Consider the following 111,107-nt stretch of genomic DNA (forward strand, 5'->3'; position numbering starts at 1 on the left):
ATGAAAGTTTTAATAGAACATTTATATTGTGTGAGCACAAATGACACAACTAGTTTAATCTTTTTGTCTATAAGTGGCTCTGTAATCTGCTTCAACTCATCACCTCATGTGTGCGCCGCTACTTTCATGTCCCCAAAATGTTTGTGCAACGTGGTTCAGTTTGTGTACGGGTGTGCACATTCTCCCATCAAGGTTGTTTTATAGAGCCCAACTATTGAGGAATGATGTACACATCTTTCAGTCCCCATTATGTGCATATGCAACAGTTATGAGACCCCAGGACAGGCTGGAGCAAGAGGAGAGGATGATCATTTGTGCACATCAAAGTGGATGAAGCAAACACAAGGATAAAAAAACAACATGTACTGCTGGTGACTTTTTCATGATTTTAGTCAACGTTCACATTAAAAAATCATCTGTAACATGAAAAGTTAAGGTTTTATTCTGCTGCATTCATATATGTACAAACAAGTGAACATTTTAAAAACAAATGTAATAAAATTGGCATGCAACTGTTTGAGTTTCACTCATGCACTAATATCACATACTTTTGTTCAACCATTTGCCAGACATGCATTATAAAACAGATTTTAGCTTGAAGTTAAAACAAAGAACCTGAACAACATTGTTTGATACAACAAGATAAAAGATAACGTCTTAAACTATGCTCACAGAATAATCTTCAAATGTTGACAGAACAAAGATGAGGTGAGAAGACAATCTGAGCATTATCCCTGTGGAATCCTGTTCTGACAAAAGAGAGAGACTAAGAGGCTCTAAAACCTCACAGTACAATAACTCTACATGCACACCCAGTATCTCGTCACTGGGACACTGCACTAGTGATGAATGAGATACATGTCAGAGGTGATCCAAACACAGAGAAGTGGGGTTACAGCAGAAGACAATAATGGGTTGGCTGCAGTTTTACGAGTTAAAGGTGTATAGCACAAGGTCACTGGCCTGTGCCTCATGTGAAAAGTTGCTGTTAATGATCCACATTTGCGTCACAGTAAAATGGCAGCTCTGCTCACTGGCCACATTGTTACAACTACTTCCTGTTGACATCTTTCATACACAGCTCTCATGCAGTTCCTATAGAGTCAGTAAGAGTAGAACAGGAGGTAGAGCATTCAGCTACCAGGCTCCTCTCCTGTGGAACCAGCTCCCACTCTGGGTTCAGGAGGCAGACACCATCTCTGCATTTAAAGTTAAACTTAAAACGTTCCTTTGTGATAAAGCCTATAGTTAGTTCTGGATCAGGTGAGTCCTGAACCATCACTTAGTTATGCTGCTATAGGTCTAGACTGCTGGGGGAACTTTGATAGTGCACTTAAGTTAAAGTTAAATTTGAATTCAATTCAATTCAATTTGTATAGCGCCAAATAATAACATACATTATCTCAAGACACATAAGAAGAAAGCAGTTTGTCTGAATTTAGAAATGAAAAGTTTCAAGTAATGCAGGCCTCACTGTGCTTAAAAGGTTCCAGCATTTTAGCGAAGTGATTCGATTCATCAGGCTTCATAGATGTGTACAGTTGGGTGTCATCAGTGTACAGAATGTGGTGCTTTCTGATGATGTTGCCCGATGGAAGCGTATAAAATAACACAAAAGACTTTGTAAACATTAACAAATTGGAATCTATCTGATAAGTCATTCGTAGCTTTCAAAGGGTTGTTTCTGTGCTGGGATAGATTCTTAATCCTGACTGAAAGTCTTCAAACAGACATTTCTTGTAAGTAATCTCATAACAGTTGGCAACAGCTTTTTCGAGGATGTTGAGGATCTATGATTAGCTAAAACATCGAGATCAAGACCACGCTTTTTAAGCAGAGGTTTAATAATTGCTACCTTAAAAGGCTGTGGTACATAGCCAGTTAATAGACATATTGATCTGATTTAATTTATGGAGCTGTTAATTAGAGGAAAAAAGTTGGGATAGGGTCTAGTAGACAAGTTGATGCTTTAGAGAAGGAGACTATTGAAGACAAGTTGTTAAAATATAAATAGGTTGGTATTAAGGCAACTGGACTAGACAGTGCATCTTTGTTATTTGTGGGGAGGAGATGATGATTTTTTCCCCTGATGGTTATAACTTTATTTGTGAAGATTGCTCATAAAATCATTACTGCTAAGATTTAAAGGAATAGATGGTTCAGTAGAGCTGTGACTCTTTGTCATCCTGGCCACAGTGCTTAAGAGGAACTTGTGGTTGTTTTTATTTTCATCTATTGAGGATGAATAATAGGAGCTTCTGGCATTTAGGATTGGTTTCTTGTACGTAACTGTACAGTAAAACGCCTCAACTGTACTGTGCTTTGAGTGTTCAACAAGACTAGAAAAGCTCTATGTAAATACAGAGCAATTACCGTTTAAGTATTATACTTTCTTTCTAGGCTAAATTTGTTTACAGTATAAACACTGACTATAATATAATTCTTTTCCAAAATCAGTGTAATTAATACGTGTAAATAATTGCAAATTCAAATATTTGGGTAAATACATTTTCTATTTCTATGCCATAGGTCAGAAGAACATCAAGAGTTTGATGAAAGCAGTGAGTGGGGTTATTTACATGTTGAATAAAAGCAATTCAATGTATTGGTGAATTAAAAGCAGAAACATCTGCAAGAATGTTCACTTCAACCGGTCGAGGCAGATGGCCGTCTACATTGAGTCTGGTTCTGCTGGAGGTTACTTCCAGTTAAACGGGAGTTTTTTCTCTCCTCAGTCGTCATGTGTTTGCTCATTGTGGGAACTGTTGGGTTGCTCTATAATTTTGTCAGGTCTCAATCTTACTATGTGCTTTGAGATAATGTATATCGTGGCTTGGCGTGATGCAAATAAAATCGAATTGAATTGAGTATCATAGTGGGAAAGCAGTTCAAACAAAAATGTGTTAAACCAACAAAAGGAAGATACCTTACTTTAACAGCCTTGGTCTTCAAACATGTGAGGGAAAAGTATGGCTTCTGCTTGTCATTAAGGGAAGACTGACATACTGTATATCCTCTTTCAGCTCTCTTAGAATCAAAATACTAAGAAGTTAAATCGTTTGTTTAACACATAGGTCAACAACCCTTACAGTGATAGACTGAACCACAGATGAAGGCAGCAGTCTTAAGAGATATGAGATGCAGGTGATGGTGGACCTGGAGGGAAGATCAGGGCTTCAACACAAACAGGACACCTCCTCTGATCTGCTTGATCTGTATTCTGCATAGACATGAAACCATAAATATTCAGTACACCAAGAGTGATGTATGAAATTTACTCCTATGACAAAGGTGAGTAATCACAAATATTCACCAAGACCTGATTATTTATTGATAGGTACGCACTCTTTTCTCTCTAAGGGCATCAATGTTCACATCCACTTAAGTGTGACTGGCTCCACTGCAGTATGATTGGCAGCACAAAAGTCTAACGTTAATGTCAGTTTTTAGACATGTATTAAAGGTGATTAGAGTAGAGTTAGGATGGTAAGAGTTGTGTTAACTGTCGAGCTCTAAAATGAAGCAGCAGTGAAGGACACAGGTCAAAAGTAAGAGGCAGAGTTTTAAATATCTGCACCGACCAAGAATCAGGACAATTTTAGGCCTTTTACATAATATCACTGACAGCTTGATATCATTGATATCCCATGTAAATATCGATGACCACCGAAAGTTAACCCTTTAGGTACAGAGTGATGCACGATGACCAAAGCAGTGCTGCCTCTAGATTTGTCTGTTGGTTCGGAAAATAATGTTGTCAGCACAAATTCTGGAGCTTATTGTGTGTAAAGAGCCTTAGGGGTCATGTGCACTCAAATATGGTTATTGAAATATGATAGCAATGTACTTCAATATTGTAGTTGTTTTCCATGTTTGAATTTTGTTCACACATGGAAGGCACCAAGAAAAAGAAGTGTGATTATTCATTAGTTAATCATGACATCGATGTGATCGATCATTCTGCTCTCATAAGTGAACTCTTTGATCTGACCTCGTGGTAACTCTTGAGTCACAAATCACAAGGCTTCACATCGAACTCTGTCACATTCATCACAACAGCAGCTGATATAGAGAAATAAATATATATGTATTCAATGATATACAATATGGATTAGGGAATCACACATGAAATCCTAAATATTAAAAAAGGCCGCGCACTTGCAAGGACAATATCCTTCACCTCCTCTGTAACCTGTCTCACAGCTTCATTGATGTTCTTGACCCTGAGAGAAATTCCAAACAAGCAGCCAATCACACAGCCTTCACATATTATAACATATCATAACATTATGCAGATCAGCTACACTTACAGACCCAATAGAGCAATATGATCATGAAAGATTTGGTAACAATACAGTTAAACAATACAAAAAACAGTTGAGTGAGTTTATCTTTTTTTTAAAAACAGCTGCCTTCTGCTGTGAGAATGGAAATGAGAATGAGAAATTGAGTATGAACTACACATCATTTTTAATACTGCATGTGCTGCTGCCTGATCAGCCACATCAGTACATGTAACTGTATACTGCCTAACTCCAGCCCATTAAACTTTGGGCCTGTTTATTTATGAAGTGAATGTATAGCTGCTTTTAGACACGCCCTCTGAATAATCTCCTGACATTCTCTGGAGAACACAAATGTCTGAGTGAGAGGCTCCAGATTTTCTCCGGTGTTTCTCCAGCAAGCCTTCTTGTAAAAATTGGAGGAGAATGTCCGAATGAGACCATGTGAGTAAATAGCAGGAGATTCTCCGCAGGAATCACCACAAGCACGTGGGCGTGTTGATGACACATGACGGACGCAAAAATAAAAATAATATAAATGTATTCAGCTCAGAAGTGGTGGTGTAATACACATGGAATATGTCAAGAGAGCTTTTGGTTATAGGGCTCGACGCAGCTGTGGATGACAGAATGAATGCGTTACGTCCTGCCTCTCCGTGCTGCGTCACCCCTCACCTGAACGCTCCAGAGATTTCTGTGTTGATGTGAACGTGTCTGAGCGGAGAATCTCCTGCTGCTTGCTCATGTGTGAAAGGCAAACTCTTGAGAAAGTCTTCTCCAGAGTTCATGTCTGAAAATGGCTTAAAGAGGAAGATAACAGACAAAACAATATGCTCATAAGTACAAAAGAGTTGATTAGGTATGCATTATACATTGTGTGAAGATGGACACAACTTGTACTACCTCATGTATAATGGGAAAAACTAAATCAGAACAAAACAGTTATCCAGTATGTGAAAGTATTACAGCTGCTAAGTTCTGTATTCCTTTAAAACTGATTTGATTTATTTTCTGTAAAATTTCGACTTGGATTCATGCTTCAGAGGGACTGAGAAGAGTGATATACAAATCAGTGATGGTGCTTTTTTTTAAATTACAACTTTAGGCTGTGGTAATTGTTCATTGTTTTGAAATAAGACTATAATAATAGAAGAAGAATCAAGTATAATAGTGATAATATACTCCCTTAGGTCGCAGTACAATCTAAACAGCAGTCAGGATCCTTTTTGAAGACCACTGTCACATTTCATACACCACTTGAGAAAAATAAAAAAGTGCTGATGAATGAAAAAGTCAGAGAGGGGCTTTGTGAAAGTCCCACAGTGCTGCTGAGAGAAGTGGGGCTAAAGATGCTATCGGTTTCGTTCCATGGCACCGGTAAGTTACAGATGTTTCCTTCACAGCAGGCTGTGCACACCTGGGCAGGAAGACACATCATTAGCAATGTTTGTTGTCACAACACAGTGCTAACATGCTAAAATAGCACATAAACTTTATCGAGGCAGTAATATTTCCTTTATAAACTAAAATCTAGCCCTCCAATTTCTGATATAACAAAACAGTTTTGGTACAAGTACTAGAAGGATAATTGACCAATCAGAAGGTTGGTATTAATTACTATTATTATTCAACAACTGAACATATTTTTTTAACTGTCTGCCAGAAGAATGGACATGCAATAGTCTGTCATGTCTTGATCATCACTTCTGTTTTTTTATAGCACGCCATATTAAGTTTCTTTTCTTGCTTTTCTTTGACTCACTCATCACTGTCTATTTGTGTCACAGCTCCCCCGAGCCCCCCAGTGTTTTTCCCCTCTTCTCTTGTCTCTCTCCCCTCCGCAGGTGTGTGCCATATTCCCCTGATGACTCTGCTGAGACACTGATCACCAGCAGGATATCTACCCTGGTCGTGCTCCCAGTAACTGGCAGTTTGTCCCTCAACACTGCAGTGGTAGTCACTCATCCTTGGCCGCTCTAGATTGTGTATTTAGAGTTTTATCCCTGTGTCTTAACTCGTGTTTGCCCACAGTGTTTCTCTTTGTGCCTCCAGGATCCAGGGTCTCCTGCCAATCATTTGCTCTCTACTCCCTTATCTCATCCTCGTGCCACCTTTGATTTGACTACATATACCCTTGAACTATTCGTACTGTGTGGAGCCTTGTGTTCTGTCTCTGTGCTGAGGTTTAATTATGTGAAAATATGGGATAATGTGAAAAATCTCAGTTTTGAGGGCAGTAAAGCCCTAACACTTGTCTTTACCCCTTCATTCCAACAAGTATCTGAAACATTACCCCTACACAGGATCGTGCAAAACAGAGGGAAAGGGCTAAGGGGTGAAAAGAGATTGGGCCTTACACTAACGTCAACCTAAACATTACCTTAACATAACATCAAAGCATACCTTACAGATGTATGTTATGGGGACTGGAGTAGTAGTAGTTTTTGAGTAACAATAGTATGAGTAATACCTGAGTAATAAGTAATACCCCACATGAGTAACACCTGGACCACACCCACACACAGATTGTCTACACTTCCCTACCTGTTTTCCTTCATGATCCATTTCAGTGCACCCTGTGGAAAGACAGTCCTCCAGAACCACACAGCGTTTGGTCACTGACACACTGTTTCCTTCCCCATCTATTGTGTGACGGGTGTAGCAATATGTGGCTTCTGAAAGACATTAGAACCCAATTGCAGAACACCGACTAAAGCAAATCCTTGAGGACAGTTTTTTTTAAATCTCATGCTGGTGTCATTCACAGAGGGCCGGCTAGACTAAGAAAATGATGTTGTGCAAATGTGTGCAGCAGTTTTGTTTACTTTGTGGCCAAAATCTGTATTCACCATCTGAATTATTAAAACACCAAGGGCCTGTACTACAAACTATGTTTTTTGAATTTGGTTTAATTCTTAGTGGGGTAAATCACCATGGCATGGTTATGTTGTGCTGCTAACCTCATGCATGTTAAGTTTGAAACAATAGATTAATATCAATCAATGGCCACTCTTGACCAATCAGATCATCGGAAAACCATTCATCGATCTACAAGATCCCGGTAGGGACCAAAGAGCAGGGATAGGCAACAGCTAACGAGGCATTCCATAAATCTGACATAAAACCAGTCAACAGATAGTTCAAATAGTCTGAACTTCAGTAACGAAGAGCCTACCCTATATCAGCAACACTGACGACAAAGACAAACAAGTCATTCATAAGCAGACAACTGATAGCACCTTTATCCACAGCAACTAAGATGATGTCTAATAACCATCGTCAACTCTGGTAACAAATAAAATAATTATAATTAAGTTTAGTTGCACTTATATATTGCACTTAGGCAATTTATAGGCACAAAACAGTATCACATTCACAAAAACTCTAAAATACTGAATACATACATTGCATGGTAACAATCGCACAAGAATCTCACAAATGTTTAGACCTAAATGTTTGGATTCTCAGAAAGACTCCTTTAATGGGGTAACACTAATATATTAAAATAACTTTGCTGATGCCACATTATTTAAGTGGAAGGATAGTAGAATTTCTGAATGATACACTAATGATACAATTACCATTTTCCTTTCAAACTATCTATTTAACAGATCATGTACACAGCTAGAGGAATAACATATGTTGTATTTGGGGTCATTACTTGCAATTTACATGTCTATGATAAAACATCCAAAAAGGGAAAAAGGGAAACAGATCTAGGCTGTGCTTTTGAAGAGATGTATGGAAACAGGCGCAGACTGTATTCATTTCCTCAAAACATAGACGAATTCAATTCACAAAACTAATACACCCCAAACAGTTACACAAAATCAACAATAATATCCCTCTTATTTGTCAGAGATAAGAGGATGCTTTGGAAGAATTATGATGACATTGTATTATAATAACTTCAAAGATAATATGCTCTCTAATAGAGCTGGGTCCAAAATTGTGTAAAGTAGGGGACATAAGTGGTAATGTGAACAATAACAGGAAAAACATTATTTAGTGGCCAGTGCTGCAATGAAAAAATGAATCCTTACAAATTGGAAATCTGAAAATCCACCATCATTAAGGCATTGGCGTAATGAGCTTGTGTCCCTCTGTAAACCTGAAGATGAGGACCATTAAATAAATAAACAAAAAAAGCACATATATTGCATTGAACATGGGTGGTTTTATTCATGTACTTATTTTATTATATTCTGTTTTCTTTTCATTAGTTGACATTTGTATTTATAGTTAATGTTTTATTTATGTTTGTTTGAATGTAGGCTATAATGACTAGGTTTCAAATTATAGTCTTTATCATGAAAAGATCCAGCTGCTTTTCCTCTGAATACATTTTTGCACATGCATTTGGTGATAATGCTTTGCCAGGAGTCTTACCATGCGGGCAGTACATGTCTGGTGCCCAGCGATTGCACTCAAAGTTATCTTGTGCATCTTCACAGGTGAAGCACTTGTATCCACCAGGAAAAGGAGTACCTGTGAAAAGACAAAATCCATAAAATCAATTCCTTCCAAGGAACATCGCACTAAACATACTGTCTGTCTGGTCATTATCTTGAACGTGTGTCTGATGTTCCTCTGCCTCAGTCATTAAACAGTAATTGTCAGTAAAAACAGAGGCTTAGCTATTTGGAAAATCACCTCCAGACCTTGGAAGCTCCGTTAGCTGTAGTTTGTTTTTAGCCGAAAAGTCAGCTACCGAAAGTAGCGACGTGAACGAGGCTCCAAAGGAGGATATCAGAGGACATTTAGGCTAAAAACATGGTGTAAAGGATACTGTTTCGAGTTGAATTTGACACTTAGATATCACCACAGGAGCAGTATGGAGGACTCCATAAGTGTCTTGAGGACCAAAAGTGTTTTGAGGACTCAAACACTTCACCCACCCCTAACCTAGCAGTGAGTAGATAATGAGTGAATTAACGTTTTTCCGTAAACTATCCCTCGTCAAAACTATCACTTTACTTTCCTTTTTGATTCAGCACCTCTTGAACCAGCTCTTTGTTATGCTGCTATAGGATTAGATTGATGGGGGACACATGATGCATTGAACTTTGCTTTCCTCCTCTTCCTCTTCATCACTTTAATGTCTGATCAATTCATGGTGTTGGACTTGACTTCTTTACCAGAGTCCTTGTTTTTTTTTATCATTGCAGGATCGCAGATCATGGATGGTAGATTGTGATCATGATGGTGGATCATGAGCATGATGTTGACTGATTCAAATACTTGGTTATGTACTGCTTTATTAGGTAGTGGTCCATCCCTCCCACTCTCTTAATGTATTTCTGTTTTCCTCTTCCCTAATAGTCTGTGAGATTTTTTTTCATGTGACTGTAGTTTGTCCTGCTTGTCCTCAGGCACTAGAGAGATACAAAAAATGTACCTGTTTTCCTTTACGCTGTGAGTGTAACACTGCAATAACATGTTGTGTGGTGTTTGAAGGAGGACACTCACTCGCAGGGTGAAGAAATATGATATCTTGTTCAGTAAAGTCTCTGGTGTGGGAGCTTCTCAGAAGACCCATGATGATGGTCAGCATTAGGACCCAGGCCACTGCAGGCCAGGGCTCCATTGCTGGTTACTAAGGTTTCACACATGCAGCTCTCAGATTGGTAAATGCCAGCACCTGTGAAGTAAAAAAAACCCCCACATCTTTAGATCATGGCTCCAATGTGCTTGAATGGCTGAATGGTCTTTAAATAAAACATTAATTCACTGTTATTTTCCTAATTGACGGTCTGTTTACCTTTTTTACATTTTGGATGTTGATCTCCAGTGTATCTGGTCATTGCTGTGGTATTTTTGCTTTGCACATTGTTTTTATCAGACAGCATGGCTAGTGCTGTGACATTCCTGTGTCTGTTTAGTCATCATAGCTATTATTTCTCATGCTTTCAACTTATATCGAAATATTCCGAAAAAAGGAAACGTGGCCAAAGAAGCTTCAGATTAACCATTATTCATGAAAGGTGAGTGTAAAGAAGGAAGAAAGAGCATTTGATGCTCAAGCTTGGAGCTATCCTTCACTTTAATGAAGGGGCCTCATTGCCACATTGAGTGTGACGTCACACTCCCTCCGAGTGGGAGGGTGGAGGAGCCAGATTGAAACTGGGCCAGAAAGAGGTGGAGAGAGAGACAGTGGGGTAAGACCGGTCTGAGTATAACTTTACAATAAAATTATTTTACTCTTTTGACTTAGTTAAAAGGTATGGACTGGTGACCTGTCCAGAGACTCCACCTCTCGGCCAATGTCAGCCCTTGGCTCCAACAACGAAAAGGAAAAGCAGTATCAACATTAGCTGGATGTATCACCCACTGCTTTGTGCAGATGAACCCTGATTTACAGAATGCCATTGGTAACATGGTAACAAATGATTAACAATAAAACACATAAAAACAGACCATTTACATACAGAGTTCAGCACAGTACAGACTGTTGGCACTGCTCAGAGCTCGATACACAGTCATTGTAGTTGTACACGTAATACAAAAAATGTTGTGCGACATGTCCCTCACTTACAGATCAAGTACATTTGGTTGCATCCTCACATTTATAACTATAATCTATTTTATTAATTTGACAGGGTGACACAAAGTCTTCTTTGAATTAGGTTGTAGTTTGATACTGAGACATACCAAATGACACTCAGCACATAGTGGTGCTACTGCTCATTGTGTTACTTCAGTTCAAGCCTTTATCATCTGTTATAATGATCTAGCAATTAATGAGAGAATCGTTCCCAGGGTAGGAGATTTCTTCATCCTTGTTTACTCCAGAGCAAAGACGGATGGTCACCCCAGGTAAAGTCCAGAACAAGGAAAAGGAGCCAACGGAGCAGTGGCTGAGACCAGTGTCATCTATCACCCTGCAGGTAAAGTAAGGACAGAACAGACCCATGGTGAAAGTTGACTCATTCAACAGCTTGGATATACAGGAGACCTTGTCCCATAGACAACAAACTGCACTGACATGGAAGAAAAAAATGGAGCCATCTGAACATTTGTCACATCCACTTGACTTCAGTCCTTTGTGCACTTTCCGCCAGCACAGCCTGATGCATTGAAGGCCCGGCTGAAATCTGGATGAGCTCATTTTATTCAAGCGAACTCAAAGAGCAGCTTACAAAGAGCTATCTAAACATTCCAGACAGGTTCATACTGTGTGCACATAAACTTATTCCCACACACACAGTCACACATTTATCTCTGACATTCCCTGACAAATATTTGAATGAGAACAAGGTACAGGGACATGCTCACTATTGCAAGATATTTTCAAGACCACAGAAGTGACCCTAAGGAATTCAGAAAGCCTAGTAAGAAACAGGCACTCAAGTGAAACAATTCTAAAATGGACTCTTTACATGACTCCATGCTTATTTTCCTGTGTATCCCTGAAAATCAATGTACCCATGCACTGCATGTACCATTTAAATGGTACACTAGAGCTAAGCGTTTAAAGAAACATATGTTAATATCAGAACCAGCGAATGGAGGACCGAAAAATGCACGGCTCAAAAGGCAGAGTTCAGGCAGTTTAATCAATCCAGGTTGGTGCACAATCAAAAGGCACAAGGCAACGATATCAAAAGGGAGCAGGCAAAAAGGCATGGGCAGGTTAACAGGCAATGGTAATATACTGAGAAACTCACAAGAAAACTATGCTGGAACATCGACACTAGAACACAAGGAACTGGCAACATGACGGAAGACACACAGGGTTTAAGTACACAGACAATCAGGGGGTAGCAAGGCGCAGGGCAGGGAGCACAAGCCAGGATCTATCTGCCACAGCGAGTCATGACAGTCATTTGCAATTTGTGTAAATATGTGTTCCTGTTGTGCCAAAGATCTCAAACTCAACTAAACTAGCTCTCATTTACCTTTGCCTTAACATTTTGTTCATTTTCTCTCTTATGTTTAAACTATGATTGTCCTGGATTAGTTTTAGGTGCAGAGGCAATTTTTCCCATTAATCTTAATTCATCTATTTCATGAATTGAACTGCATAATTTGGTTATTGGACAGGCTAAAAAAATCATCACTTTCTGCTGCATATATATATACTGACATAAGTTTTTCTTGACTTTTAAAAATAATTCCTGACTAAAGTAGGCCTAGTGTGCAGTAATTCATCTAATTTGGGAAGTGAATGAATGAACATGCTACTTTGCTTTGTTAGTTGGCTGGTGCTGTGTAATTGTTGATCAGGTAGGTACCAGTCATCTCAGCATACACTTGAGGATAATTCAACTATACAGCAAAACTTGAAATAATGATTTAAGATAAGATAAGAGTGGTGGTACTGAACTGACAAAGAGTCATTTTCTACTCACAAATTCAACTTTTGATTTGAAAGTGTGAGAACGTATCTTTTCTCTTTCTATAGAGTTACACAGGCATTACAAAAGTCAATATGACATATTTTGAAGGGACCAATAAGCAAGAAGGTCTTACTGTGTCTGCAAGGGTTTTAAAATAATACATCTGGACGAAAGCATAATCTAAGACAGGTAAATGGACCCTATGCCCCTCTGACCTGTGCTTGACCAGCTTTTCTTTATCTTTTAGTCTCCTCAGGATTTCCTGCCCAATAGCCTGGCACAGGCAACACACTGTGGGTCAGAGCTAACGTATGTCATGAAAGGTGATGCCAAAATCCGGCTGTGGTGAAAGGGATTAGTCACAAAAACAGCAGCAAAGCCACATGCCTCAGAGTCACAGCCTCTTGTAATGCACTAGTTTTTGACCTCTGCACAAAGCAACTGGGTGATCTGCAGCCATGCTGGACTGCATCATGTTTCCTCCCGGAGATCTTTATCACAGCTGAGGTCTTCAATGTATTCACTCCAAGATGAGGAGAACAAGGATACATATCAAGTGCTGTGACAGACTCAAAGAGACTGTGTGTAAATTCCACTCATTAGAGAATATTTATTAGCTCACATAAATGTTGTTATTCCAAGAAATATTATAAATGAGACTATATTTTTACTGTATGGTATGTATAAGTCAGAAAGCTGCTTTCGGGCAGAGCTCATCAGAATTGAGGGATTAAAGTAATTAGAAGGTAAGAAATTGAAAAAAAACAATCAGCCCAAAAAGATTTGATGTCCTCTGATTTAAGTCACAACTTCATGCAACTTTTTACAGGAAAACAACTGTAACAAGACCCGATTTGTCCATAGGATAGTTGAGTATTAGATTCTGACTACCAAAAGGAAAAATGCAAGGATATCACTTGTTACATCACTGGTAAAAAAAAAATGTTATTCGATGGATCGAGTCCAGCATTCACAAGCTTCATAGGTAAGTGTTTACCAAGGTGACATTAAAGTCAATAACAGCAAAGGCATCACCCAGGAGCAAAATTGGGACTTTAATAACAAATGTCACTGCTGGGGGTCTACTCTCTCCATTCCGCTGTGAACCACACGCGGTACATCATGATGTCGGCTAAACATTGTGATGGCAGTCAGACATCGTCAACTGCATCTTCCATCAGTCAAACCTTGTCAGGGCAGGAAAATAGCTGAAAAGAAAAATAATAATTCAAATATCTCTAACTAAAAATAGGTGCCATACACATAGAGGACACCAAAGAAAATGTCAACTCGGAAAGACCATGTGATTCGAAAGGTTTTGAAGACAAGGGCCAACACTGGTGTCAATGTGCTCTGAATGATATTCCTAATACATAGGATTTTCATGTTGTGTCTAGGCATTTCCCGGAGCACTGCCAGTAACCCCTCCCCTGTTTTTTCCCCCACACAATGGTCTTAACACAGTGTTGCATCTTTCTATTTCATGACATCAGATTAGGTTAAATTGATGCCTCACCATCTTTGCAACTGATTCAACATCCTCAGCCTCGACCCTCAGTGACTGGTGCAGGTGAGAAAGTAGGCAGGGCCTGATCTTCTATACTTTTCATGTGAACAACTGAGGTCATCACTGTGAAGAGGCTTACCGTAATGCATTCTGTTGTCCCAATACTTAAAATGAAATGACCAGCAGCTCTTTACTCCAGCATCAAACATAGATTAGGTATAAAGACTTTTACCTTCTCATATTGTAGGACAGCATATTGCGTTAACCACGTCTTTTCTAGTATGGGTAAGAATGGCAGGGCCTGGAGAGGATCTATTAGCAGTTCGGTGGGTTAGGGGTTAAAATTACTATACATAATTACTGAAATAATGCACATCTGTCAATTATGGTACATCAAAACATTGTTATGACAATACTGGGTCTGCCTAATACATTCACGGTAAAAAATCAGGCACATTTAGAGAACTGAAATCTATGTGTGTGTGAAATTTGGTGCAGCTTGATGGCGAAGGTATTCACTCTACGGAGTGCCATTCTAGTTAGAAGCAGTACTCAGTTGTGTGTATATTACCTGTTAGTCTAGTATATAAGCCATTAAAATCTAGTTTAAACAGAGGTAACACCGCTGCCCCAGAGTGACAGTGTTTTGCAAACAAAGATGGCTATGTAAGTTTTACAGATGTTTATCATTTGAATTACTATTTCATCAGTATAAAACAGAAACACATGAGGTAACTAGTAGTTCAGCTGTGGAAAACTGCAACAAGATCAGACTTAGAATGGACTAAAAAAGCTGCTATAAGTTATCTAAGAACGAGAGGATAATCTCTTACAGCTATCTAACCTATGCCATGTGCCTTTCATCCCACCGACATTGATACAGAGGTCTGGTTTCAGTGGCACAGGTGTCCTAACACTGCACTATAGAAGCAGATGGATATGTTAAGAGATGTGCTAATACTGTGATGTGTAAAGCCTTGGCATTTCACCAGGGTTGGGCATCAGAGCATCTTTAATGAAAATGCATGGGAAAAAAAGTTAAAGAGTTCAAGTTAAAGTTAAAGAAATAGGCTCTACTTTCTCTCCAACTTGATTTATATATTAGGACCAGTACCACTAAGTTCTATTAAGTGCAGAAGTTTTAAGCCATCTACCAGCTAACTAATCTCCAAACAATGTTGTTGCATTTTTAAAATGTACTGGAATCTCTTCTCTCCTTTATTCTATTAATTGTAATAAACAAGTAGCTGACTCTTGTAACTTGGTTGATGTGTTCTAAAAAAAACAGCCATCTGTCTACAAAGAAGCACAATTCTTAAAGCAAGTCCCTGTCTCTTCAAAAAAGTCCTGTACAACGCTTATCACATTTCATAATTTGCATTCAGACTAAAAAGCAGTTGAACATAGTGGATCACACTTCACTGCACAGTTACCATCAGCAATTTCCCTGTTTTCTCTGTGTGGGGGAGGAAGGGGGCTTCATGCAGGTGAGAAAATGTGAGGTGGAATGGGTGAGAAGTTTGGGAAAAGGATTGTAAAGATCTGTGTAAAAAAACTGAAAGAAACATCTCATCACTCACTTTTCTATACACAGAAAAACTACTTCTGTCCCAACACATGTAGTATGATTGATGAATGGTAACTTATACAAATACAAAGATAAAATGATGGTAGGCATGTGTGTATACTTGCAGGGATCCCAGTCTGAATCGTTGACAGCGGGAGAATGTGATTTGCAGGCCTGGCTACTTGTTATGCTGAGCCAAGCAACAACCTGTGGATAGTGTTTCCTCTCAGATGAGGGAGGCGGGGAGGGGGTGCTAATGGATTGTCTGTGTGACTGGTCTGGTCTGCGCCCACACTAACAATAACAATCTCTTGAATGTGATACAAGAATTTTTCATTCTGTATCATATCTGTATCACCTGAAAATGCATATCACATGACCATTCATACAGTGATCTTGTGTGGCAGTGTTAGCAGAAAATGCTACGGAACAACAATTTTGAAAAGTAAAGAGCAGGGATTTCTTTTCTTGGGCTGATGATGAGGTGGAACTGTTATTGGAACTGTTTCCTTATCCGTTCATCAGTGGAAGTTGATTCGTGACTGATAAAACCCAGTCAGACAGTGAATGTGAGTGTCTTTGTCAATGCTTCTCCATCCAGACTTTTTATAGTCTATGGTCCAGACTCAGTGGCGGTTGGTCAATAGAGGGTGCCAGGGCTCCGCCCTCCCTTGTGGAGAGTGTTTTATTTATTTTTTTATAAATAAAATTTAACATTAGCTATGATAAATTATTTAAGTATTTATGTGTTTAAATTTCATAAGTAACGTTTGTTGTTTATCATATAAATAAATATGTTCAGTAAAAATGTGTGCAAAACAAGTGTTTACACACATAGTCAGTTCAAGGGCGCTGGAAAAGTCGCCCATAAAGCAGAGACAAGTAGCCAATAAGGGATTTTGCTGGGGAAGATACGCGTATGGCAAAGTAAATTTGGCCAATCAACATCGTCAAAAATAATGCCCGAAGGAAGGGTGATTCTGAAGGCGCCCCAAGCCCGGTCCCTCAGTGTCGGTGGTGGAGGAAATCAGACGGTATTAGCGAAAATGACGGCCACAGGTGCGCACGAAACAGCATCACAGCCACAAAATCTCTTCTCCAACCTCCATTCAAGAGGAGAACTTTGGCTGAAAAACTTGAAGTCGTCACTGGCACAGCAGAGTAGTGTGGATATAGTAGAATTGATGTTTTTTAAACCTGAAACTTTTTAGTGTGGACATTACTTCAGAGTAATGAAAAGGTTGTGCTTCTGCATGCAGTGGTTGGGAATGTAAACTATTCATCTTTCCTTCCTTCCCATAAAGACCTCCATTCATTATCCCCTCAAAGAAAAGAAGAAAAACTTTGAAAACAAGGACTGGACTTCAAAGTAATTTCACACTACCCCTGCTTATGGTAAGATTTTATTAAAATGAATATGCTTTGCATTTGAGCTGACTGAATTTAACTGATCTAATAGGACAGCAGGTGAAAGATGGCTGACTGTCTGTGTGTCTTTGCCTTTCGTCTCACTACATAGGTCAAACATAGAGAAGTTAACATCAACCAGATTTCATGAAGCCATTATCACTGCAGAAAAAAAAATATATACTTATCTTCATCTGACTGTTGTTTTAGTTCCTCTGAAACTACCACCACAAGTAAAGCATGGATTATTCATGTTGTAAAAGCCCAGGACTGCAAAGCAACAGATGGTTGACAGCCTGTTCCAAGCTGCATGACATGGAGAAGCATGTGTCCTGCAGTGTGAACACATACTGTGAATCTACTCATAGAATCATCAGCATCCACTAATCTGTGCTCCTGTCATACCCACATCCTGCAAATAAAACAGCTTCTGCTACTGTCTATCATTATATATGGACATGCCCAATACCCATTTAACATGATCAGAAGTAAGTGCTCTACATGGAAGGACACAGCTGTGGTTTAAAAGTTGACAGGGACGGCACAACCCTATGAAAATGACATTTAGTTTCACTGGTAGAGAGCTGATACTTTAAGATAAATAATGTGTAAATGGGTTAAAACAGCATGTTGCATATCATATCTATTTTCTCCATGGTGGAATATGTGATATTATGTGCAGAAGGACGTCTAACAATGAAATAAACTGAAATAATAAAAAATGATTAAAACACCAAGCTCTCCCATGATTTAACAGCTGGTTATGACACTTTTCATATGTTGCACATCAATAGGGTGAGCAACTTCATTTTGCTGTGAAGAAAAATCATACTTTTATGTTTTATCAACCTCCTTTAGAAGAATTTATGCCTTAATTGACTTATTTAAATGGATAGCACCACATTTTGCTGCTACAATATACAAGATATTAAAATTAACCAATTCAAAAAATTTCAAAATTTGATTCTAATCTTGTCAAAACTGACCACATCTGTGATACCTTACTGTATGGAGTTGATAGGGATAAATAAGACAATATACTGCTCCTGGATGCTGTGGGACTAACACTTTGAATTGCTTTCAAGAGAATTTTATCTGCAACCTGAACACAGTGTCAGTGATCAACTTGGGGTCATCATGTGATTGGGATCTTGACATCAGACGCCCTCACCCAGGAGACCAAGCTGGTGATGATCTGGCCCAGACTGCAGGGAGCGAACTACGCCACGGATCCCCCCTCTTCAACAGGAGCCACAAGACCTCTCTATGGCTTCAAAGATGTTGATGTAACCCCCTCTCGACCATGAAGTCCTTTGGAAATAATTATATACTTGATAACAACAAAAGTTCATATGCTGAAGAATATCCCAATCTGCCTCTATATACTTAGGAGTAAAAATGACCAATCTGACAAGTTATTCCATTCACAATTCTACTCCTCTTCTAAAACAGGGAAAATAAGTTAAGCGCTGGTCTATTTTACTGTTGTCTCTCATTGGGAGAACAAACTCCCTAAAGATGAATGTTGGGAATGTGTTCGTAAGAGGTCTGCTAAGAAGACTCAGTCAGATTCATGACACTTTCTTAAACTGCAGAATTGTTCACTTATTGATGAATACCATGTCTTCGTAATTGAAAGCAGATGTCAAATTTTTCTAATTACCATATGGCGCCCCGCCAATATCCATAAAAGGGCATGAGACTGGGGCGCAGTGTGCACACAGAGAAATCACTGAAAAAACCTTTCAAATAGCAGGAGTGACTGAAGAAAAATCTAAAGACGGCGCCGCACCAGACTCAAACCATGAAAACAGTTGTTATATTTTGTAGTGTCAGCAGTGAACATACTTCAAAAAATGATACGTGGAATGCAGTGATAAGTTCAGTAAAAGCTGTATCAGGAGAAAGTTGCATAATTGAAGTTAATTGAAGCAAAATAGTTTGATCTCAGATTTGAAGTCAAAATAAATATTGTTAAACACAGAAGAGAGAGGGGTAAGGGAAAAGAAGAGGAATATTCACAGTTATCAAGTTATCTGAGCTGGAGCGGCACATCATTGGAAACACAGCACTGTAACAGGCTACACTTGGACATAAGATTTTAACTAGCTGCATTAGTAAAACTATGGAACAAGTGACACATGTAAGATGTGAGCACCAGTTTGTAAAACCAAAAGATGGGTGACTATTTTTGTGTGTAAATAATCTCCTCCTCCTTCAACATGATCATGTGTTTAAATAGTGTGATCTATTGCTGTACAGACCAAATAGAGTGGGTGTGTTCTCCTCTTCAACATTTCCATGCATTTGAAACTATTATAACATCTACTGAAACTTTTTTTTAAATAAAAATATAAAATATTAGAGTGATTTAAATGTTATTATACAACTGTAGAATTATAAGTAAAAAACACAATGACTGATTATTTTACACAATAATTTCAGTTGTCAAGTGTGCATAAGAGTGCTCTTCAGTGTGCATAAGAACAAATCCCAGATAAGAAAACATTGGTGAATGTATGAATCTGAAAAAAAAACTGCGTGGGTTTTAAGAAGAAACTTCAACATAAAAGCGTGTATCCAAATTCGTGTTTGTTTCAAGCCATACCTATTTTTATACCCCAATCTTCTTTTAAGTTGCTAAACCAGATTATCTTTTCCTTTAAGTGGATCAATAAATCAGTCCAGTTTCTTTTTCCACTGTCACAATGTATTTGGGGACTGTTTGGTTTCTCTATAGTAACTATACTCCATAGTAAAAACTTACCCTTACCGTATAAAATGTCAAAAGTTATGATGTCAATATTGAGATAATGTTCATTTATTTATTATTTATAAATTTATTTTAACAACATCTGATACCTAATGTGTTCCTGGTCTCTCTCTCTCCTCTCTCTCCCCCTCCCCACTATCTCTTTCTCTTCTCCCCCCTTTTCCACCCATCTCTCCTCTCCTCCTCTTTTTTCTCTGCTCACCCCAACCGGTCAAGGCAGATGAACGCCCACATTGAGTCTGGTTCTTGAGGTTTCTCCCTGTTAATGAGGGAGTTTTTTCTCTCCACAGTCGACAAAGTGCTGCTCATTGTGAGAACGGTTGGGTTTCTCTATATTAATAATATAATAATAATAATTTTAAGTTCTTGACCTTCTATGTAAAGTGTCTTGAGATAATGTATATTATGCTGTGGCGCTATACAAATAATATTGAATTGAAATGTGTGTAATGATTTATTGCTATCAAATACAATGAAAATCAATTCAAATTCATTTTTGTTTAAACGCAACAGGACCCAAAGTCCTGGTTATTTTATTGGACAGTTATCTCAAAATTGTTTGGTTAATAATTATATAAAAGCAAAACATCCTCATGTTGACAGTAAATGTTTGATCATTTGGACAAATTAATTCAAAGATGAATTTACCATTGAAACTATCATTAATGAAATTTTCTACAATTTAAGACTTGGTTTGCCAATCATTGCAGTACCTGGGAGTTTCCACTATTACAGCATAATGGGGAAGGTGTCAAGCAGCTGTATGACGCCCTGCAGTCAGCGTGCACTGGACACAGACATCCAGCAGCAGTGCTGCCCACAGAGCCTGTGAAGCTTCCTGCAGAAACTCTTTCTTCTTCACAATGTGCATTTACTACATTTCTACAGCTTTTGTCATGCTGATTGAGCAGAAACACAAAGGCCAACACATCAGCAGCCATACTACACATGCACTCCGCAGCAAATTAAAGCTACTGGGATCCCCCTATTCAAACCAGGAGCAAGGTTCATAAGTGAGGTCTGCTACCGGCACAACACATTTGCAACACACACACACAGATCATGCTCAATTATTAACTTTGTTATAATGTACCATTCACCCTGAGTCTTGACTGGAACCTGAAGTAACAGATGCAAACAGAAAAAAAAAAAGATTAACTATAAATTAAAAAATTGGATGAAATTCCTCTTAGATTATTGTTCAATTTATGTAAATTTTTTCATGTTTGCTTGGATTTAATTGAAAATATATATCATCATATAAAATATTAAAGGGTAAATGATGATCTGCAAAATGGATGTATTGCATTTATATATTAAATAAAATCATACTTTTGCAATTTAAAAAAAAATGTTTTGGGCCTAATGTGTTTTAATTAGTGTGTTGATGTCTTTATAAAATTAATTAAATGTATAAGTTAAATTAATGACATGCCTACTTTAATGTCAGAAAATTATAACAAATGTCCTTTATTGGTTAATAGAAAGTAGAAGTACCAAACACTTTTTGGTACAGGCTGAAATGTGTCCTCACCACTAAACATTCTTTTTGTTCAGCAAAAAAAAAATTGATGTGCAAAAAAATAATCATGGTGCAATTGTTTTTGTTATATCTGCAATGAGGCACAATTTAAGTGTAAATGGTAATTGTTTCATTCCTTTTCACTGAACATTTTAAATAACAGTGAAATGTGTGTACTGTTTGGACCAGCCAACACTGTAAAAGCCATAGATTCTATTTACAGTGAACAAAGAAAACAAACAAATCAATGACTGGTTTCAGAATGTGCAGAGATATTTAATTTTTAGACTTACAGCTGCAGAGAGCCTGTGGTGACTGACAGGGTTCAGAGCATTAGACCCAGGTTGGGATTTATTTCAACAATTATTTATATTAACACCAATTATAAATGAGTCACAGTACCGATGCCAATTTTTAAAACGATTCCTTATTTTAATACATATGAAAGCATGTTTTGCAAAGGAAAAAAAACAAATTCATCCAAAAATAACCAGGTCAACAATGAAATAAAGATGACTACATTTTATTCGTATCAGGATCTCTCTGATCATAGAAAGGATAATAAATCTGACCGTGACATCTGAGCGCGAAGTTTGTGATCTCTGAGCTACAGATGACACTAACAGCAGCAAGGCTGGATAACCATACCGGCCCGTGATGTGAGCTGCAGTGACAGGGCCAGAGCAAATGGACAGCAGCTCCATGCAGGACAGCAGAACACCAGTGTCTGTTCTAATGCACACGCACGCATACACACACAAACACACGCATACACACCATGCACAAATACACAACCCCTGGTAGAAGGAGTGAACAAAGCCTCAACGGTGTGGGGGTGTTTCCATGTACCCAACCCCAAAAACACTGTCTACTGCATCACCCATTTCACACACTGTCAGTCACACACTGTGTTTGTGGAGATCAGAGCCTCAGGCCTGTCCAGACGAGTCAAAGTGAAGAGACATCTATGACATACTGAAACATGTAGACCAGCGCTGACACTGATCATCCTATTTCACTATTAATAATTACCTAAGCACAGACAAATTACAGCAGAATCCCTCTTTGTCTTTGAGGCCTTGTCAAAACCAAAATCAATTTCATTATCTGATGATGGAGTTTATTTGAAAGCAAATTTTAAATCATTGATTTTTTTTTTTAATAAGAAAGAAAGGGATACTGAACAAATGATTTCTTTACTGTTGTGAGCTCCATTTGGATTTTACGGAGCAGATGAGGGGGTCAAAGTGGGTCACAGCTTCCCAGCATGCTCTGGGTGTTTGAACCCAGATGGTTTGAAATCGGTTTCCATCTGACGATTGTCCACAGAGGGTCTCGATCAGGGGCCGTGTTGATCCCTGACCGTGTCGTTGCTGCAGCACTTACTTGAGCAGAGAGGTTCCAGCTGTCAGACTCGCTCAGGATCCCGAGGCGGAGCAGAAAAGTCTTCTCCGGCGTGGAAACACTCATCCGCTCCTCCTGTTTGATGCCTCTCAGGATGATTGTCCCATTGGCACATCGGATTGGTCACACTCTGGCCAACACGGACGGGGAGCTGTTTTCCATTGAGGTAGGAGACGGTGTTCAAGTGCGGCTCCGCGTCTGTCAGGGGTCGTGGCTGAGCCCGCTTCTCATTGGCAGGGAGGGTCTGGTGGGCGGTAGCTCCGGCGGCCATACCCCCGTTCCGATGAAGGAGGAAAACAACCAAGTGTCATCCTTCACCTCCCCATCACTTCTTCTCAGCTCGTTCATCACAACCAACACTGAAGGATTGGGATGAAGAGGACTTACATGATACCACAACCAGCACGTGCTACAAGCAGGGTCCTCTGTGGGGGTTGCCATGGGTGCGTATGCAAACAGCTTATTTGGGCTAAACTGAAATGAATCAAAGCATTGTTCATAGGAAAGACTAAAGGGCAATAAACTTGTTCCCTTGGATGGATTAATGACCTACCACCATCCACCCGCTCTCTGCCATCTTCCTGACTGACAGACAAGTTACTGCCCGAGGTTGGTTTATCTGCAGCTTTGCAGGAAACCCCTTGGTAAAAAAGAGAGAACCACAGTTCTGATGTTCGCAAGTTTTTATATCACCAGGGCTTTTCACAAGGACGCTGAGCAGCAAACGAGTGGGAGAAATGAACCATCTCCTAGAGATGTGATTGCAAAAGCCCCAACTTGGTGTGTGTTTTCATGCCATTATTCCTTCATACATATCTGAATAATTGCATACTGAGTGTGTCTACCTGATTGTGTACATGAAGTGAATTATTGTGAAGGAGAATTGGGAATTAAAAAATGAAGAAAGTACTTTGAATTTGTTTCACACACAGCAGGAGAAAATTACTGTCACAGGATAAACCAAAAATATTAACCTTGACTAAAATGTAGAGAAACAGTGATGATTTACATCACTGCATGAAGCTTCACTATATCTTTTTTTATTTTTAAAACGTGATTTGTAGCATCCGACATTACAACTAAATACTTTTTCTGGAGTTGTAACAATGAACTTCAATAATAGTAATAATTGTTATACCCTGAGGTTTACTAGCACTGGGCTAATTAAATGAGATGACATGTCAGCAAAATGTACGATGTGTAGCTACACTAAAATGATTGGTTTTGCAGGGTTATGGCACAATAATTATCTTGCACATCCCATGATGGAACTCTTCTTTTGTCTGGTAGTTCAAGCTCAGGGCGCAGTGTGATGACCTTCTCTGCAGACCTAGTTGTTGGTTACAGCCTGTTGTTGTCCTCCTTGCTGGACAAATAAGACCGCTGTGTAGAACTGGATGACCTGCTCCTGAGGCAGACTGATTTTCCCTTGGCACATAAATAAATCCTCTGATGGCAGAGCCTGAGAGGCTGGGTTTACATTTGTGTGATGGTTGGTGATAAATAGCACAGAGTTCTCTTTTCATTAAATCCTTGTGCAGATTTCAATTATGGGTGGATTCTAGATGAAGCTAAGACTCACTTCCAGCCATCTCCAATTATTACAAAATATATGCAGTTAGTTTTGACTTACTTATATTGTATTCAAATAACTGATTGTTAAATTACATTTCATTTCATTTAGCTGACACTTCTATCCAAAGCGACTTAAAATTAGTGCAATTATTGCATCAACCATGAGGGTGCAAACCTAGAAGAGCAATAATCAAAAAAGTACAATTAATCTTCCAAAAAGCCAAACTACAAGTGTTACATTTCAGTGCAATATATAAGTGCAACTAAACTTAGTTTTATTTTATTTTTTCTTAAATATAAACACCAGAGTTGATGATGGCTATTAGACATCATCTTCTTAACCAAGGTGTTGTTGCAGTAATGTTGGTGGTAAAGGAGGGTTGACTGTCGAGTTTCACACCCAGGTTACTTGCTGTCTGGGTGGGAGCGACATACGAGTTGTCGATGGTGATAATAAGGTCGTGGGTGGGACAGCCCTTCCCTGGAAGGAAAACGTGAATGCATTGTTGCAGCTTTTATTTACTTGTGACAGTGAGACATAACTTTGAGAAATATTCATTGCCAGTGCTATTAGAGTTGCAAATTCTTGTATTAGCTCAAGAGGCTGAGCAAACAAATGTTGTGCTGAATGTGATCACCAGGGGGAGACAGAAAGACATAATATATGTCAGCTAAAAAAGGCTGGTTTCACTACCTTCATTTACTTAGCTGCCAAATCACCAGCTAGCTTGCTCCTGTTTCATGCTGAGCTTGCAGCATCAACATTCCTGGCTTAAAGCAATGACTACATAACATGTATATAATCATTGTGGATAAAGGTTGCTTTTGAAAAACAGGGACATAGTGGATCATCCCTCAGTTAATACACACCTGATTACCTCTGCCATGGAGTTTATGCTTTCATTGCACTTTGTTTATTTGTTTGTCTGCCTGTTTGTAGGATTAAGTGAAAACTACCAAACCCATTTTATTTAACTTGTTGGAAGGGTGGGCCAATGAACTCTGATTTTACTGTGGAGGTTTAAAATCCGTAGCATGTAAAATGGTTGTATTTATATAGCGCTTTTCTAGTCTTGAAGACCACTCAAAGCGCTTTACACTACAGTTTTCCATTCACCCACACATTCATACAGTGCTTCTATAGCTAGCACTTTTTTTGATGTTCTATTGGGCAGTTTTGGGGTTCAGTATCTTGCCCAAGGACACTTTGGCATGCAGATGGGAAGACTGGGGATTGAGCTTCTGACCTTCTGGTTGGAGGATGACCACTCTACCCCCTCAGCCACAGCAGTCGTCATAAGGTGCACGATCAAATGTTACAGCATTTTATTACTTAAGTCTATAATTTGTATATGTTGCAAAGGGTTGTGCCTCTTCTGAACACCCATTAACATTTGGAACAGATTTTTTTCACTTTCATAAACTTTGCAAGATACAGCTTTTTTATTTCTGTGAATTTCTCCTGACAAGTTGTGGACCTCAGGATCTCAAAAAAACATTTAGTCTAAACATTGTGATTGTCAAAGAAGATACTTTTTCATTCAAATTTAATCAGTGGACAGACTCCAGCTACAAACAACCTTCTGAGAGGATGATGAAAGGCAAACTTTACTCACGTTCATATTGTGCTGCTAGAGGTGAAATTCTTGGACCAGCGCAAGACGGATGACAGCGGAAGCATTTGCCAAGAATGTTTTCATTAATCAAGAAACCTTTTAATGAATCCTTTAGCCTCTCCTGACGATTTGCACACACAGTGATGGACATGCAGTTCAACGCCCTGGCCTATCTATCATAAATAATGTTGAATGCAGACCCATTGTGTTGTGGGAATTAGATACTCACCATGACATTGAGAGTACATCTACATGAAGTCAGTAAAATGACTGCCTCACTGTTCATGAAGACTCATGGAAGGGAAGGGAGGTGTGCCTCCACCAACTTTTGGCTTTCCATGTATGCACATGGTAATATAGAGGGGTCCATAAGCAGAGCCATAACACCAAATGTACAAATGTAGCAAATTAATTGGAATGAAGTGGTCCTGACTAAAAGAAATAGGCCAATACAAAGATAACACCAATTGTTTTAATTTTGATTATAAAATACAGATGTTATCAGCCAGATGCTTCACTTCTTACCAGATGTTAGCTGTGATGCAGCCTTGTTGTTTAACTAAAGAGAAGAAGAAGACAAATCATTTCCACTACAGCCAGTTTGTTAGGCTCTCTTCTCTCTAAAAAAAACTCTGCGGTAAAGTAATATATACCTTCGTCCTCACTGCTTTATCAGTGACCGAGCTGTCAATCAAAGGAGACAATGGCCATAGTTAGGACTAGAGTTCATACAGAGGCCCATTCACATGGTGGTGGACATCAGCACTGCAATTATACAGTCATGCAGATTGAGGCCCAGAGCTTCACTTAACGGTGGAACCGGAGGTCTTTTTAAAGATAAGCTTTCAGACAACTTGAAGGGCTGACTCTTTGATCATGTTCAAGTCATTAGTGTATAATCAATCAAATGGAAAAAAACAAGTGGATGCCAAACTAAAACTAGAGAATAGCAGTTTTGAGTTTTGAAAAAAGAGTTCTTAGATTTTACATTAACAAACAAAAAGAACGAAACCACTCTCTTTTTGTGGTTGTGCTGACATGGTCCTGTGTCCTCCACAATGATCTTTGCATTGGAGGCTGACACCGCAGCACAACCAGCCTTGTCTTCAACACTGCATGTTGGGTTAAATGATGCCTTCTGTTTCCCAGAGACAGATACACATTTGCCACTTCTGTGCAGCATGTCTTTCATCTGCAGAGTTTGCAAAACTAAGATGGAACTCGTAATCGATCAAACTTGTAATTTTACATGAACACAGGTTCTTGCGGCAGGGCTGATGTAGCCGAAGCTCTCTCTTGTTTTGCTGGCATTACATGAATGAGTTCAGCCTGGACAACTTGGATGAAGTTTTCTACAAAGGTCGTATATGTCAGGGATTTAAGTTGAGGACCCAGAAGCAGGTACTTCAGCTTGATATATAAATTACTTTTTATTTTTTTTAAACAAAACAGTTTTTTCTTGGCTGCAATCAGAGCCTGTAGAGTAGAGGTTTGTGAATGATTAGGTGAGCCAGAGACTATATATACTAGTGAGGCAGGGATAATTGGACACAGGTCAAACAGGAACAAGAGCAGAAAACCACAAGAGTGGGAAACAGAACGAAGGCAGGAAATTACTCTCGGGACACAAAAGGAGTGAAACTTCAAAATAAAACAGGAAACAGAAAACACAGACCTGAAGCATCATACACACAAATCCAAACTCTAAAACACAGGCAGAGTCTATGATCAGAAATGTCCACACAACAGAAAACCATTACAAAATCATTACAGTATACATTGTAGAATAGATACCTGCCTGACAGTTACATACACAATTCATTATGCCAGTTGCTATAAGTCGTAAAAGTGCATTTATTTTTGTATCATCTTAATGTGATAAAAGGTATAATAGCTCATGGAGGATTTATTTATTTTATTTTATTTTATTTTATTTTATTTTATTTTATTTTATTTTATTTTATTTTATTTTATTTTATTTTATTCAATTTCTTATATATTGTTGTTTTTTATATTGTTGTTTTATGTACATAAGTAGTGCACCAATGACACCAAGGCAATTTCCTGTATGTGCAAACATACCTGGCAAATAAAAGAATTCTGATTCTGATTCTGATTCTGATTAGAACAGCTTTTTCACACTTATAATATTGAGTGGGTTCCAACAGTGTGAAATTATAGGTGTTTTTGGAACCATCATCATTCAAGATTCAAGGGTTTATTGTCATATGCACAACAATTACATTTAGCAGTTGCTGGCAATGAAATGCTTGAGTTTGGGTTTGGGTGGTAGGGGTCTCTAATGAACCGGTTTGTCTTCTTCCTACATCGCTGGGTGTAGAGGTCCTCCGTGGATGGCGGCTCCGTGCTGGTAATGCGCTGAGCAGACTTCACCACCCTCTGTAGAGCCTTACGATTCAGGGCAGTGCAGCTGCCATACCAGGCGGTGATGCAGCCAGTCAGGATACTCTCAATGGTGCAGAGAATCCTGGGGTCCATGTTGAGCCTCTGCAGCCTGCGGAGGAAGGAGAGCCACGGTCTGGCTGTCTTTGTGATGGAGTCTGTGTGGTGAGTCCAGGTCAGGTCATCAGTGATGTGAACCCCTAGGAACCTGAAGCTGCTGACACTCTCCACCAAAGTCCCGTTGATGATGGGGGGGGGGGGGGGGGGGGGGGGCTCTGACCTCCTCTCTGTAGGCCATCTCATTGTCGCTGGTGATCAGGCCTATGATGGTTGTGTCATCAGCAAATTTAATGATGGTGTTGGAGCTGTGGGTGTCCACACAGTCATGGGTGAACAAGGAGTACAGGAGGGGTCTGAGCACGCAGTACTGGGGGGCACTGGTGCTGAGAGTCAGGGTGGAGGATGTGGTGCTGCCAATCCGCACTGCCTGGGGTCCTCCAGTCAGAAAGTTCAATCCAATCACAAAGGGCAGTGTTGAGCCCAAGGTCTCTGAGCTTGGTGACGAGCTTCAGGGGCACGATGGTGATTAAATGCTGAACTCTAGTCAATGAACAGCATTCTCACATACAGTATGTGTCCCTCTGGTCCAGGTGGAAGAGGGCAGTATGAAGGGTGAGGGAGATGGTATCTGCAGTTGACCTATTTCAAGTACCTGGGGGTACACATCAGTGACTACCTCACTTGGACATTGAACACTACACAGGTGGTGGAGAAGGCTCAGCAGCAGCTGTATTTCCTTAGGAGGCTGAGGAAATTTGGGATGGCCCCCAGGATCCTCAGCAATTTCTACAGCTGCACAATTGAGTCTGTCCTGACCAACTGCATCACTGTGTGGTACAGCAGCTCTACTGTACGGGACTACAAACGCCTGCAGAGAGTGGTAAAGACTGCGTCTAAGATCACCAGGACACCACAACCCTCTCTGCAGTGCATCTACCACCGCAGAGTCCACAGGAGAGCTGTCTCCATCATCAAAGACCCCACTCACCCCCAACATGGACTTTTCACACTCCTACCCTCAGGCCGCAGGTTCAGGAGTGTGAGATGCAAAACTAACAGGTTCAAGAACTCCTTCTTTCCCACAGCCATTAGACTGTTCAACAGCTGAACCCACCCTTAAAGACTGAGCCCCCCCTCACTGGTCACTTTATCTTCTATTGGACACTTTATTATATTGCAGACACTTTATTCCATTGCACTACAATACCTGGTACCTTGAATCCATCAGCTCAATTGCACTATACCGTTTACTGCGGAATGCTCTACATAACTTTTCATTACACAAGAAAATGTATCTTCCTATAGTTTATATTTCTATTATTTTTTACTGCATTTGCTTTGTTATATTCTCTTAGATTTATTTATATATATTCCTGCATCCTGTGTGGGCAGCAATGTAAGAATTTCATTGTACAGGGAAACGTGTTTCTTTACTGTGCATATGACAATAAAGCTTTGAATTTGGCCTATAGGCAAACTGCAGTGGGTCAGAGAGGGAAGAGGTGAAGGATTTGACTAACCTCTCAAAGCACTTCATGATGGTGGAGGTAAGTGCTACGGTGCGGTAGTGGTTCAGGCAGAGGGTTTCGTTTTTTTGGGAAAAGGGACAATGATTGTTTCCTTGAAACATGTGGGGACTACAGACTGGAGCAATGACTGGTTGAAGATGTCTGTGAACACATCTGCCAGCTGATCTGAACACACCTTGAGAGCTTGGCCAGGGATGCCATCAAGTCCAGGTGCCTTGCATGTGTTGATCCACATGAGTGATCGCCACACGTCTGCCGTGGATATAGGCAGTGGTCCTCCTGGGCCTCTTGTACCTCCACAGCCGGGGATTTGCTCTTGTGAGATGCATCGAGAGATGCAGACATAACCTCAGCACTGTGATAGCTTTTAGTCCAGCCCACATGTTCCTTGTGTTGGAGCCCTGGTAGTGAGACTCCACTTTGTCCCTGTACTGTCTCTTAGCACTGCTGATAGCACTCCAGAGCGCATACCTGGACTTCCTGTACTCCTCCAGATCACCTGAGTTGTAGGCATCAGTCCATGCTTTAAGTTTGGCATGGATGTCAACAATAATCCAGGGCTTCTGATTTGGGAATGTTCGCACAGTAATCGTCGGTACGTTGTCATCGATACATTTGCTGATGTAGCAGATCACCGTGTCCGTGTTGATGTTGTTGTCCTGGAGCCCGTAGAGCCGAGTCTGATTGGTTGGACCACCGCTGAATGGTTCGAGTCACCGGTCTGTCACCTTTGAGTTTCTGCCTATAGGAAGGCAGCAGCAGAACTGAGACGTGATCTGATTTGCCAAATGAGGGGCGAGGGATTGCCTTATATGCATCCCGGAAGAGAGTGTAACATGTCATACCTGTATTAACCTGCAACACAAGCAGGGTCAAATATGAGCTGCTTGGCCTCTCCCTCATTATTATGTTGGAGAGATCCCTTTGATATTCATTCATTTGATCCCTTTGGAATTGATTTAGAAATATTTAGATTTAGAAATATTTGTTTTCTTCTGTCTATTTGTTTTTCTTCTTGCACTGTAGTTATTGGTCCTTTGTTTAATTAGGTCAGTCTTACTACACAATTCAACTGGGAACTTGTATAACCAGAAGAAGACAATAAGCTGCCATGATTATACTGAAACAAGAGGCACACTCCCTATAAATTATGATTCAGAACACTATACATAGACTTTCTCAACCTTTACCTACCTCACTTGCAAGCTTTGAACTTGATGCTCATTACTGGCACTGTGGCTGTCTGCCATTGCTGTAAAGATTTCACTCACCCTGGTTATTACTCACATTTTGGCGTAAATCACATTGTGTCTCACAATTTGGATAAAATATTGAAAGTCTACTCCCTGGTAACTGTGTTCAACAGGCATTGCAGTTCCTCAGCTTAACTGTCTGATTCACTCTTAAAACTAGGGTTAATCCTGGAAAAGCTATTGAACAAATGCAAATTATACACTTAGCCCATCCAATCAGCCCTCTCATCAAAGCTGCACCCATATGAACGCACTCGGCCTGACAATAGCTAAAAGCCGACTATTTCTCTAACTCGCTCACTAACGTCTGATAATCATCTCAACTTCAGTGGTGTATGTCCTCCTGGCTGAAGACAACAGTCATGTGCAGTGAGAGCATGAGTGGGGTGTGCACAGGCAGTTCCGTTTCTGACAATCATTTCATGTGGTCCAAATTAAACGATTTGTATACAGTCCTGTGAACGCCACAGACACCAGCTATTTTCTTCTATTTTTAGATGACTTGATGGCTATCAGCACATGAAGAGGATTTCAACAAATAAACCAACCCTATCTTTGAATGTAGAGAACACAGTCAATCACCCTCAGAACCCTAACCCAACCCTAATGCCAGGGGCACATGTGTTGGAGATTGTAAAAAGTCATGCAAGTGGGCAGGACAGAGTTACATCCAATAAGTTTGCCAAAAGCATGCAAGAGCCCAATTGATTTCGGGCTAAGACTGTCTCTTTTGAAGCAAAGAGGGCACTGCCAGAACAGATTCAATGTTTTTAAATGCTGTGATGCACGACCCAGCACTGGAATTGTGCTTGGAATGAAAATGATCTTGCCAGTGGCTTTTAAAAGATCAAAGAGACCAGGAAAATCTCTCATTATCATTTTGGATTATTGTTGACCAATGTTATTTGTGGAAGTTTTGTTTCAGAGTGAAGTTAGAAGACCTTGTGTTCATCCTTGTGCTTCATTTCTGTTCTTGTCTGACTTATATATACGTTTGAATGATTGACTCAACTGGCAGTATTTTGTCATTAGTATGTCAACTATTTCAGAGGTCTGTCAATTAACACAATTTTCAGAGCCAACTTCACAGCTTTTCAAAATAAAAGCCCAATAATTGGGTTTGATATATAGCATTGCAGCAACAAAACCAATTTTGTGCTTTTACTTTGAATGTTTGATCCAATATGAAGAGAATGTGTTCTCTAACAACATTTTTGATTGTGTTATTACAGATCCTCCAGAAATTGGCCTTTTTGCCAAAGAGTACGCTCCATTTTCCCTTCCTTTTTAACAAGAAGGACCCACTATGTCACGCTTACTAAATCCACCAAATTCACCATCAAACATTATCACACCTATCACAAAATTGACAGAAGCAAAATAAAACTTGCCCAAACCATCTTGCGTCATGTTTCCATTGTTTCAACAATCTTTAATTCTGGTTTGGCACAACATATGGAATCTTACTTTCAAACAAAAAAGGTCAACTCAAACTTTGACTAGCTAACTTTACCTTTACTGTGCACCATTAGTGTTTATGTGGTCAACAGAAAACTTAATTCACATTCACTACTCACTCTCTCATTGTTTTCTATATTATAAAAAATCATAGGGTCCTAGAAACTGGAGCCTCTGGTTTGTTGGCTTATGTTGCCTGGTGTAGTAATTGTTTTAGCCACAAGATGGAAGCATACACAGCAAAGTGCGTGCGTGTGTGTGTGTGTGTGTGTGTGTTGAGGAGGGGAGGGGGCATTGTTAATGAGAGGCGGGTCCCAAAACAGGAGGAAAGTGAGGCCAAGGAGTGAGGGAATTGGAAAAACGATGAGAAGAAAGCATAAAAAAAGTACTGAATGTTTGAATCTGCTTTGCTGTCACACCAGAAGAGAAAGAAGGGAAAAAGAGAAATGTCACTCTGTCCAGTGACCTGAAAAGTAAAACCTCTTTTTCTCTTCCTTCTCTCTCTTTCCCTCTTTCTCCCACAAAATTCTGACAATATCTCCCTCCCTCCCTTTTTCTCTCTCAGACAAACAGAGGCTGCTGCTGAATGAGGAAGCTGGATAGACCAGCCCGGAGCCAGACACAGTCCACGTAAGTAATCTACATCATACTACACTCAAACACACACAAGTGATGCCATACAAGCCATACAATACATAACCCGTGCTGTATGTTATAACCATCTAACATTTTCTTCTTGTATATATATATATATATATTGTTGTTCTTTGATGGTCAGTCTGTAACTGGTGTCCATAAAGTGACGTGTTTTCAATAGCAGTTACTTCACATTTTATACAGCTGAGTAGTAATTGGCCTACACACATTCTGTTTCAATTACCTGAAAATGTATGTGTTTGTAATCCACTCACTGGAAACTCATTTATTTGCATATATCTACATTTGCTAAAAAAAAAATATTTTAGTTGTTTTTCTTTCCACCACCCTCCAACACACAGCCAGTAGCCAGAAATGAGTTTTGATTTCACTGTAATTTAGGTTTTATTGTGAGTAAAAAGTTACATCAAAACAGAGCTGGTCCCCAGGGAGCAGACTAAACTGTTTCAGGTGGACATTTATTTCTAGATCTTAAGGTTTAAGGGCAGACCTTAAGCCCTATGAGACAATTTGGACATTTTGGACATTTTGTGAGTCTGGCCTACTCAAATACAATTTGATTGATTAATTTTGGGAAGTCTAAGAGATAGTTATAGATATATCCAGTGTTTGTACAGTAGATGCTATAATACAACTCTTAAACCTGTTCAACACATATGCTATTCTTTTGAATACTTTTTTCACTTCTTACAAATGTAATGGCAGACTAATACCACCAGGCACTTTATTATGCTCATAACAGTACTTCTTTGAATAAATTTTTTTTTCTGCAGTTTTACTGATATAAAGCATGATTATTTACATCTTTCCACTGAATTCCTTAAACAAGTGATAATATTTTGTATGATTTGTATTTGAGAGGTGCATCACAGATCTAGAACTAGATGGTATATCACTTAGATATAAGACTGAAGGCTCTCATAATTTACATGATAAACCTCCACTTATAAATCAGCAGGTGTTAATTGTGACAATGTGATTTTTTTTACCAAGAAATTATTCTTTAATTGTATATACAATATTTTTACAAATAATATATTTCCTACCCGATTAAATCTACCAAAGCAGTCTGCAGATAAGCCTCGGACTACCCAAGCCAGGCAACCCTGTGTTATCTGTAGATGTAGACATGATAACATGAAAACATGACCACACCTGTATGTTTTCTTGAGATCCCTTCCACTTGTGGAGTATGCTTGATAAAACTTATCCCGGTCTGCCACTGTCCAATGGACACTCTAACATCCTGATGTTAGTATACACGTTCAGCAAGATGGCCCACTCTGTGGCCTTAACCAAGCTCCCATTGGCCAAAGAGATGGCAGAACTCATATTGCAACCTAGGGGTGGGCCACGATATGGCAAAAATGTCATATCAAGATTGTTTCCAGCGAGGACTATGTTCCACAATCTTATTGCGATTTTTTTAAATGTTGGTTTTAAAGACAGTTTTGCAAGTAAGTACACATTACAACCAAACCAATTTCCCCATTTAGAAAATACAGCCCTACAAACAAAACATACTATGGAAAAAGAATGAACAGACCATTAAGGCCAAACAGCAAAGGATGAACATTCAACAAGAATTTTGACATGGTTTAGACTTACGTATTAAATTACATGACTTTTGCATAAATCCCATCCCAAAATTATCATTGCTTTCAAAAGGTAATCAACAACACTCAAGTAAAGTGCATTCTTGCCTCATAACATGTTGTCTCAACAACGACCACAGTTCACATCGATGTTCTGAGGGAGTTCTGCTTGCTGATGGGGCACTGTGAGCCTATACATGTATCTTCTGGTTTCCACCCACAATCCAACGGCCAGACAGAATATGGAAATCAGGAGTTAGAAATGGCCAAGCAGTACATAGTATCCCAGAACCCCTCTCCCTAGTCTAAGCATCAGGACTCTCCCTGTTCAAGTGTGCCTATGGGTTCTAGCTTCGACTCTTCCTGGTGCTAGAGAAGGAGAAATGTCTGTCCAGGCCTTCATCCGCTGTTGTCGCTAGGCCTGGGCCCAAACACAAGCTTCCCTGCTTTACTCTGCTGACGGCTACTTAACCATCGCCACTCCAAAGCTCCCACCTTCCGGGCTGGATCGACGGTGTGGCTCTCCACCAGGGACCTGCCTTTTCAGGTCGACCTCAGGAAACTGGCATCCGGGTTCATCGGCCCCTTCGAGATCCAGAAGGTATTCAACCCGGCAGTGGTGAGACTTAAGCTTCCCTGGTCCATCTATGTCCATCCCATGTTCCATGTGTCCCAAGCGAAACCAGTCCAAGAGAGTCCCTTGGCACCTGTGGCCAATTCTCCTCCATCTCCTTGGTTCATTGGAGGAGTAACCTACACTGTCTGCTCCCTTGCCTTGGAAGAGCCCTCCAGTGGATTCTTGCACTGAGCTGTGTTCCCACCTGTTTCCTGTGTCGACTCGTCCTCTGTTCCAGCCTGAACCCCCTGTGATCCCTGTTATTGAACTGAACTTACTGATCACCTGCCTGCCTTTCCGGGTGTCTGCTGAGAGCAGCATTGAAGTGCATGTCCAATTGACTCAGCTATGTACTGTGCAGTGTTTCTGTCCTAAACACACAAGTCAATAGAGAGTCTCCATTTAACCAGGATTTGAACAAAGAACCTTCTTGCTGTGAGGTAACAGTACTAACCACTGCTGCACCGTGCCATGCAAGTTATAATATTTAATGTTAAATTAAAGGTTCAGTGTGTAAGATTTAGGTGAAATTGATTTTTTGCAGAAATTGAATATGAAATAATCCTAGTGATGTTTTCACTGTGTTTCATCTAAATTGTAGTAATTGTTGTTTTCTTTAACATAGACTAGGCCCTTTATTATATTTAAATACTTTATATTTACATGGATGGGGTCCTCTCTGTGGAGGCTGCTATGCTTTTTACTGTTGTCCAAACTGGACAAACTAAAACCTTTTGAGTTTTCATGACAACTGAAGTTCACCACAGGTTCTCTTTCATGTTGGAAAGGTGAGGGTGAGGTGAGGAGTATCCAGCTGTAACATGCAACTTCTCTCTAGATCTCTAGATATCACTAAATTCTACACACTGAACCTTTAAGTATTTTATTAATAAAGGTTACTTATGTTTAACAATTGTTTGCCATCTGCTATTATCATTGAACACTGGAACATTTTGACAAACTGATGTTTATATTGTGAAGAATGCCAATTCAAAGAGTTTTGAAAAGAGTTTAGCTGGTAGCTGTATGTTTGAGCTCTGGAGTCAGTCATGTCAGTTGTTTCCCCCCTGCCAGCTGTATGTACAAACTGCGCATTTATTAGTTCTAGCTCTATACTTCAACGTACATGAGAGTGGTGTGATCGTCCTAGCTAAGAAATACCACAAACACAATTAAATGGTCTCAAAATGACTTACCCCTTCAGTGAGAAGGTAGATACCACAGCCAGGTGGACGGTGAAGTACTGAGGCTAACAATTTTCGAGTGACATATTGACAATAAGGAAAACAGAATAAAAAAAATATTATGCTCTGAGTTCAGTACTTACACCAAATTTGATTATTTCCTTTCCTTGTGCAGGATTCTATGTGATTTGTTGTATTATAGACAGTTAACATGGAAGGAAGTAGGAAGACACCACAGCATTCGCGAAGGGTCAAATGCACATAGTGTGTATAGCCAACTGACTTACCAGCTTAATTTTTTATAAGCATGTGCTGTTACTGCGAGCTATTCATACATGAACATAAAATGTTTTGCACATTTGTCAATCTTAGTATTCTAACTAGTGTTATAAGTTCAAATCTGTATCTCAGAACACTTAATAAGAGAAGAAAAACTTTTCAATGCACATTTGGCGTTTTGGAGTACAACTCCTTTGATTTTGTCTCTATAGTTGTGTGTGGAGCTACAGCTGCTGAGAGAGAGGGGAGTGGGAGACAGTGAAAAGAGATGTGTGATATGGAGGAACAGAGAAATTGTAACTGAAAAAGAGAAGAAGAGAGAGGAAGGACAGATTAGGGTTGGGTGCCTGTGGTGGAACATGATGTCAGAGGAATGTATTGAGCCTCTCCACGCCTTTAACAAGCTAAGTTCTGTGGAGTAGCTGCCACCTCACACTCTTTCTCACACATAAAAACACTTTCACTCCATATAACTCTTTCTTTATTACTTCTCTAACTTACTGTCTCTATTTTCACATAGCTGCATGCACAGCATGACTCCAAATTACATTGCAATGGTCTTTATTTAATAAACAATAATAATAATGCTAAATGAGTGAATACAATTAAAATAAATACACAGCCAGATGCTTGGAACAGCTGGATGGACAATGACCTTTATTAGCAGTGAGGTAAGACAGTGGAGGATGGAAAGGACATGTTGTGTATGGAAGGGCAGCTGCTACTGTAAACCAACCACAGTGAAGTCACATTTATTTTTAGCAGAATAGACGAGAAACCAGAAATTGAGCTTTAATGCCAAAACACAGTTTAACCCCTTAACATCCGATTTGCAGGAACTATCTATCTATCTATCTATCTATCTACTGTATCTATCTATCTATCTATCTATCTATCTACCTACCTACCTACCTGCCTACCTGCCTACCTATCTACCTATCTATCTGTCTGTCTTGTCAGTGTCCAGTGGCATGTAAAGTGCAGCAGGCCGTCCTGCATGTGCCATTCTGACAGGTTCAATGGACACATGTTTTCTATTTGTACGTATAGTGGTAGGTCCTCAGGTGCCCCTTGCACACCTAGTTTCTCTGCAGCATCAACAGCATAGATCTCTCTGAACTGTTCTCCAGTGAGGCATAGGTGTTAGACTTGGCATTGATTGCATTTCTGCCTCACTTGTGGCTCTCAGTGAGATTTCTAAATTGTTTCTATTAGGATGTTACGTCATGTTAAGCCCTATGAGACAAATTGTGATTTGTATGGTTTTTTTTACATTTGTACAAATACATTTTGATTGATTGATTAAATGTGAACTATATGCAGGACTCAACTGCCTTGAGTGACCTATGTCATGTCCCTTGAGCTGCTGCAAACTTGTGTGTCTTTGGTTCCAAATTCATCACATTGACTTTTCTACAGGCCTGTGTCAAGCTTTAACACTACCCCTGCTGTCTTTCAAAGACAAGGACAACAGGGGAAAAGTTGACTCTGTAAGTCAAGACAGCTTATTCAGTCCAATTTTGCAATGTTCCTGAATACAGACATAAAGAGACCAGTGTTTTTTTATTCCTAAACAATTAATGTTGCTGGTCTCTGCCTTTTTCACCACAGCATAGCACAGGAGCAGCTGTTTGCCATCCACAGTGGCCTGGGGCCTGTGAGGAACAAGAAAGGATTTGTGTGTGTGTGTGTGCGTGCTTGCATGTGAGTCAGTGAGTCAGTTAGCTGTTGGTCTTAAGTTGGCCTCTGTATGTTGTAAAAATCCCGACATAAAGCAGATAACTAAAGGGCAAAGAGTGAGAAACCTGTGTGTCATGTGCCTTAAGTCAAATTCTACAGTGTGTTGAGAAGTGCATTAACATCTAATGCTGAACTTTGCTCTTTACTATAAGCTCTATTGTGACTGTACCGTCACTCATATATGACAGTATATGACATCATTGTTTATCTGACACTATATGACACTATTGCTGCATGACAACATGGTAACTTGATTTCTGTCTGTCCACAGGGTTGTCCAGCTCTGTAAAATCCACACTCTCTCACCATGGTGAAGACGTAGTCTGTTTGATCTCCATGGAGATGTCTCCAAACAAAAGTTCTCTCTCTCCATTGTTGCTATGGTTATTGTGGTTGCTATTCTTCATGACCAGCATCATTCAGACAACAGACTCTGCCCCCACATCTGAATCGTCTCTGCTGGTCAATACCACCTTGTTGTTTGACGGTGGAGCCCCAGGCTACAACCTGCAGAACTGTAGCTGCTCCACACCTGTACAGGAGTGCAATGAGGCTCTTGCCAACTCACTGTGCATATGCCACACTGTCTTGCGCTCTGCTTTGCCCCTTTCTGGGCTCAGAGATCCTGGACGACTTACCATCTGGGTGAAGGATTTCTGGGTCCTGGAGGAGCTGCTGAACAGAAGCAGGGTTGGCCATTTACAGTTGTCTTTTTGTGGAATAAAACCAATGGGAAGACAGTACCTCGCTTTGCTAGGTCTACAGACCCTTAGGATCCACAGTTCAGCACCAGAAGCACCATACCCTGATCAGGAAATTACTATTTTCTCTGCAGTTGAGTTAGAGGCACTCTCCTTGGACCTTTCCTCATTCTTCTTTGTGACCATACTGGATGTAGCAGTGCTTAATGGGTTATCTAACCTGAAGGCATACAGTGTTGTAGGACCACATGCTTACACTTTTTCTCAGCACTTTCCCCAACTGGCCATTCTCCTTCCTCTGCTATCCTCTGCTACTCCTGATGACCTCAGTGAGCAGGATTCAAAGCCTCTGCAGAGCCTTCTCATTACTTTTGTCTACTAACAAAAAGATTCCATTCAAGTGCAGTTAGGTAGGCATAAGTGATACTCAGGCGTTGGAAACAAAACATCTGGATTATTTTTTGTAAAGAAAAAGGTGTATTTCTGTATACAATATCTTTGGAAAGTATTATCAAATGTATAACTGACTGCTGTGCTGAAGTTCTCTTTTAAGTGTGACTTTGAACTTTGACTCGAGGGGAAAAAATCTTCCTCTTACTGATGGAATTTCTTCAGGGACACTTACAATTTCATGCTACACTTTGGATGCTGTTTTTTACATCTCTGAAAGAACCTGCTAAGATATTTCTGCTCTTATAAATGCACCGCAATTTCAACTCAAATGCGTCCTAATCAGCTGACATCATCTTACCCACTACAGTTTCGCAATAAACCAAAAGTAGTGTTTTGCATACTTTGATTTATTTTTTGCCAACACCTGAATATTAACACTTTTTACTATATTTATCATTTCAAATGAATGAAAATTATGGGTTTATTCACTGAGCCACCCTCACAGTCTCGGTGTATATTAGGTGCATTCACACCTGTAATTAAAGCTGTCAGGATCCCCAAGATGACTATTGATACCGCAGGTTTGAACTGGTCCAAAAGCATGTTTAGTCAGTGAGGTCCATCCATCAGTTAATGTGTTTCCCTGGTTTGACCTTTTAGTATAGGCTATATATATATTCATACAACTGCACAATGTGTTTTGAAAATGTGGTATGGCACAGTTTTATATTGTATCTCTCTATTGTATACCGCTTGATCATATCATTGATCAACATGGCCTTAACGTCCATTACTATGCTGATGACACCTAACTCTATCTTAGCCCTCAGCCATCCAAGCTCATAATTGTGGCCCCCAAGGCTCTGCTCCGGAAGGTTGGAGATCTACTCCTCAACAATGACAGCTGCGCCATCTTCCCATCCCCCAAGGTCCGCAACCTGGGTGTTATTCTTGACTCCGACCGCTCTTTCCAATCCCACATAAAATCTGTCACAAAATCCATTTTCTTTCATCTTAAAAACATCTCCAGACTCCAGCCTTCACTCCCTGACTCCATGGCAGAATCCCCCATTCTTGCCTTCATCACCTACAGCCTAGATTACTGCAATAGAGTCTTGTCCGGTGTACTAGACAATGTCCTGAAGAGACTCCAGTATGTGCAGAACTCTGCCACCAGGGGTTCTCAACTGCTCTAAGCCCTAGCAGCACATCACACCGACCCTCAATCACCTCCACTGGCTTCAGATCAAGGCCATCATCAACTAAACTCCTCCTTCTCACTTATAAATCCCTCCATGCTCTCGCCCCGCCATATCCAACTGACCTCCTCCACCCCTACACTCCGCTCAGAAGGCTGCAGTCCTCAAACCCTGGTTTGCTCTCCATCCCCAACACCAAACTGCAAACCTTTGGAGACAGAGCCTTCTGTGTCACAGCCTCCACCCTCTGGATTCTCTATCTGCCGAAATCCACAATGCTGCTTCTCTGGACAGATTAATAAAACCCCTCAAACACCACCTGTTCACTAAGGCATTTGGCTGCAGATAATGCTCCAGCAATTTCAAATGGTTTGTGGCGCTAAATGAATGTAAAATTTGAATTTTAACAGGTTTTCATACATTGAATATTGATGTTTTTCAATGTCAGATATGGGTAGAAAAAAAAAAGTTTATGAATACAAAATTAATTAGGTAAAACCATTTGGCTGTTTTTTTTTTATCCTTTATAGGTGTTCATAGACAGACAGACAGATAGATAGATAGAGCACATTCATACACTGCATCTATATGTTGCACTCTACTACACGCCAATCACACACAGCTGGCACAGCCATCAGGGGTAACTCTGGGTTCAATATCTTGTCCAAGGACACTTCCGCACACAGAAATTGGACCAATCTTCTGGTTAGTGGTCTCTACCTTCTCCTTATTCATATACACTAAATGTAAGTGGGTAAATCTGAAATGATTAGTCATTTTTCACTGTGTGAACAAATCTTGCCTGAAAATGTTACTTTTCTCCAGTGACTTTCATCTGAGAAATAGATTTCCATTGCATAAGCTGTTTTTTGTACACCTGCCACCAAAACCTCCCTTGCATTCATGAACACATGACACTCAGTGATTAAATGTGGGTAGGGTAGGTGGTGTTGGTAGGTAGGTAGGTAGGTAGGTGGGTAGGTAGGTAGATAGGTATGTGGGTAAAGTAGGTAGGTAGGTGGGTTCTCTGAAGGTGACACAGGATGCAAGGGAGGTGTATATCACAGGTTGGACTCAAAGATTAGACCACAGGAAGTTCTTGTCGCTTTTGCTTTTCGAATAGAGCAAAGACGACTACAGAATGGTTAAGTGCTGTTTGATCACGTTTTGGTTGTCAGCTACAACCACGTTAATAAAGTTGAAAAGTCTGAATTTTCATGTTAATACATTCATCAAGTGACTGATTATACGTAGTGGTTCTGGTTACATATTCAACTTCTTAAGATCTTCAGATCTCGAATCTCCGGACTCATGTCAGGAGAAACTGTTCATGGCTCACTTGCACACATGTGTCAACACAGACTATCCGATTTAGTTTTATTTTATCAATTGGAAACTTTTACATATAAGCCTGTTATTGAATAAGCCCAAACATCAGTGAATCTTAAAGTGTGTGACATAAATTATATTAAAGGAACATTCAAGGGTGAGGAAACTTTTTAAATCAAATTAAAATGTTGCTATAATCATATAATATTAGAATAATAGTAAACATATTTGCGTTTATACATAAATTAATCAAATATATTTTTATTCTCTAAAGAATAAGGACTTACAGAAGGCCTATGTGTTTACACTGAACTGAAGGAATATACTGTGTTGTTGCAGTGAGTGAGTGAGAGTATAGTGCATTCATGAAACAAAAATCCATGAAAAAAATCCCCTTATCTTTCAATATAGCAATCTAGCAATATTTCATAAATTATATTTTTTAAAGTTTTAATAACGCCAATAATATGACTCCGGAGAGAAAGGGTAGCAACCAGGATCACTGTAACCTGCTTCCACAGATCGTAGTGACAATTTAAGAGATTTCCTTTCTGTTTGTTTTTGCACCAATAACCATGACTATTTATGTATAAGTTTAACTTTATTTCATCAAATCACTGTCAAGTTATTTGAAATTTGAAATACATAAAGTCAACATTTTAGGCCAAGTGTTCTTGAGTTTATTAATAGGGCTGAGACCATTGGAGGACAGAGAAATATATTACATCATGCATAGATATGGTACAACCCTACAGTCTATGGGTACATGTGTTTTTGAAGTCTGCCTCGATGCAACAAGCACAGACAAAACAGTTTCACCCTCAGCTCTCTTTCAGCCTAACTGGTTAATGCAGGCGTGTGTGTGGCTGGAATTTACCCAGACTTTTACTCTGAAGATGACACAGGAAGTAAAGGAGGTGTACATGACAGATTGGACTCAGCTACACTTCAGGACATTCATGTTGCTTTTGCTTTTCGATCAGAGCAAAGACGACCACAGAATGGGAAGGGGCGTCTGGGTAAGTCCCTGAACATTTACACCAAGACAAGTGATGTTTGAACGCGTTTAGTTGTCAGCTACAACCATGATAATACGGTTAAAAAGTCTGAATGTCCACGTTAATAACGTTAAAACGTCTGAATGTCCATGTTAATACGGTTAAAAGTCTGAATGTCCACGTTAATAAAGTTAAAAAGTCTGAATGTCCACGTTAATAAAGTTAAAAAGTCTGAGTGTCCACGTTAATAAAGTTAAAAAGTCTGAATGTCCATGTTAATACGATCATACGTAGGCTCTGGTTACGTATTCAAAGTTTTAAGATCTTCAGATTTCTAATCTCCGGACTCATGTCAGGAGAAACTGTTCATGGCTCACTTACACACACGTGTCAACACAGACAATCCCACTTAGTTTTATTTTATCAATCGGAAACTTTTACACATAAGCCTGTTATTGAATAAGCCCAAACATAAGTGGATCTCAAAGTGTGTGACGTCTATTAAAGGAACATTCAAGGGTGAGAAAACGTATTAAATCAAATTAAAATGTTGCTATAATCATATATTAGAATAATAGGAAACATATTTGCGTTCATACATAAATACATTACATACCTTTTTATTCTCTAAAGAATAAGGACTTACAGAAGCCTTATGTGTTTACACTGAACCGACGGAATATATTGTGTTGTTGCAGAGAGAACCAGTGCAGTGACCAGAATGTGAGACAGACATGTTCAGCTGGTGCTTACTGAGTATGCAAGGATGCAGTGTTTGGCTCTCATTCTCTATCTAATGCTACTGCCTGATTCTGGTGAGTTACTCAGAGTTAAATGTACTTCAGAATAGCTCAGACACCATTCTCCTCAACACAGCCTCTTAATCAGAGTTAGTAACTCATGATATCATCATGTGTGTTTTGCACTTTGTGTTTTAATTGCACCTCTGAGTCACACTGCCTCACATGTGAACTTGTTGCTCCCACAGCTTTCACTTACCTTCCTGCTCCACTCAATGTTTCCATCATCTCTCTTAACTTCCACCATGTCATGCGATGGGATCCTGGACCTGGCACCCCACCACATGCACAGTACAGGATTAACAAGAGGTAATTTCCCTGTCCACCATCTTCAGTTCAATTCGACTTTATTTGTGTAGCGCTTAATACCAACTTACATTATCTCAAGGCATTTTACATAGTAAAGTCCAAACCATACAATTCTCAGCATTTCCCACAATAAGCAAACTCTAGCTAACTGTGGTGAGAAAAAATGTTTCAAGGTGGAGAAAGCACAAGCACATGCAAATTTAATATGCAATTAAAATTTATAGGTCGAGATAAAGAAAATTTCCTCATGAAAAGGTCTGGACTATCATAATGTCTAGCGTTAGGATTCCGGCAATATGTAGACTGTCAAACAAAGAAAGCATGTAAGGAGGTGAAATAATATTTTAACAATATTGATTGTCAGTTATACATTGAAATGGAAGGATTATAAATAAGAGCTCTTCTACAAATGCTCTTTTTTTAATGTACATTAGTGCTTGATTTTAGAAAACATACACAAAATGTGTAAATTAAGTTTTCCTTTTCTATTTTCTAACAGTCTCAACTAATTTTAACAATCATTACTCATTTTAACAACTGAACAGCTATAAAATCCCACTTTTCATTTTCAGCGAGAGAAGTGAGCTCTAGCTTGTGCTGTCAGGAATTTAAATCTGTGGAATGGTTGTTTGATGCTTTTATCAATTGCTACAGTCCAATAACATATGAGACATACTGTTTTTAGAAATATTTTTAGCTGCGCATGAGAAAAATGTATGAAATGTCAGTACAGTCTTGTTTGAAAACAATGGTTTTGCTATGTGCTTTTCACACCATGTGAAGTTACTTTTCTAAATTTTCTCTTACCTACCTCTCACTGTCTATGTTTCCTTCTCTCGTCTCTCGGGGGGGAAAAAAAATAGGGGGAGCCATCTTGCTGGCCATCACTGCTCTCATTTCCTACCATGAAGTGCATGATGCCATTTCCTCTTTTGGTTAGAGACACTGTCTCATCTGACTTTTCTGTTGATTCTGCACATATGTCTGTAGCAACAAGCATACAAACTGTCAAGTACTTTTGATTTATCACATTTAGATCTTACTCACAAGACATTTAGCCAATTTTAGACTTTGGTTTGGAATTTTAGACCAGCATTTACAGTGAAAAACTTGGGTTTGTTTTTTTATTGAAAATATATATTTTTTGTTTATTACAACAAACACGGATAACAATGAATATCACAATATGCCATGACCATATTTCTCAGTCCTTGTGGTGAGGTGAGGTAAATAAGTTTATTAAAGAAATCACAATAACATAAGAACATAAAGAAAACTAGGGGAAGGAGTGTGACACATTGTCTAAATGACATCAATCTATCATTTAATACTTCAATAATGATATCCTGAATAACTTAAGAACACCACTTTACTCCAGAACAAATCTAAAAAGTTCCAAAACTTATTTTTTGTGAAGTAGCTTGGACGTTCTGCCTTTTAGCTCTTGGGGAATTCCACAGCAGTTTACTTTTTTCCATCAAGTGAATATACATTGTCTTTCTTGTAAGTGACAAAGGGTAAATTCAACTTCCCTTTGCGATTCACAAAACTCCAAACTCTTGTATTGAAAGAACAAAGCAATATCACAATCTAAATTGTGATAATGGTTAGGATTATCAAGTTTTCACACTACTATAGAAAAAGTATAAACAAAAACAGCCCTATTGTTGTTCCCTTAAATTTCAGATTTTTCTATTTTTCATTATCTACAAAAAATATATAGTCTATTTGCTTGTTCTTTTTGTTAGATGAATACTTCACAACATATGTGCACCATGACATCCTGGATCATGAGGTGTTATTTAATATCACAATACATGAGTCCAGTCCAAGTGCAAAGATTATCAAACTGTTACAGTCAACTTGCCCCAGTTGCATGCACAGTTTTCCTGTACAATGACAGATTCAGGGTCCCCACTGTGCTTTAAAATTCTTGAAATTCTGGTTATAAAAAGAAAAAAATAGAAATACATCGTTGTCGGGAATTGAGCCTGGAAAGTAGTTGTTTGTTTAAGAAGGTGTTGGAACCCTTTGTATCAGCCTCTCTGAGGATCTTTTGTGACCTTTAATTTGGTCACATTTTCAGTCAGAACATGGTCTCTCTGATAATCGGTGGTTTCTTTTTGCATATTCTTTGATGGAATATCCGCAAGGTTTTTTTTTTACCTCTTAAAGCTCTGCTTGTGCTGTTTCACAGTTTCCAACCAGTGTTTGTTTCCATTGATTGAGCACATGGTCTGTAGCACCTCACCGTGTGGTCCAGCCGTGAGCACAGAGAGGCCAGCTCAGACTTTGATGGAACCAATGATTCAAGTGCTTTTATTTGTTTTTCAGTTCAGGATATTCTGATCTTCTTTTAACTGTCATTGAGGTTCACATTACATTCAATTGTACTTGCCTGCATGACAGAAATAAATACGATGGTCAATTTCATGGGTGGATTTGACTTGAAACAAGAAAGAAGGTTATGTTTAAAAAAATATTTGTACTATTTCCAGCTGGCCCACTTTACCACTAGATTACAGTTATACTGACCTAAATCTCCAGTATTTATTTTCTGTTCTTTTTGACACAGGTATGTCAGCTCAGTGAGCATGCTGTTAATAATATAATATTAAAACATAACATAACCTTAGGATGGGGTTGAATAGGAAATTGGCAGCATGAATGACAAATCTGCAAATTTGATGTGATTCAGTAAACATGGAAGAGCTGAGAGTTTGAGAGCATATGGAGGAACTATAGAGTATCAGCATGTAAATGCTAAATGTACTGCATTTATATAGCACCCATTCATACATACATTCTTACGGTGCTTTTATATAGACGTCAGTGGCAATTTGTGGTTCAGTTTCTTGCCTATGGACACAGAATTTCCAATTAGAGGATGACTCACTCTACCTTTCTGTGTGTTTCTAAAAAAAGTGTAGTATTTTTATGTAAATACGTTGGTATACGTTATAAGAAAGGGGTACTGAGATACAAGTTGTAGAGGTCCACTGTGGCATGGAGGTAAAGCAGGTCATCCACAGTTAGTATGCTTGGTGTTTGATCCCCATCTCTAGTAGTCCACATGCGTGTGGTGCCAAGGACAAGACATTGTACCAAGTGCAAAGTGCTGTGTATAGTGACCAGTGTTGGATCACGTCCCGCCACGTCTATGGGGTCATATCAGTCTCAATATTCACAAATACATTTTAATTCACACACAAATAGTTATCAATGTATATAAATGTTTAAAAAAAAAATCACAAATAAAAAAAAAGTTTCACAAATATACTTCTACATTTGTGTGTGGGTTTTTTGGGACTCCCCTGACGTTGCTGGATTCACAAATGCATTTTTTGGATACTGTAGCCTAATGTCGCCCTCATTTTCAGCCAATCACATGAGCGCAGCCCCATGAGGGTACGATCCCGCCAACGTTACTATCGCAAGTCAACCTGGACAAAATATGTCACTCGTCACTCATGTTATGTAGAAAAAACGCAGTAAAAGCGGTGCCCTAGCACACAAGGTGAGAAAATATACCTTCTTGCTTCGCATTAGAGTTCTTTAGTTATGTTTGCATTCATGAATTTATTTTTATTTACATTTTTCTTCACTATATTAATTGTTGTAAATGCTCATTCACTTCACAGTCTCGTTATCTAGACAGTTTTACAGTTTCAATGATTTCAGGTGGTTCTGATATGTGGTGTTCATCCCTCCCCTTGAGGATACTTAGATTAAAAATGTTTTCATTGAAAAGTATGCACATTGGCCTTGTGCTTCTCTCAGACAGAATGAATAAGTATTCCTCAGTCTACTCACCCTCTGGTGCTAATATTCACTAACATCTTGTTTCTTTGCCTGACCAGTTTTAAAAGTACTCCTTTTTGAGATTGAGCTGTGTGTTGTAAGATATAAATTAACCTTACCTTAGGGTAGTAGGCTCTACCATTCCATTTTCACTCATAGTAAATAGTATGTATTTGGTGAGAGAGATAACAGAGATTAAACTAAGAGTAAGGGGCAAGCATGAAATAATATGTTTGAAATGTGTTTCTTGTTGTGCAGGTTGTACGGGGGGAGAATAAAGCAACTGAACTCAAAGACGACATCATTAAAGCTGCACCTAGTCTACAATCACATATATATCCTGACTGTCCAGGCATCCTACAACCATACCCTCTCTCCTGAGTCCAACAAATGCGTGTTCACCCCATACACAGATAGTATGTCAACATTATCTGAGTTGCATGCAAATTATTGTCATTTTTCCCTGCCTGTATCTGTCAGTTGTAAGTCTGTTCGGTCAAGTAAGTAAGTTAACTGTTAACCATAATGAAATGATCAATTGAGGAAAAAAAAGTCAGTAGAGGAAAAATAAATCTAAAACATTTTTTATAATCTGTTTATAGATTATTGGTCATATAAAAAACAAGCAATTGTCTTCTTTATTTTCATACATTTTATGGATTACATTGATAATAAATGACCTGTTAGCATCAATTGTTTCTGTTTAGTGCTAATTATCTGATATTATCATGCTGTCTTAGATGAAATAAACATCACATCATCTTAAAGCACAGTTGCCAACATGGCTGGACAGACTTCACTCAGAAACCTTTGTGTTCAATATCCTTTTTATCCCTGTGTCTCCTATAAATTTCTCAGACTAATTAAATCTGCCTATAAGAGCCTATAAGTAAATTGTATATTGATTATTTCAGTTCCTTTCCTTTGAGTCTGACCAAAACTAAAGTAGCTAAAGTAGCTAATTACATATAGATCAACTTGTGGATGGAGCAAATTGCCCTTGGTAAATATGTTTATTTAGTTTTTGTGTGTTTTTTCTTGTGATAAGCCACAATAGGTCCTCCAGAAGTCTCACTCGCTGGATGTGGCAACTGCATACAAGTCAACATTTCGTTGCCGGAGGCCGACAGGAGCTCAGGAATTGATGATATCCAGAAATTGTACGCTTCCCAATTCAGAGTCGTTTGGAAGAGTGAAAATAACAAAATCGTAAGAAATCTATTTTGCTCCTATTTCACACCACTAATTTCTTCTACTGGTTCTCAACTGTTTATGAAGTACACTTAGTGAGCACTTTATTAGTATCATGCTGCCAACCTCCTGTTCTGCCACATCCCTGATGTGTTTAACAGGAGTGAAACTGTGGATGTGGTCTTTTCCTGTTGTGGGCTATCCACCCCGATATTGTGCTGGTTGTTAACCCCACCCCAGACGTTTATGTTATCAATGCCATTTGGGAGTGGGAGAGATCCTGGCATTGGTTCAGCTAAATCTTAGTGGACTATTTATATTAATATTTAAAATTACACCTTTGCTTCTCCTTGTACTTGCTTTATTAAATACTGCACATATCATCTGAAGTGATGTCAACTTGCTAATTAGTTTTTTACATTTTTATGACCTGCACACAGAGTGCCCAACCATCATGGCTTTTCAAGGCTATCTTTCATTTGTAATATACATCATACAAAATGACAGATCATTTTACAACTCAGCCTTTAACTTAACATTCAATTCAATTCAATTGCATTTGTATCATGCCAAATCATAATATACATGATCTCAAGGCATTTTACATAGTAAGATCCAGACCTTAAAAATGATAGAGAAACCCAACAGTTCCCAAAATGAGCAAACACTTTAGCTACTGTTGGGAAAAAAACTCTGTCATTAACTGGAAGAAACCTCTAAAACCAGACTCAATGTAGGTGGCAAAGAGGGGAGAGAAGTGTGGGGGGGGGCATTCTACCCAATATTCTTTCCCTGCCCAAATCCTTCTGCTAAATCCTCACAGACAGACCAATACAACAAAAAAAGTATCTCATTCTCATGTTAACCTTGTTTACACATCAAGCCTCCTCTGCAGTGGATTTAAACCTCCATGACTAGGACTAAAGGTAATGTTCCTTAAAGTAGCTGTGCACATATATGTATATATTTGTCTTTTATGTAGATTATGGGATGAGACTCTCTCTGATCAGAGATCGTAATGACAAAATTGATAGACTACCCATTCACTAATATATCTACCTTTGTGGTTTTACTAAATATAATATATGATTATTTCTACTATGAGAGCAGCTTTGGCTCTGTAAGAAATTAGTAGAACTTAAAACTCCAATTTCCTTCTTGGAGTTTTGACAGCTAGGAAAGATGAAACAATGGTCTGATGTGAAACCAAGCGTTAAATCCAATATTGTGACTGAAACTTTGAGTGATGTATTGAGTGCTAAGAAGTCATTTTAATCATATTTTTCTCTTTATTTAAACTGCAGGAGTCTCTTGTGACAGGAAACAAGAGTTTAACTCTTCGTAACCTTAACAGAGGTAAGGAGTACTGTGTACAAGTGCACACAGAGACTAATTTGAACAAAAACACTGAGCCATCCTCTTTGAAATGCATCTTCACCAGCATCGTGGAACCGGAAAAAGGTGAGCTGAACATTGAAACCTGAATGTTATGCTGTTGTGACAGTGTTATGGTATAAACATAAAGATGTCAGTGTTTCTCTTACATTGAGATTACTTGGGAAAGCTGAAATAGGTGACACAGTATATTTTATCTGCCATTTTAGCATTTTCTAAACAGTATTTTTTTATCCATATGAGAGAATGTTTTGATCTACTATAATTTAACTAATGGACAATGTCCAGTTCTCCCTTTTGCATGAAGGTTCTGCTGACAGTTGCTCATATTCTGCAGGGAAACACAATTTCTTAGTTAATACATCAGAGCTGAGCAACCTCCCTATACCACAACCCAGTCAGTTACGACTGGAATAAAAGTCTAAGTAAAGTTGTAAACACTTAATGTTGAGCTAAAACTTGAGATTTGGAGCTCTATTGTTGTCATTAAAGCACAGTAAAATGCCCTAAGTTCAATGTGTCAAGTGCATGCCATTCTAGTTTTATTTGTTGGCTCTATATGTTGACCACACTTTTACGTTTAAGAGAAGTAAATAGCCAGTGCAAGGTACTAATAGTTTGATACTGAAGGATTTATTACTCTTGGTTATTCTCCCCCTCTCTTGCTCTGTCTGTCTCTCTCTCTATCCCCAGACATTGTTGTTATAGGAGTAGTTGCTGCTCTTCTGATTTTTTTTGCGAGTGTCCTCTTAACCGTCATGTTCTGCCTCCACTACACTGGATTCCTTTGTAAACTGAAGGCTCTGCCTACAGCACTAGTAAGTCTGTCTGTCTGTCTGTCTGTCTGTCTGTCTGTCTGTCTGTCTGTCTGTCTGTCTGTCTGTCTGTCTGTCTGTCTGTCTGTCTGTCGTGGTATCTAGCCATGTAGATAGCTCGGCTTGTTGTTTTCCCACTGCCCCAATAAAATGGAGGTCTTAAATGTAATATTTAGTGGTTCATGATCTGTTAATAAGAAAGGGTGGGTATGATTACATTCATAATGTGTCTGAGGGTTTCTGTAAAAAATAGAAATCAGCCGTCTCAGCCATTTCATGTGGTGATTGACCAGATGTGACAGGAGGTGACAATATTTGTCTTTCTTCTCTCAGCTGCTTCTGATATTCCTTGGACATAAGTATTGCTAAGGAAATATTTCGTTAGGAACCCAAAATCCCAATGATGTCAGTGAACTGCATACCTAAGCATACCATGCTGCTCAACCTGTGGCAAACAAAAGGATGAAACAATGAAATTGTTCAATTTCAGGAAATCAAGCTTTTAGTCAGGCTTTAATTTTGCCCTCTACCATCGAATCTATATTGATTAAATAGATAATATGGCACTGCATTTATTACAACTTTTACCTGTCTCACTGCCATCCTCATCCTGAGTGTTAAACTTCCTCCTTGTTCCATCACTCCAGAAGGCTCTGGGCCAAGGCTACAACCTGACACCAGAGGGAACAATCCCCGACCCAGTCTGCATTGACTCACAGATAGAGAAACAGAGGCAGCACAACAGGCCCACAATGCAACTTCATGCCGTGGAAAATGAGGATGAAGATGAGGAGGAAGAGGAACAGACAAATGTCTACATGGACAGAGCTGCACAGTGTTTCACAGGTGAAAGTTTGTGCTTGGGTTCTGGCAACATGTCGATGCACAGCGAGCCAGCTGCAGCAGCGGACTGTGGAAGTTTGACAGAGAGGTTGTCAGCTGAGGTGGAGCTTTCAGATGCAGAGACTGATGATGGGGTCACACTTGGGGGTCTAGATGAAGATTTGGTCAAAGCTGAAGGAACAAAGGAGAAGAAAGATGAGATGAAGCAAGAGAAGGTGTTTGAAAGCTCTGGCAATGTCAATTTGTTTTCAGTCACCCTTGCTGCACTGACTGTAGAAGAGGAGGAGGAAGACGAACAAAATGTAGAAGAGCCTCTCTCAAACTTTTTGAGACTATCTGATCCGGAGCCTCTACAAACAGTCCAAAAATGGAGTTTAAGCAACACAGACTCACAAACTCAATCAGACGATGAGACAACTGTGGGGTTAATGAAAGACACGCATGAAGACTTTACTGAGACTGGCTATGAAGGCATGCGTGCAAACACTTCTGGCTACATTCAAACGCAAAATAAAGAAGACGAAGAGGGAGAGGAGGAAGATGACAAAATCTTTGAATATATGGCACACACGTGATACAGTATGTGGCTTTGATGTGTGTAGTAAGTATGAGATGCTTATACACTGTGTATGAATATTCATTAATATATTTCTTCCCTGCGGGTCCAACTGAAATACCTTCAGTATCACATGAAAGATGCAGTTTTAATCCTGTGTCTCTGCGTTCATTTATCTCATGTTATTTTGAAAATATTGCAAAATATTATTTAAAAAAAAATTAAAATCAGTATTTTTACACTTTAGTCTTTTGTCTCCTGTATAATTGTTTGATCCTGCACTCAGGGCTCTTAACTCATTTTTTATCCAATGCTTTCTGGAATTTCTCCCTCTCTCGCTGTGACTATAAATTCTATCAGTATTTGGCCGTTACTCAGGGATCGAGACTGTCCGATTCATCGGTTAAATCCTCAGGCTGAGACAAAGGTGGTGGTGACAAGGCCTCAACAACAGAGAGCAGTCATGACTTTTCATGTTGAGCTGCTATAGTTACTGTTAACTCATGCCACGGGGACATTCATGTTTTTACTGGACCCCTAAACATGTGAAATCAAACAGCTCTGAAATCTGTTAAAGGCAAGGACACAACACATCATTACATTTCCCAGACTGCTACAACACCACTGTAACCACATGTTTGTAACTTCTGAAGGCATGGTCTACATGCAAATTAACAAGTACATCATTTTAGGAGTCTCTGTGGGAAAGAAAGACTCTCTGACCTTCTCCTGCTTGCCATTGAGCAAGACATACAAATAAACCAGAGTGAGGTCATAAAAATCTTCCAAGAGATGGCACCCAGGAGGATGCTCCTGTGAAGTAGCTGAACGATCCTGCTCCCTTCACCTCCTTTGTAAATAGTTGTATTTTATAGAATATATTGGATGCATTATTTTTATTTCATTTATTCAGAGCAGAGTTTTGATAAGTTTTAAGTTAGAATATTTTTATGATTATTTTTTGCCTGTTATTCATTTATATATTCAACTTGATCATTTGAGTTACCCTATTTGATTAGACTGTGTTGATTGTGTTAACAAAAATAAATCTATAAGTTAAATATATGCTACTGTGATTTTTCTTAATTTTATGAATCATTTTGCCGCTTTGCGCGCTCCCGCGACGTGCACGCCGTACGCTGACCAGACGCTCGCTCACTTCTGCTCAGTCACATGACTTTCTATCGACGTTTCGTCAGACGATGCATTTACGAGCTCCCGGACAAAATGCAACCTCTATGCAAGCAAGGCGTATTTGGGTTAAGGAATTCAGCAAACAAGATGAGGCGTGCTTGACTTTGAGACGGTTAAAGCAGAGGACACTAGTGCAGTTGCTTTGTATTATTTATACGTATTTGCATTGTAACATACCATAAGAACAGCCTCTATTATGCATGTCTTCTTTTAAAATTTGAATAGACAATGTAACATTTCCATACAAACAAGGTTTCTCTTAACCACCGTATCTGCGAAATAAAGTAATATAAAATTACTTTATAAAATAAAGTAATATAAAATTACTTTATTAGTATTATTACGTTGTCATTTTTTATGAAGTGAGCTGTTCGGGGTTGCAACTGTTCCAGAGGTTCGTAAAGGCAACACGAGTAGCCGTTTTGAACTGTAGCGGAAATGTGGGAGCAGGGACTGTGGTCGTGACAGGTAACTATGATATTACACACAGATTACACTCGTGATTTGGCTGGTCAGTTAGTTCACATGTTTAGAAAGGAAAGTATGTTCGCGAGCCAGCTACACCATGGGCACCAGGAGAGAGGGATGGAGCTTTGTTCACTGCTAGACACTTGGTTTAATGTGAAGACATTGCTCCTTTTGAAAACAACGTTAAACTGAATGTATGAAGCTAAGATGACGCCTAAGGGGAGGTAAAGTCATTAAGTGTCATGTTAACTGTTCCTAATTTGACAAGAGACCGAAGTGACAGAGACTCATTTCACAGCAGAAATAACTAAAACAGTGGAAAGTAACTTGACATTCAGCCCATGTTCGTTTGTCATAGTAGCTAAAACGTAATGCATTGCTCGATACAAGTGGCAGCTATTGCTCTTCTGTCCGTCCTGGGAGAGGGACCTGAGGTTTCTACCTTCTTTTTCCCTGTTAAAAGGGTTTTTTGGGGGGTAGTCTTTCCTTATTCTTGTTGAGGGTTAAGAACAGAGGATGTCACACCTTGTAAAGCACTGAGACAAATTGTGACCTGTCAATATGGGCTAAACAAATTTGATTGACTGATATACGATTATGTGTTTTCGAACGACGTAGTGAGGCGAACAGCAGATTTGTGAAGACAGACATGGTTAACAGTGGTGTGATGGCTGCACTTCTGCTCCAGCTGTCATGACTCCTCTCATCTGGATGCTCACATGGCTGCCTCAGATCCTGTCAGGTGAGTACACAGTTAAGTGGTGTTATATAGAGGCCTTCAGACCCAGAGACACTGTTGTACTAGAGGTGTCATTTCTGAGGGTATTTTAAAGTCAATTAAACTTGCAGGCAGTGTTGAAGGGGCCCTTTCCTGTTCGGGGTGTTTGCAGGATGCAAGTTTATGCAGCTGTGCATTATGTAAAATATTGTTTCCTGTGTTGAGTGTGTAGCCTCAGACATGATGTGTTGCGTATTTCTACCAGTTTTCATACATGTATGTGAAATATATGGTAGGGCTACTTCTTTGAAATGTTGTAGGGGACACAGGGCTCTCCCCAGAAATTTGGAATATGATGGTGCTGTTCCCCTTGGTTGCAAAGGAGACATAAGAGAGGCAAACAATTCTGGAGAACAAGGAAAAGCATTTGCCCCCCCAAAAAACATTTCAAGTTCGTATCAATCTTATAAATGAAACAAAACAAATTGCAACAACCTGCTGAAATGTATCCACAAGTGCTACGGCCTTACTCTCTTGCTACGATCATGGTGAAAATAAACAGATGTATATGTAAAAGGGGCTTTAGAAAAAAGACATTAACAAGGATAAAAACCCTAAAGAATGGAAATTATGCATGCCATCATCCCGAAATAACATCCATTTGATTGATCTTTAAAAATTCAGGATTACAATGTCTTTGTACCTCACGAATTTTGATCTCCGTTTTCTCAGCAAAGATTTGTATTGTCAAATGCACAGGAGAAAGACATTCCCCTGTGCAATGACATTCTTATGCTGTCAGTGGGGATGAAAGAGTTTTTGAGTCTGGTGGTCCTACATTTAACACTTCTGTACCTCCTGCCTGAGGGTAGAAGTGTGAACAGTCCATATTGGGGGTGGGGTCTTTAAGGATAGAGGAAGCTCTCTTGTGAACTCTGCGGTGGAAAATGCTCTGCAGAGAGGGCAGTGAGGTCTTGATGATTTTTCTGCTGTCCTCACTACTCTCTGCAGGCGTTTGCGGTCAATAGTAGATGTGCTGCCGTATCACACGGTGATGTGGCTGGTCAAGATGCTCCCAATGATGCAGCTGTAGAAGTTGCTGAGGATCTTAGGAGTCATCCCAAACTTCCTCAGCCTCCTCAGGAAGTACAGCCGCTGTTGAGCCTTCTTGACCAGCTGTGTGGTGTTTAATGTCCACCTGAGGCCTGCACTGAAGTGGACCCTTAGGTATTTGAAGCTGCTCACCCTCTAAACTTCAAGGTCCAGGATGAAAAGTGGCTGATGAGGTCTCTCCTTCCTCATGTCCACTATCAGCTCCTTGGTCTTGTCAGTGTTGAGGGTGAGGTTGTTGTCCTTTCACCATGACACCAGACTGGCTACCTCCCTCCTGTAGGCTGCTTGTCTCCCCCAGTGATGCGTCCTATCACTGTGGTCTTGTCCGCAAACTTCAGGACGATGTTGTCTTTGTGGGAGAACAGGGTGTAGAGGATGGAGCTGAGGACACCCCCCTGTGGGGTGCCAATGTTGGTGGTAATGCTGGCTGAAGTCCTATTACCAATCCTGACAGACTGAGGTCTGCCAGTCAGAAAGTCAATTAGTCAGTCACAGAGGGTGGGGTGCAGACCGATTGTGGAGAGTTTATTGATGAGTTTGTGGGGGACGACCATGTTGAAAGCAGAGCTGTAATTAACAAAGAGCATCCTTATGTAAGAGTCATTGTTTTATTGGTGGGAGAAGGAGAAGTGGAGGGCAGCAGCTATGGCGTCCGAGGTGGACCTGTTGGGCCGCTAGGCATACTGCTGGGGGTCCAGCATGCTGCTCTGGATGTGGGCCAGCACCGCTCTCTCAAAGCACTTCATAATGATTGGAGTGAGTGCTACATTGTGGAAGTATCGCAAGATGTAACGAATCCATGAGAAACACCCTACTTTTGAAAATCAGGATGATGGCACTAAGATTATGGTATGATGGTGCAGCGGCATTGTTCCATTCCTCGGGAAGAGCCCTGGGACACCATCAAGCCTGTCCTTAAACCCATATCACCTTTCAATTCACAACAAATCTGAGCCAGGCGACTTTTCAGCTATCAACTGTCCCTCAACAATAACTGTGTTTCATGGTGATATGTTTGTTGCCATTTCAAGACTGGCAGACCTCGTGATGATCTTGGAGCTGTCCACTTTTGATCAAATCTTCAATACAAATCAAATTGAAAGTTATTGTATTTGTATTTCCATTGATACAGTAATTAATAGTCTTTACACTGTTGTTCCATTTTTAACTAGTCAGATCTGATACCTGATGGTGCTCAAGTGTCCCCGGTCTTTCTCCCACCTACTTTCCTCTCCCCACTCTCCCTCGCTCTCTTCTCTCCCCTCTTTTCCACCCATCTCTCATCTCCTTCTCCCATTTTCTTTGCTCACCCCAACCAGTAGAGGCAGATGACCGCCCACATTGAGCCTGGTTCTGCCAGAGGTTTCTCGCTGTTAATGAGGGAGTTTTTCCTCTCCACAGTCGCCAAAGTGCTTGCTCATTGTGGGAACTGTTGGTTTTCTTTATATTTTGATTTTAAGGTCCTGACCTTCTATGTAAAGTGCCTTGAGATAATGTATATTATGATTTGGCGCTATACAAATAACATTGAATTGAATTGAATTGAATTGAATTGACTGTTTGATTGTACTGTATTGCAGCTATGAGTGAACTGCCCCCGGCTGTCAACCTTACCCTGACCCGAAGCCATATGTTGAAGTGGCAGCCAGGACCAGGAACCCCCGCTGGAGTGCACTACAATGTCACTATTATCACTGACAAGTGGGTTTCAGATGCATTTATATGGATATTTAAGTCATTTTAATTAATGTTAATCTTATTTAGAGCTTGAACAATATGTATTTTGCTATTGCCAATGCTATTACTGATATTGGGGAATAAACAATTTCAGACACTGATATATGGGCCAATATATTACCACCCACAATGGAACTTCTGTAAATCAACTGAAATGGTTCTCTTCAATAATAATAACTTTATTTGTATAGCACTTATCTAAACAAGGTTACAAAGTGAGTTACAAAAAAAATCCATGGCAAAAAGGGGAATCAAAGTGTGACCTCTTAATTACATGGTTTTGGTATAATTGTTGTCAATGCCAGGGCATTCCTCAAGGATATGGAAAAGCAAGCTAGCAGGAAAAAGTAGCCCGCTAACAGGGTCCAGGGGCATTAACCCCTGCAGACTTTTGAACTTAACCTTCAACTGATACAACTTCCTACACCATCCTAAGAATAGGCTACCAGTTGCAGCATAATGCTGAGTTCTGTTTTTTCCTATCTTTGTCTAGCCTCGTTATCTAGTCAACTACAAGGGCCTATTTGGCTCTTGTTCAGGCCGACAGCAGTAGAGACCTCTCTATACCATCATTCTCCCTGTTTAACTTGGCTCTTGTCCAGGCTAGGCTGCCTGCAGTTTTCTGATGCGCTCTGAACACAGACATATAGTATGAGTACACACGTTTTTAAAGAATAAATGTAGATAAAATAAATGAATACAGAATTTTGTACAACAACCTCTGCTGGTTGAATGTGGGGGGACCAGAAATTCGCAAATTAGACGTGAGGTGGTGAATTGAAGCCAGATTATAGAATTTGGCAAGGTGTTAAATGATCTGTCAACAGGCGCTGTAAATATATAAATACTGCGGAGTCACTCCTGTGTAATGTTGGCACTGTTAGAGGACAGTGCAAATTGAAGGATCAGGTGGAAACAAGAGTTCAGGGACCACAAAGATTTCCGGGGACATGATGATGACTTGCATGAGCTGGTTTAGATTCCCTGGAGCTGTGATCTTTGATCTATGTGCTAAACTGAGTCCAGTATTAGACAGACCGTCCAGATGGAAACATAAGTACCCCTTGATTTGTTCTCAAATTTTCAGCTTTTCTCCTTTTTTTAGGATAGCATCACAGACCGATCAGTTTTGTCATAATGAATGATCTCTAAAGTTGCACAGAAATTCCCTTCAGACAATAAATTTGCTGCTGACCAGAATTCTACACTGATTGGCTCAACCATGTCATTGTGACAGCATGTATTTAAGGCAGAAAATGTCTGGGCTTGGTGCTTACTGTTTTCCCAAGGAGAACATTTATAAATTCAGGGGCACAATACAAATATTTTGTTTTTCTTTGATAATGGTAAACAAGAGGTATTTACAAGCAAAACTCCCTAAAATGGGACAAATGCACTTTATGCAAGTACATTTGTCCTTTCTACCCATTCAGTTTAGCATGTTTCGGAGCTACAGCGGATTCTTTATTCTTTACCATTTCCTGCATTTGCTTCAAAATAAATGCATTTTAGTGAATAGGCACTCATCGGCCTTTAATGTAAAACTGCAAGTGCTAATGATGATGAGGATTTAGAGGTCAAATTCCGTAAGTAAAATGTACTCCATCTCTACTCCTCACTGTCAAAGTTATATTCCCAGTATATCTTTGTGCAAGGGTTTTAAAAATGTTTGGTCCTTTTCACACCATTAAGTCTTATTCTTTCCCTCCTGAAGGCGAACATCCTGGGTGCCAGTGGCTGGCTGTGAGCATGTCCACAACCCTCTGGTTTGTGACCTCACAGGTGCTTTTTTCGACGAAAGAGAACTCCACTTTGTCCAGGTTATGACAGTGCAGAAAGGAAAGGCCTCACAAGCAGTGATACATCCAGGATTTATACCCCTCGAAGACAGTAAGTGGAACTGTGTTGAAATAGATGATGTTCAGTAAAAGGAATAAATAATGAAAATTGATATATTCTCTTTCAAACAGTCCTGCCATTGCATTATTTTTCTCTTTTTGGATTTATTACCTCGACCAAGGATGACAAGTTAGAATGTTTCTTGTAAGCAGTATTCAGTGAAAACCTCTGATGAAACTTGGTTTAAGGATGCAGTGGGAGTCAGAGAAGAACCTATTCAATTTTGGGGTGGATGCAGGATTTTTTTTTCAACATTGAACTTTTCATTAATTTTTTTTAGGGAGCAATGCATGGATTTAGATGAAAAAATCATACATATAATATTTAAGGGCTGATATCTCTGAGTGTGTACAATTTAGTGCTGCTTGATTTAACATAAGGGGACTGTTGGGCCTTTGTGTTTCCCATAGAATTAATTCAATCTGTGGCAATAGCGGGGGGTGTGTACATGTACACCCACAAAGGTATCTCTCCTGTGCAACATATTCTGAGTGACAGTTACACAGACTAAAGAGGGAAAGAGAAGTTAACATGTGAGTGAGTGAAGTGCTTTGCATGCCACTTATGGGTATGCACACAACTGCAGCTGAAAATCAAAGGTCTGACTGTCAATGTGGACGCTAACAACTTTATGGACCATAGTGCGAGCCAGCACAAGGCAAATAACATTCCAAAAAGCACTGCACACAGCCATACAATGCAGTAACAGAGCAAAACGAAAGTTTGAAATCCTATGTTAATATGAGAAGTGTAAAAAAGAAAAAAGAAACTGTGGCACCAGAAACTCAAGCAGACCTGAAGTTACTCCGATAACCTCAAACCCTGCTTTGTAGTACAGGTCTCTTATCTCAAACTTAACCTGCTCTGGAGCACTTTGGTCAACCACATTGTTTTAAATGTGCTATATAAATAAAAATGACATTGACATTTTGTCCCTGTGTCTGGTCTGTGTCCTCCAGCTTGGATGGACCTGCCACACCTGACTGTGGCACCCTGTGGCAGGAATCTTTGTGTGGACCTTCATCCCCCCACGGAGCACAGAAGAAAGATCTATGACACACTCAGTTATAAACTCAAGATTGAATGCAACAGTGCAGAAAGAGCCACGGTATTGTACATGGGCTTACATAGTGTCTTAACACTGATTTTTCTTCTCATGCCATCAGAACTAAGAGGTTTAACAGAGTCTTCAAAATAGCAATGCTTAAAAAATACAGCAGGTTGTGTTGATGTTGGCGTTATGCTGCTGATACAGGTGAAATTCAACAAGTTGAGTTTGAGTCACACATCCATGGGTTGTTGGACTCATCAGACAACGCAATGCTGATTTCAAAAGATCTCTCAAATGTGAAATTGTCAGCTGCGAACTGTTAGTGTATTTTGTTGTTTACTATTCAGTGCTTTTCACTTCAGTTGTGGGCAACATTGATTCCAGCCATATTAGAATCAAGCCCCCAAGTGCAGATGCTAAATCCTATCATACCAGGAAACTGTTCTATTCGAATCAAATGCAGGCATTGTGTGGCAATTAGTGTCAGTTCCTGAGCACATTTATTTGCTACCTAGGCATGCTACCATGCCAGAATTCTTAATAAGCCACACAGGAGTGAAAACAGTATCCTGCTGCATGCAAGTTTATAAAGTGTGAATGTTAACCATTTAGAATCATCAAACAATTATCACAATTTAATAATTGATATAGGTACAGATAAATATACACATGTATACATTATACACAAAAAAATGTACTTATTGCCTACTGAATAAGTAATGCTGTGTTTGTCTCAATGTTTCCTCTGAGTCTAGTACTTATCTAACAGTAGTCTGTGATCTCTCTGCAGTTTTTCAAGGACATTAAGTCCCTGAGAAGAGAGATTTTGGAGGACCTGGCCCCTGGCAGACAGTACTGCGTCTCTATCTGCATTGTGGATACACTTGACTCCAAGGCATCCAACTACAGTCAACCTGTGTGTTCTTCCACCTTTGGCATCTATTCTGCAGGTACAGGCAATGCCTTACACATTCACTAAAGTGTTTTCACTTTCCTCTCTGATTTGGTCTTCAGTCATGTGTCATAATCAACCAAAAACCTCTTGGGCTGAAAAATTAAGCCAGAAGTATTGAAAAATGCATTTCCCAGATTCCCATTTGAGGCTGGCTCCAAAAGTGAGTAATTCCTCATAGACTCCCTTGTTAAAATGTTCATTTTAACAGAACCTTAACTAAACCTGGTATAAAAAAAAAACTGTGGTCTTTGTACCTGGTGGAACACACCTGTTAAAATTACACTATGGCTTAAAATTACGGATAGGTGACAGATGGGTGCTGTCAGCTATCCGAGTGGCAGCTAGCTGCTAGTTGTCGGCTAAGCGTCACATTCGGTTATTTGAGTCATTGAGTCTGTTCATGAATTATTCTCTTGGAAATCTGTAAAGATTTCAAAAGAAGCCCTATTTCGCAATTTAAAAGAAGTTAGGCAACCACAGTCAAGATAATTAAACAGAAACACTGTTAGCCATGGCGAGATAGGGCATCAGCCTTGGCGGAGATATGCGCTCTCATAGCGCCCTTCTAGTTGTTAATGTTGACATGAATTTTATGTTGCTGTTAAAGAACAGTCTCTTTGCTGTGTGGTTGCTGCGATATTAGTATTATTATTGTCAGTTATCATTATCCAAAGTGCGAACAGGCCTGTGGCTTTTTGAGTGTACTTGTTGTCATCACTTTGAGTTTTTGTGTGTTGGACAGCTGTTTGTTAAAGTTTTGCCAGTGCTGGAGTTAAGGGCTCTTCTTTGATAATTCTTGTCTATGCTGAATAATACTGTTCTATCATGGTATATACAGCAATAATGGTGTATGTTACAGTAGCCTATATTTGTTTTTTCTCACAATTTCATTATGCAAAATACATCACATAACCTTTATCCTAACCCTGTTTAACTGTATTTGTCCCCAAAAGGCAATTTTTGTTTACAGCTAGGAAGTACAACACATAAAGAAGTACATGAAACATAAAAGAACATGGACATATGTATAGTACAATAAGGGAAGTGGGAGGAGCCCTGAATACAGAAAAAATGTACCCTAGACTGGGCCCTTTATATTTGAATATTTTATATTTACATCTGGAATGGGCCCTCTCTATAGAGGCCGCCATTTTATTTACACTAGTCCAAACTGGACAAATTAAACACCTTTTGAGTTCTATGACAACTAAAGGCTACCACAGGTTCTCTTTCATGTTTCAAAAGGTAAGGGTGAGGGGTATTCGGCTTCAACATGCAACTTCACCACTAGATTTTACTAAATTTCTTCACACAGGGGGGGGGGGGGGGATCTGAATCGAGAATCAGAAGGCAAAGTCTGGAATTCAAAGTGTTGGATAGAATGGCATTGGCCTTATGCTTTTTTTTTTGTCCGTCAACACAAAGTTATTAACTAATAATTACAAATAAAGATTTGTGAATCCATTCTGAATCCTAACAGAATTCTATCGTGAATCTTTTTATTTTGTCATAGTTGTCTGCATTCAGAATAGGATACAAGCAAAGTACTCGCAGAGTATTAACTTTCACACAGTAAGCAGCATATTAATATGTTGTGGACCTCTTTCATTGATACCATCTCAAGGTAATGGTTGGCCTCTGTGCTTTAATAATTCTCCTATGGCATCCACTTGTGTGTTCATCGTTGTGCTCCTTGGTTTATCTGGAGGGCACAAAGTCCTCACTGTTGTTTAGGCGCTGCTTCAAAACAAAAGTCATACAAAATGTTATTGGTTTTATTCAATTTCACTATCATCAAAATCATCTGATAATAATCACTTTTTTTTACACATTTTTACCATAATACTTTCCAAACCTCTTTTTGTTGTTGTGAACCATCTCTTGTTTCCACAGACCCGTGGCTCTCAGCTGTAGTCTGTATATTGCTGATGTTAGCTGTGGGTATCGTGGCCTTGCTGGTGGTTACTGGTTTCATCTGTCTGAAAAGGAGACCACTACCACGGGTCCTGGTGAGTAAATGATGCACATAACTGTTCGATTTTAGAAAGTTGTAGGTGCGAGTGAAGTACAAGGAGTAGTAAGATCTTTGAATATCAGATTGATCAGAGCAAGCGATATCTGTTTCAGTCCCCACAAAGGAACCTTACTGTTGTTTTAGGACACACCTGAAAAATCCTTAAGCTTTGATCACTGAAGTTGGGTGTCAAACCGTCCCAACAAGTGGTTTTATTAGTCATGTAGGTTAATCATAATATCCACCAGAGGCATGATATTAAGTTTAGTCAATATGGACATACAGCACTATACCTCGTTAGAATGGGTAGAAGCTCCGCTTAATGCTGATAGAACACCAAGCAACTACATCATCATTTTGAGAAAACACACAAATTGTACATGTCCACAAAGCCAGTACTCATGCCACTTTATGCTAACAGCCATAGAAGAGGAAAAATGTATAGCAAAAAACCTAAATTACATTAAAATATACAGTTTTATAGTGGTGAGAAATCTCAAGTGGTACAACATGAGAGAAATGTTTTTGGAGATAATGCCTCTACATATCTCTGTTAAAACCTCTCTTACTTTGCTTCACTTCAAGTTATTTGAATGACATTTGGCACAGATCATGTTCAGGTGTTATGCTATGGGTTGCTACAGATTTTAGGCTACAACTCTATGATTTCCAATGGGAATATTCATTATGTTGTGTTGATTGGCTTACCTTTATAAAGATACCATGGATACTTTATATAGACCATGTAGTTGGAGAGATTGTAATGTTTTGTGGGGCGAGAGTAAGGGAGCAGGTGGACCCAAAAGGCAGAACAAAAGGTTTTCAACAGAAAGTGTCCTTTAATTTGGAAGGCAGGGTATAAATACAAAATACAAAATCAACAGTAACATAAAAAGCTCTTAGGAAAAACAGGGGAGACGCAAGGAAACACTACAGACTTACTGGGGAAAGTAGAAACGGTGACGAGTGGTGGAACAACAGGGATATGGAAATGGCATCTCACAACAACGAAGTGACAAAGACATAGGGGAGCACAAAGACTTAAATACACACTGAACTAATGAGAAACTCAGGTGGCACAGGACAAACAGGTGAGCCCGAGGAGGGCAGGAAGTCCTGGGGGAAAACACACAGGGAGCAGAGACTACAAAATAAAACAGGTGAACACAGGGGAACACTGAGAGGAACACAGGGTGAAGCACAGGGTGGAACACAGAGGGGAACACAGAGAGGAGCACGGGGTGGAACACAGAGGAACACAGAAATGAATACAGAGAGGAACACAGGAGAGGGACACAGAGGGGAAAACTGGCGAGGGACACAGAGAGGAACAGAGTGGGACACAGGAGAGGGGCACAGAGAGGAATAGAGGGGAAAACAGGAGAGGGACACAGAGAGGGACAGAGTGGGGCACAGGAGAGGGACACAGAGAGATACAGAGTGGGACAGGGGAGAGGGACACAGAGAGGAATAGAGGGGAAAACAGGAGAGGGACACAGAGAGGGACAGAGTGGGACACAGAGAGATACAGAGTGGGACAGGGGAGAGGGGCACAGAGAGGAACAGAGTGGGACAGGGGAGAGGGACACAGAGAGATACAGAGTGGGACAGGGGAGAGGGACACAGAGAGGAATAGAGGGGAAAACAGGAGAGGGACACAGAGAGGGACAGAGTGGGACACAGAGTGGGACAGGGGAGAGGGACACAGAGAGGAACAGAGTGGGACAGGGGAGAAGCACACAGGGAGCAAAAGTTAAAACATAAGAAAAACACAATCCATACTTGAAATGAAAACTCTTTTACATAAAAGAGGAGTAAAAGCACAGGAGACGTGACAGAGAAATGCTTTATCAATGTATGTATGTATTTTTTGATTAGGGGCCTGAGAATAGGCCAGATTTTGAGTAGTTAAAATGCATACTTGTCCTGGAGATCGCTAATATGCCATAATGTTCACTGTGTTTTATTATTTTGCACCGACTACACTGTCTTCAGGCTGTATGTACCACACAATGAATACCCACAGGCAGATAAAACACAATTTTAAGTCTCCTTCAATATGTTTCACAGAGTGGTACTTCACTTGAATGTTTGACCATCACTGCAGAATGATGTATGTTTCCACAAAAATGTTCTGAAGGAAGAAAGTTTCTCCGTGATCACATTACATCTCAAGTTTAAGACGTTGCTGGGGGACCAGAGTTAACAGGCACAGAGCCTTTCATGAGGCAACAAGTTACTGTTGAAAAGGAAATGACCCACTATGTAACAAGTAACATTAAGTCTGCAGTTTAATGGGACTGTCTATATGCTGGATTTTCCGTAGTGTTGACCAGTTATCCATAAGGACCTGACACTGTTGAATGTTTCCAGTGTTTTGTGTGTAATTGGAGAATATGTACATGATGTTTCTCTGTGTATTCAAAGAAGAACATCCAGTTTAAAAAGTTAGTTAAAACTAATTGGGTTGCAGTGTTTTATTTATATAAGTTACATTAACCCACTGTCTGTTTATAACTGAACGCTGTCACACAAAGCAAGCTAAGTACTAGACAACTAACTCATGCCCTACAGGCTTTATTCAATCTTCTGCTTGCTGAACATTTTAATTACCTGTAGATGTCTCAAACAGACTAGCTATCATTGAAACATTCAAAATCAGCTAGACCTGATATGACAAGTTTTGTATGCATCGCATTGATTTCATGTTAAATTTACGGAAACAGACACTACGTTGGTTAAAATCTGATATGATTCAGTAACATTATACTCTCAGTGAGACTAAATCCCCATCTGTAAATCATGGCTTCAAAAATTAAGTTAACGTTACATCATAACGTTTGTTTACTGCAATTTATATGTGCTGCACATTAAAGTGTGTCCACAGGTTTTTGGTTTCATTCCTACTGATTTTTTAACCCCACTGCTGAAATTAGTACACACACCTTTTCTCCCAGTTGTGATCCATTTGAAGAGAGTCCAAATGTTTGTTGTCGCTGTTGTGTGCTGTTACCTACATTATTTTAAGTGCATAGGTAGGTCCAGTCTTGCTGGAGCTAATCCCAGTTGACATTGGGCGAAAGGCAGGGTACACCCTGGACAGCTATCATAGGGCCAACACACAGAGACAAACTGTTGTGTACTTTCACATTGATGTTCATGACATTATGATCAATTTAGGTTCTGAAAGACAGGTTCAGTCAATTTATTTGATAAAGGACTCGCAATCATTCAAATGTCAAAATCTTCATTGATCAATAACCAGATTCATCTGTTCACTATCTGATGTTTAACTGGTCTTTCTCTTTTCTTGTTTCTGACTCAGACATCTTTCAATCATGTTGAAGGGGTTATGGAAGTTGTTCCCTGCAGCACGTCTCTCCCTTCTTTTTTGAATGCTAAGCCAACACTCATCTCTTCAGGCAAAAAGAGAAGCAACCAGTCATCAGATGAGAGTGACGTGGAAAGTGGAACAGAAAGCCATGATGGGTGCAGAGGAAATTATTTCCTGCAAGTGGGCTCATCATCTTTGTCAGCCCCCTTGTCTCCAGAGCCTGAACCACAGCTCAGTATCTTCTCAAACCAAATATCAGACTTCAGTTCACAGCCTGAAGTCTCACATTCCAGTGCTGGACTGAACCATACACAGAGCACAGTCACAGACAGTTGGACGGCAGGAATAAAAGACACAGATAAGGAGAAGAAGGTGGTGAGAAAGACAGACAACCAGGATGTGAATCTCCACACATTAACCTTTGGCAGGAATGAGGAGAAGGAGAAGGAATCTCATCCAGACCTGGTACAGGTCGAGCCACAGTCTCACTCAGCCTCAGAGGAGAACAACATCAGTCCAATTCAACCCTCACAAACTTGGCATACCAAGGATGTGGCCATAGAAACAGTTTCCTGCTCTTCTAATGAAGAGGAGGAAGAGGAGCACTCTGGATATATGGGGCGTCCAAGCACAGATGTCTTGCGGAATTTATGGTAGAAATCTGCAAGTTTCCCATTTGGAAGCTTGAAGTCTTTTCAGAATTTCATAATGTGTTCAATCGAAAGAAAGACTTGCACTGGTCTAAATTCTGATATGGACAACTGATTTTTGGTGAGTAATTCTCGTTAGGACGGATATACTGCACTCACACTGGGCCAGTCCAGCACCAAACAGTACACTTTGATGTAAAGTACCAATTCCTTAGAACAGTACCTCACATACTTTATGATTTTTAAGTTTAAGTTTTTTTCAGAGCCGTCAACAAATATCGAACTAGAATGGTAAATGGTTGTATTTATATAGCGCTTTCTAGTCTTGATGACCACTCAAAGCACTTTACAGTACAGTTTGCTATTCACCCATTCTTGCTTAAGTACACTTTGACATGCAGATGGACAAGACAGGGATCGAACTGTCGACCTTTTGGTTGGAGGATGACCGCTCTATCCCTCAGCCTCAGCTGCCCTGGAATGGCATTCAGTAGAGCAGTTACCTCCACCAAGTGTCAAATTGCACACTTTCATAGCTACCAGTCCATTGAATATGCCAAAAAAAACTTTTATCTTGAATCCACCCCTTTGTCTGGATCAGCACCAAAATTGAATGGGTCCCATGTCTCATCATTCCACCAAGTTTTGTGGGAATCTGTTGTGTAGTTTTTGTGTAGTCCTGCAGACAAACAAACCAATGCACATTGGCAAATGCATAACCTCTTTGGCTGAGGTCAAGATGGGCTTAGTCCAGGGGTAACAACTTGAAATGTTGCCTCTTGTTGACTCACATGGGAAATTTATTTTCACTTTTACAAGCGCTAGCACTCGTACTAGCATGAGGTCTAAGATTCATGTTTATTATTGCTCTACCGCTTCAGTATTACATTCCTTATTCCATAGCATTTACTGGAGTTATAACTGGGGCCCATAAGCTCAGTCTATACAAACACATCCAATCACATACACTGAATTTCACCTTTTTCATTTAGAGAAACACTTAACTTTGTGTCAAACCGTTCTCTTTGAACTTCCAGAAGTGCTGTTTTACTTACTCTGTGTTGGCAGCTGATATATTTTATAATGTTTTGAGTTAATGACTGATAATGCTTTTGCTGTTTTCACATCAACCTTATACATCAGACAGCTGAGTTCTCTGTCACATTCTTGGAAGTAGAATTTGTATTAGAAAGCTGGATAATACACCACCTCCCATGAGCGATGCTGAAAATATATTGTATCATGTTTGCAGCAGCAGCTGTAGGACTAACTTGAAAAGGGAAAACTGTTTTTTTCCCTTATAGCTAAGATTCCACAGCAAATGTCAGACTTAGGTTTCAGTTCCAGCCAACGTTGAGAAAACATTTTATGTCATTTTAACTTTTGTTTTGTTACATACATACATCACCATGCTTCTTGTTAACTGAGTTGAAGTAGGTATACTGAACAACAATTCTTCATGTGTATTAGTGTCAATATCACTGATGACTGATCAATGTGCACTAGACATTGCATTTCAAAGAAAAGGTCAATAAAGAGGAATAGTTGTGAGCAAAAGGAGAATTTATGTCTCCAGAATATGTATCTGAATTGATCTCAAGCTGAAAACAATTTGCTGCTAAATTGATTATTATCAAAAAAATGCCATTTTTGATGCTTTGATTATTTTTTAATGGATTAATCATATGGTAATTGTCATGGTTAGTGTGCAATCATTACCAGTGAACTTTGTGAAGTTACACATTGCAGCAGGATACATGTATTATGACTATAACATGTGTCATGATGCTTGTATCGGTATGCCTCATCTAACAGTATATTCAAATTCCCAAACTGAAAATTGCATTTTTGATATTGACTGTAAAATCCTGCCATCCTTTAAATTTAAAGTGCATAAATAGTCAGTGTATCCTGTTACTCATTCTTAAGCTGTGCACGTTTCTTTCACAATAATAAAGTTACATTTTGATTTTGTAAATAATTGTGTTCAATTGTATTATTGCAGGAAAAGCAGCAGCAAGTTGGCCATGTGTTATTTCTTCAATTTCACTTTGTACAGACAAGTATATCAGAAGAATAACTACAAATTAAACTGGGAAAGAACAGAAGAAAAGTTAAGGAATTGTCAAGTTTGCTGAGTCCTGCCTGATTCTTGACAAAGAAAGCCCACTGAGTTAGTTGTTAGTTGCAGGATTTGCGGGGCAGAATACACAGGGAGGGACTTCTGGGGAAATAGAAACTCTGCACGTTACATGAAAAAAACAACCCCACACATATTCTCAGCTCCCTCCTATCTCTTTCTATATAACATCCTGCACAAGACTTTAACTGCGGGCCATAACACAATCTATGGACAGACAATGGGTCTGTGGACACTTCTTCTGCATATACACCTTGGTAATGCTCCCTTTGTTTTTGCTTGTTATTTTATTTATTTCATCAGCTGCTTATGTGTGATTTTACACTTTTGGACTCAGATTTGTTCATATCCTCGTAAGCTGTATATAGAGGTTGTTGATAGATAGATAATTAGATAGACATGCTTTATTCATCAGGGGAAATTCAATATAACAACAATAAGTACAATTCTTTTTTATTTATTTTTATTTTACACAGAAAAGCATACATGTGGGACGGTGATTGAGTTGTTAAGGCAGAGCTAAATTTAGGCAAAGTTAAAACAGAGGAGACTGGTTGAATGTTTCAGTAATCAAGAAGCATAAAAACATAAAACAGTGCAAAGAGTAGAAGTTGATGTGTACATAGATGTGTGTATGTGAATCTTGGCAATTCATTTTAATGCTATTAAACTAAATAGCTGCTCATAGTTCAGAATGAACAGTTTCTTGCATTTTGGCAGACAATAACTGAGTTAAAATAATGATGAAGACAGGACAGAATCATTTGAAATTCAAATAATCTCATTTTTAATTTTATGTTCTTATTCTCTCCCTCTGAAGTGTTTTGTGTTTCTCTCGCACCACCTTCCAATGTCTCCATCTCTTCCTTCAACATGGAGCATACACTCAACTTCCTTGCCGGTCCTGGGACCCCCTCTGACACACACTTCACCGTCCAAATCATCCACCACAGGTATTCAGTCAAGAAACAAGTAGAGAGAGGAGATGACACATTGAGGTAGACTCATGACCATTTTGTATCACCCCCTGTTTGTTTAATATGTTCACTAACTTATATGTTTAGCCTCTGCCTCGTTCAATAGTGTCATGTTTCATTTTTGCTTCTGAAGCTTTTCTAATTGCTCTGAGTTTGCACTTCCCTTTTTGATAAAATGTCTACCTCTGCCCCCCCACCGTCAGCCCCAGCACTATGCTTCACTGTGGTGATGATATGTTAATCTTAATGTTCTAGGGTTATGATCAGTCTTTCTCTTTTCGTTTCTTTATCTTCTTTCACTCTGGAGGACTAACTCGTGGAGACCAGTGGTGGGTTGTTCGGAGCTGACAGCTGGACAGATGTGCAACCTAACCAGAGTGTTCACTGACCTGTACACTCACTACAAAGCTCGAGTCCAAGCCTTCACAACCACCCAGACATCCAGCTGGACTGTATCAACCTGGTTCCAGCCTTTGTCAGACAGTGAGACACCACAAACACAGTTAAAAATATGTTACACACAAATATATATATATATCTATATATATATATATACAGTATAGTATATTGCCCAACATCTCATCTCCCTCAAAGGGCAACAATGACAATTCTTTGTCCTGTGATTACTCTCGTCTTAGTTGATAGAAATTAAATAAATGTTTCTCCCCATAGCTGTGCTGGGACCTCCTGATGTGTCTGTGTCTGGCTGTGGAAACTGTTTGATCCTGCAGATCAAACCTCCTGCAACAAAGGGCCTCCAGTATAACCTGCAGCTGGAGAATCTCTACAGAGGAGTGATCCTACATGTGCGAAGAACCAGGGATGGGGCACAGGTATTTGTTATACAGTTGCACTATAGTCAGTATTTTTATATTCCTATTTTGACTCTTCCCTCATCAATCATTTTACTTGTTTAAAGGTACAGTGTGTGGAATTAAGGGACATCTAGTTGTGAAATTGCATGTTGCAGCTAAACACCCCTCACCTCACCCTCTCCTTCCAAACATGAAAAAGAACCTGTGGTAGCCTTTAATTGTCATAAAAACTCAAAAGGTGTTTAGTTTGTCCAGTCTGGACTAATGTAAAAAACATGGCGGCCTCCGTAGAGAGGACCCCCTTTATATATAGAGGTGTCAACATAAAGTATTTAAATATAAAGGACCTTTTCTTTGGTAAAGAAAACTACAATTCATATAATTAAGATGAAACAAACTAGTGAAAACATCATGAGGATTATTCTACATTAAATTTCTGACAATAGTTCCCTTTCACCGAAATCTTACACACTGGACCTTTAAGGATCATAAATGTATAAAACATATCTATGCTAAAATTGTTGTTTTTCAGTGTGTGCATGGTTTAACCCACAACTTCCTCTCACTGACTTGTGTCTTCCTGTTTTTAAGAAAAGGTTCAGCCGTATGAGAAAAAAAAGGAATTCATCTTCACATCTGTATATTCACTCTTTTGGCCTGCGTTCGTGCCCGCTTCAATGTACTAATGTGATGAGACGTAAAAAAAAAACAGACAGTAGAGTCCATTACTGGACAAAATGTTGGTCAGAGCACACTTCCTGCCCTAAATTAGGTTAGAAACCTGAAAGAAAGTATTAGATTCTTTAAGCAGATATCGGTTTAACACCCTGGGTATGTGGGTTGTTTTTTATTTTATTTACCAACTTTGAGTGTTACAACAAAAAAAATTTAAATTAGATGAACAGACTAACTGGAGCACTTTACCATGGAGGACAAAAATGACTTAAGTATAAATAAATAAATACAGAAATAAATAAATGAATGAATATCTTAAATTTACTTCCACATTTATTTATTTCTGTATTCCTGTGTCTGCATGCTAATGAGAAAGGCAACCTCAGTCTCATGCAGGATTGGTCACAGGAGTGTGATGATCCAGTTCTACTGCTTGTGCCTTTTGTTGCTGTTTGCAGTGTTGTGCCAGTTCACACTTAAAAGAACGAGTTCAAAGTTCACTTCATGCAGATGAAAATGAACAGTTCACGTTTATATTTCATTTTTTATTGGGATGATTGAAAACAAACTTACGATCTTGTGTTGAGTTATTAATCGATGGTGTCGGATCATGTCTGCGTGTCTCTCTGGTCATTTTAACACAACATGTTGATGAGTCATTTTTTCATGATGTTTAAATGCAGCGAGTGAGTGGGGAAGATTCGCTAGGAATAGATTGCTTCTGTCTGGATTGCTCCATTGACCAATCCTGCTTGAGACTGAGGTTAGGACCTCCTACCTCATTTACATATGAAATACGGAAATAAATTAATTTGGAAATAAATGTAAGACATTTATTTATTTATACTTAAGTAATTTTTTCATCCTCCATATTTTACACATGGATCGGCCCTATATGTTGTTTCATTTTCTCATTCTGAGCACCGGGTGTTTCTTGAGAAGAATACAGTACTTTGATGCAGGAAATGATTTGCATCACTCTTACGACAGCAACAGTTTCTGTTAACACTTTAGACATGGATGACAGCTTTACAAAGAAAGAAAGGTGCACCACCACCATAAATAACAGAAATAATGAAACAAAATCTTAAAAGTAACTTTACATTTACTGGTAACAAGTACACTTCTGAAGTTTATTCTCCTACTCCACTACAATTCAAAGGAGAATATTTTACTTCTAGGTACATTTTACTGTAACACACCTGGTATTAACATGTGGTTTTTGTGATCAGATCACAAGTGGACAGCTTTAAGTACAGGTGAACGTATTTCGACCGGATAGCGATCGAATCACGCCAGAACATATTCAGAGGTGGTCTGGGCAACATGTGCAGTGTGAACACAAATGCATCCTGGGCCACATAAGGACCGCCTGCTCAGCTGATGTCCTCTGACCCACTACAGTTTCACTATGAACTGAACCTATTTTTACTCTTACCTGTGCCCATATTTTGCCCTGATTTGTTTGTGGCCATCACCTAAATAAACACTGACTACGACATTAAATTGGTGAAATCTCAACTGCAGCTGCACAAGGTTCATTGAGCACCTCCTGACTCCTCTCTCATGTACACACAAACAGTGACATGGGGCACATCTGTAAACTCAGACTGGGTAAAAACAACATAATTTGAATTTAAATGACACAAAGGAAATATGTGTTAATATGCATGTAGAGTGGGGAAATGAGATCTGATCATAAGTGGTCACAGGAGACACATTCCAAATGCTTTTTGACACCACACATGAACACATGTACTTAGTGCTGACCACTTGTGATCGGATCTCTCTGGAGGAATGTTAATAGCAGGTGTGTATGGGGACCTTTAAGATGCTCTGTTGAATTACAGTAACTAATTGACAATTTCTGAAGAAAGTTTGACACCTTTTTGTGTTTATGTGTCCATGAACTGTCATGTAAGACCTACAGTAGGCATCTAGACTAGACACATGTGGACGCATGGTTCAGCTTTTGTAATGCATGCTGTCATCACCAAAGAACCAACATAAAGAAGCCAAAATCTGAAACTATTTTTTATCAAATTCCTTGTCAATTGAAAAATTGACATTGACATTGAAATTTCCACTAAATACAAAAATTCTTCTTTCATCGATGTTTGCAAACAGCAACACAGGTGGCACCTTCTATTTGTGAATAAAGACCGATTTCTGATTCAAGATCTGTGCAATTGAAAAATCCACAGATGCAATAGACATTTATTCTATGCAAGTCATTTCTACCAACTGCGAATGTGTTCCTTATGTTTGACATAATTAAACCAACGGTTTTTGTATGAGATCTGTGTTAACTGTTAACCCAGTGAAAAGTGCCAACACACAGAGGACTTCTGCTCTACTAAGAAGGTGATTATAATCAAGTGGAGGCCTCCCGACAGTATATTTTAATATACAAGAAGGTACTGTAATGTAAGTGAGAGGCAAAACCCAACATACATACATTCAAATCTTGAAATTAGGTCACATCGAATGAGGTTGTAGCTTTTGCCTGTAATGACAGTGTGGTTATTTCGGATGGAGCAATAAACAATATACAGACTTATTAAATAAGTTATTCCCTCAAAATGTGTTGTTCATTTTTGCCCCCTTAATCTCCTGGTTTGTATGTTTCAGTTCAGACTGAATCTGCCGTACAGTGAAGAGAAAGTGATCATGTACCTGCAGCGGGGTGTAGAGTACTGTGTGAGCATCTCTGTGACTGCACTCTTCAACTCCAACCCTGTCCCCAGTAAACCTCACTGTGCCTTCACCAGCCATCCTCCATCCAAAAGCTCAAGTATGTCACTCTTGTTTACTTGAATACTCAGCATCCCCAAATTAATTAGCCCAAACTAATGCAAAAATGTAAGATTGTCTTCTTTTGTGCCATCAACTTTAATATGTTGCAACATAACCATCAATACTTTTCTGTCTCTTCACCTTCTCTCAACCAGCCTTGTTCAATAAGGACATTTTGATAACATTGACCTTGTGATAGAAATGTGATGGCATGGTAAATGGACAGTACTTATATGTATATATATATATATATATATATATATATATATATATATATATGCCTGTTTCCAGTCGAAGCCACCACTCAAAGTACATTACAGTGCATCTATACAAAGCACTTAATCACACATCATTCATACACGGTCGGCACAGACAGGGGTTGTCCTCTGATACTTCTGAATGCAGACTGGAGGTGCCGGTTGATGTTGAACATCACTTTACTTTAGTACAAAATTTCCAATTTGTATTACCTTGGACAGTGAATGTTTTAATGTACATTTGGGAATGTGAGTATTGGTTTAAGATAAACTGTATAAACATATTCTCTGCTGTGAAGTGATGTACTCAGCTGTCAGTTAATCAGGTGTCACTAAAGCTGTCTGCATGAAAGTAGGATTTATTGAGTATCTGAATGTTTAACATTTTTAAGTAAATGTATATGTTTGAATAGACTAAGTTAAGTAAGTACATGCCAATTAGCCAATCAGCAGTAAAAACTGAATTTTTAGTGTTTCCGCATGTAATACCATTCCTTATTCAATTCAAAATGTATATCCCAAAAAGCAAAGTTGAGTTTGTTGTTAGTTAACATGTCTTTTTTTACAGCGTATTTGGTCATCGGTGCGCTGGGTTTTTTCTGTATACTGGGCTTCCTCATCACTGGATTGGTTTTGAATAGTGGTCAGCGGAGCTTCAAAATACTGAGACGACACCTATCCACATCTCTGGTAAGCGATGCAACTGTGCTGGGACACAGAATTATTTGAAACAAGATGAAGCTTAAACTACTGAAGGGACATGAAATGATTGGTACAGTAGATGTAGCAGATGAATGAGTAAAAGGCAATCAAAAGAAATAATCCAAAATCCTTTTGATCACGCAATTATTTATCATTCAGTTTAACAGGTCAGTAAACATGCAACACCAGTAAGGGTCTACAGCCATGCTAGCAGGTTGTACTTAGATGCTTTAAGCAAAATGCTAATGTTGTGTGACATGTGTAACAGACTCAATAACAGCTCTGATGTTCTTACCATCTTAGCTCATTAACTGGACTGATTTGACCAAACTATTTGAGAAATCTTAAACATCGACTAATGTCAGTAGAACCATAAAATCATCCTTTCAACAGTCGTTGAGATATTTCGGTTTGGACCAAAGTTGTGAACCTCATACTACTGTCCTGAAAGCTGTGCTAGTAATGTTAAGATTTGAGGTATTTTGAATACAAAAATATAAATTAAAAAAAGAGCTTGATGGAATGACCAGACATTCAACACCCACAATAATGCACAATAATAAGTGGAGGGGGGGTCAGCTCAAACTGTAGTCCAGCTGCTGCAGACTCTAGGAAACAAGATGGTTAATTGACTTCCAGTGTTATTGCCTCCAATGGTTTGTCTTAAAGACAGAAAATAGAACACACCTGGAGGTTCAGGTGTACAGCAGCTGGAGAGGAGTCCTTTAAACCTTTCTCCCTGGCTGTCTCTCCTAGTTAGTGCCTCCTGTCCTTGCAGGTCCTTCATGAGGATATCAACAGAGTCCACTCCCAGAAATTGTTGGGCGCTGTCACAATCCATAAAAAGATAAATACCCAGAGGCTGGTGTCATGTCAACAGACATAATTAAGAGTTAATTTTTCTCCTTCTTTGGTTAAAATATATATTTTTTAAACCAGACCAGACCCAATGTTCTTAAAACAAAGAGGTTTACTTTCCACCAGAATGCTCCAGGTCCACAGTTATGTGCGTCCACTTTCTCCACAGTCCATGCAGGGATCCTCTCCACTCAGTGTCCAAGTGGCAAAGAAACAAGAGGCCGAGGCTGCTCTGCTCTGCTACCTTTATGCCAAAAAAACACCATTCAGTTTGTTCTGATTGGAGACTGGGAAAATACCTGACACCTGTGCTAGGGAGGAGTCTTGAGCTCTGCCTTCCCCTGTGGCAATGATGTATGCACTTGCGCACTGAACCAGATTAAACTGAAACAAAAGAAGTAAACATGCAAATTAAAATGACTATTAATATAGTATTTATATTAATATAATATAATCATCTATTATATTAATATAAATGTGCAGATACAAATATAGTAGAGCATTATGCCTGGGGACACACTAGTTGTCCAGAGGCCGACAACATGAGTAGTGTGTGTGGGAGAGTATGATGGTACATGTAAGAGAGTATAGTAGAGTGAGTGATGTTTGTGGATTAACTTTTTTTGTTTACTGTTTGTTTTCCTAAAGCACTAAATTGAAAAGTCATCATCAGTTTAAGTGTTTTATTCAAAATGTTACGGTAAGGATTTCTGTTAACTGATTGATTTAAGTGTGACTGTCTCTGTCATTGTCCCTTTTATCTCCAGTCATGCACAAATACATCATGAAGAGCCCTGAGGAGCAGCAGTGAGGGGGAGAGAACTGGCGCTAACCCTAAAGATCAGAGGAGCTTGTTTCGGTAGAGTTGCTTGGGCCGACTGGTTTTAGAGCTGAAGGAAGCTGAGAGCAAAATCTCTGGTTAAGTATCAGAGTGAAGTTTTTGTAAATTGATGAAAAACCGACTTTATGTAATTTCTTCTGACTCTAAATGTGTTTTAGCTGAATGAAGTCTTTGTAATTTAAAAGACTTTAAAAATTCAAAGAATACTTGGATCACATGATGATTGATCACAATACCTAACTAATGAATGATGATTTTAGCAACTAGATTATATATTCATAACAGAAATGAGTTGTACTCATACATGAGTTTACAGTAATAAGGCAAAAATGTAAAAATACGCAAAGTGGACTGAAATGTTTCTTTGAATGTGGCTGTCTATCCTTTTAGCAAAGTGGTACTTTTTTCTTAATTTCTTCACATGGTTACTGGTCTTATAAAGAAACTGTTATAGTATACAACGAGAATATGCCATTGGATGACATTATTATTTCATGTTGACAATTTTTATCCAGTTCACCATGTTTTTTCAGCAAATGTTTTTGATACTGTTATCTAATCTGGATGATGATGCTTTTATTATGGTGGCACACCACCGTGATGTGTGCAAGAAATTGGGAAACACTTGGATTCCACTTGTATGAAGATCAGATAGCTGGAAATCAATGATGAATAAAGTAAATAATGCTGGAGAAAAGTAGTCTGGATTCCACAATGCTGTATGTGCATTCACAAATAAAATAAAAAGCTTTTATTAAACCAATATTGATGTAATTACCTTTAACATTAACTTTATTCTACTAATCAACTTTTTTCTGACTTCTGACATTATCAGTGCTTTGGGTACACAGACCTAATCCACTCTTTATCAAAGTCTTTTTTGAATCACTTTTGCTTTTTTCTTCAGTTTTTTGGTTTGATTTGCTAATATTGAAAAGGTCCACATTAGCTTTCATTCAAGCACTGTAATTCCCCAATCTCTTTGGGCTCTGTTGGAAATCTTGGCTTTATCTCATCCCCAGTGTTTGTAAAATGGCGTTTGCTGAGCTAGGTTCATGCTTATAGATATTTAAATGTAGCTAGGTCCAAAAATATGAGATTTATTGACTAATATCTTTTATGAAGGGAATATTCATAATGATGATAACACAGAATATGCTAAATGTATTGAAATGATCTTACTGATTTATAGTAATGGAATGGAAAGGTGGTCATTCGTGTGATGGTGGCAGATATTATGTTAAAGTGATAATGTTAACGGCAAGCAATCTATAAATGAATCATGAATTAATTCGGGAAATGAAATAGACTCAGTCATCAATAGCAGAATCAAATGATTGGACTGAGCCTTCTTGTATGAGAGCCTCCGTGCTGTGGACCTGCGGAAACTCTGTCGGTGACTGGTAAGCTTGCACCACTGACCAATCAGTTCCTTTGAAACATGACATCACAGTTCTTAGAAGATCCCATGGAGCTCTCTATGCTCTATACTGACGTATGCTGAGTATAGTCTATTCTATTATAGTAGAGATTGAGTTACAGTCTCTGCATACTTAACACAAGCAACAGTACCCTCAGACAAGACTTTGCATTGACTTCTAGTCATTGTGGACAGCCAAAGGATTCCAGACTATGTCAAATTTCTTCAAGGAGCCTCTAAGCTTTAGTTCATGGAGATCATCTTTGATCCACCGATCATAAGGTGGGGGTAAAGCGTTCTTCCAGTTTAAAAGAATTAGACACACACACACACACACACACACACACGTTTTCTCTCACTGATATGATGATGATTTAAAAAATGAACATGAGTAACGGTCACTCACTTTGCTAACTACACTATAGGGAAGATTCGCAAGGAACAGATTGCTTCTGTCTGGATCGCTCAGTTGACCAATCCTGCTCGAGACAGAGGTTAGGACCTCCTACCTCATTTACATGTGGACACAGAAATACATAAATAAATAAATGTGGAAATAAATAAACGGGGAAATAAATACGGTAATAAATGAATAAATGTTGAAATAAATAAATGTGGAAATAAATAAATGTGGAAATAAATACGGTAATAAATGAATAAATGTGGAAATAAATAAACGGGGAAATAAATACAGTAATAAATGAATAAATGTGGAAATAAATAAACGGGGAAATAAATACAATAATTAATGAATAAATGTGGAAAATAAATACGGTAATACTTGAATAAATGTGGAAATAAATAGAGTAAAAAATAAATAAGTGTGGGATTAAATAAATGTGGAAATTCAAAATTGGCCCTGATAGAGAAAGACATGCGCGTACACGCACACACACGCACACACACGCACACACACGCACACACACGCATACATCTGCAGTAGCCCCTCCCCTTGCAGAAGCCACTGTCAGCGCGGAAGACGTCTCTTCGACGTCACAGTCAGAGTACTCGAAGCCTCTGGTACTTTCGTATCCGCGGACACTCCGCCTCCTGTGAGTGAAGTGTACCAGGAAACACTCGGCTCAGAAGTGAAACACACCGTCACACACTTGCTGGACTGAATTGTAACCTCAGAGGAGCCTCGAAGAAACATGTCAGCCACCATCACTGCCTTCGTCCTGACTCTTTCTACACTTTGCCGACCCACAGGTAATAACAGTGTGTCTGTGTTGTGGAGCCGCTGTGTGTCAGGTGTCACTGTTCCGACAGAAAACACATGGATGAAGATACTAAAGTTGTGATGCTGAGTGGATGATCACCTGATCAGATAATGAATGTTAATTATTTCTTACTCACATTATCCATATACCACGTATACTGTATCACTGTTTGTGAAATAATGTATGTTGGAACAAAGAGTGAACTTTGATACCCGGAGGATGATCATAACAAAGGCAACACGAGTAGTTGTGGCTTTATTCAAGAGCAGTAGCCATGACCATGACATCACTTTTTGGTAACAATCATCATTTGAACACTCAACAAACACTTAACTGATCCTGGGTAGTTCCTGCAACTGCTGTCACACAGCCTCAGTTACTTCCATGTTGACATGATGACATCAGATAATGTCTGCAGATTTATTAGCCGCACAATTTCCTGTTATATCACATCCCAGTGGTTCTACTGCATTCACATCTGCTGACTGGGGAGGGCACTGAAGATTTGTGCCATGAAGCATTATCTTAGACCTGGGACACACCTGGTATTAACATGTGTTTTTTGTGCGGGTACAGTTCATTTGTTCAAAAAAGGAAAACAGTATGGTATCTGGATAGAAGTGATCTTGGGCCTATACTACAACACAGGATTTGCGGTTATCGGGGCAACTTCAGGTTGTCACCATGGAAATGTGTACTTGATGGATACCTTGGAGCAAAACATCTTTTAAAAGGATCCTGTGAAGAGTCTTCAGAAAATAATTGGACCTACTCTAATGAGTATCTTTATGAAGGATTTATATTCTCATCAGAGGGAATGATAAACCTTTGTCAACTGCTGGAGCCCAACATAAGCAACCATGCAGAAAGGAGCAATGTGCTCAAAGTACCACAGACTCTCTGCATGTGGGAGTTACTGATATTGATGTACTCTGTGTGTTAGCAGTTAGTTGTATACTTCTTTCCTTCCCTTTAAGTAGCTTTATCCTATGAAATCAAATATTTATAAGAATGGGGGATAGATAGTTTCCAGATTTACCTTGTGACAGCTCCCATCCCTCCCTCCCCTGTCTTTCTGTCTCTCTGAGACTCACACATTCATCCCTCACCAAAATGACACTACACTGGACTGGTGCACTGTCCTTAAATTCATCCAGTACATCTCAATCTCTCCCTGTTTCCAGGTGAACCTGACACATCCTGTCACCAAAATACCAACACTTGCACAGTCATTATGTTTTAAAGGTCCAGTGTGTAAGCTTTAGGTGAAAGGGAACTATCGGCTGTTTGTTTCATCTAAATTGTATGAATGAAAAGTTTTCTTTAGCCCAGAAAAGGCCCTTTATATTTAAATACTTTATATTTACATCGAGGGGGTCCTCTCTATGGAGGCTGCCATGTTTTTTACATTAGTCCAGACTGAACAAACTTAACACCTTTTGAGTTTTTATGACAACTGAAGGATACCACAGGTTCTTTTTCATGTTTGGAAGAGGAGGGTGAAGTGTTCATCGCTCATCCAAGAGGCTTCTTCAGTTCAGTTCGACAGGCCCTTTTAGTAAAGAACAGATTCACATCTCTTGGCCCTGAATTATTATTATTGTTCCCACATGTTATCTTATTCACGTAATATAGTTATTTCCCAAATGTCACCGGGGGGGCTCGGTAACTTACACATTTACACAATAAGATTTTTTAACAGCTGTGCTTCCTGTATTTAGCTACTGTTACTGTGTTTTTATTTCATCTGGATAATGTGTCTATAGTCCCCATATTTTACTAATGTTGCAGTTTACTGTCAGTATACTTGTCCATGTTGGTGATTGGTCATATGCAGTACACACTGCCCCTTTCATGTGCACACACTCATATATATAAAGCAGGAAAGATTGTGTTGACTTAACTAGTTGATAACCTGCTTCATGTGATCACTTAGCTTGTGAACAATTAAGTCGAGCCGGATTACGGAAAGAAATCTGGTGTATGTCCTGATTGTAATTAGCATTGTTGCATGGTACAAGGATACCAGTGTGTCTGCTCCAAAGCTGAAGCAGCAACGGGCCACCACTGCAAATAAAATGTAGCAGAAACTCTGCCTACCTAATACTAAACATTATTAGTATGCTTTAAAAGACATTTTAATGACAATTTTAAGACTAAAACTGAGATATTGCTGTTGAGGCTTTCAGGAGGTCTCAGGTGTCAATCGAGGGGTCTTGCAACCCCCGAGTCCCCCATATTTCACACCCAGTGCCAAACGCACTGACATTTCAGTTCCCCTCTGCGCATTTCATTGTTTTTTAGCACATTGAAGATGGTGAACTGTAACCATAAAGGAATTAATATAATCTGTGTCAATACTCAGATAGACTGTGAGAATCAAACCATAAGTAATTAGTATTAAGGCCCAAGCTGTTTCAAAAAAACTGCCTCCTGAACCCAGAGTGGGAGCTGGTTCCACAGGAGAGGAGCCTGGTAGCTGAATGCTCTACCTCCTGTTCTACTCCTACTGACTCTTGGAACCACAAGAGAGCCTGTGATTTGGGAACAAAATGTAGTATTTGGATAATACAGTGTTATGAGCTCTGATATATGAAGGGGCTTGATTGTTAAGGGCTTTAAATGTGAGGAGCAGGATCTTGAATTCTATTACAGGGAGGCAATGTAGGGAAGCTTAAACAGGAGTAATATGATCTCTCCTTCTAGTGCCATTTTATATGTATGTAGTTGGCACGTGTCTGAAGTCTCCATCCCTCATTGTACCAATGATAATGCTAACTTTGTTCTTCAATGTTTGGGTGTGATTTTTTTACAGAGTTATTGGGAATCCTCAGCAGCCCCACAAATGTCCACTTGACCTCCGACAACATGAACCTGGTCCTAAGGTGGAATCCACCTAAAGGGGTATCCAACAACCTGGTTTACAGAACTGAGTACAGGTGAGTCAACATTAACATAGGTACCAAGAAACCCTGTCAAGGCCATTCAAATCTGTCAGTGTCTGTTTTGAATTATTAATGACTTTCCTTATCACCGCTGTTCCACATTCCACCTTTCTTAATTTGTAGAAATACATATCTATTGTACTGATATGTGATGGCCACAAATATTTTATACAGTTAAATAAAAATAACCTGTGTTCTACACTTGTTCAACTAGTGTGACAGTTTGAAAGTAGATGTTTCAAGCCAAGTGTGATTTGAGTTGACAATGCTTTCATACTGAAGGAGACAGAGCTGAACTCCTGCAGGGTGAACAAGAAGCAAAATATCTGCCCAATGCCAAATGGCAGACAAAGAATAACAGCCACCAAGCTCAGCTTTGGAGACCAAAATTAAACTATAAAGAGAAGCGGACAGATGATCGTCCATTTTTTATTTGCACTGTAGGATCTGTTTGACTCATATTTGCACGTTCCATTTTTAAGCTGCTGTCTATTTATTCTTCTTCGTGAATATGTTCTTCTCTCGGTTGCACGATAGGGCCTCTTTACATTTCCTTCCTGCATATCTTAGCTGGCCGTTTCTTTATTGGTGTGTGTGTGTGCGCTGCACTAATGTGAATGTAAATATTGCTTTCGGGCTTCTTTGGTGGTGGGTCAACTATCCCTTGAAACACTTTCTGGAGCTGCACCTTAATTTCGTTGTATGTTGTACAATGAAAATAAAGTTTCTATTCTATTCAGACATGTCACACTTTCATCAAGCTCACTTTCTGCATAGCAGAGATGTCAGAGAAAAAGCTTTGAGAAGCCACTACCTGCTCAGCAGAAAACAGAGCCTGATTATTCCCTGAGGACAGCCTGTGTGGACTTTATGTCTGAAATAGGCTTAAAGTTGATCTGGGACAGCTGGATATTTACTGTGTATATCATCCATTATAAGTGAACAAGATAATAACTTTGTTAAATGTTTGATCCTCACCTTGCTGAAGTCTGGACACAAACACAACTCCAAATAAAATGCTATTGTGGCTCTGTGTCTGTTTGAGGTTGCATGTATGCACAATTAAGGTGATCATACTGTAAATACGAGGGTACAAAGTGTTAATAATGTCTTCAGCACAATGAATGTAGCTTTAAAAAAGCAGAATAATCCAAAGTATTTTCAGACTTGTTTGCAGTAAAGCCCACAGTCAAACATCCATGGTTCTTCCAGCTTTTTGTATGTTGTAGTTACAAACACACTTACCAACTGAAATCATTGCTGGCAAGTTGGTAATACCAGTACAATATCTGTTCACAGAACTTCTATCACACCCTACACAGTAGGGTGTGTGAACATCTCCACCCTTGAATGTGACCTCATCAATCCATTCATTACTGAGAGTGGAAAGTATACTGGCAGAGTGCGGGCACAATTGGGCTCAGAGAGTTCTGCCTGGGTGGAAAGTAACAACATTACCTTGGACAAAGAAAGTGAGTAGAAATGCTGTGTATCATTGCTTTACACTTGAAAACTCAGCACATGTTTATCTAAAGAGGTACATTTTTATGAAAAAAGGTGCATAGTGACATGAACTGTATCTGGAAACACAAGTGATCTGCTCTCAGAGAAATAGCTTGTAAAAATGTTATGAAATGTAATTTTAATAATTGCTTTAGTTGATTTATCAGCCACCAGAATTCAAGTGATGTAAATGTATAAAAAATCTGTTGTTTTTTTTAAAAGCAGCTAAATAACTGTAATTTAAAAGGTGCCAAACCCCCTGAAAGTGTTGTTCCTCTCTGTGCATTTTATTGTGTTATAGATTCTTGTTTTACTTTTATGAGCTGCACACAAAAACGTGCTGCCAGTAGATGCACTGTATGAATGTGTGTGCAATGCGCTTTGAGCGGTCATCAAGTCGAGCACTACATAAATACAGATCATTTACTGTTCTGGTTCAATCTTCACAGCTCTCATTTCCAACAAGAGGTAGCTGTTTTCAGCAAGTTTTAACAACCAATTTTACACAATCATTTGAAAACAGCAGATTGAGATAGTTTGTTACTTCCTGGTGAACTAAGTGGAGCATTTAGTAGCTAAAGCAAAATATTTTCCATGTAAATGCTAATTTATTAATATTCAAGCAGGGATAGAAAGTCCAATAAAAGTACTTTATGTAAGAAGACATTTTACTCCAGTACTAACAAAATGTACTCAGATAAAAGTACAAAGTTTCAGTTAAATTGTTGATAATAAGGATATTTGATGAAAGTATTAAACTAAAGGACATTACAGTGAGTTATCACAAATGGTTGATTTGTTGCACACACCTGTCTGAACAGCTCCTAGTGAGTCTTTTGCACAATGAGGTCCTCCACAGTGTGCTCAAGATCCAACTTCTCTGCTCTTTTCATTCTGGATGTGAGACTGTACAACCTGTCCACTCAGTGTCTCTGTCTCACTGTAATGTATAACCTGTCCACTCAGTGTCTGTCTCACTGTAATATATAACCTGTCCACTCAGTGTCTCTCTCTCACTGTAACGTATAACCTGTCCACTCAGTGTCTCTGTCTCACTGTAATGTATAACCTGTCCACTCAGTGTCTGTCTCAGTGTAATGTATAACCTGTCCACTCAGTGTCTGTCTCACTGTAATGTATAACCAGTCCACTCAGTGTCTCTCTCTCTCACTGTAACGTATAACCTGTTCACTCAGTGTCTCTGTCTCACTGTAATGTATAACCTGTCCACTCAGTGTCTCTCTCTCACTGTAACGTATAACCTGTCCTCTCAGTGTCTCTGTCTCACTGTAATGTATAACCAGTCCACTCAGTGTCTCTCTCTCACTGTAACGTATAACCTGTCCTCTCAGTGTCTCTGTCTCACTGTAATGTATAACCAGTCCTCTCAGTGTTTCTATCCCAATGTAAAGCATAAACCGTCCCATTGTAAAATGGGAAAGAGGGACAAAAAAATAAAAAATAAACCCAGGACCAAATACAAAACAGATAAGGACATATACAGCAGTAGTGATAAGTATAGAATATAGAGATAGGAGTTTATAATCTCATCATCATCATTTTTCTGGTGCAATAACTTTTTTGTGGCAAACCTCAACTATGTTCTGTAAAGGTCTGTTGCCAGTATTGCCTCATAAGCAAGAGGTTCTGCTTTCCTTCCTGGCACACCTCTATATTTGTCTCATTCAACTGAATGCATGGCAGCTGACATACATGAACTTTAAACTTTCTGTGAGTGATCACTTAACAAGTAAATAAAGCCGATTTCACAGTACAGCTGTCTTAAACTTGCGTGTATGGTAATATTGTCAGACACTGTCACAGTGATAGTTAGGGATACTAGCAGGGATGTTATGATCCGTGTTATATTTGTGCTGAGTTTGTCCAGATGACCAGGTATACATACAGAAGGTGGTGACGTAAGAAGCACAGTTCACTGCCAGCCACTGTGCAACGACCAAACCATTCTGCCAAATCTCGAGTTTGTCTTTCTGTCTCCTCACTCATTCAGCTTTTTTAAAATATAATTTTTAATGACAGTAGAATGGTTTGGCCATGAATGGAATATCACAGCAAAGAAATAAATGAATGCTCAACTATTTGCCTCAATCAATAAAATCAACATGAGATCCAATACTGTTCCTACTGTGGTCTTACCAATCAGCTTTAACACAAAATAACTGTAACACAATTTATGTCAAATTAAGTCATTAACCTTTTTGTGTTTAACACCACTATCTGGAATTTTAGCTTTTCCATTGTTTTTTGTTATTTCAGGACCAAAGCTTTGTTAGCTCTTGAAAAACAGCTTCCTCTTTACATTTTGTGCCATTAAAGAAGCTGTTTCTCACTCTTTTCTCTTTCTTCCTCAGCCATCATTGGTTCACCCAATGTCTCTCTTTTGTCCAATGGGGCCAATATCGAAGTCAGCATTAAAGACCCAGTGATGGTGATCTCAACATTCAGGAACATTTACATCCATGCAGCCTACAATATCACCTACTGGAAGGAGAGCCAGAAGGACAAGGTGGATACATGGTTTCTATTTCTAAGTAGATCTCATATGTAGATGTACAGATCTATGAGCAAATGCTTTATGTTTGGGGAAATTGACAAACAAATCTTTACCCAAATATGCTTACAAATGTTTTGCACTACACCACAAAACAGAAAACATAGTAGAGTCATGTTATCTTCAGAAGTTGCACAAGTGTACATAGGCATATGGACTTGCTTGTGTTTGTTGAAGATGTGTCACCTCTCTTCAAAGAGGCTTCTTCAGTTCGAGATCACAAGCAAGTCCAGTTGCCTAAGTACACATGTACAATTTCTGAAGATACAGTGTGGTAAGCATCTTGAATTATTACATGAACAATCCCTAGTAAGAAAAACATTAAAAAAAATTCTCCACATCCATTATTTGTGTTAACCGGCAATGTTAATGTAAGCACACTGTTGTTTCGAAGGTAATGTTTACTATGTTTGCATACATTTGCTAAAAACATTTATAAAAGTAAATTATCACTAAACCTACAATTTTGGGATTAATTGTAGAAATGTCATTAGTACTTATACACGTAAATAAAAAGCAGCTGTATATCTTATGTAGACTGCACATCTTCTCATCTTGGCATACTATTCTGGGAAAGCAAAGTGTTGTTTTGCAGCAATTGACAAATAAAACAATATGAGCCCCTACAGAAGAGAAGTTTTTCAATGCAATGATGCATGGTCACAATACTGTTTAAGTTTATATTTACCATGGTCATATCCTGTTTCCATATCTGTCTCAGATCCATCAAGTCCATCAGATACTTAACATATATTCTGTTCTGGAGGATAAGATGATGTTCCATGAGTATGAGTGCCCGGCTATATTTCTCTCCTTTAATGTTATTGTCTCTGTGTCGTGCTCCAGCTACTTCAGACCATTGTGGACAACACAACACATGATTACTTGTCTGTTGCTTCCTACAGGCCAAACATATTAGCAATATACAACAAAACCGAGTGGTTCTGGCTGACCTGGAGCCCTGGACAAAGTACTGTGTCCAAGTCCAAATCAAAACACAAAGGAACCTCAACCCCAGTATGTCCAGCAGAACCGTCTGTGAAAGTACCACCAATGGTAAGTGTCTTTTGCAGGATTTGTATTCTTTATTGTTTATTTATGAAAATACAAGGGTTGGGCTGCTGACAATCCTGTCATTCACTTGCAATTTTCACCACGACCTGAAATGGTGGGGCATCAAACTAACTTTTCATATGTTACTATAATTACAGTAAGACACAGATTTTTAGCAATTGCAGTGGCAGGGCCTTAGGGATGATGGTGGTAGTTTAGGAGTTTGGTTTGTCACCAAACACCCACAGAACTAATGACGTTCCCATTAGAAATGAGAAGATACTAATCGATAATCACTGATATCTATTCACCATATATAAATTATACCCCCGTTGCAGTTGTGCACACCACACTTTTTTATGCCACTGCAGCCTGTGACCAGCGGTATAATGTTTTCAGGTCCCATTCTTTTGAAGGAGATATCTTAAGAACTTCTTTAGTGAATTAGTGAAACAACCCTACATTTAATCCTAGCTGTTTGAATGTTATAATGTTTAGTTGTTGCTAATTCTTTCAATTTATATTTCTTTTTAAGGCCATAGTTTTAATTCAGAACATTGTTTCTAATATTGTATCCACACCATTTCTATCAGTGAGCACAAATGTAAAACATTTAAAAACTTTGATATAAAAGTGAAATTTTGATAAAAATGCAATAGCCAAAATGTGTTGAGTTCTACAGTGACAGATTCAAATTGTAATGCTCCCAAGCACGACAACAGGTACCAGTAGATTTAAATTGAAAACATACAGATTACTTCTGTTGTTCTTTGTCTGATTTTTCTGTAGAACAAGAAGCTCCTTGGGTGGCAGCAATGCTGTCATTTGTCTTTATGGCAATGGCAGTGGCTCTGGTTGTGATTTCGGTGGTGTATCGGAAAAGGATATCCCACTTTCTTTGTCCAAAAGATTCACTGCCTCAGCACTTCAAAGAGGTGTGTATGTTTATATGTATGTGCATGTATTGTTTTTGTCTGCAAGGTTCTTTTGTAATCACAGATTCACCTTCAAATCCTGACAAATCTTTTGGCAAGCAACAAAGCATGATCTTATCACAAAATTGTTCACAAAATTCGCGTACTGATTCCAGATGTAAGCATGTAATTGGATCCGATATGTTGGCATTCATGCAGTAAGACTCATAAAATATTCCTTCATTTGGATATTTAAGCATTTTATTTATACATTTTTCTCATTCGCTAAGACACACTTAATGAAGCTGCGATCCACTTGATTTTTATCATCACCTTCTTAGCACAGCAGTCAGCAAGTCTTATCAGTCGGAGGAGGAGGTGTATGTGTGAACGCAAATGTCTGAGTGAGAGCCTCCTGAGTTTCTGTAGTCTCTGTCCACTGACCCCCTAGTGCAAAGTCAGCAGAAATTTTGGAGGAGATCATGTGTGAATACAGCTGGAGATCCTCCACAGGATTCAGTCTGTTAACTATTGTGAGAATGTGATGCCAGAGTGAACATGACTGTTTAAGCAATCAACAAAAACTGAAGCACAAATCTGAATCAACTTGACTCCTTCCTATCTCCAGTATCTGCTGGCACCCCCCAACTCCAACATCTACTTGGCCATGCAGAATTCCCAGCCACCTGAGGAGATCTACCACAAAGTCAGAATCATTGCAGATGACAGAACTGTGGAGGATTGAGGCCCTCTGGTGGTAGAAATGACTGCAAGAGTGATGACAAACAGTCTGAAGTCACAGTGTGGGGGAGACACTAGGAAGAAATGATCAGCCGCCATTCTCTGTGTATTGTATTTTCAGAATATGAACTTGAAAGTCTGTAGACTGCCATTTTGTGAAATATATTGTCCATACTTTTAATTGCCTCAAGGTGGCAATGTGTACGTTTTCTTAATAAATTTGGAATTTAGTGGTGATCTTTCTGTGAAGTTAGGGATATATTATGGTCTCTTGCCAACATAATGTCCAGCTCTAAGGTTTATACATGAATCCTGTACTCAGATGAGTTAATTGCTGTAAATACTCTGTCCATTTAATACAGGGAAGTGTTTACTCTCCAGCCAGCTACAGGTGGTCCGTATCCAAAAACTGCATTTGTGAATCCAGCAACATCAGGGGAGTCTCAAAAAACCCACACACAAATGAAGAGCGATCCACACACAAATCTAGAGCAATCTACACACAAATGTAAAACTATTTGTGTGCACTGGAATGTATTTGTGAATCCTTCTGTAACCCTAACCAATCGTTTCAGAGTTTTGGGGCCCTCACAGCAAATGCTCTGTCCCCGGTAGTTCTTAATCTAATATTTGGAACACACAGAAGACCTCCCCCCCGAAGATCTCAATGCACATGAAGGTTCGTAAAATGCTAAAAGATCTGATATGTAGCTTGGAGAAAGGCCATGGAGAGTTTTAAACATAATCAGTAAAATTTTCTAAATCATAAAGATGCTAGAACAGAAGTCATGTTTTTTGGTTCTGGTTAAAAGCCTGGCAGCTTTGTTCTGTACAGTCTGGAGTCGATCAATAGATTTTTGGGTTAGGGAAAGTAAAAGGTCGTGATAAAATTAAAGCATGAAAAATCATCTCTGTGTCTGTAAATGTTCAAATACAGACACAGAGAATTTTAGATATATTTCAGAGATGATTCAAAATATGTACCAGCTTTGTTGTGTGCTGTTAAAAGTAAAATTGCTGTCAAACCAGACGCCACGATTCGTTGCAGCAGGTTTGATGTGATCCAATAACAGACCAGCAGATAGCAGTATTTGCTTGGGAATGTGCTCAGGTCTGATTAAAATGGATGGAGAACTCACGGTCTGCATCATTTTAAACTGGGGCACATGGAGGAGGTAGATTAACCAACTGATGGACCGGTTTAAATAAATATCTGGAGTTGGGTTTTTGGGTAGAATCAGTTCAGAGAAATAGTATGTTCTTGAACCCTTATCCATATTGTTGTGTTGTACTAAAATTTCCGTCATGATATTGTAATGAAAATGAAGATTGCAGTCAAGATTTTTTCCATCTTCGCTCTGATTTCCTACAATCCCTTTTACAGCTTCTAATAGTGTAATTCATTCAAGGCAGTTTTGACTTTGGTAATCAAATATTTGGCCGAACTTTGACATGCTGTGCTCATTAAAGATGCAAGTGTCAGTGAATGGGGTGGGACAATATTTACCAATGACGATTCGTAGTTGAATAATAAACATTTGTGCTAAGATATATTAAAATGGAGCTGTTCGGCAGAGGATACTTTCAAACCCAGGGTGACTATGAGGTCCAAGGTATAACCACGGCTGTCTGTTTGTCCACATTGCTTGCATTAGTACAACTTGAGTCATCGATGTGAATATTAAAATGCCCACATAAAACAATACTGTAATGGTTTAAAACAAGAATGGATAAAAATTCAAGAAATTCTACTAAAAGCTGGTTTTGGAGGATGATAGATAGCAAACTAAATTCTCACAGTTTAAAAGTGAGAACTTCAAAAGTGGAAAATTATCACATGTACTCAGATGACATTTAAAACCCTTTTTTTACAAACACCCACAGAAACTACTGACCCTGGGTGAGTCAGTATTGAGGACACCGTTCAACAAGCTCCTTCATTGTTTTGTAACCAAGAGTGAGTTAAAAACATAAAATCTTAATAATGAAGGTCTTGCTGGACCAAGATCTTACGTTGAATAGAACATGCTGGGAGTTGATGTACCTATGTGGATGTTTAAAGGATTATTGAGATTACTGTGTGGGATGTTCGTGTTTCTGTTGTTGATACATCTGTGCGTTATGATCATCGGGCTGTAGAGCCACGTGTTGGGACCATAGACTGGATACAACCAAGGTTGGGACCGGAAGGGGGTAAGAGCAAGAAATTAGAAATACTCCAGCCCTGTCGGTGGCGCTAATACTTCTGTAAGCTGGTTTTCCCAACGCCAAAAAACGCCAACGAGAAAAAAACGGAAGCGACGAAGAGCTAAGTGATCTTTGGCAGCGGAGGCCCGAGAAGAGGAAGAAGTCAGAGTACACGAGAAGCAGAAGTGTGTGAACACGAAACTCCGACATGTCCTCGGCTGTGTATTTCGGCCTCCTCTTCTGGTGCCTTCAAACAAGCGTCGGTATGTTATTTTACTGTTTCGGTTTGTGTCTCCCGTGTCTGTCTTTTCGCTAAAGAAGGTACACGCTGTTAATACGTGTTACTACCACACCAACACAAAGCTAAATGAGCGACATGTGTAACTATATAAAACACAAATGACCGCAGAGTGGTGGTTGTGAACTACGCGGTGACAAACAACTGCATTCGTGTCGAGCAGCTTACATCTTACATCAACAGCTGCATCCCGTTTGACTCTGAATGTTCCGCTCCATGTCCGAGGAGGCAAACGCACTGTTGCAATCGTTGATTTGTTTTTCGTCGACGAAAGTTCACCGTTAGAAATAAGGTCCGCCAACACGCAGGCATGATTGCAGAAGCTGACGACAAGATGGCTGGCTGGAAACATTTGTTATTGTTGGCTGATGGGCTCAGAGAAACAGAAAGCCCTGGGCTCCGCGCCTTCTGCACAGAGACAGGTCGCGTGTCCAAGGAGAAGACGAGTTGTACAGATATATGTGGGGCAGAAGAATAGAGCTGTAAAACGAATTGTCTTCGAAGTGTTTCGCTAAAATGCCAAGTAAGTACAAAAAGCAACTAGTGGTTTTGAAGGTGCTCAACTCCACATACATGGCGGAATTGTACCTTGTAATATGGTGCGACACCCAGGACGATCCCCTGTCCACCAAAAATTGGTGGATTTTTGATTATGACATCTAGATGCTCTATGAATTAAATAGAAATCATGTGACAGACCTGCATCTTCATGAAAACCTATGCTGGGGAAAATGTTAATTTGGCAGTGCTGGGCCTTGTAGCTACAATGCTTGGATATATATATATATATATATATATAGTGATCACAGATGTAGTGATCAACAGTTCAATACACCTGGGACATAATTAGGGCTGCAACAATTACAATTTAATCGATTATTATGGATTATAAAAATAATTGGTAATAATTTAGCATTTGATTAGTCTGGAGACTAATATGTTAAATGTGCACACCGACTCAACAAGCAGAGAAAGAGCAAAAGTGGTGGAGTGACCTATCTGCTTAATGACGAGAGGGAGTGTTAGCAGTTGATAGCAGTGAAACAAAAACGCCAACGACTGTCATTTTCTGATTGTTTCACAGCGGTTATGGCAACCTGCCAGATGATGTTGCATTGTTTAAGCTTATGTAGCAACAGACTTGAAATCAGCCTAGCTGGTCTGCTGTGAGTGAGAGTGACTTTTGATACATAGATACATATACATAAGATACATATATATGTAAGATCCTTCTTACCATTCAAAACAATATCATTAATTCTGTTTAACAACTCAAAACTCAAATTGTCTACATTTGTAATAACAATACGACACATACTTTTATCATTCATGTGTGTGTGGTTTCTCACTATAGATTACATTACAAATCAAATCAAAATATTATTTTATTTGTATAGCCCAAATTCACAAAACACATTTTGCCTCAGAGGGCTTTACAATCTGTACAGGGAGTGATACCCTCTGTCCTTAGACCCTGTTAGAGTTCCTGTTAGAACACATGCAGCAGCATTCTGAATAAGCTGCAAAGTCCTAAGAGACCTATTGCAGCTACCTGACAACAAAGAGTAACAAATGTGTGGACTAGTTTTACTGCATCCGCTTGTGATACAATGCCTCTAATTTTGGCGATGTTACGTAAGTGGAAGAAAGCATTCTTTGACATTTGTTTTATGAGGACATTGTAGGACAGATCCTGATCAAAAACAACTCAGAGATTCTTAACGGTGGAGCTGGAGGCCAGGGTGATCCCGTCTAAAGTAACTAAGAACTATATTATATGTAGGTGAGTTTAAGACATCTTAAACTTGGACTAGACCAGTCAGAATTTAATTGTCGGGATCTGAAACTGGAATTATCATCATAAATTGCAGTCTGTAATACACATAGAAACAGTATGAAGTTGCTTTGCAAATTCACTGTTGGAAAAAATGTAGCTTTTGTCCTTCTATCCGACTAATTATAATAATAATTGTAGCTCTAATCATATACTAATATACTATACATTTGCTGTTTAAATAAGTGGGTCATAGTGATCAAGTAGTCCACTTTGTGTTTAGTTTGGGTCTTTTCCTGCATGTTTGGAACCTGAAAAATATACTTTGTACAGTTTCACAGGCTCTGTCAGTAGTTTACTGCTCCTCTGTGTCTCTATTATATGCGGTGTGCAATGCCAACCAAATCAAGCAGAACTGAGCGCACCCACCATTTCCTCTGATTCTCCCTACATTGCCCTAACTTTACAAATTATGTTGTTTTTACCCAGTCAGTGTTTACAGATGACAGTCAGAGTATGCGTGTTAGCAGAAAAGAGAGGGGAAGAGATTGAGCCATGTGTGGATGAGCAGAATTATAAAATAGAGGCATGCAGCTATAAAGAAATATTTGACTTGTTTGAAAGAGAGCGAGACAGAAATAACTTCCATAACTGTTGTTCTCCTATGAAGAATTTCCAAAATTCTCAACAAGGTTTTCATTTGGATTGTTGTATTGTCCATGTTGGTCGGTGCACACACTCAGAGACTACCGTCCAAAGCTAGAAGGTGAAAATGTGTGTGTGAGTGTTGTCAAATAGTTGAGGGCCATTACTGCGGTCACATCGTGGATTATGATGGTGGATCGCGAATCAGAGATCGTAATCATAATGGCTGATAAGAACAGATGATGTCACAGCTTGTTAAAGCCCTATGAGACAAATTGTGATTTGTGAATATGGGTTATACAAATACAATTTGATTGATTGAAAATGGAGAGACTTGAGGCAATGGCTGTGAGAGAGTCTTCAATCTAGGTGAAAAGGTAGTGGTACTGGTGCCATTCATTGATAGCAAGTTGCTGAATAAACAGCACAGACCCTACAAAGTCACCAAATGAGTGAGTAAGGTAATGAAATGTTTATACTATACAAATGAAAAAAGTATTAGACTTTTCACATTAATCTGCTTATAGAGCTTCTCCAGAGCCTGTGCCAGCAGGTGTTGGCATGATTTGTGCAGAAAGACACAAATGAGAAGTTCCACAACACCTACAGCTGGGCCCGCTACAGTGGATATGTCAAATCTTATATCTAGCAGGGGTAGGTCAAACCCCTATTTAACACAGTGTTCTTGAGAGAGACACCAGTTTTCACCTCCCTGGTTCAACAAAAAATGTGTGGGACAAACTTAGTGCCAGTCCGGCTAACTGGGTGTTCAGTCGTTGTTGCCGTTTTTGTGAACTTATTATTGTTGTGATCACTAGTAAAGGTATGTAAGTATAATCACAAAAATATACTCAATGCAGAAGAAATGCCCCCTGCAGCTACTGTCACGAGATGTGCTTTGAATTTTTTTTTCTAACAAATATAACATTTTATTTGAAACAAGGGGTTAATTTTTAGGGGTGCAAATAGCAGCCAAAACAAAACGACATGAGGAGTCGCACGTCATCACATACCTGCAGCTCCTGTTATCAGAATAAAATTGTACAAATAAACCAAAAGATCAATACAGTGTTTTTGCAAGCACCACTAGGCAATGCTTTGCAGACATACTATTATTAATGTGTAACTATTGCAAAGTCATGGACAAATTATACCGATATGGAAATCAGTGTGTCATTGATTTCAAATTCAGAAAATCATGTGACAAATAAAAGCAGAATATTTTCACATTTTATAAATAGGAACCAGCGAATTTGTTGCTTTTTTATGTGTCTATCCACTTATCATTTTATTGATGAATCTGTTTTATTTTTTGACCAGAAATTCATTGTAGTGCTGTAACAACTTTGGCAGCAGTTGGACCAGAGCTGGCCCCACCAAAGGACTTGATCCCGATCACTTTGAACACCAATTATACATTAACCTGGAACTGGGACCAGAGTCACGCAGAGAGTCATGCTGTCACCTTTACCACACAATATGTCGGGTGAGTCTTACTCACACATACACACTGTACATCAAATATAAAGGAGAGAAACCAGCAATTCTCAGGCCAAGGAACAAGTTTGTTGTGACTAGCTTGATCCCAAATAATGTTGGCTGGTAATGCCAGGAAATGTATGAAAGTATGGTAGAGATAATGGTGTAACTGTACCCAGTGTTGGTACAGTCTGAATGTGTGATAAAGTTCGGCTTAATAGTTTATCACATTACATGCAACATGAATGTCAGTAGTTTAACTGTGATAAGACACAGCACTGCATGACAACATTGGTAAAGAACAGTATCACATAACCTAAGTTAATGTTTCTTTGTAGAAATGTTTTTGTAAAGCAGTTGGACAGACTTAACATTCCTAATTTGGAAAAGACTTTCAAAACCACTAGATAGTATTTTCAATTTTGCTTTAAGTCAAGATTTCCTTCAGCATTTTTTAGCCTCCAGTAGCTGCAACAACAATGTGAGCTGCGAGTCGCTGTGCATCATAGCAAGGCTAACATTAGCTGTAGGAGCCAATAATAAATTAAAGAACAATATTATATATATATATATATATATATATATGTGCCAAAACAAACATGCGGATCACAAATAGGAGGGGTATCCGCTGTGGCGACCCTGAAAAGGGAGCAGCCGAAGATGAAGAAGAATATATATATGTGTATGTATATATATATATATATATGTTAGATAAAGAGCATGTGACCATGTGACTCACCCCTGGAACATGATCAAGGCAACGTCATTTCTGATCAGTGCAGACAATCAGAACTATGGTGAGTCAATGGTGCCCATGGAGCCATGCACAGCTTCTCTATGTTCGCTTGCAGTGTTCATTTAGGTCTTTTCATACATGTTTACTCCTCCCTGTGTGTCTATCAATAATGATTAAGCACTACTTATGTTTCTTCAGACCTTTTCTAATAAAGGATGTCTACTTCAAGACAGTTAGTATTTTCAGTTACCATGAATGACGCAACACATTTATGTTTCCTCATCTCCTCAGGAAGTTTAAGCTGGAGTCCAAGAAGATTAGTCCAAACTGGTCCACAGCATGTGAAGAGATGTCAGACAGGTCATGTGACCTTACAATGCTCGGCCTGCACTACCTGGGCATCTATGTGCTGCGTGTACGAGCCAATGCAAATGGAAATCACTCCAAATGGGTGCAGTTAGAATTCTGCCCTGATAAAGATGGTAAGAGAGAATGGATGGAATGAAGACAAGTTAATGAGGAGGGGAATGAGAGTAAAACACTTCCTCTAAATGTTTTGGCAGTTTACAGGAAAGATAGCGCGGCATGTGACTTTAGATAGTACACCACAAACATGCTTTGGCAACAGAGGACTGAAGAGCAACTAAAAAGAACGGATACGACCACAAAGAGATAGAGCCATGCACCACATTTCTTAGAACGGTAGCCTTGCGTTGTGAATAGTCTCAAAACACTCCGAACTATCAAAACCACAGTGTAGATTTCAGTGGTAGAGTTATTTGGTAATCATGCAAGTTGCTCATAGAAAAAGTGCTGCCCATAGATGCACTGTATGAATGTGTGTGTAATGGGTGAATGGCAATAAACTGTACTGTAAAGCGCTTTGAGTGGTTATTAAGACTAGAAAAGTGCTATATAAATACAGACCATTTATCATTTTGGCAGCCTGTACTAGTAAGCAGGATTTGTTAATGAGAATACATGTAAATTACACATTAATGATGGGTTGGAAATGGAAACACTAACAAAATATTAGTCAGATCTACTCTTGCCCTAATGATAGGACAATATTTCTGTAAAAACATTGACTTCACACGATCAGCAATGTTTTTTCCCAGCGGTCCTTGTGTTTCTTTTAGTCTGGATAATTTGTTTGTTCATATTTTCCAATATAATAGTTTTTCTAATATAATAGTCTGCTCTATATCGCCCTTTTCATGTGCACACACTCAAACCTGGGTTGATTTATTGTTTATTAAGCTGATAACCAGCACCCTGTTAAGTTGGTCCAGGTCCTCTTATTTTAACAGTGATAGCTCAAACAACCATCGGCAAGTGGTAGTGCGTGGGCAAATGAACTGTATGTGTGTCTTCAAGCTCACCAGATATTTTGGGGGCCATACATGCAGCGGTGCTTCATTCAAAAGAGCTGGGTGAGGTGGAATATACAGTAGGTCAGGTTGTGTACTGATTTTTTAAAACAAACCCTCAGCCAATCACATCACACACATAAACACACGTCTGCTCAGATATTCTATTACTGACAATAATTCCTCAATTAATTTTCCTTCCATCATGCTGTAAACTGTTTACTCTAACCAATGCTGTAATTACTCTTATTTTTGTGACGTTCACCATTACATGTGGAGAGGGATCCCTCACATGTGGCTCTCTCTGAAGTTTCTATGTTCTTTTTCCCCGGTTAAAAGGTTTTTTTGGTAGTTTTTCCTTCCTCTTGTTGAGGGTTAAGAACAGAGGATGTCACACCTTGTTTAAGCCCTATGAGAAAAATTGTCATTTGTGAATATGGGCTATACAAAAAAACTTTTGATTGATTGAAAATCACACGTTCTGCTCTGAAGCAGCTGAGCATTAGCATATAGAAATGTTTGGAAATGACCAGTTAATTTTATTATTAAAACAATTGCATTAGTTGTAATCAATGCTTATCACCCTACATGTCTGTTGTTAGAATATATAATAAGAGGTACCATTTATATATGTATTAATTTTAAATTAATACATTTTTTGAGGTGCTTTGAGGAAAGAACACACACAGTATGACCAACTTTAATCTATCCACTCCTGGATCTCATTCTGTGTCTCAGCTGCTCTGGGCCCTCCTGCCAAAGTGGACCTTGCACCTGCCGGAAGTGACCTTGATGTTTTCATCTCTGATCCATTGACCAGCACCAACACCTCCATGAGGGAAAATCTCTCCGAAATGTACTACCACATCCTCTACTGGGAACATTCTGAAGACTCAAAGGTAGGCAACTCCTCCCTCTGACATACATTAGGCCTATGTGAACAATATTCTGTCTAATACCACTGTTTCATTATATTTAAGGAATTTGTCTGCCATAAAAATGTTAATAATTATCGTAAAGGAGGATTCACACTGACAGAATAACCACAAATGTATGAAGTGGAGAAACGTAAAAGTCATACGCTCATAATCATCCATATTAGCAGAGTCCCATGTTTCTGTGTTTCTTTCATTGGTTGACCAGTGGTCAACACGACACCTGGCATTCTATTGGTTAGGGAATTTTGACAGGGTTGTTGCACAAAAAATCCAAGAGCAGAGGAGAAATGTGATGAAAGTGATGAAAAGTATTACACATTCTGAACATAATTTCAACACGTTTCTGTGTTTCTAAATTCATTTGAGTGTTGTTTTGTACTCTTCACATGTATCAGAGGTGTTTCCTGTCTGTGCTTAGAGTACCACATGAGAAAGAGTGACTTTATGTCTGGTGCTGTTATTTCCTGCTAGCTGCATTTGCATGAAGCATTATGCAGGTCTGTCTTAAAACTGGTTTGACAAGGCGGAACCTTGTTATTACAGTGCATTCTAAAATAACCCAGAATTGGCTCAGACCTGAAGAGTTGGTCAGATCATTTTCTTCAAGGACAGATTGCATGTAAAAGATTACAACAGGTAAATGGAAGCTTCAAGGCATGATTAAAAAATACCGTGTATGGTGGTGAGTGGCTATAAATGTGTAGACTTTTGAGATCCTGGTGGATGTTATTTTAAGTTATACCCCATTTACACCTGGAATAATATGTAGCGCTAAATTCAAATTTACCATCGTGTGTGTGAGTGGGAGAACCGAGTAAGAAGTACATCTCTCAGTGGATGTCTGCACACCACCTGAAAATTAACCTTGACAAGACCAAACTAGTTTTCCTTCCGGGGAAAGTCGCTCCCACCCATGACCTGACTAATACCGTTGACTATTCTGTGGTAATCCCCACCCAGACTAGGAACCTGGGTGTGCCATTTATGTATGGCGTTGCACTTGAAATGAAATGTAAAAGTAATGTAAAAGTAAAATCCTAGGAGATAAGACACAGGCTGTCTTCGAGGTCTTGGTGGGGGGAGACGAGCACAGCATATCACATGTTTTCTCAATCTTGTGCAGCCTAAATAAAATGTGTTTCAGATTCTATTTACTTATGATTTCAACCTGATAAAATGTACACCTGGTATTAATCTGTTTCACCACTGTCCACATTTAGATCTGTTTGGTATCTGATAGCACTTCCAAGCTCATGTTACATCTTCCTCTTGATGATGAGAGATGAAGAAGAATAAAAGAGGAAGAATAACAGAAGATGGTGGCAATCAGTGCTGCTGCATTATTAGGTTTTCTTGCTTTTCGCACACTGACTCAGCTCACTCTCTGATCCTCCGCAGTTAAAACCTCTGTTTGTTCTGCGCTATGCAAATAAAATTGAATTGAATATTGATTTGAATCTGCAAACTGTAAAGACTGGGTAAAAACAACAGAATTTGTTAACTACATTGGTCGCACTGGCTCATTTAGGTGCACCATCACATAATTTAGGTGCACCTAAAATATTATATTATAAAATAATCATGCAAGTATACCCTTTCAAAGAGCAATGAACACTTCTTCTTAAGAATATTCAGTCCTACATGTGTTAGAATTAAAAATGTTAAAAATATCCTTAATAAATAAACTGCACACAACCAAAATAATGAATAAAATTGACTCTCTGGTAAGAAACTAAAAATACTGTCACTAAAATACTGATGTCCTGGCTGTGGGTGTTGCGTGTGCACTAAATGTTGGTTTCATGTATTTAAATTAAACATACTTTGATTAAGTTTGGGGGGTTTAAGCCTCTAGTGTCTAGGTTTAAGCCTCTACACTATCAGATAACCTGGATAATAATGTTTTTAAAATAAAATTTGAAGTTTTGGTTTATCATTTTTTATTTTCTAGTTCCTAATGGTCTGTTACATCAAATCACACAATCACATTTGGTTAGACAAACTGATTAAAACATGTCAGTCTGAAGATCATTGTATATGATAGAATAGTGCCATTTTGCCGTTAGACACAGAATTGGAAGATTAGTAAAATGAATTTTAAATATTAAATGGTGTGTATTTATAAAGCGTATTTCTAGTTATCTTTGTGATTGATTTTCATCTACCAGAGGAATTTTGTATAATATATTTGACCTTATATCTATCACATTGTTCCAGACATCCCATCACAGATCCTAATGTTGTAGTGTCATGACTAAATGGAATTAATGAGTAACGTTTGAATAACCTGTCCCATGTGTCCTTCAGGCCAAGGAATTAAGCAGCAAGACCAATATGGTGACTTTGCCAGACCTAAAGGCTTGGACGTGGTACTGTGTGAGAGTCCAGTCATGCAACAAGTTCTACGACAAGAGAAGTAACTTCACTTCACCCCAGTGTCTGCAGACTCAAGGTATCTGAGCAACACACTCTCTAATAGACCAAGGGGGGTGGGACAGCACTACTGAATCAATCTGTTGACATGACTGATTAAGAATGTATGTCTATGCTAGCCTTTTATGAAGGTTCTTTTCAAATCTTTATTCAAGAGCGTCGTATTTCAGTTTGAGCGCATGACTTGTTGAATTTATGTTCAGAATGTGTATGTGTGTTTCATCACTTTCATCACATTTCTCCTCTGCTCTTGGATTTTTTTGTGCAACAACCCTGTCAAATTCCCTAACCAATAGAATGCCAGGTGTCGTGTTGACCACTGGTCAACCAATGAAATGAATAATATGATCTATGCCTTGTTGCGGCCGCGTTTGCTTTACTTCAGACAACATCAACATCTTTAGCCACAACACTGTATCACCTTTGCTCTTCCTCATCTCTTCAATCCCTGTGTCCCTGGGCCTATTCTGGGCATAGCTGTTACCACTTCGCTGTCTGTATGATAGTGATGGTGATACTGAGCCACCAGCAGTCTCCTCAGCCCCTCTGATATTCCTTAAATGATTAGTACTAGGTCAGGTTCTATGTCTACCACCAATATCTTTGTAAGTATTCCAAATATCCCCATCCAGAACTTCGGCAAGTTGGGACATAGGGCATAACTGTGCACTAAGGTCCCTTCTGTTGAGCTGCATTTATCACATTGGGATGAGATTTCTGGAAATATTCTATGAAGTTTTGTCTTGGTATAGTGCAATACTTTAAATCGTATTTAACAATGCCGTGCATTAATCGAACATGTGTTTATATATTTCAGGCTCTTGTCCCAGATATCCTCTGATAACTGTGATGCCCCTTCTAGGTATAGGTCACCAACACTAGATATTCCCCTTTCCCCCAATGCAAGAAAAGCACCATCTGAGGGGGGAGTGAATGATGGATTTGCTTTTATGTGTAGTAAAAAGGACATTGTCCTGAGCTTAAAATGTTTTGTAATTTGTTTCCAAATGCGCACAGTATGTATTCATTCATAAAAATTGCATCAAAGAATAAAAAGAAGAACTTAACAAGTTTTGAGTTTAAGTCATAATTTTAGATATATTCAGATAGAAATGAAAGTCAGTCATTTTTAGCAGCGTCACCAGTGGAATTAAGAAACTGACTAAAGCAGAGCTGTTAATGCTGTGTCACCTATGGGTCAACAGAAGGAGGTCAAAGTAAAGTCTCTGTCGCTGATAAACATGGATGGCCATCTCTTTGTGCGCCTTGTGCAAGATGTATGTGCAATTTTGCAGCATAAAGGAATTGTGTGCTCTCCTGCGCATTGCAATATTTAGAAAGTACATAAAAAAGTTATACATTTAGAATTATATCATAATTCAAGAAAGAATTGCAGAGTCAAACAGAATAATGTCAACATAATTATTAGATGTAACTTATATATTTATTTATAATCTCTATAAAGAAACGAAATACACAATCCGTTAATGAAAACCTTGATCTGAATAACAGCAGACTTGTTATCGACAAGTTTTGCGTGCGTGCGTGTGTGCGTGCGCGTGCGTGCATTTCAGTGAGTGTGTTTGTGTGTGTAGAGAGGTGATGTGATGGAGGAGGAAAGATGGCAGACGAGGTCACATTAACAACATCACACACCAGCTTAAGTTGGTGGGCTCGACAGCAAGTTTCAGCTTATTCAGTTGGTTTCCTTCACTGCAGTGTGAAAACAGTGTATCCGACTTGGGGGAAAGCGTGTAATCTGTTATTTCCTCAACAAAATGAAGTCAGCTGATGTTGTGTAGCTGTATCCTGAATCCATCCATCCTGAATGTATTTGGTGAATACAAACACTTTGTTTACTCGATCCGCGAGTAAAGAACTTACTGTCTAGGTCTTCAGTGTGGCTTCAAATCTTTGGGCAAAGTGTCTCATTTTAGTAACCTGGTCGGCTCTCGATACCTGGGTGATACCACAGCAACAGGGAACTCCTTGCGGTCTTGTCCAGTAAAGGGCAACTTCACACAGATTGGCAGGTGCTGTTTCTAATGGGTGCAGAGCTTCAAGAAACATTACGCGAGGGCTCTGGGCTTCAGTAAGAGGTTAGGTCACCAGCTTCAGCCATTAAATCACTACTCCCTGTAAGGTTACTAAGTTTCCACACCTTTAGAGCAGGGAAGTGAGATCTTTTGCACATTTGTTGTGTTTTCCTTTCATCTCCTCCCTTTTACTAACGCTCATTTTGGTGGGACAGATGTTTTTGATTTAATGTCATGAGAAAAAGCTTAGAAACCCTGTGTGAGTGAGTCTCTGCTTGTGTGTTTCTGCACTTCAACAGGTAATATTCCATGGTGGCAGATCAGCCTGTACTTCGCGGGCTCTCTGGTGACCTGCTTCCTGGTCATGCTGCTCTTAATCTACAGCTCTTTTAGGTGCTACAAAACCGTCAAGGCAACGTTTTACCCCTCCGACCAGTTGTCTACACATTTTAAGGAGGTACGTAGTGACAGCATGTAATTGTCTAAACTGTATCAATGCTGCAGGGCTATTTCACTTCAATATCAAGTGGACAAAATAGGAAATCACTGCAGGTTTGTGCAAATGGTTAAATTCCCTCCTAAAAAACAAGTTGTTTTTCTGACAGGTCCATACCAACAATCAGAAAACAACATAAATACAGTGAAACATTATCCCTTGATACATATCAACTCAGATTAAAGTTGCTCAGACAGGACTGTCCATCCACATGGATATTGAGTATCAAGCGAGTGGAAGAAACTAAGGATTTCCCTGTAAAAGCCCAAATTCGTTGCCTTTGGTTCATTCTAATGCTACTGTTCCTTCATACAAACTGATCATTTCTACCTGATTGTTAACATTTGAGCTATTTCAAATGAAAATTAGAACTTAGAAAATCGAGAATGATTATTCACTTTATATGATTTGTTGAATTTGACATGAAAACTAAAATACAGTTTAGAAGTGTCCTGTCTCTACTGCTGTGCGTCTTTCTGCAGGTATCATTGTTAGAAAGGGAGGGTGGATGGGCTTGTTTGTTTAAGACAGTAGATTTAAGTTTACAAGAGTTAAACTAGATTTGTGACAAACTAATATAAATACACAGACTATAGACAGACAGCTTTCCTTTTAGCTTCTCCATAAATATTTGCTCTTACATGAACCAGTGCAGTGTCTCCTCTGATTGCACGATGCGTGTGAGCGCTCAAGCAGGAGCCAAGTCGCGCATGTGTGCATGTACGAGGCTGCCTTCATTTTATTATATTTCACATCACACGCATGCCAGCCTGATTTCCAGCCAGTCTCGCGGGCCACAGAAAATTACCAAAGGGCAGTTTTTTGCCCTCAGGCCACTGGTTAAATAGTCATGCATTACAGCTTTGGCTGAATGCATACAGGAGGCAAAACAAGTTTTATATATTTAAGGTAAAGACTAGATGTAGCGGCTCACCATTTCCATTTTTGTTAAAAATGTTGTCTTTATTCCTGAGTGTCTCATTTGAGTCTCTCTTCTCTTCTCCTCCCCTTGGTCCCCCCTCCAGTATCTGTGTGACTCTCGTGGTTCTGAAATTCCACGCCTCCTCACTGCGGTTTCAGAATCAGAGCTGCTGTGTGATAATTTGGTCATTTGTGATCAGCCAACAGTCCTGGAAATCCACAACTTTTGTCCTGATGACGTGGCAGCTCCTCCATCCGACCCGGAGTCAGATACCAGGTTGAATTTAATCCATGCTACATCTGCTCACATGTTCCATTTATGTTTACGAGTGTATTTGTAGTAATGTAGGCATGACATTTTGGTATTTATATTGTGTAATGTCTTTATCAGTATAGCTGAAAAATAATACAACTTTCGTTAAATAAATAATCTTTATGGTTCCAGTGGCAGACACAGTCGTCAGAACAGCAGCAGTGGAGACTCTGGAGTTTATTCTACAGGGGGATCCTCCAACCTGCCACAGCTCAACAGCAGTCAAACCTCCACTGGAACTGAAGACCTGGAGCAGGTAAAGATGAAGGAAATGACTCCAGGGCTCAAGTCAAAACTTCTAACGGCAGATGAGGGCATTGTAGACATGTGTGTCTGAACACATGCATGGAAAAGTACATTTGTTGAGAAGAAACATAAAGCAAGGATTATGTTAAGGAAACTGGAGGTTTGTGGATAATATACAGTGTGGCTTTTGTTCCTGTAAAACAGTTGGGTAAAGAAACTTCTAGAAAAAAGAAGGTCATGAATGACAGACTCACACAAGGAAGAAAACTGCACAGCTATCACTCACCATCTCAGTTTCCAAGAAGGAAGTGTGTTGTTATACTGGAAAAAAAAAAAAACCCACTTCAGTGTTTGTATAGCTCTCTTTAAAATTGCTTTTGAAGATCCAGTTCCTTCAGTGGCCTACATTTTGGCACTAACCAGGAGAACTGTTAGTGCTCATCTTCAGCAGCCACTATCTTAAACCTGATTTCATGCTGTTGGTGGTTGACATGGCGCTGTAATATGACAATATCTGAGAGGATTAGAGTATATTTGTTGCAGTCTGCATCAATAATGTTTTTGAGTGTAAAATTATGTTTTTTTCTTTCTTTTTGAATATCATGTTGCTTTAATTAGATATTAATAGTAGATGATTAGGTAACAAAAGGAATGATTGGGATGAATGACTGTTGTCAAAGTACTGAGAAGTTGCAGAAAAGTGAAGTAAAAAAAAACAAAAAACAATACAACAATTGTGTACCAGGACTTAATATTTCCATTGATATTCGATAGTCCCAATGATGAAAGGGTGATAAATACATACAGGACATATGTAAAGAAAATCGTTCAACCAAAAATGTCTGACTAAATTGGAATAATATTTTCTGAGTACTGTTGACAGTTGGATTTTTATTGGTTTAAAGTAATAAAAGGGGAAGACTTGGGGCAACCAGGCAGGTTTTTCTGTAACGCAATATGTGGCATCCCAGTGAATAAACATTTACAGTAGTATATATATTTTGGGAGGGAAGGGATTTTAGGAAACTTAGACCCAGTCTGATTTTGAACGAGGAATAATTGGCCAGATACAAAATGTTGATGATGCATCTCCATTTCCTCTTATTGGTCCCCTCAATATACCCACTTGACTAATCACGAGCCAGTCTTAGCTGTCAATCATGATGTTTGACTGTTTTCATAGAATCACATTACTTATTAAAACCAAACTTACAGGGAAAATTGACTTGCCTTAGTGTTATAAGACCTACTTAAAATGACAGAAATCATCTTTAAGATAAATTGATTTCATATTTACCCTGTAGTATGGCTCATATTCAAACAACCAATCTTGGAGCCAATCGGCTATTGTCCCTCTCTGGGTCAGTGACCTCCTGTGTAGTGAGCGACATCCAGGCCAAGACTCCTGTTGTGCAACTAGTTCCTTTTTCACATGAGCCGGACATTTCTCAACACAAAACACAAACAGTGATTTTGTATGCCTTGGGCAGTGCTGGTCATTGTCACTTAAGTGTACTCCCCACTGACACAATGATATTTAAAATGGTCCAGTTTTTAGACATTTTGATAAAATGTCACTTAATCAAGGTCCATCAGTCCATCCATAAAAGTTTCACAAAATACAGTGAGATGTCTTCCTTCTAATTCTGACTTCCTCTAAACAGTTACGTTTGTGTCTAAAACAATTAGTAACAAACCATTAGGTTTTATTTTATGTGCTTGTGTGTCTGAAAAAAGCTTGCGATCATTTCAGAACAATTTTTTTATTCTTCCATTTATGATTCTAATAGAATCTTGGTGCCATTTTAGTTTAGCTTGTTCTGAAATATATTTTAATATATTACTTTTTTTTTACCTACATATTTTTTATCTGCTGTTCATCTTTTGTGTTTGTTTTTAAGTTTTGATGGATAAACCTGGTACAGTTAGTTATAAATTGTACCTTACTTATTTTTCCAGATCACTTAATCCATGAATGGCATTTTTTTGTGAAATAAGTTCATTGTTGTTGCTGAATTTCCTCTGCATTGTCTGAACATATTTTCTTCGTTGATATTGTATCTCAGCCTTTTGTGGAGCTGTGTGCTGGTGAATCTACAGCAGCCATGTTAATGGACAATCAAAGATAGTGAAATAAACCACCCCAATGTCAAACCTCTGTGTCAAAATTAGTGACTCTCTGCATGCTGATTGTCTCTCTCTCTCTCTCTCTCTCTCTCTCTCTCAGGCACGCACTTACACCAGACTACGACATTGATTAACCTGAGTAGGGCTGCCACTATTGACTCTTCATTTTCAGTTTCAATGTCATACATAGGGACAGATGATGCAAAATAATTTTATATTCACTTTATATGCAGTAAGACATGTCTCTACACAGAGGACAGGAGGTGTTTTACTCTTTTTTTTTTGATTGCAAAACAGCTCAGTTGTTAAGGACCTGATGTATTCATTGTGCATTTTCATTCAATGAATCTTTATCTTATAGTATACAGCCAATGGAGGCCATAAAAGAGCCCTTTTGAATCCACGTTTGAGAGACGGCAAGCGCAAATTGTGGCAGTGGCAGCTTGTAGAGGCACTTCCGGTGGCAACAGAAACTGCCACTTGTTGCCGCAGCTGTATGGGGGCTGTTGTCACTGCTGCCATCCTGTTTGAAGGCAACTACCGCAGTTTGCGACTTATTCCCTGAGAATAATACGTAGGTTATGAATGTTTATCAGTGTTTTAATGTTCTGTGCACCATGAATAATTGATGATGTTGTTAATGCTTTGTCTATGTTTTGTGTCATTGAACCAAAACTTGAAATCACACTTCTGCCAGGCTGCATTAGGGCACCTGCTTTTGTCTGTGTTGCCACTCTGTTCAGAGGTAGCTGTCACTGTTGCCGTGCTGTTCGAGGCAGCATCCACTGTTGCCATGCTGTTCGGCGGCTGTTGCCACATTGTTCGGAGGCAGCTGCCACTGTTGCTACGCTGTTTGGAGGCAGCTGCCACTGTTGCTGTGTTGTTCGGAAGCTGCTGCCACTGTTGCTGTGCTGTTCAGAGGCAGCTGCCACTGTTGCTGTGCTGTTCAGAGGCAGCTGCCACTGTTCCCACACTGTCTGAGAGCTAACGAAAGCTGTTTGTGATCTTTTCAGTGAGATATAGGCTGGTTTATGAAAGTTATTTAGATACTTGGTTAGCTGTTGGGGGGTTGGACTCAAAATTAATCAAGAAAAGCTCCACATCTATCAGATCCATATGCATTATTTTGGTGGCTATGGATGGGTAAGACCTCAAAGACTGTATTCCCAGTATCAGTTACAGTGCGACTGATTGTATGCCTGAGTAAACTGTGATAAACAATGGCAAATTACTCCATGATAGCAATGATGCACAGAGATGCCACTGCTCATGTAGCAATTTATTGACTACAACTGTATAACTGGCTGGGTAGATGCTCTCCCAGCCACCTCCATGTCAACATTCCCCCATTCAGGCGGGGAAGCCATCCGGCCTGACGTGCTCCCTGTGCAGGGACTCTCCGTAGGCTGGGCAGGTGGGCGCCGTCACACAGGTGCGGCAGACCCAGGATGGGTACCACTTCCTGCTGGCGTGTTTTGCAGTTCAGTGTCTGTTTATGACTTTAATATTAATAATTATTTGATGTTCACAAAGCACGGACATTAATTGGCTAATGATGCATTAGTAACAGCTTCTCACCATCATCATTTCAGACAGAGGAGTAGAGTCATAGCAAATTTGAGTCTCTTTATCTAACTCATTGGAAAGAAAGCAGGGTTGACATTGACATCATTGCCATGTCCTACCACATTCTTGTGTACCAGATTGTTGTATGTAATTTAAAATGGTAAATGGTTGTATTTATATAGAGCTTTTCTAGTCTTGATGACCACTCAAAGTGCTTTACACTACAGTTTGCCATTCACCCATTCACACACACATTCATACAGTGCATCTATTAGCAGCACTTGTTTTGTTTTATGGGGCAATTCAGGGTTCAGCATCTTGCCCAAGGACACTTGCAGATGTGCAGATGGGAAGACTGGGGATTGAGCTTCCAACCTTCTGGTTGGAGGATGACCGCTCTACCCCTCAGCCACAGCCACCTCCTGTGGCAACTCTCTATCAAAATCTAAAAATGATGTCTTGATAAAGGTCATTACACAGATAGACTAACCATTCCTGTTGGCATCAGAAACTGGTCACCTTGGTAGTCTTGTGACTTATTATTTTTAACATACAAAACTATAGGCTAACACAATGTTTTTCAAAGTGGGGGCCTCGGAAAATTGGAGGAAAGATAAGAAAAAAAAAAAATTCATTAAATCATTATCATAAAATATAATCTCATTATTATTTTTTAATCATTATTATAAAATATAATTTAAAATAAAATATCATATCGAAATGTTATTTGCCATGCTCATCTTTCTGATTGCCTGCCAGTCAAAACATCATTCATGACGTCATGATGTTGTGTGTAGACCTGGCGGTTTGCGCCATTTAACAAGCTGCTTTGCTCCTCAAGCTCTCGAGCAAGCGCAAAATGGACTGGTTTTTGACAAAAAAG

At 39.2% G+C, this 111,107-nt stretch overlaps 6 protein-coding genes across 10 annotated transcripts; 5 read left to right on the plus strand and 1 right to left on the minus strand.

The window, feature by feature from the left end:
- Positions 1 to 5,398: 5,398 nt before the first annotated feature.
- Positions 5,399 to 22,983, minus strand: LOC109637365 (ly6/PLAUR domain-containing protein 6). Its single transcript, XM_020099652.2, has 5 exons — positions 22,785 to 22,983; positions 9,753 to 9,924; positions 8,673 to 8,771; positions 6,828 to 6,958; positions 5,399 to 5,700 (listed from the first exon to the last, which is right to left on the minus strand). Exons 2-5 carry the CDS (start codon positions 9,868 to 9,870, stop codon positions 5,530 to 5,532), a joined length of 519 nt encoding a protein of 172 aa, XP_019955211.2. The 5' UTR covers positions 9,871 to 9,924; positions 22,785 to 22,983; the 3' UTR covers positions 5,399 to 5,529.
- Positions 22,984 to 23,118: 135 nt separating this feature from the next.
- On the plus strand, positions 23,119 to 40,257 carry LOC109637332 (exosomal polycystin-1-interacting protein). 3 transcript variants are annotated; one of them, XM_069532293.1, is made up of 3 exons: positions 23,119 to 23,245; positions 33,262 to 33,326; positions 39,039 to 40,257. In XM_069532293.1, exon 3 carries the CDS (start codon positions 39,104 to 39,106, stop codon positions 39,848 to 39,850), a length of 747 nt encoding a protein of 248 aa, XP_069388394.1. In that variant the 5' UTR covers positions 23,119 to 23,245; positions 33,262 to 33,326; positions 39,039 to 39,103; the 3' UTR covers positions 39,851 to 40,257. The 3 variants fall into 3 exon arrangements, with proteins under 3 accessions (XP_069388394.1, XP_069388393.1, XP_069388392.1); XM_069532292.1 differs by lacking the exon at positions 23,119 to 23,245 and adding an exon at positions 33,011 to 33,081; XM_069532291.1 differs by lacking the exon at positions 23,119 to 23,245 and adding an exon at positions 33,031 to 33,169.
- Positions 40,258 to 43,271: 3,014 nt separating this feature from the next.
- Positions 43,272 to 54,162, plus strand: crfb1 (cytokine receptor family member b1). Its single transcript, XM_020099775.2, has 8 exons — positions 43,272 to 43,408; positions 44,086 to 44,202; positions 44,376 to 44,496; positions 48,556 to 48,713; positions 49,346 to 49,506; positions 50,793 to 50,949; positions 51,577 to 51,701; positions 52,346 to 54,162. Exons 2-8 carry the CDS (start codon positions 44,154 to 44,156, stop codon positions 53,114 to 53,116), a joined length of 1,542 nt encoding a protein of 513 aa, XP_019955334.2. The 5' UTR covers positions 43,272 to 43,408; positions 44,086 to 44,153; the 3' UTR covers positions 53,117 to 54,162.
- Positions 54,163 to 54,619: 457 nt separating this feature from the next.
- Positions 54,620 to 70,208, plus strand: LOC109637430 (interferon alpha/beta receptor 2-like). 3 transcript variants are annotated; one of them, XM_020099776.2, is made up of 8 exons: positions 54,620 to 54,759; positions 55,378 to 55,501; positions 58,171 to 58,291; positions 60,042 to 60,217; positions 61,186 to 61,334; positions 62,068 to 62,227; positions 64,126 to 64,241; positions 67,572 to 70,208. In XM_020099776.2, the coding sequence occupies exons 2-8, from the start codon at positions 55,453 to 55,455 to the stop codon at positions 68,235 to 68,237; spliced, it is 1,437 nt and encodes a 478-aa protein (XP_019955335.2). In that variant the 5' UTR covers positions 54,620 to 54,759; positions 55,378 to 55,452; the 3' UTR covers positions 68,238 to 70,208. The 3 variants fall into 3 exon arrangements, with proteins under 3 accessions (XP_019955335.2, XP_069388391.1, XP_069388390.1); XM_069532290.1 differs by having other exon boundaries at positions 54,689 to 54,758; positions 55,367 to 55,501; XM_069532289.1 differs by having other exon boundaries at positions 54,758 to 54,983.
- Positions 70,209 to 70,433: 225 nt separating this feature from the next.
- Positions 70,434 to 79,049, plus strand: LOC109637327 (interferon alpha/beta receptor 2-like). Its single transcript, XM_020099605.2, has 7 exons — positions 70,434 to 70,627; positions 71,191 to 71,323; positions 71,655 to 71,830; positions 72,020 to 72,180; positions 75,469 to 75,631; positions 76,459 to 76,580; positions 78,218 to 79,049. The coding sequence occupies exons 1-7, from the start codon at positions 70,483 to 70,485 to the stop codon at positions 78,236 to 78,238; spliced, it is 921 nt and encodes a 306-aa protein (XP_019955164.2). The 5' UTR covers positions 70,434 to 70,482; the 3' UTR covers positions 78,239 to 79,049.
- Positions 79,050 to 80,703: 1,654 nt separating this feature from the next.
- il10rb (interleukin 10 receptor, beta) lies at positions 80,704 to 108,685 on the plus strand. Its single transcript, XM_069532287.1, has 12 exons — positions 80,704 to 80,920; positions 83,747 to 83,870; positions 85,176 to 85,348; positions 87,752 to 87,906; positions 88,857 to 89,007; positions 96,884 to 97,049; positions 98,070 to 98,260; positions 99,887 to 100,047; positions 102,394 to 102,538; positions 104,855 to 105,012; positions 106,077 to 106,249; positions 106,418 to 108,685. The coding sequence occupies exons 1-12, from the start codon at positions 80,863 to 80,865 to the stop codon at positions 106,620 to 106,622; spliced, it is 1,860 nt and encodes a 619-aa protein (XP_069388388.1). The 5' UTR covers positions 80,704 to 80,862; the 3' UTR covers positions 106,623 to 108,685.
- The last annotated feature ends 2,422 nt before the right edge of the window (positions 108,686 to 111,107 follow it).

Source organism: Paralichthys olivaceus, chromosome 10 (genome assembly GCF_024713975.1).
Source record: "Paralichthys olivaceus isolate ysfri-2021 chromosome 10, ASM2471397v2, whole genome shotgun sequence".
NCBI lineage: Eukaryota > Metazoa > Chordata > Actinopteri > Pleuronectiformes > Paralichthyidae > Paralichthys > Paralichthys olivaceus.

Bases quoted from the DNA above. Each gene is read 5' to 3' on its own strand.
- LOC109637365 (XM_020099652.2), bottom strand. From the start codon at position 9,870: ATGGAGCCCTGGCCTGCAGTGGCCTGGGTCCTAATGCTGACCATCATC. The intron at 8,772-9,752 runs GTGAGTGTCCTC...GTCTTTTCACAG, and splicing joins CATATTTCTTCACCCTGCGA to GTACTCCTTTTCCTGGTGGA. The intron at 5,701-6,827 runs GTAGGGAAGTGT...CTTCCTGCCCAG, and splicing joins TGGATCATGAAGGAAAACAG to GTGTGCACAGCCTGCTGTGA.
- LOC109637332 (XM_069532293.1), top strand. From the start codon at position 39,104: ATGGAGATGTCTCCAAACAAAAGTTCTCTCTCTCCATTGTTGCTATGG.
- crfb1 (XM_020099775.2), top strand. From the start codon at position 44,154: ATGCAGTGTTTGGCTCTCATTCTCTATCTAATGCTACTGCCTGATTCT. The intron at 44,497-48,555 runs GTAATTTCCCTG...CTTGTTGTGCAG, and splicing joins CAGTACAGGATTAACAAGAG to GTTGTACGGGGGGAGAATAA. The intron at 51,702-52,345 runs GTAAGTCTGTCT...CCATCACTCCAG, and splicing joins AGGCTCTGCCTACAGCACTA to AAGGCTCTGGGCCAAGGCTA.
- LOC109637430 (XM_020099776.2), top strand. From the start codon at position 55,453: ATGACTCCTCTCATCTGGATGCTCACATGGCTGCCTCAGATCCTGTCA. The intron at 55,502-58,170 runs GTGAGTACACAG...ACTGTATTGCAG, and splicing joins GCTGCCTCAGATCCTGTCAG to CTATGAGTGAACTGCCCCCG. The intron at 64,242-67,571 runs GTGAGTAAATGA...TTTCTGACTCAG, and splicing joins GACCACTACCACGGGTCCTG to ACATCTTTCAATCATGTTGA.
- LOC109637327 (XM_020099605.2), top strand. From the start codon at position 70,483: ATGAAAAAAACAACCCCACACATATTCTCAGCTCCCTCCTATCTCTTT. The intron at 70,628-71,190 runs GTAATGCTCCCT...CTCCCTCTGAAG, and splicing joins TCTTCTGCATATACACCTTG to TGTTTTGTGTTTCTCTCGCA. The intron at 71,831-72,019 runs GTGAGACACCAC...TTCTCCCCATAG, and splicing joins GTTCCAGCCTTTGTCAGACA to CTGTGCTGGGACCTCCTGAT.
- il10rb (XM_069532287.1), top strand. From the start codon at position 80,863: ATGTCAGCCACCATCACTGCCTTCGTCCTGACTCTTTCTACACTTTGC. The intron at 98,261-99,886 runs GTAAGAGAGAAT...TCTGTGTCTCAG, and splicing joins ATTCTGCCCTGATAAAGATG to CTGCTCTGGGCCCTCCTGCC. The intron at 102,539-104,854 runs GTATCTGAGCAA...GCACTTCAACAG, and splicing joins CCAGTGTCTGCAGACTCAAG to GTAATATTCCATGGTGGCAG.